Source organism: Ambystoma mexicanum, chromosome 5p (genome assembly GCF_040938575.1).
Source record: "Ambystoma mexicanum isolate Mex_15411 chromosome 5p, UKY_AmexF1_1, whole genome shotgun sequence".
In the NCBI taxonomy this organism is placed as follows: Eukaryota; Metazoa; Chordata; class Amphibia; order Caudata; family Ambystomatidae; genus Ambystoma; species Ambystoma mexicanum.
In genome coordinates this window covers 207,752,106-207,896,284 of record NC_090930.1, presented here as the reverse complement: position 1 = coordinate 207,896,284, position 144,179 = coordinate 207,752,106, and the positions used below count along the sequence as shown (strand labels likewise).

Sequence of the window (144,179 nt, the reverse complement as noted above, 5' to 3'; positions counted from 1 at the left end):
CACCACCCACCTGCAAGCGGAAATGGAAACACCGGCTCCGTCCTATGGGACTCCATGGGAATGGGGATTTACGGAATTCCACCTCCAGAATTACCGGGTCACCCGGGTTGTAATGCCCCAGTGAATCCGGCAATCCCGGAGGCGGAATGGAATTACCGGGCCGGCAGTAGCCTGCCGGTTTTTCCGGCATGGCTACCGCCGGACTCGTAATGAGGCCCATAGTGTGTTCCACACCAGTAATACATCATTTGAATGTGGGCAAATTTATCATTGCATTTACAGGACATATTGCTCTCGTTAGAGCCAGACATTTTTACATTTTTCACTATTCTGGTAACATGGCTACCCGGTTTGGTGGGCAAGATTATGAAAATACCTGATTAATTTTTGTTCAGGTCACAGATACCTATGGGCGAAGAGAGGGAACAGATGCCTAGAATTGCAGGCAGCCATAGTAGGAGGGGAATTGGCCATGCTCAAAGGATTTGATGATGAGGGAAAGCATGGAGAACAGTGATTAATATTGGGCAAGGGTACAGATTGACTGATGTCACTGACGAGGATATGTTTAAAGACAACCCGTCAGATGATGAAGTGGTGTTCGAAATGAGCGCAAATGGTGATAGTGCGCTAAAGTCCAGCATTTTTTGATGAGGACATGGAAAAAGTGCCAATTGTTTTTGTGGACTATGGGCCCTTATGACGTAGGCCTGTTAACGGGAGTGGAAGAAGTCAAGATTAAGTTGAAACTAGGAGCAATTTTACCTCAAGCAAGGCAGTATCCTATGTCTCGAGAGGCAGACATGGGTATTTATAAGACTATATCGGCCATGATGGAACAAGGTATCTTGGTGATGTCAGAGTCACCATGTAAAACCGCAGTGTATCCGATCAAGAAACCAAAGGGTGGGTCATGGCGTTTAATTCAGGGGGGCATGGATAGCGCGCATGGATTGAGGGAGGAGCTCTGCTGAGCTCCCGTCCGAGATCCTATGTTTGATCCTATTGCAGCTGATATGTAATAAACTTCCCATAACAGAACACAGTTATTAGTGGACAAACTCTTTCTCCACCACCCAGTGTTCTTGTCTTCTACTGAAGCAGCGCCCACTGTGCGGTGGGCTGGACCTGAGGCGACGACCTGCTGGCCCACAGGAGGAAGAATGTCGGCAGCCTCTTGGACGCATCCAGGGCACTGGTGGGGGACAGGAGCGCCGCTGACTTGCCCAACAGGGACAGGAACCGAGATCAAGGTATGCAGCATTGCTGCTCCTCCACCCATGACATAATAGAGCTATTAGTGCGGTCTCAGCACGGTCTATCATCCCCGAGCTCACAGGCGTGGTATCTAGCTAGAACAGCTACCGGACCCCACTCCTGCCATTGCAAAGCTCAAGTCTCCTTTGGAACTACAGGATTTGGAGACAGGAGACGCGTGTGCTAGCTCTGTAGGAACATTTGAGCCTTGGACCACCAAGAATGCTTAAGCTGCCCGGGCTAACGCACGCAGCGTAGGTTACATGCAACCACCAGAAGAACCCTTAGGCAATACCCTATATCTTGTATGCTGATGGAACATTACTGCCGGGGGTTTCACCTCCCTACACCCTTCCTTTACCACTCACCCAGGGGACATCACCAAACGGAGCTCTTGGTTCTCACGTGACCTAAGCACCATTGCTTTGGGGTAGCAAAACTACACAGTATGCCATACAACAGATTCGGCACCACTGTGTGAAGACCCGCGGGTGCATATCTCCGACCCTTGCACTATAGCAGAGACCACTGTGAATGGGCATGAGGCTCGCCGAGCGGAGGCTCAAGTCCTACCTGTATCTGAGGCTGAACGGGAGCACACCAGAGCGCTAGCGCGCCATTACTGTGGAGAAGATGACTCCCTTTCACTGCTGAGGTGACTGAGACACCTGGACCACCAAGCAAATATAATCAAACTTCTACCCTGCTCATCAGCACCGGCAATAGTGGGCTCTCAAACCGGGGGCATCTTGGCACGCTACTCAAACATAGATTGGGTCACCGAAGGAACACTGCAGATCCGGTTTGGGTTCAGCTAGCTGACCAAGCACCTTCACGCGCCTGCTATTCTCAACATAAAGCTTCTGGGGGAGCTTACTCACAAGGGCGCTACTGCCATTCTCCAAGGGATTCTGGTAGGCATGTCCCCCTCTAAAGGCAAACCCAAATCGTCAACAATGGATTCCTTCTTGGCGGCCAGGCCAAAACAGCAATCGCAGCAAGATGCGGGCACGCAACAAGAACCGCCCTTCGCAGATGACAACTCTAAGGACGCGCAGGTGCTACAAGCCGTCGCAGCACTTAAATCATTTATTGACAACAAAATAGACGAGGTTAAATTTGACATGCAATTAATGCACCGGGACCCTCGCAACCTGACCGAAAGTGTGACCACAGCTGAGGCAAGTCTACTGGAAACCATCGACACCACAGCTGACCTGAAGACCAAGGTTCAAGAACTGGAGAAGAAAGTAGCACGACTGGAGGCAAGGTCCGAGGATGCGGAGGGACGTGCCCGCCGCAATAACATTTGTATATTAGGAATCCCGGAAGACACAAAGGGGTCGAACCCGACTGAATTTGTGGAAACCATGTTGCAATAGGAGATTGGTGCCGGCAAACTGTCACAGGGCTTCTCGGTGGAAAGAGCCCATAGACCTCTGCAAAAGCGGCCCCCACCAGGCTCTTATCCACGCCCAATGATCCAAAAATCTTGAACTTTCGGGACAGAGAAATAATACTCAAATACTCAAGAGAAGGGGAAGAAATCAAGAGAAACGACTCAAGGATCGCCATTTTTCCAGATTACATGCCTCCAGTGTAATGCGCAAGGAACTCCTTTGTGCTGATAAAGCAAGGCTCTGGAAACTTAACCTCAAATACATGTTGCTATATCTGTCTCGTCTTAAAGTGCTCTACAAAGGGAGAGCGATATTCCTGGAGACGCCTGCTGCGGCCAATATGTGGCTGGAGCACAACAACCTGGCCGGAGACGAGGAACCCATCACATGAACGGCTCTGAGATGGGTGGGATGCACTTAAACTTGAAGCAATCTCATGCAACTGTGATATGATAGCCACTGCATCTTATCACCACTGCAATGTCGCCTTGATTGCTGGTTCGGACGGTGAGTCTGCCAGGCCACACGTACAGTGCACTAAAACCCCCCCTACAAAAGACCAGTGCAGGCCTGTTGCCAGCACATTACCCACGCCAAAAGACCTGGATAGGCCCAGATAGTGGGGGGGCACCTGAGCGCTGCCAAGTTAAGGCAGCAGCTAGGAGCAGTTGTTTGTTAATGTTGTTTGTTTTACTGTTCACAATAGTGAATGTTTGGGCAGTTGTCAAGTCTCCAGGAGAGAATAAGAGGAGTTTGAGGAAGTTGAGGGTGGAGGAACTGGGTTGGCTGGGTCGAGACGCTCGGAACACAGGGGATCTCTGTTATGCAAACATCACTGGGAGAGACAGGGGCAGCGGGAAGATAACCCTGAGACTTGTCCTTAAACTAACATGGCAGCATGAATTAAGGTGTTAACATGGAATGTACAGGGACTGGGCACTTACCTTCGCAGGAACAGGATTAAATCTTACTTAAATAGAAAGAAGGTAGGAATAGCTCCATTACAAGAAACTCATCTAACAAAGGAATCTATGGTCAAAGTACAGGAACACTGGAGGGGCAAGGGTTTGGGGCGAGTTATATTCCAAATACGCAAGGGGGGTATTTACGTGGATAAGCCCCCTGCTTCCTTTCAAACTAGTTAAGGCAGAAGCAGACCAAGAGGGCAGATATGATATTATGTGGCTACATTGAGCAGCTAGAAGCATGCATAGTGAACTCTTATTTTCCCAACTGTAATATCCCAGCTCATCTCGATCTAATGTATACTAAGATAGCCCAGTACATGAATGGCTTTTTCATTTGGGGTGGGGACTTCAATTGCGTACGTGATCTAGACTTAGACAGGTCCACTCCCCCACTGTACCACTCGACTATGGCTGCCACCGCACTGAATACAGTGATAGAGCGATTAGATGTCGCTGATATTTGGTGGGAGTTGCACCCAAGGGAGCGGGGCTACTCATACTTCTCATCCCCACATGGCCTGTACACTAGGATAGACCATGTCTTCACAGGAAGGGAGCATCTCCCCCAAATGGAAATTGCACAATACTTGGGGCGATCTATCTCTGACCACTCACCCATAATAGTAGAATGGGGAATGGTTGGCCCCAGACCCCAAATTCCGCTATGGAGAATGCCCACTAAAGCGCTGAAGGACCTGGCATTTAGAAATGATCTTCGGGATTCCCTGGAGAAATATGTTGAGGAAAATGTGGGCAGCATCGAACGGTTAGGAACGGTATGGTAGGCCCTGAAAATGGTGATGCGTGGAGAAATTATAGCGAAAGCAGGTGGTGTCAGGAGACTACTGCAGACTGACCTAGAACAGCGTGAGAACAAAATCAAAGTGATAGAGTCCACCACCCAAGGGACACAACAAGAGGAAGACACACTGGTGGGTCATTACGACTTTGGAGGCAGCCATGGTGCTATTAGCCATGGCTGCCTCCAAAGTCGTGTCCGGGTAGTGGGAATGGGGACTTACCGGGTCATTCCAACCTTGGAGGACCCGGTAAGTCCCCATTCTGAAAACCATTCCTGATTCCCATTCGAGCCCCCATAGGGCTAAATGGGAATGGGGAAGGAGCTAATAACGGGCCCGCAAATAGTGGGTCTGTTATTAGCTCCCTGGTCCCTTAGCGGCTCCCGCTAAGGCCGGCTGGTATGGTAAAACCAGCCGGCCTTAGTGGGACCCACTAAGGACCTCGAAATGCGGCAGTAGGGGGTTAATGGCACCGGCATCCTTACCGGTGCCGTTAACCCCTTACCGCCAGCCTCGTAATGAGGCCCACTGTGTCGGATTAGAGGAGAAAGCAAAGACACATGGGGTAGGCTAGCCAAGTTCGACTACACTGCCAGAACCATTAGGGCACACCCAGAGGCAGATAGACCCGGCCGCCTACTAGCATGGCTCTGTAAAAGGGAACACCCCAGACACCTAACGACTGTGCTGAAAGGAGCAGATGGCACCCTACACCAGAAACAACAAGATATTAATGACACTTTTAAACTGTTCTACACCCAGCTGTATTCACACCCACACAAAGCAAGACCCTAGATGCCGACATTTCCACCGAAGACATCCCTGAGGCAATAAAATCTCTAGCCGCTTGCAAAACCCCAGGTAGTGATGGGTTGCCTCCATAGTTTTATAAAACGTACGAATCATCCCTCACACTCCTACTACACAAAGTGTTCCAGGAAGCGAACGACCTGGGGATTCAGCCGGAAAGCATGAGGGATACACTTGTGATCCTGATGCTTAAGCCCAGGAAACCTGCCCACTTGTAATGCTCAACTATGACGTAAAGATATTGACCACGATACTGGTCAAGCGACTCTCTAGATTGATAGGCGGGTTGGTGCACACAGATTAGAATGGCTTTGTGCCTGGCCACAACACCACAGCGAATCACGTAGGCTCCAACACATTATGGCTCAGACAGACCTAGAAGGTGGCTCCTATGCGTTGCTATCACTAGACGCTACAAAGGCATTTGATTACATTTACTGAGAATGGCTTCTGGCGGTCCTTTGGGAATTCGGATTTGGGGAGAGATTTGTCAAATGGGTGGAAGTTCTATACACTAAACCTATGGCAAGAGTGGGGGGTTTGTATCCTCGGCATGGGACATATGCAGCGGTATTAGGCAGGGTTGCCCATTATCCCCATGCTCTACATACTGGGACTAGAACCAATAACTATTTATTTCAGGAAGCAATTTTTTGATGCAGATATACAGGTGGGTGGAGTGAATCATATAATTTCATTATACGCGGACGATGTCCCCTTGTATGTCAAGGACCCGCATCTGAATGCGCCGACTATGTTGGAGGTCCTGGACAACTACTCCAGGGTCTCTGGTATACAGTTCAGCAGACAAGAGTCCTGTCTGTTCCCATTGGCAGGCTTGAGGGGTAGGGGCATAGAGGACTTGCTTGAGGTAGGAATCCACTGGCAACTAGCTTCATTTAGATATCTCGGTGTCAACATAATGTACACTCCGGAACTGATGCACAAACATAACAGTGGAGTTGCACTCAAGGCCCTACGCAAATCGATTGGCTTTTGGTCCAAACTTCCCTTATCTATGATGGGCAGGGCATCGATCATCAAAATGATCGTTCTTCCCAGATTTCTTTATCATTTTCAAAATGTGTATTATTATATTAAGGCCCCCTTGTTCGTCAGCTTGAGTCAATTTTTCAAGGGTTCCTATGGGGAACGGGCAGACACAGGTTGGCACTGTCCACACTGACCCTACCCTACAGGGTGGCTGGTATTCAAATCCCAGATCTAGAGAAATATTACCTAGCGGCTCAACTAGGTTTTGTGGCCCGATGGTTGTCAGCCGATGTCAGGGCTGAAACTGCACTGCTGCAACACGTGGTAACCCCACTGCGGCTAAGAGAACTCATATGGCTGCCCCAGCACCACCTGAGCAATGCACCCCTGCTAGTGAACTTGGGGAGGCAAATATGGCACAGAACTAGACACTTATACTCCCCCGAGATTCCAATGATCTTAGACTTATGCAAGACTAGCACAGACCTAACGAATATTAGACTCTGGGAAAGAAAGGGGGTTTACACATAGGGGGATTTATATGAGGACGGTACCTTTCGTGATTTTGCTTCACTTCAATCCGTAGAGGGCATGCCGGGTGGTCAATTCCTGTGGTACCAGTTGGTCCACAGGGTAGCGCGGGCAAAATGGGACCTGTGGCCTGAAGAACCTGAAGCGAACCCCCTTGTGACATTATTGTACAACCTGGGTGATGGCTGCAAGCTGGTGTCCAGAATATATAGCCAATTAATAGATAAACCTAACCCCGAGGTACCAAACTGAAATCCAGATGGAAGACAGATCTAGGGCTGGAGATTGTGGACAGGGAGTGGGAAAGGGCTCTAGCGTTCCCCAGAGAAGTGTCCAAGAATACTAGATTTCGGCTAAAACAGCTAAATGTGTTATATCGTACATACATGACCCATACAGAGTGAGCAAGTTTAACAAGCAAGCTCACCCCGAATGCAGACTTGCTGCATTTGTTTTGGGAATGCTCCAAAGTGCGGTGCCTCTGGTCTAAGGTAGAGCAAACTTGTAAGAAGGCCAGAATGTCTCGATATGACTGGTCCCCTAAAGAATGTCTATTGGGAACTTATCCTAGACTGGCTAAGATAAAGTACATTGTGAAACTTATGAACATGGCGTGTGTACTAACAAACAAACCATTGTGATGCCATGGAAACGGACGAAGGGCCCACAGTATAATGCATGGTATGGGGAGATGGAACACTGGGTGGAAGCAGACACCAGGGCCTGGGAGGATAGTGTTTCCAGATCTCCTGATGGTACAAGCATGTCACTTGATGCATGGAAATCCATGACATGGAGTATGTTTCATCCTTCGGATGATAAACCCCCTTGAATAGGACCTCTCGTTGATAATTGAAACTTAGCATCAGCAAAGTCACTTAAGACACGGCACCCTCTGACCTATGATGCGCCATCATTCCCCCCCCTCACTCCCCCCCCACACCCTCACTACACACTCCTCACACGCACCAAGCTGGATCGATATTCCATACGGAGACAGTTAAGGTTTGATTGTAAAGTTATTGTTTTGTTTTATTAATGACTGAAGCATCATACGCCAATGTGAGTTGACAAATGATATGCTACATATGTAACTTTAAGAAATGCCAATAATGCCAATAAAGGAATATGAAAATAAATGGTGTTTAATTCAGGACATGAGGCCAATTAACCAGATTGTCGAGGCAGAGCTTCCTTTAGTTCCGAATCTGGTGACGATTTTATTTAGTATTCCCCCAGAAGCACAATATTTTACGGTGACTGACTTGAACAATGTGTTTTTCACAATCTCGTTGCACAAAGATCTTACGTCATTTACGTTCCGTCAGACCAAGCTGAAGAGTACACATTTCCCCAGGGGTACTGTGAGTCTCCATTGATCTTGAATAGGGTCCTGCAGATGGACCTAAGCAATATTGATTTGCCAAATATTGTGCTGCAGTACGTAGATGATATTTTAGCCTGTAGCACAAAAGAGGAGGAGTGCAGATGAGACTCAATTCAGCTAATGATTATTTTAGCAGACAAAGGATATAAAGTGGATAAGGAGAAATTGCACTATTGTCAGGAAGAGGTTTTGTACATAGTCGCATGAAGGAAAGAAAGTTACACCTGAAAGAGCTGAGGCAATTAATACAACGTCAAAACCGCACATGATAAAACAAATGCAGCCATTTTTGGGACTGTGTAATTATGTTAGAGCATGGGTATTTGATTATAGTTCATATACGAGACCCCTGTTGCAGGCTCTGAAGAAAGTACAGGAGAATAAGGAAAGAATTTAATGGACTGAGGAAATGGAGGAGTGGTTTGATGAATTGAGAAAAGCAATTTGCACAGCTCCAGTTTTAGGAATTCCCAATTATTCTGAGGAGTTCTTTTTATTTTCGCACACAAATGGAACAGTTATGACAGCAGTACTTACACAGCGAACCACATTGGGGTACAAACCCTTAGCATACTATAGTGGGATTTTAGACCCAGTTATAAGGGGTCACTTACCTTGCGAACAATCGTTGGCAGCAGCCATGTTTGCTATTGAAAATTCTGCAAGCATAGTGATGGGGTGTTCCATGACTTTATTTGTTGAGCATGCTTTATTTGCTATTTTGGAGAAACCTAAGGGTACACTGATTTCTCAAAGAGCTTCTGCTTATGAGGTAGTTATATTGAATCCAGCAATCAAAATAGTCAGGTGTAAAATGGTGAATCCTGCCACGTTTGTAGCCGAACCACTGGCAGCGGATGAGCAAGTGCACGATTGCTCTAACTATGAGGAGTTCTATGACGAGATCCTGAGGGTAAAAGAGAATGCTCAAGCAGTGGGGGAGGTTCTCTTTATTGATGGGTCTTCAAAGAATGTATGAAACTGATGGACAAAGGCATTCAAGTTCAGCTGTGGTAAGGCACAGAGCTAACAGGGAATTTGAAGTGGTAGCAAGTGCGAGACTCCCATCTTATTTTCAGCACAGGCTGCAGAATTGGTGGTGCTTATTGTCGCGCTCGAGAATCACGCAGGGCAGGAAGTGACGGTGGACAGTGACTCCGCCTACGTGATGTCAACCGTGCATGCAGGGCTAGCACATTGGAAAAGGAGGGGCTACCTCCGAGCGGATGGCACTCCAGTGCAACATGCTGCAATATTGGACAGGCTTATTAAAGTACTACAACTCCCAGTAGCCATTGCAATAGTTAAGTGCGCAGCACATACTAAGAGAACTGACTTTATTTCATGCTGCAACCAAGCTGCAGGCGAAGAGGCCACAAGGGTTGCATATGCATCTGATATTTCTAGTTTTGATACTCCTGATGTGAAAGAAAAAATGGTTGTAATAATGGTTGTGAATTAAGGGTTTAACCATTTGTCAAGAACGCAATTGATGGAAGTTCAAGGTGGAGCTCCACAGGAAGAGAAAAAACTGTGGACTCGGAGATGGTGTTTTTACCCCCTTCTGAAGCACTGTGGCGACAAGACAGCACTGGCAAACCGGTGATGCCTGGAGCCTTATTTAGGGTGGCATTAGAACAGCTACAATACCCTGCGCATCTTACTAGGGAGAGCTACGCAGCAACCATTGCAGAGCACTGGTTCGTACAGAACCTGTTAGAACACGTTGCTTTTTATGTAGTAAATTGCATTGTATGTCAAAAGTTTACTGCTGGGCACACGCTGCGAACAGTCAGAGGAGTAATTCCTCGACCAAATGGTCCTTCTCAGCATTTACATATTGACTATGTTGATATGCTACAGGTTTGTAATGGATACGGGTATATGATAGTGGTAGTGTGCCCCTTCTCAAGATGGATTGAAGCCGATGCATGCACACATCCAGATGCCACTTATTTGAACAGTTTAGCTCATTGCTTAGCATTAAACACAAGTGTTCTTCAGCTTATCATGTTAGAGACTAAACGGTCTGCTCAAAGAGAGAATAGCAAAGCTGAAATTGACACTTGAAAAAGGGGTGGCTGCATTGCCTCCCCCTTACATTATATGCATTGAGAAATCAGCCCGGTTGAGAACGCCTCTGACTCCTCCATCGAGGACTAGGAGTGATGCCCAGACAACTGCAGAATTGTTAGGAAATGAGCTATTGAGTACTTAACATGTATGACCGCTAGTATGTCTGTCATGTCAGATCACCTCAAGCGGAAGGGGTGTTGGTCTCAGGACACATATGAAGGCAATAAAGCAACCAGACTTGAGAAGCTACGTGTTCCTAAATTATTTGCTGGAGATACGGTTCTAGTAAGGAATTTCACAAACAAAGTAGCACAAACCCAGATTTAGTGTCCCATTCATTGTGGAAGACATTACTCCCTCAGCAGTCAAGGTCCAAGGTAGGCAAGCTTGGATACACTTAGGAGATGTGAAAGTCTATACTGGAGAGGCCAACATACCCCCAAGCCATTCGGAAGCAAGTCAAGAAGAGGTTCAGCATGTGCAGACTCAATTGATGACGAAGAAGAAGGAAACAAAGACTACCCAGTAGATAGACGAAAGTGTACGTTTGGACTGTGGTTCCCCTAAAACACTCCTTATAGATATTAAAGTTGGACGTGAGAAAGTTACTGTTCTTGAGCCACAGGAGTTTTGTTGACATTTGTCTTTGGAAGTGCGGAAGTAAATGAAAAATGCCTGATTTGGACATTCTGTTCGATAACTGGAAGAGGGAGCAGTTCCCCGACTCGTTTTTTACTGAATTTCTCTTTGGAGGTGACCATGGTACTGTCAGTTGTTGACGTACACAGACTACTTCTTGCTGTCTTCATTTTTATACTCAAAGCTTACCCTGCTCTTGTTGGGCGCAGCACTAATGTGCACACTTTTATCCAAGATCCTAAAAATGGTCCGCCGATTAGACGTTTATTGGCAGCAATTACAGAACAAATCAGACAGCTTCCTGAACATCTGACAAATTTGCCTGATTAAAAGATTAAAAATATGGTTTCCTTCCTTAAAAGTAATTACAGGCAAAAATGTGGTCTATTGAACACATTGCAGTTCCAGAAAGTGAGCAGAATCAACGACGTGTGGAGAGACACCGATGGTGGTGCCTGATGTATTGGTGCATAATATATGCCTGCTCAGCATCTGTTACAGTTTTTCTGCTTCTATTGATCCACACTGTTTACTCTTATGGTCACAAAAGGGAAGGAGTTCCCTTAATCCTTCCCTCTCCAGTCACTTTTGCCGAACTAGACACTATAAGAAGGCCAAAGCCATATGTGATTGTCCCTATACCTGTAGCACATGTGAAGGCACCGATTTCTCTGACAAGTGTCCCTATAATTCCTCCATGAGGACGAATGTATACTGATATATTTCATGAGTTGCTTATACTAGCTCAGCTGGCAAGAAAGAGACCTACGAGAAGTGCAAGGGAGGATGATTATGAACTAAATGATTATTTAGACTGTACAGCACATTTTGGGAATAACATGTTGTACCAGCAAATGAAAGAGGTCGGAAAAAGAACTTCTAAGGAGGATTGCTATGTCTGTGCTCTCCTGCCTTATGCTATTGGTAAGTCTAAAATATTCAGAGCTATTGAGACAGATGTCCAAACAGCTCATTTTCAGACTCACCTTGCACTCATGTAAGAGGTCAGATCCAGGGTCGATTGGCATCCTTGGTGTGGGTGACAGAATGGTCAGCCCCAGAAGAAGATGATTATGTCCAAGATTTGAAGACAAGAGAAAGAGCAAACACCAGTGACCATGTGATAAGATATGAACAGTCTGGCATGAAGGGAGCTGGAATCAGATGGGATATAAATAGGAAGCTCCTCTGCCAAGGAAAGATGGATGAAGAGGTTCGAAGCTGCAAGGAAAGAGGCCAGATGCAAATATGAGGAAGAGTACTCTCTCCAGATGGCTGGGAAGAAGGCACAGTCGTATGCAGAGCTGTGGCAGTAACTGGTCATTACAAGCCAGTTATTGAACTAGTGGAAAATGGATGCAAACCTCAATGGCAGAGGCTTGCAAAACTTCTGACATAGGTCGAAGACAAAGGAGGCCCTTTGCAGATAGTGCATTTAGCCAGTGCAGAGTTATGTTTCAGAAACAATGGTACAAGAAAAGTTGGAGAGAATCAGCAGTGCAGTCGAATCTTTGATGTGCCAGGAATGAAGGATGGGACAGTGGTGATAATGGATCACTACTGGGCCTGTGGATCCAGAGCTTACATGAAACTCCCCAGGGATTGGGGAGGACTATGTTCTATAGTGATTGTTCATGTTCCAGCATTAGTAATTCCAAAGAGTGACCTAAACATTGGTGAGTTTCCAAAAGCAGATGCTCACCTGATGAAGAAGAGATCTGCTGAACTCCTTAATCGAATGAAGAGAGAAAATTATTTCTCAGCCAACTCGATAGAGGCCTTTGATGCTATTCCATATGAACATAGATTGTTCTGCAAGACTGCTTTGGTTTTTACTGTTATCTTCATGCCTGGGATCCAGATGATGGCGAATTCTAAGTGGTTACAGATAACCAGGTGGGAGTTTCTACAGATGATCAATACCACCATAAAGGGATTCAATGCTATCAAGGAGTAGCTAAGAGCCATACGCCTGATGACTCTTCCGAACAGATATGTCTTGGATATGATTACAGCTATGGATGGAGGTGTTTGTGCCAAAATCGGAGAATCGTGTTGCACATTCATACCTTCTCATGACGACGAGAATGGCACCTTGACAGAGGCCATGACGATGCTAACAAACTTACATGTTAAGATGGACGACGAAGTGGAAGAAATTGCTGATGACAGCTGGTTTGCGTCGATCTTCTCATGGGGTTTCAAGTTCCTTGGAGCCCTGTTGGTGATGATCAGGTTTGGTTCTGTGTGATTAGGATAATAATCACACAATGAAAGAAGACAGCAAAGAAAGTGGTAGGAATGAAAATTGTGATTGATGTCGAATCAGGATTCAAACCTAAAGAGCTGACAGATATAGAAATCAGAGACTACATAAAGGCCACTATTCATGCACCTGAAGGAACAAAGTTCCTGTATCCGAAGAACCACAAGAAGTATGTGGGAAGATGGATCTACTGCAGTCCAAATGGAGAATGTAGCCCTATGACCTGGAGTGTTGATAAGCATGTGAAATCAGCAGGATGGTCGAAGGGACTCATGAAGATATGGACTCCGAAGAAACATTTCTTCACACAAGGATGTCTTGATGAGAGAGTGGTCGATGAATCTCCCAGAGAGGGGGAGTGTACAGGAGGAGACAAATACCCCTATCAGAAGCTTTGCCCCACCATGGTGCCTATATGTTGGGAACCGGTAATTGCGACACTACGACACGTGCAGTACCAGTAAGGATGCCTATACCAAATTATTGAGACAAGGTATCCATTGAGAAAACCCTACATGCATTCACGAAGAAATAATGGTTTTCTGGACAGAGTCCCGGAAGAAGTATGAAAATGAATGAGAAAGAGGACTGTTGTCATCACACTAAGCAGAACTGACGCACCCGGAAAGGACATAAATAAAGAAGGAATATAAACATTCCATAAGATCTGAAGATGAGGTGTCGAAGTTAAGTAACATTTCAGGATCGAAATGAAGATGCTCATGCGAAGAAACTGCAGAGTCATTTTACACTTGTACAGATGCAAGTAGACAAAGGAATCCTGAGGCTGGCTACGTAGTGAATAGATTGCAGCGATGCGCCAATGTTTATACATAGGAATGTATAGAATCTGGATGTTCTACAATGCACTTTAGCAAACTTAAAACTCTATGGGCCTCATCACGAGTTTGGTGGTAACCCTTAAATCCAGCAGTAGCGCTATTACTGCCGGATTTAAGGGTCCGCCAAATCTGGGCTCTGGCGGATTTCTCCCCAGCTCTGAGCTGGGGAAAAATCCGCCAAACATTTGCGCTCATACCGCTGGCGGAAATCTGCCAGAGGTATGAGCGCAAAATTTCCCATTGAGCCCAATGGGGAATGGGGCAATCCCGAATAGGCTCAGTGGGGAATGGGGACTTCCAATACCACCAAACCCGCGATCTGGCGCTAATAGCGCCAGGGGGTTTGGTGGTAGGGCAGATAGCCCCAGCGCTGTTAGCGCCGGCGTTACTGCCCAACTCGTGATGAGGCCCTATGAATAGAAAGGGCCTGAGTGTGGCTCAGTTGGAAAAAAACTGATGGCAAAGGAGAATCCAAGAAAGGCTGGCTGGCCCAGCACCAGAAGTTGGGGCCACATTGAGCCTGGTTGTCTACATGAACGTGTGAAAGAAACAAACTTCTGTTTGAGGTGGGATGTAAAAACACTGAAGGTGTCAAGAGTTCATCATTTAATATTATTTTATGCAAAGAAAAGCTTGAAGACGTGGTCTCCAGTGCCATGGTCAGATGGAAATAGACTTTGGGTCGAGCTACACCGAAACCAGAAGAAAAGACCATGCCACACTTCCTTTAATTCTCAGGCACAGTGAACTTCTACAAGGCCAAGCTCAAAGCCTTAATTGAATGACAGACCGCAGGAGTGATGATAGATGTTGGGCTAATTGGGTGGGGAGGCATGACCAGGCCAACTCTCCCGGCACCTGAGGTAACCAGCTTGCGTGCAGCTAGCAAGTGGAATATTCCAGAAGGGTACAAGCGTGCCAACCAATTGTAGAGGGCCACTTATCAGAGATCCCTATAGTTTGTGTAACAAATAAATCGTTGTGTATTTTATGATGATGAAGATGACTATGACTAGAGGAGGGCTTAGTTGTCCACCTGATCGTAGAGACCCAATCACAACACCCATCCGTATGGAATGTATACCTAGATGTTCCCTGAAAGCCTATCACGTCCCCAAGTAAGTTTTCTTAGTTTTCCACGTAGTGTGACGTCAATGATGATGAGTTTTACTATATAACTGTGTTTTGTCATGTAACATGCTAAGATTGCTTGTGCGATGTCGGATGATGTCCGTTGTACTCCCTGTTTTAGATAATTGTAATTAAAACAGTACTACGTTTTTCCAACTTCCTGAGTCCATCCATTATTGCTACCTCGTCTTAAAGGACCTCAGGTCTTGGGGTTCAAGTCTTTAACCAAAAACATGTTAACTTTCTGTCCAGCTTTCATTTCTCACCCCTCACAGAAAAGAGAGACACCTTACGCCGACCATAGAGGATGTAGTTTCAAATCTGCAGGGTGCCACATTCTTCTCCAAACTTTGCTTAAGAGCGGGATACCACAAGCTGGTATTGTACCTGGATTGATTTTGATTTTGAATAATTTGTAGTGCGCGCACAATTAACTTAATCGAATCAGATGGAACAGTAGGCTAAATTAGAAAAAAGGGAAATTCAGCCAGGTGGATATTAGTATCATTGAAATTTACCAAAAAAGCATATAGGAGCAGCACCTATTTAAATAAATAGGTCTTTAGACCTGCTCTAAAGGACAGTAGGGAGTTTGCCCTTTTTAGATTCAGTGGAAGGCTATTCCACAATCTTGGTCCGGCAACTGAAAAGCTGCGGTCTCCCTCTTGAAACACAGTTCATCATGGGAATAATAAGCACACATTGATCTCCTGACCTTAAAGCCTGAGTCGGATGATACCACTTCAATTTGTTCATTAGATAACTTGGTGCCAACCCGTTAATACATTTGTACACCAAACACCCTATCTTGAATTTTATGCGGTCCTGAAGTTGAGGTAGTTTTAGATGCACCAAATACCAATTGCACTCCTGCATTTTAAGCTTTTTGTAAAAGATGAATCTGTTCTAGCCAGGAGTCCATTACAATAATCTAGTTTAGAATTAACTAGAGCTCCCAAAGCCATGGCACAGTCAGTATCAGGTACATAGGGCAGTGCTTGACTTAGAAGTATTGTAAAAGACTGACTGCACTTTGGCTGAGACCTGGCCACTGCAGCCCAAGTCACTCTGCAAAACACAGCCAAGATTTTTTAACTTAGTTACGTATTTAAGACTAGACCCCAGAAACTGGGGTGGCGGTGGGCTACTTTTCCCCTCAAGCAGGTGTTTAGGCCCAAAGAGAATTACCTTGTTTTTTTAGGGTTAGGTTGCAGCCAATTTTGTTCCATCCAACTCCCTATTACTACTTTCACTAACAACAAAGGCCTGAACGACTAAAAGCGGCTGAGCTTTGGCATTTCATTGGCCACAGAAGTCGATCAAAATGGAGTAAGAGGAGCGCTGGCTGGAATCCAAGGTGCCATCAACATAAATGACGATATTCTAGTCTTTGCACGATCAGAGATAGAACATCTAGATTGCTTAGAGAAGGTCCTGAGCAGTATACAGTCACTGGGATTAACCCTCCACAAGGAGAAATGCACATTCCTGTAATGGAAAATATTATTTTTTGGTTTCTTTTTTCAGGCAAGTGGAATCTCGGCAGACCCCACCAAGGTACATGACATTAAGATTGCAAACCCCAGAGAATGTATCAGATGTTTGCAGTTTCCTTGGTATAGTAACATACTGCAGGAGTATTATAAAAGGAATTGCCACCCTCTCTGAATCTCACTAAGAAGGAGATGATTTGGCAGTGGACACTGCTTGAACAAGCAGCTTTCGAAGGGATTAAGGACACCCTCACGGCAGATAGCACAATGTTTTTTTTTTATCCCGGACAGCCCTCGAAAGTAGTTGTCTATGCTAGCCCAATTGTCCAAGGCGTGGTGCTCACTCGGTCCAACAGTCTAGGTGAGGTGAGACCGATTGCATATGCGAGCAAGGCACTGTCATCAACTGAGCTGCGGTACTCCCAGATTGAGCGTGAAGCATTGGCAGTATTGTGTGGCTACCAGCAATTCCATCTGTAGATCTATGGAAATCCAGTGCTTTGTGATGGACCATAAACCCCTTGTTCCCATTCTTGTAGGGTCATCGTTGAAGCTGCCAGCCCACATTGAAAAATTGATGCTGGCCCTGCAGGAATACAATGTCAACCTAGTTTATCAGCTTGGCAAAGACAATGCAGCAGATTATCTCTCTCAACACCCTGCCCCTTACGATGAGCCGGTGAGACATGAGGAATGTAAGATAGAGGAGTTTGTCTGTATGATCTCAGGAAACACCATCCCCAATTCCATGTCCATGGAGGAGATCAGAGTTGCCTCTCAAGATGATGAATGCTTCCACGTGTTGCTAACCGCCATCACCAAAGGCGAGTGGAAGTGGGTGCTGGCCAACTTAGACAAGCACACAGATGATGCCCGAAAATCATTGGAGCAGCTGTGGCGTGTAACGAGAGAATTAATATTCAAAGATGATGGGCTATTGATGAGAGGGTCCGGAATGGTGAGACCCTCCAAACTCATTACTAAAGTCATCACGTTGGCTCACCATGGGCACCAAGGGACAGCCAAAACAAAAGCTTGTTTAGGAATGAAAGTGTGGTTCTCAGGGGTGGAGGAGCATGTGGAAGAGTGTGTCAGAAGTTATGTGTGGTGCCAAGCAACAGCTCCAGGATAGAAGGAGCCCACCATTGAATAAATGCCATGAGGCTGTACTCCCTGGCAGGTTGTTCACATCGACTTTGGTTCCACCAGCAGTGACAGCCATTTCCTGGTTATGGTCGACCATTGGTCCAGGTACCCTGAGTTGGAAGTTATAGTCTCCACTGCCCTTCCTGATGTAATACCAGTGACAGAAAAGATCATCGCTACCTATGGTCTGCCCGAGGAGGTGTGCCCGGACAAGGCAAGGGTTTTGCGTCGCTAATGTGAAAGTACAGTATTCACCTCAGGAAAATCACACCGTCATGTCCACGAGCAAATGGAGATGCTGAGAGGTTCATGAGAACTTTGAACAAGGTGTTCAGAATTGCCCATTGCCAAGGAACTTGTCTCAATGGTGTGTTATATCAGTTCCCCCATGGAGAAAGGCACCACACCTTACTGGCCAACTGGAGTGGCCTCAGCTGAGGCTGTATTTTAGTAGGGACCTTGAGGTTCCTCCCAGGCGGGGTGTCATGAATTCCCAGGTAGATCGATTACATCATGGTATGGAGCGAGAGAGAGAGAGAGAGAGAGCCAACGAAGAAGAGTATGTGAGAAGAGGGTTCTGTGAATATCTGTTAGCGCTCTGAGATGCAATGCTAGTAAGGTCAAGACAAACAACAGGAAATTGTCCCAGACTTTTGAATCCGACCCACTCCATGTGGTTGATGTAAAGGATTAGATGGTGATGGCATCCAATGGATGTGAAACAGTGACGTGGAACTCATGCTTCTTTCAGAAGTGGAGTGCTCCGGCAGGAGAAAGGGTGGAGAACCCAATCACTGATGTCCTGCTTTGTATGCACAGTAAAGGACTGGATGAAGATCTGAGTCCAGCCCCAGCCAGGCGAAGATAGTGGGAAGGAGGAGATGACAGTGCAGCAAAGATACCCCCTCAGCAAATTTTGCAGACGCCCAAATTATCTACAAGACTATGGCCTCATTATGAGTCTGGCGGTAGCCATGCCGGTAAAACCAGCAGGTTGCCGCCGGACTCTGGTATTTTTCCGGCGCCTGGCTTTCCGGTAACAGCAGGGGATTCTAACCCCGCTGGTCCGGGAAGTCAGGCGACGGAAAAATTGTATTCCCCATTCACATTGGAGTCCCATAGGAATGGGGAAAAAGGAGGCACCGGCATCATAAATAACGGTGCTGGTGCCTCCGTGAAAGTCTGCGAGCGGCTGCCGTTCCGCTTGCCAGGTCAGACCTGGCGGGCGGCACCGTTTTTACAGGACCGTCATGCTCGTAATGAGGCCCTATGTTCTTGATGATTGAAAATGTATGGGAGAGGACTGGATTGTGCCCACTAAGTTAATTATGTTTCTATTTGGTTAAGAAATCATATTACTCTGTTCATTGGTATGAAAAAGGAGGAGTGAGGAGATGTTTCTTTAAGAGATACCGTCATGGCTATGTCATAACGGTGCTTAAATAAATTGGTGTTGCTCTAGCAAGTGGGGCAGTGTGTCAGTGGAGCACAGAAAGCACAGACCTGTGTCAGTCTGCTTTATTTGAGAAAGGAAAAAAGTGTCCACAATTGACAGACCGTTCCATCCCCTACACACCTTGTAACTGGTAATTACCAGTCAAAAGTTAAGGAAGTTTGTGATGATATAATTTCTGTAATTTGAAATAATTCTGTGTAGGATCAGATGATCAATTCTTTTACTTAACAATGTTTTAATAAATAGTATATTTACTGATGAGTTTACAAAGAAATATAACAATACATCAAGCTCAACACGTTTCAGGAAAATAGATATCCTTCATCAGGAGCTAATTAGTGTTGAGTTCAATTATTTACATGGCGATTCTTAGATTCCAATAGAGTCTATAAAGTAAGCACTAAATTGATATCAGTGAGCTGTGTGATAAAGTCTATTATTGACAATTTAGCAATGGAATTAGTCATGACTTCGAGATTCACCTGTATGACTTTTGTTCAAAACACTAGTGTGCGTCTGTCACATGGATTCCTGTCTATTCAGTCTCATCTTGCGAAAACCACTGGGTATGTCACGTGGATTCCCCTCTGTCTATTCAGTCTTTTCTTAGTAAAAACGCTGGGTCTGTATAATTAATAAGGAGAGTAGATCATGTCTTAGTCTAAAATGGAACAGACATGGGTTCTAACTCAAAAATAGTACAGTCTTCTGAGGGAGAACATAAAAAAAAGGGTCCCTATATTTACTAGGAAATAAAACGGCGACAGAACACAGTCCGGTCCCACTCATGAACCTAAATGAAAAACCAACAGAATTCTTGATAGACAGTGGCTGTTAGATCTTGCACACGTTACACACAGTGTCAGTGTCAGATCGCCCACATCGTTGTGTGGGCGGGCCGCTATTGTGGCCCCAGGACATGACGTTCCAGATGTGACGTCAGGGGAAGGGGAGGGTCGGGGATAGTTGCGGCAGTTGCCGCCTGAACGTGAATAAAGCATGTTGTGCATACGCCTGGCTCCTGCGTATCAATCAGCGCGCGCCGCTCCCTGGTGCCCGGGAAGTTCTAGAGGGGAACATAACAATGGCGATGAGCGGGTACGTGTCCCACTAACACCGTGAAAAGGTCTGCAGCCGAGCAGTGTAGCGCGTCAGCACGCCTCGGACACGGCATCAGCGGAAACAACATGGTGCCACCCCCGAGATACGGCGGACCCAGAAAAGAGCCCAGGCGACCCGCGCCCGACGCTCCATACAGTTTGATGAGGCGCCCGCACGCCCGGTGAAGGCAGCGTGGAAGCACGGGGCCCAAAGCGAGAAGCGTTGGAGAAACCCGCCCACAACACGAGGTGAGGTGAGCTCATCCCCGGCGCGACATGGAGGTGTGCAAGCCATGAGGCGAGAGGGGCCACACAGCAAGGCAGCGCTAGCATAAGCACCACCCCTGCTCGGTGCTCAGTCGGGGCACCAGAATCTCGAGCGTGTCCCGCTCCTATGCAGCAGGCTTTCCGCCCCACGTGCGGATCGAAGCAACAGATAAACCTCAGTACGCATTCCACTCCATACATGGGCTGAGATAAATATGAATCTCAAGCAACGGGGGCCTCAAATCACGCCCCTAAGAAGCACGACTCCAGCACTGATACCAATTATCCACGCATAGAACCTTTACATACCTTCCGACATGTCGACCTCGGCGAGCACCACAGCCTCATCCTCAGGAGGGGCGGGAACGGCGGCAACAACGTCACCAGGAGGAACAAATGCAGCACAGGACAACACCCAACACACGCAAAATGAAGGGGGTGCATCCCAAGTCATGCACATGCCAAAACCTTTTGAAATACGGGATACCTCAAATCTAGGTCCCTGCTGGACCATATGGCTCCGGGATTTCAAGTTCTACACCGGTGCCATAGGTCTAACAGATGACACGAGACTGAAAAATACACTATTCATGGCAGTAGGATCGGAAGTAAGAGATATCAAGGGGGAATTACTCAACGTAGACAATGTCACATATGGAGAACTGCATGCCAAACTATCAGACTATTTTGCACCACATACCAACGTGGATTATGAACGCCACATGTTTCATACGACCAGACAGGAGAAGGGCGAGTCAATAGACAATTTTGTAATGCGCCTCCGCATCAAACTGAAACATTGCGAATTCCACAAATACTCCAACGAAGAGGCGCTCAGGTCGCAAGTCATCGCATAATGCCTCTCACAACCATTTCGTAAACAACTTCTACAGAAGCAGAGGTCCCTGGAAGAAATCCTAGCAATGACCCGTATGGAAGCGGCAGTGGACTCACAACTGGACAATCTAGGAAAAGTGACACTACAACAGCACAGTGATAACGTTGAATCAGTCAACAAATTAAACTTCAACCCCACTCAAGGAAACAAACGTCCAGAACCACGTGTTACAAATGTGGATACGAATACCCCCACACGGGGGAATGCCCCGCCATAGGACAACAATGTGCCGCATGCGGAGGAACGGATCATTACCGGGCCATGTGCAAAAATGCACTGACACACATGCCGAACAAACACCGGAATCAAGACAGGCGACGATACATCCGCCAGAGTCCGCCCAGAGCCAGGGGGGATAGTGACAAAAAACCCATGAGAAGAGAGGACGGTGACCGCAAAAGCCAATAAACCCGCGAGGACAGACGTTCGTCGGAAGACACGAGACGCTCACACAGAAGACGATTTGTACGGTATGTTGAGACCAGATCACCTACAAGCAGTGACACCCAGTCCTCAGAGGAAGATCAAAGGAGGAAAGGCTACGTGTGGGCCTTAAAAGACAACATAGCAGCCACCCAACACAACCCCATACTAACACTCCACGTGAATGACACCCTGCTACAATTTTTGATAGACACCGGAGCGACGGTTAATATCATCAGCGAACAAGCATACAAGGCATTGGCACCGCAGCCCAAGATCAGGAAAGCCGCAGTAGACATATATTCCTACGGCTCCTCGACCCCCCTACCGTGCAAAGGCATGATCACAGCCTAGTGCACCCATAAGGAACACACGGCGAAAGTCCCACTACATATTCTGAAAACTGAAGTCAACCGCGGATGCATCCTAAGCTTTCGGACTGCCGTAGACATGGGACTAGTACACGTTTTATACCAGCTGATGGCGCATAAATACTTTGTAAAACCCGATGCAATCGAACAATCATTCCCAAAGCTATTCATCGGCCTAGGCAAGTTGAAAAACAGGAAAGTACACCTTCACATAAATCCAAACATCAAGCCGGTTGCCCAACACTATCGAGGGATTCCGTTCAACATTCAAAGGCAGGTGGAAGAGGAACTTGAAAAACTCATCAAAATTAACGTCATTGAACCTGTGTCGGGTCCCACACCATGGGTATCACCCATCGTCCGGTCCCCAAGAAATCACCGGATGGGTCCATACGCCTTTGCGTGGACATGCGCAGAGCCAACACAGCCATAGAAAGAGAAAGGCACCAGGCACCCAGGATCACTGACATGATCCATCTCCTTCACGGAGCGAGGATCTTCTCAAAGCTAGACCTTACAAAAGGATATCATCAGATCAAAATCGTGCCTGAATCCCGATATATCACCACATTCCTTACCCACCTCAGTCTTTTTCAGTACAAAAAACTCAGTTTCGGCATCTCCCTCGCCGCCGAAATCTTTCAGGAGTGGATTCACAAGGTGATAAGACACTTCCCAAACTGTTTGAATTATTCAGACGATGTCTTAGTATACGGCAAATCACAAGAAGAACACGACTTGGCACTCCACAGAGTGTGTCAGGCACTTGATGAGGCAGGTCTAACGTTAAACAAGTCGAAGTGTGAATTCTCAAAAGGATCTCTGAGATTTTTTGGACATATTTTCTCGGACAAAGGAAGGAGACCAGATCCGGAAAAAGTCAAGGCACTCAATTCAGCCGCCTCCCCCCCCGTCAACACCACGGACCTCAGGTCATTTCTGGGCCTAGCAAGTTACTGCTCCAGATACTTGAAAGATTATGCAACCGTCAGCAACCCGCTACGCCTGCTCACACGCAAGGACACACCATTCGTCTGGTCAAAAGAGTGCCAAGATGCATTTGAGGTCGATACGAGAAGCCATATCTCAAGCCGAAGACATGGCATACTTTGATGCCAGCCGCAACAATGAACTGATCGTGGATGCCAGCCCGGTGGGTCTCTGTGCCATGCTCACTCAAAAAGACCCCAAAGACTCATACAACACCCACATTGTAGCGTATGCCAGCCGAAGCATGACAACAACGGAACAGGCATACTCACAGGCGGAAAAAGAAAGCCTGGCAGTAGTATGGGCCTGTGAGTATTTACATCTTTTCCTGTTCGGCAAGGAATTCACCATCATTACCGATCACCAGGCCCTGCTCACCATTTATGGAAGTCCGAAAGCCAGAATGCCACCGAGAATAGCCAGATGGGGTCTATGCCTACAAGACTACAGATTCACGATACTACACAGACCGGGGAAAGAGGAGAACCCCGCAGATTACCTCTCCCGCCACCCGGTAACCACGACCGTGTCCCAACCATCCATAGCAGACGCATAAATAAACTACATCATACATCATCTACAACCGCTGCCAACTGGATGGAGGGAGCTGTCGGCGCAGTCGGAGTCGGACCCGGCACTTCGCATCACAAGTCACTGCCTGCAAACCGACAAGACGACTCTCGTGAGACAACAGGCAAGAGGAGAATCAGAAACCACACATGAGGAGGCCAAATGGTTCGACGAAGTCTGGGAAGAATTGACGGTGGTAGAGAACAACATACTATTAAAGGGCTGCAAAGTCGTCATCCCGAGAACCCTCCGGGAGAGAATAGTGCACCTGGCCCACGAAGGACACCGAGGCGTGGTCGCCACGAAGCGCCTCCTTCGTCAAAAAGTGTGGTTCCCACAGCTCGACCGCCTGGTTGAAACTGTTGTAGGAAGCTGCCACATCTGTGCCCAAGTGGCGCCACCGCCACATCCAAACCCCTTACAGATGTCACGTCTGCTGAACAAAGTATGGGAGGAGTTAGCAGTAGATCTGTTTGGACCGCTGAGTAACGGAACACATGTGGTCGTGCTCATGGATGAACATTCCAGATACCCCGACGCCCAGATTGTAGAGAGCAGTGCAACATCAAGCGTCATCCCAGCACTCGACAGAATGCTATCAGCCTATGGCATTCCCAAGGTCATAAAGTCGGATAACGGTGCTACATTCACAAGCCACGACTTCCAGAAGTTTGCAAACTACATGGGGTTCCAACATTGACGAATAACCCCCCGATGGCCACAGGCCAACGGCATGGTCGAAAGGTTCATGGCCAGCATCAAGAGAACATTACAAATCGCCTGTGTCCAAAACAAGCCATTTGGGCAGGCTCTCAACCAGCTACTCAGAGAGTACAGGCACATGCCTCACAGCACAACGGGTGTATGCCCGGCAGACTTGCTATTTAGGAGGACAATCACCACGAGGCTACCAGAAGATCCGAGGCCCCAAGAACTGACACCTCTGGAACAAGAGGCAAAGGAAAACGACACCGCGAGGAAGGCAAAGACAAAGGAAGTCATTGACAGGAAAAGAAGAGCCTGCGAAAGCATAATGCAACCCGGTGACGAAGTATGGCTCAGACAACCCAAGAGTCGCAAAGAGGAAGCCACATTCGCATCCACCCCACTCATCATAACTCATAAGAAAGGTACCATGGTCACAGCCCAGAGGAGTGACTGCTCCACCGTGACTAGAAACATCTCGCATTTCAAACGTGTCATACCGACCCAAGGAGGCGGGTGGGCAATGGACAGAGATAGCGAGGATGACAGACTACATGATGAAGCCTATCAAGGAGACGCAGAAGAGTCCAGAGGTGAAGCAGGCACTCCACCACCCGATGCAGAGAAAGCAACCCCAAGCAAAGCGAGGCGCCCCCAGAGGAGCCGCATGAAACCACTTCGCCTCATAGAGGAAATGGGGTGAGAGAAAAAGCATGGGACTCGCATTCTAAAAAGGGGGGAGATGTCAGATAGCCCACATCGTTGTGTGGGCGGGCCGCCGTTGTGGCCCCTGGACATGATGTTCCGGACGTGACGTCAGGGGAAGGGGAGGGTCGGGGATAGTTGCGGCAGTTGCCGCCTGAACGTGAATAAAGCATGTTGTGCATATGCCTGGCTCCTGCGTATCATTCAGCGCGCATGCTCCCTGGTGCCCGGGAGCTTCTAGAGGGGAACATAACACACAGAAATGCAATATTGTGCAGCAATGTAGAATAAAGGAACTTGCCTGTTCTTCCTTGACGGCCAGTATCTCTGCTTTGTGAAAGTGGAACTAAGCCCAGGCGGCCTCTCCTGTCCCCCAATAGACAAGGGAGTCAAGGAGGTGCGCCCAGGGCCAAGCCCAAAGACCTAAGGAAAACCCCTGTAGGGGGAAAACCTGTGTTGTTCTTCCTTTCCTTCCTGTTGTAATTTGCAGATGATGTCCCGGTACATTACGATGTTCATAACCCACATAGGACTCTAGCGGTATAAGAGACTAAGTTTCGGCGTCTCCCCAGCGGCCGAAATATTCCAAGCTGAGATCCACAACATTATAAAGCACATCCCAAACTGTATAAACTATAGTGATGATATCTTAGTCTTCGGCACGGATGTGGAAAAACATAATGAAACCCTATCCAGGGTGTGCATGGCACTGGAGGAAGCAAATCTTACCTTAAACAAAGACAAATACAACTTCAGAAAAGGGACACTGTTCATTTGGACACATATTCGCAGAGAGCGGCAGGACACCTGACCCAGAAAAGGTCACTGCGTTAAATGAGATTGTGTCACCCTCGAACATCTCAGAGCTCAGGTCATTCTTAGGACTCGCAAGCTACTGCATACGTTATATACAATACTTCACCACCATCAGTGAGCCTACTTCGTGCACTCACCAAGAGCCACACGTCATTTATGTGGACCCCAGAGTGTCAACAAGCATTCACAGACATCAGATGTCGCATTGTACAAGCAGAGAATATGGCATATACTCATGCAGACAGAGTACGAACTAACAGCGGACGCGAGCTTCGTAGGTCTAGGTGCTATATTAGTCCAAAAGAACAAGAATAATACAACCCAGAGGCACATTGTATCCTATGCCAGTCAGAGACTATCCAAATCTGAGCAAGCATACCTGCAGGCCGAGAAGGGGGGCCTGGCAGTTGTTTGGGCCTGCAAACACTTTCATTTATTTTTATACGGTAAACCATTTAAGATCGTCACGGACCACCAGGATTCACTATTCCTGTACGGAAACCCTCAAGCACAGATGCTGCCACGCATCGCAAGATGGGGACTAAAGTTGACATCGTACACAGGTCCAGGAAGGACGAGAACCCTGCAGACTTCCTGTGGAGACACCCGAGACCACGAGATGTTCCTGAGCCGTCAATATCGGACAGATACATCAGATACCTAATTCAACAAGCTATCCCACAAGGCGTCGATCCCACTAGCCTCTCTCAGGAAGTAGACGCTGATCCAGCCTGTCAAATTGTCATCGAAGGAATTTGGTCAGGCAAATGGAGGAAGGTGAAAGAAAGGGGTCGTTTGGAAACGGAAGAGGTGTGGAAGGAGATTGAGAGCATGGCACAAGTGAAGGAAGAACTAGCTCTGTCTGAAGAGAATCTACTACTTAAGGGAAACAAACTGGTCATACCTGCTCGCTTGATGAAGCAGGTATTGGACATTGGCCACGAAGGTCACAGAGGGATCGTCACTACGAAGAGACTATTAAGACAAAAAGTGTGGTTCCCAAAACTCGATTCAATGGTAGAAGATTTGGTGTGGAAATGCCCCACATGCTGCTGTTTCACACCCAACAGGCACCCTGAACCATTGAACATGTCAGAGCTTTCTACAGGCATCTGGGAAGTAGTGGCGGCCAACTTCTTTGGCACCATTGAGGGCAGGAAATATGTGCTTGCCACAGTGGATGAATATTTGTGCTGTCCAGAGGTGCAAATAGTGTCATCCACCGCAGCCCATCATGTCATCCCAGTGCTGGAACATGTTTTCACGACATATGACATTCCCCAGCAGGTCAAGACAAACAATGGACCCCCGTTTAAAAGCCAGGACTTCAAGACATTCGGAATACATGGGGTTCTGGCATCGTAAAATAACACCACTTTGGTCTTAGGCTAATGGGATGATTGAACGTGTTATGGGAAATCTGAAAAGAGCACTCCAAATTCCTCAGATCAAGGCAAACCCTATGAACAGGTGTTACACCAAATGCTGCAGGACTATCGAAACACCTCACATGGATCCACAGGTAAATGGCCTGCAGAGGTGATGTTCGGAAGAAGCATCTGCACAAGGTCACCACAATATCAAGAGGAGAGAAACCAATACAAGGACGATGAAGACATGCGGGAAAAGGACACACAGTCCAAGGAGACAATGACCAACTATGCAGATGGCAAGAGAAGAGCCAAAGATTGCTCCCTAAGAGTGGGGGATGTAGTGATCGTAAAACGACTGCAGACCAGCAAGCACATGGCTGCATTCCATGAAGACCAACTAGTCATAACGGCAAAGACAGGCTCAATGGTCACTGCAGAATGAGATCAACGGCAAATGACAAAAAAATCCTCACATTTCAAAAAGATTTGATTAACGGACCTGCTCTCGGGAAGGGCTGGACAGTTACTCTTCAGACAAATCATACCATGGTGTTGGAGAAGACTATGACATTGAGGAGCAAAATCAGCGGTTACATGAGGAGCCACATGCACTCCAAGAGAGAGTAGGCACAAGACCACAATGAGCGAGAACAAGACCCATCAGACTTATCGAAGAAATAGAATAGCAACAGTATGCAAATGTTTAATTTTGGTGGGGGATGTCATGTTGGACAGTACAGATCTAGCAGTTCGGGAAAGGGGCCGGACCGGGGAGCAGGCTGGGAAATGACCAACCATAGAGGGACAGGGGGAATTGATGCAAGATGGAATAAAGACGTGTTGCACAGTTCCGCCGGCTCTGCAACTTTATTACGCATGCAGCGCGGCAGGCTGGCTGACGACCTGGGAGGGCCAGATAAGACCAGATCCTAACTATCATGTAGGGCTGGTGAAATATTGCAGAGAACTACTTCTATACACCAGGCCCCAGAATAGCACAAAGCCCCTACTGCAGTTCCGTCATGGGTGTAATGCATGTTCAGACACATTCGTTTATACAGCATCAGGGTATAATAATGATCACTGTACAAACGACGCTGCACACACTGGCAAAATGCAGAAGCCACAGTACACAGTTGCTTCTTTCAGGTCGGCTGATATGTTTATTATTAGCGGAATGGAGTGTCACGTGTGGCATTTCTGCTCAGCCTGTGCCTTTTCGCACCTGTCGTCCTGCTTCATTGCTTTCTGTTTGGGGTAGGACAATTGCATGACTTGTGCATTTTTCGGTTCCTGGATCTTGGTTGGGGTAGGTCAATTGCATGACTTGTGCATTTTTCGGTTCCTGGATCTTGAGGGTATGTGTGGGAACGTCACGTGATCACGGGAGCGTGGTCTCGCAAGATCTGGACTTAACGAGATCTCGTGAGCCCGCGCTCCGCGAGACAACCTTCCCGCCAGTGTTGGCGAAGCGCCAGACCAGGAGGTGTACTGGGAGCGCTGCTCCTGATGAGGAGCCATCGGAACTGAGGCCCTGCAGAGCCTAATGACACCAGCTTCCAGGGCATAACTCCAAAGCCATAGGAGGCCACATGGGAGCCCTGGAAGCTTGCAGCGTGCCATCCTTGTGCACACCTTGCCCCCAGTGATGCAACCGGTAGGGCCCTGAACTGAACTGTGAGTAGTTCCCCCGTTGCAGCGTACCATGTTTACGCCCACCTGTTTGCATTGTAATAAAGACAGTTAAAGCCCACTGCAGCATCCTGTCGTCCTTTAAGGCCACAACATAATTGGCGATGAGGATATCAAAAGACCCACGGGCCCACCATGCAAGGCGCCACACCGCCCCCTTACGTTTCTCCCTTCGCCAGGGACCCCAGCGATTCCATGGATGCAGTGGGAGCCCCTTTTCTTCACCTATCTGGAAGCGGTGGGCGGCACGCGATATGCCCCCGTCAGGAAGAGGGCGAAGCTACTAAATGCATTGGGGGTTGAAGGTCAGTGCATTTTCGCCAGCTTGAAAGCAATACCTGTGGCCGACGACGACGATGATGACGATGTCTACAAGGAAGCGACTTGTCGCACTGTGAAGAGGTTCACAAATAAGGAGAACCTCGTACTGCACAGGCTGAGGTTCTACACCCGCAAACAGGAAGGGAGTGAACCCGTGGACTACGTCACCAGGATGAGGGAGCTGGCTTTGCGCCTTTGGTAAAAATGCAGAACAAGTTATCTGCGACATGCTTGTCGTTCACACTAACTCTAGGAAAGTCCAGGACAAGTTCATCCAAGAAAAGGAGGTCACCCTTGACAAGGCCATCCAAATTGCCAGGGCAGAGGAAGAAACCTCCAGCAGACGCAAAGAGGCGGGAAGCCACCTGCCTGGGCCCGAACTTGCGGCGCTACAATGGAGAGGGCGCAGAGACAAGCAGTCCCGCGACAGCCCCAGAGACAAAGGCCCCAGGCAAAAGGAGGTGCCAAAATGTTATAGATGCGCCAGCACCAAGCACATGGCGAATGATCGCGTCTGCCCCGCCAGGAATAAGGAGTGCTCCAAGTGCGATGCATTGGTCATGTGGCTCCGGCATGTACATGGCGGGAGAAAACCCTTTCCCGCGTTGATGGCGACTGCGCTTCGAGCGATGATGACGAACTACAGGACAGACGCATGGCCGTCATGGTCAACGCCCCCCATGCCAGGAGGGAAAAGCCCCACTGCACCATTTAAGTGGACAGAATGGAAACACATGTCATGGCAGATCCGGGATCTGACCTCACTATCCTGCCCATCAACACTTATAAGGAGATGATGGGACAAGCACAAGTAGAGATTAGAACGACCAGGCAAAAACCGACGGTGTTCGGAGGTGCAACCGTCGACCTACTAGGCTACATCAGAGCCCGGATCGACTTCAAAGGGAGGTCTACCACTACCAAAGTGTACTTCTCACCCAAAGGCCCAGCCGTGCTGGGATGGGACGATCAACACAAACTCAGCATAAAACTAGATCCCAGCACTCCGGAACAGATACTCATGGTCTTCTCAGGAGCAGCGCAAAATTATAAGGAGATTTTCCCAAGCCTGTTTTCCGAGAACCCAGGGAAAGTGAGAAACTTTGTCCACAAGATTCGCCTGAAACCCAACGCGGTCCCCGTGAAACACAAAGTCAGGGCAGTACCTGCCACGGCGAGACCCGCATTGGATGCCCACCTCCGGAAGATGGTCGAAGAAGGCACCATCGAGACTGTGTAGTCTTCAGAGTGGCTGAGTCCAGTGGTGTTGGTCAAAAAGAAATCCAGCAACGACCTCAGAATATGCATCGACCTGAGAAGCCTGAATCTAGAGGTAGTCACGGATAGCTTTCCTCTCCCCAGCATCAACGAGATTGTCCTCATGATGAAAGAGTCGGCAATCTTCTCGAAGCTGGACATGTGTGACGCCTATCACCAGATTCCCCTACACAAATCCTCCCGCCCTCTGACAGCGTTCATCACCCCTTTCGGCACCTTTCAATATACCCGCATGCCATTTGGGTTGTCGTCGGCAGCATCCGCATTCCAGAGGATGATGAACTCTCTACTTAAAGGACTCACAAATAGTTCTTTCTTTCAAGACGATATTCTCGTGTATGCAAAAGACAACGAGACCCATGACAAAGCTCTCAGGGCAGTCCTGAGCAAACTTCAAGAGGCGGGCGTTCATCTACGCCACGAAAAATGCGTCTTTGGAGTGAGCAAGGTAGAATACCTTGGGTACTGCATCTCAAGTGAAGGCGTCAGCCCCAAGAAGAACCTCATGGAAGCCATAACAGAAGCCCCGGCTCCGATGTCCGGAGAGGAACTACGCTCATTCCTGGGCCTAGCCGAGTACTATGCTAAATTCGTCCCGAGGTTCTCCGAGACCACGTCCCCCATGAGGGAGCTTCTGAAGAAGGGAGCAGCCTACTCCTGGGGCCCAGAGCAAAATGAAGTGTTCAGTGAAATCAAAAGGAGAATTTTACACGCGCCATGCCTGAAACCGTTCAACCCTGAATGGGACACCTGCATTACCACAGACACCAGCGCATACGGCCTGGGGGCCACTTTGAACCAGAAAAAGGGAGACACTGAAAACATTGTGGCGTTTGCATCAAAAGCGCTATCATCATCGGAGAAGAATTACTCCACCGTTGAGAAAGAAATGTTGGCATGTGCCTGGGCTGTCGACTACTTCACATCTTATGTGTGGGGCACGAGATTCAGGTTGGTCACCGACCACAAACCCCTCATTCACATGCTGAGCCCGGGCGGCACCAAGACCGCCACCCGAGGCTGGCCAGGATAGCCGCAAAGCTTCAAGAATATACATATATATTGCGGGTTGGAAAAATGCACAAGCCGACTGCATGTCCAGGCTCCTGGACCAAAATGCCCCTGGTACCATATTCTTGGAAGAAGAGTGCGTCGTAGCCTCCATCAGTGACTTGAGGAACGGCGAGTACATGGACCTACCTGAGTGAGCGCCACTGGCAGGAGGAATTCGAGCAGGACGACGGCCTACGGTGCGTAGGGGTCTGGGTTTGCGAAGGGTGGCCCGATGAGAGAGCGATCCCCAAAGGCCTTCGTCCTTACTGGAAGGTGAACGAGGAAATCACCACCATGAACGGTCTCATTCTCAGAGGCGATCAAGTCATCCCGCCCAGCGGAATCCGCAAAGTGATACTGTGCAGAGCACACTCAGGCCATCTGGGGTGCAACATGACCAGACGCAGGTTACGTGACGCTGTCAAGAAATCAGCTTCTGCTCCCCGTTCCATCCAGCGTTACGTCAAAACTACACGTTCCACAATTCCAAAACACACGGAGCCGAAGCGTTTTCAGAGTATCAGACAACGCTGGGGGTTGCCGTGGAAACATTGGTTGCCTGAGCACGTTCGTGCAGGGTTACGTCATGGCAACGTTCCTGCAGGGTCACGTGATTAGTTTAAATCTCCGCCCGGCATTCGGAACGCTGCTTCTGAATTTACAATTTTTGGAGCTCACTACTGTGTTCTTGTCTGGCCTGTTATTCTTGGACCTTGCACCCTGTTTTTGTCTCACGGATTGATATTGAACTACCCCAAAACCTTGTATTGGATGTTATCTGTTTACTCGATCTCGGAACGAACAACCATTCTTTTGCCTGGCATTTTCAAGATTTGGCGTCTCGGATTTTTTGCACTATTCACGGAACTCTGACTCTCGGAACTTTGTTATTTGGACCTTCCACATTTCTTTCAGAACTTGTCACAAGAAACTCGGATTATTCACGGACATTTGTTTATTAGGCGTCCGCGTGCCGGCGGGTATAGGTATAGATTGGATTGTCCCTGTCACTAGAACTGGTATCATCGGACGAACTTCCTTTCATCTCCTTTTCCACAACAAGAATATTACCCGTCAAACACCAGAACTGATATCCTGGGTATCCTGGCCCTCTGTCCTGCCTGATTTGCTATCCTTGCCCAGAGGTATTCCCTACGTGAGTACGTTGTTTGGTCTACATCCGTTTGCCTTGTTTATGTCTTATTTCATGAACCCAACTCCTGACATTGTGTTCTTTGTCTAGGTAGCTGTGTTCCAACTCATATAATCTTCTGGGCAATTCCCCTTCCAATATAGTCCCTTTGTACTATTGGGAGTTGCATTGTCTGGAAGGTTTCTACGGCTACACTACGCGATCAACTGAATCCTGGTATTACCAAGTTTTACGTGGGTAGTTCTTACATATTCAGAAGCCATAAATCCATTATCATGGACACTGCCGATGATCCGTTGGCAGCTTTGGTTCAGTTGGTTGCTGGTTTACGCGCAGACATGACTGCGGCTCATGATGCCACCCAGCGTCGGATCGACGCCCTTCAGGCCGGTTTGCAGGCGGGTGGCGGTGTTAGCGCCCCTCCTTCTGGTTCTGCCCTTGGAGCTGGCGTTCCTCGACAAGATAATGCACCTGTGTACATGACGGCCCAGTTTCCCTTGGCGCCTCCGGAACATTTCATGGGGGATCCTAAGACGTTCCGCACTTTCATCAACCAATGTAGGCTGCATTTTTTGTGCCGTCCTACGTCTTTCCCCGATGCCACTACCAAGGCGGCGTTTGTGTTATCCTACCTTGGGGGCACGGCAGCGGTCTGGGCTAATCCATTACTGGAACAAGGGAGCCATCTTTTGTACGACTGTGATGCTCTCATCTCTGCTATGTCCCGTGTCTTTGACACACGATATAAATCCCAAGCCTCCGATTTGGAACTACTCTCTTTACAACAGAACGATTTGTCTTTGTTGTCCTACCTAGCCAAGTTTAACCAACTGGTGGCGGAGACGGATTGGCCCGAGGCAAAGAAAGGGGCTCTGTTTTACAAAGGGCTTTCAGACTCTCTCAAGGATGTTTTGTCCACTGCCCCAGTGATTCCTACTGGTTTTTCGGAGTTGGTTGATCTAGTACATCAAATCGATGCCAGGAGAGCAGAACGCAAAGGGGAAAAGAGTCTGGTTCCCTATCCTACGCCAGTAGCTGCTGATCAGAGCCATGCTACGCCTGAACCTATGCAGATAGGTACCCTCAGGGCTCCGCTCTCATCTGAGGAAAGAGAGAACCGTATGAAGAACAACTTATGTTATTACTGTGGCTCCTCGGAACATTTCCTGAGACAGTGCCCCAGAAAACCACGAAAACAGGGAAACTCCAAAGCTCGGTGTGGAAATCTGGGTTCAGGTAGAATGACTCTGACATCATGGTATGGATGAGTGACTTCTTTATTATGTTTCCAAGCATAACATCCAGTTTCTAGAGTCATATTAATCAGATAGTAGATTCCAGTTCACATAGGCAAGCACCGGCATCCTCTCTCTCAGGCTTACATCTTCAACTCCCCTCCAGAGAACACCAGTCATACACAAACATTCCATCCAGTAACATTCCAATGTCACTCATAACACTCACTCCAGATTCCACTAGGATGCAGGAGAAGACAGATCCTTACATATCTCCCCTCCTTAGAGATATCAAAAACACGACCAGCTAACTCAGCATGACAGCTATATAAAACACCCACACACACAGACACCTACACGTTTAATGCACATGCATCATCTCACCAAACAAAGACATTCTGCTAACAACTTCCCAACACCAATGAACGTCCTCACAGCCGTGGGACACACTTTAAAACAATGCCCCTTCCTCTTTCTGCTAAGTGAAGAAGAGGCACCTCCGACTACTGAAATACCATAACTAAACTTTCCACACATAGAGGCACCCAGACCTCTCATACAAATCCTAACTCCAACATCCCACAATAGAACACACACTTAACTCCCTTACACCCTGCAATCACAAGACCCAGGTGTGCCTAAACACACACCACTTCCAACCAGGCTGAGTATATCTAATACTCGGGTAACTACTTCACAAACTCAGTGACCCCACTACCCCTCATTTGCCCGTGTTGAAAGTTCTCTTCACACAAAAACCTAACTCCGGGAGTACTACACTACATACATACCACTAGTGTATCACATATCACTAGAATCACTCACGTTATACTCATTACCTAATCTTCACATATAATGTTCCTAACATTGCACTTAATAACAACATTGTACACACTACTTTAAAACTCTTAAAACTGTAGCATGTATAAACCGATCCACCTGAAAAATTAAAATATTAGTCAAGTCATAGCATTTGAATTTAAAGCATCAGTGTTTTCCACTCTCAACTAAAATGTCCATCCTGGAAAAGAAAATTATTAGTGCAGCAAACACGTGTCATATCAACTTGAGCCAGGTATCTCTACCATCCTGGTCAATCAACACTGTAATTCACTTTTGAGACCATCTGTGTGAAAAACAATTTGTTATACACGCCAATGACCTAGAATCATCATTTTGCTAAATACCGATTAAAAGCACAGCGGCTACTACATGCACTCTACCTTCACTCCATTTACTCCAATTCATTCACACAGAAATGACCAATTAATCAACAAGCCTCACATGACAATGACATATAAGTCAACAACTAAAATTGACTGCTTAAACCAAAATCATCAAAAGTGAAACTCAATTTTCTTCTTTTACTGTTCCTCGTGGCAGCATCTTTTAAAGTCAAAAGTACCTCTGGGGATTCTTGTATAACGCAGTTCCCAAAACAATAAGCACACAGTTCTCCAAACCATAGGCAAAGACACTGCCTCTCTGCTATCTGGCAAGAGACACCATGCCCCTCCTAGGCACATCACAAACTCCAAGCTCTCTTCAAGTCCAGTCAAAGTTCACAGGTGCTGAACCACAAATTCACAATGCCAGCAGAAGGTAGCAAACCCACTTGCACAGGCTCCCAGCCCCACAAGACGGTACTGTTGTGGGCTCCAACTCATTATGGCGTTGCTGCAAATGGGCTCCAAGCCCCTTTATAAGCCCAGTCACAGGCTCCAAACCCCTCCAAGCGCTGGAATGGCCATCAGGACCCTCCTCTGCTCCAGGCGCCTTGCACATGAGCCACAAGTTTCTTCAGCTTCTTCATCCAACTTCTCTGTCACTTCTAGGCACAGCTTAGGTTCCCAACCTCTTCTAATACTGCTGCCCTGGGCTCCAAGCCCCCAGCTGCGCAGCATGGCTTCCCATATTTCCAGGCGTAACTTAGACCCCAGGCCTCTTCACTTGCTACTGCCCTGGGCTCCAAGCCCTCCATGCCGCAGCTTGGTTTTCCAAACCCCTTAAAACTGTTTCTGGGCCCTCAGCCCTGCCAACGTCTCTTGACTTTCTCTGTGCTTGACCTGTCCAACTGTTGACAGGCCAGCTGGCATCTGGCCCTGGCACAGCTCCTTATTGCCTTCGCCTGTGCCCTTGGCGCTAGGCCCTTCTGCGCCTACTGCATTTAGCGCTCGCCTTACCTGAGAGAGAGGGTCTTCCTTGGTTTGGGGGGCAGTGCTTGTCTCTTCTTCTGTGCTGTCCCCCCAGCACAGCCAGCATCCTCGTCGCCAATGTGGAAATCTGGGTTCAGGTAGAATGACTCTGACATCATGGTATGGATGAGTGACTTCTTTATTATGTTTCCAAGCATAACATCCAGTTTCTAGAGTCATATTAATCAGATAGTAGATTCCAGTTCACATAGGCAAGCACCGGCATCCTCTCTCTCAGGCTTACATCTTCAACTCCCCTCCAGAGAACACCAGTCATACACAAACATTCCATCCAGTAACATTCCAATGTCACTCATAACACTCACTCCAGATTCCACTAGGATGCAGGAGAAGACAGATCCTTACACTCGGCAATAGAGAGAGCCCCTTTGTTGAGTCCCTTGAATACGGGCTCTGATATCATGGTTTTGTTTCCCATAGCGATTGATGTCTGCGCTCCTTCCATTGTTTCTTGTACAGCGGACGCTGTATTGGATTCAGGGGCCACTGGGAATTATGCCGACAGCCGGTTTGTTAAGAATCATGGTATTCCTCTGATTCCCAAACCTTCTCCTGAACTGGTCAACGCTGTTGATGGCACGACCTTGTTATCTGGTCTGGTTACTGAACAAACGGTGGATCTTTTCATGACTACGTCCTCTGGGCATACCGAGACCATAACCTTTGACGTCATTACAGCACCCCAGTTCAAGTTAATCCTTGGGTTGCCCTGGCTAAGGAAACACAATCCGTTAGTGGATTGGGCTAAAGGGACGGTTTCTTTTCATTCTGAATACTGTGCTACGTCTTGTGGGACATCAGGATCCTCATCTGTGGGACCCAGTACTCAACTCTTGGATTCCGCTCTGGTCATTGGAGCAGTCATGAACTTGGTGTTACCTGGGGAGTACCGAGACTTTAAGGACGTATTTGACAAGAGAGGTGCTGAGATTCTACCACCACATCGACAATATGACTGTCCTATCGATTTGGTTCCTAATGCTGTTATACCATCTGGTCGTGTCTACTCCTTAACCCACAAAGAGGACTTGGTGCTCAAGGAGTATCTGGATAAGTCTTTGGCTTCTGGCTTTATCAGGCCATCGCGTTCTCCGGCGGCATCGCCTCTTTTTTTTGTTCCAAAGAAAGAAGGCGATTTGCGCCCTTGCATCGACTACCGTGCATTGAACGCTGTCACCATCCGTAATCAATACCCAATTCCACTCATCTCGGTTCTTCTAGACCAATTGGGTTCTTCTTCCATCTTCACCAAGTTGGATTTGCGGGGCGCTTATAATTTGGTCAGAATACGGAAGGGTGACGAGTGGAAGACGGCGTTTAAAACCAAGTACGGCCTGTATGAGTATTTGGTCATGCCTTTTGGTTTGAGCAATGCCCCGGCTACGTTTCAGTATTTTATCAATGATGTTTTCAGTGATTTACTCGACCACTATGTCATTGTATATCTTGATGATATCCTGATCTACTCACCGGACTATGATACCCATGTTCAACACGTTTCCACGGTGCTACAAAGGCTCCGAGACAATCGTCTCTATGCTAAGCTAGAGAAGTGTATCTTCCATGTCCAACATGTGGATTTCCTGGGATACGATATCACGAACCTGGGAGTCGGTATGAGTGATTCCAAAGTAAGGGCTGTTTTGGACTGGCCTGCTCCTACATCTATCAAATCCTTGCAGTCTTTCTTAGGGTTTGCAAACTTTTATAGACGTTTCATTCGCTCATTCTCTGCTATTGTTGCCCCTTTGACTGCCCTTACCAGTCCTAAGAATGGGTTCAAGTGGACGGCGGAAGCACAAAAAGCTTTTCACAATCTCAAGATCGCGTTCACCTCTGCGCCAGTCCTCCAGCATCCCGAGTCTATGCAACCATTCTATGTGGAGGCTGATGCCTCGGATCAAGCGGTTGGGGCGGTGTTGTCTCAGTATTGCAAGGACACAGGTTTCCTTCATCCTGTGGCGTTTCATTCCAGGAAGCTTACCAAATATGAAACAAGATACACTGTCACTGAGCGAGAATTATTGTCTGTACCTGATGCATTCAAGGTGTGGCGACATCATCTTCTGGGTACTGCTGTTCCAGTAAAAGTTTACACTGATCATCGCAATCTTCTTGCCATGCAGTCAGTGAAATGCAACACAGCCAGGCATGCCAGGTGGCATGAGTTCTTTTCACAATTCAATTTCCAGATCACGTATCGTCCTGGGGCCCTACATTCCAAGGCAGACGCACTTTCAAGGAGGTATGGGGATGACTCCTCTCCCAAGGAATTTGGTGGAATGTTGTTACCAAATCAGGTAATATGCTCCTGTACCTTGAAGACTTCATTAAAGGAATCCATTAGAGAATGGGTTTCGGGGAATCCTCCGGAGATTGAGAATTTGAATATGACCATAATTAACTCTATGCCTTATGTTAAAGGTCGTCTGTATCTTCCAGATGTCGACTCCAGATGAACAGCTTTAAGGTGGGGTCATGATTCTTTGGTTTCAGCCCATTCTGGGGTGCGCAAAACTCTGGAACAACTCAAGAGATGTGTTGGTGGCCTTCGATGCAGAAAGATGTCTCGGATTACATCTCTACCTGCGCTATTTGTGCCCAGTGTAAGTCCTCAACCACGAAACCCGTGGGTTTATTGTGTCCTCTTCCGGTTCCTAGCAAACCATGGACCATGATATCTATGGATTTCATCACTGACCTCCCTCCCATTCAGGGTTTTCACACCATATGGGTGGTAATCGATTATTTCTCCAAACTGGCTGTGTTTGTTCCTTGTCAAGGTTTGCCTACGGCACCGGTTCTGGCGGATCTGTTTCTTCGCCATGTTTTCCGCCGTTTCGGCCTTCCTGATGTCATAATATCCGACAGAGGCTCGCAGTTCACCTCGCGTTTCTGGAAGCATCTTACTATGTCCCTGGGTGTTGATGCGAGGTATTCCACTGCTTATCATCCGGAAACGGACGGTCAGACGGAATGTTTGAATGCCACACTTGAGCAGTATCTACGTTGTCTAACTATGCAGCATCAGGAATCCTGGTTGTCGGCGTTAGCGACTGCCGAATTTGCGTACAACAATTCTGTTCATACTTCCACAGGTACTTCTCCTTTCTTTGCCTTGTAAGGTTGTCATCCCCGTTCTCTGCCATTGGATCTTCCAGTCTTGTCAGACAATCCCGCGGTCCAAGACAGTCTTAGAGATATTACTTCTCTACACCAGCATGTTCATTCCCTTTTGAAGGAAGCTCAGGATCGTTCTAAGGAGTACGCCGACCGGCATAGGTCTCCTGCGCCCGATTACCACCCGGGTATGTTGGTCTGGCTTTCCACTAAACATCTCCGTATTCCTATGAGGAGTTGTTTGAAACCCAAATATGTTGGTCCTTATCCTGTCAAGGATGTAATCAATCAGTCTGCAGTGAGACTTGAACTACCGAATACTTGGAAGATCCATCCGGTTTTTCATGTATCTCTATTGAAGCCCTGTTCGGAGGGGACCAGGCTCCCAGTTCGTCCGCCTCCGGTCAAAATACAGGGGGAGGAGGAGTATGAGGTGAAGGCTATTCTAGATACTAAGGTTTCCCGAGGTGTTTGGTATTTCCTCATTGACTGGAAGGGTTATGGACCCGAGGATCGTACTTGGGAGCATGAATCCAATGTACATGCTCCGGTTCTCTTGGCTCGATTCTTGGCCTCTCGGGGAGTGAGGGCATCTTTGGGGGAGGATACTGTCAAGAAATCAGCTTCTGCTCCCCGTTCCATCCAGCGTTACGTCAAAACTACACATTCCACAATTCCAAAACACACGGAGCCGAAGCATTTTCAGAGTATCAGACAACGCTGGGGGTTGCCGTGGAAACGTAGGTTGCCTGAGCACGTTCGTGCACGGTTACGTCATGGCAATGTTCCCCGCAGGGTCACGTGATTAGTTTAAATCTCCACCCGGCATTCGGAACGCTGCTTCTGAATTTACAATTTTTGGAGCTCACTACTGTGTTCTTGTCTGGCCTGTTATTCTTGGACCTTGCACCCTGTTTTTGTCTCACGGATTGATATTGAACTACCCCTAAACCTTGTATTGGATGTTATCTGTTTACTCGATCTCGGAACGAACAACCATTCTTTTGCCTGGCATTTTCAAGATTTGGCGTCTCGGATTTTTTGCACTATTCACGGAACTCTGACTCTCGGAACTTTGTTATTTGGACCTTCCACATTTCTTTCAGAACTTGTCACAAGAAACTCGGATTATTCACGGACATTTGTTTATTAGGCGTCAGCGTGCCGGCGGGTATAGGTATAGATTGGATTGTCCCTGTCACCGGAACTGGTATCATCGGACGAACTTCCTTTCATCTCCTTTTCCACGACAAGAATATTACCCGTCAAACACCAGAACTGATATCCTGGGTATCCTGGCCCTCTGTCCTGCCTGATTTGCTTTCCTTGCCTAGAGGTATTCCCTACGTGAGTACGTTGTTTGGTCTACATCCGTTTGCCTTGTTTATGTCTTATTTCATGAACCCAACTCCTGACATTGTGTTCTTTGTCTAGGTAGCTGTGTTCTGACTCATATAATCTTCTGGGCAATTCCCCTTCCAATATAGTCCCTTTGTACTATTGGGAGTTGCATTGTCTGGAAGGTTTCTACGGCTACACTACGCGATCAACTGAATCCTGGTATTACCAAGTTTTGCGTGGGTGGTTCTTACAGACGCCTACTGGTGGCCGGGCATGGACCAGGACATACGACAAATGGTCGAAAGGTGCCATGAGTGCACCAACAGTGACAAGCGCCTAGCCATGAGGCAAGCTCCCATGCTGCCCACCGAAGTCCCCAAGGGGGTGTGGCGCAAACTAGGTTTGGATTTCATTGGGCCTTTGGACAACATGCCCCCAGAACACAAATACGGGATAGCCATGGTCGACTATTTCTCCAAATGGGTCGAGGCTGACTTCACCGCAGACATCACCACAAGCACAGTCATCGAAGCACTCACCACCGTATTCCAGCGGGAAGGCCTACCAGAAGAACTTGTCACGGACAACAGAGTCCAGCTGGTCTCTCGAGAAATGGAGAAATTCCTCAAACTCAACAACATTCGACAGCGGAGAGCAAGTCTTTACCACCCACAGGCCAATGGCATGGTTGAGCGGGCAAATCGCTTCATCAAAGGGGCGCTGCAACTGGCGCATGCCTCGGGCCTAGACCCGTACAAGACAGTCAAGGAAGCTGTAGCAGCCCACCGCATCACCCCCAACGCCGTCACGGGTGTTTCGCCATTCCATCTGCTAAGGGGGAGAAGGACAGCATCCACACTGGTACCACCGTGGCTCCACCAAGTGAGGGCCGACGAAGAAGTGGACATGGAAGACGTAGTTTTCCGCATGCAGCGTAATAAAGAAGCCATGAAGACTCAAGGGGACTTTCGTTGAGCCGCTCGCCACACAGTAGTTAACAAAGGCGACCTAGTAAACATACGCCTTCCCCACAAAGACACTTCGACTGGCTCCAGGTACAGCAGTCCCATAGAAGTCCTGGAGAAAGGGTCAAACCACGTTTGTACCAGCGACGGAAGGAAATGGAATCTAGAAAGGGTGGCCATGTACCGCAGGAAAGGATCCATTAAACAGCCACACTAGGAAGCCGGAGAAGATCAAGACCACCAGGAGACATCTGAAAACTCTCACCTCTCAGAAAGAGATAACTCGAAGTCACACCACGGCAACGAGTTCTCTAGCCCCAACTCTTCAACTCCACTCAGGGAGTCACAGCGAAGAGCAAGACAAGGAGAACCCGAATCACCTGCACCCCTTCAAGAGCAGACCACAGAGAGAGAGAAGGAGACCCAGCAAGTTTGCAGACTTTGTCATGGAATGACCATCCATCCTTTTTCCCAGTAAAGGAAGTGTGTGGGAACGTCACGCGATTGCGGGAGCGTGGTCTTGCGAGATCTGGACTGAACGAGATCTCGTGAGCCTGCGCTCCGCGAGACAACGTTCCCGCCAGTGTTGGCGAAGCGCCAGACCAGGAGGTGTACTGGGAGCGCTGCTCCTGATGAGGAGCCATCGGAACTGAGGCCCTGAAGAGCCTAATGACACCAGCTTCCAGGGCATAACTCCAAAGCCATAGGAAGCCACATGGGAGCCCTGGAAGCTTGCAGCGTGCCATCCTTGTGCACACCTTGCCCCCAGTGATGCAACCGGTAGGGCCCTGAACTGAACTGTGAGTAGTTCCCCGGTTGCAGTGTACCAAGTTTATGCCCGCCACCTGTTTTCCTTGCAATAAAGACAGTTAAAGCCCATTGCAGCATCCTGTCGTCCTTTAAGGCCACAACAGTATGGATAATTAACAAATACATTTACATATACGGTATGACTAGGTATCCAATGGAATGGGCAACAACCTAAATATGTATGTCTGATAAGAGACAGCCGCACTTTAAAGAGCTTCTCATTGGTGCATGCGCACTATGTCCCATGAAATAATAATCTGAAGTTTCCGTTATTGCCTGAATGGGTCTAGAGTAAATCCGAAGACAACACGAAACCAGACAAGGAAGAGCACAGCTCAGACAGCACATTTTCTCACGTTCTCTCGTTTCTTGTCTATCATTGCTTTTAAGCCAATCAGCGTCGGCGTAGGGCGGGGCTCGCGAGCAGCTCGGCTCTGCCAATGTCTCTCTCTTTTTTTTTTCCCCCTTCTACGTCCTACGTTGACAGCGCAGCTAGGCGGCGAGCAGCAGCGTCAGGGCGTGGAAGATGGCGGCCACCACAGAGAGCTGCAATGCTGCCGGCCAGAAAAAGGGCCACCTGGGCATACCCGAGGCGGTCTTCGTGGTGAGTGCTTGCCATAGGGAAGCAAGGGCAATACCTATCTGCGGGGGGGTCCGTCCGTGGCCCCGCACATGGCGCTCTTCCTCCGGCCACGTCCTTACATGGCAATGCCTTTCAGACAACGAACGTACCGCCTACTTTTCTTGCCTCAGCCCATACCTTAACTGTCTCTCACATTTTGTGGGTGTCCCCTACTACTATGGGCACATTTTACCCTCCCAAAAACATGCCCTAATGATATGGGATCACGCTGTCGGCACCGTTTAAACAATTGTGCATCTCCATTGACAACTCGAATTACCTCAAAAAATATTTCCCTCTGCGTGGAACCCGAGGGTTTGAGCCTGAACGGGTTGTGACTGTGAGGCACTCCCATATGTATCAGTGAGCTCTGAACTGAGTTTCTGGTCAGCCCTTCTGAAGTGGTTGTTCCCCCTCGTGGTCGTCCCTGGTGCTTTCTCTGTTGCCGTTGAATACCGTGGTGCAGATCAAACGGAAATATGTTCTCTCCCTTCTCCCAAACAGTCCATTCATATTAGCGTGTTTACTCTCCAAAGAAAGGAAGTGACCCGTTTAGGATTGTTTCATAAAGCCCCAAAGGGAGCAAGGGGTTTGTTGTAATATATTTCAGCTGTGCCCTCCAGTTACATTGCACAGGAAACGGCAAGTAATCTATTAATGAACCTGGATGTGTCCTCCACAACCAGGGCACAGTCCTGGTGCGCCTCCAATGATCTGTGCGTCAACGCCCATAGGGACCCTTGCTCTCTCCCTCTATCCGTCAGGCTGGCCTTCCTCCTTGGGCCCTGCACCTTCAACTGCAGCTAGACCTTGGAATCGTCTTCAGCGACTACTCTTTCCTTCCTCCCTCACACTCAGGACATTGCCAAGATGTCCAACTATCAGCTCTTCCTTCTCAAAGGAATTGTACCTTTTCTCACTTTCCCCCAGAGGCTCAATGTGGCTAAAGACCTCGTTCTCTCTAGACTTGACTACTACTCCTGAATCTTCCTTCCGCTCTGCAACCCCTCCAGCTTATCCAGAATAGGCAGGGATTTAAGTGGAGTAAGAAATCAAGGGTTGCCCTCATTTGGTGGTGTGGCTTGTGGGATGGGCGTGGCCTAAAAAAGTACACAAACCATAAGGTACGCAAACAAATATATTAATGCATGTAAGCATTTATATATTTGTATGCGTACCGTAGTATGCAAGCCATCTTTTAACGTATTTCTATGTTTATAAAAGATGGTTTGAAAAGAACACACATCATAGTAAGGTACGCACATGAATACATAAATGCTTACATGTATATCTTTTTTTTGCATGCCTTACTATGGTTTGTGTACTTCAAGATGGCTTGAATAGTACACAAACCATAGTAAGGTACGCACACAAATATATAACATTTATATATTTGTGTGCATACCTTATGGTTTGTGTACTTTCCAAGCCATCTTTTGGAAACATTTTGAGGTTTATAAAAGATCCTTGAAAAGCTCACAATTCAAGTCATCTTTTATAAACCTCGCAATATGTCAAGGAATCCCCAGGTTTGCAGAGGGTTAAAGACGCCTCTGCGACTCTGGAGCGGTGGGGAAACAAAGGTACAGTAAAGTCCTCTGGTGACCCCCCCGCACAACGGGTCACCAGAAGAATTTCCAGTGACTGACAGAAATGCCAGCCAGCCACAGCGTCGCTCTGCATCATCCACAAGGCTGTCTGGGACCTTGGACCACACTATCTTCTAAAAACAGAGAGCAGGGGGTCGCTCACTTGTCTCTGCGGGCTCCCTCCTTTGCAATAGCCCCCCCCTGCGCCTTGAGCAGGATTTTCTCAACTTCCGGAAGCTCCTTCAGACTCTCCTCTTTTTCACCTCCTTCCCTCTTATCTCCTCTTCTAATCCCACAGTTGCTGAATCCGTGTTCTTGGCCCTTGTGCATCTTCAGGGCGTTGGCCTCTCATGCCAATTCTTCCTAGCTCCTGTTTTTCCACAGCACTTTGCTTCTGCGCACACCCTCTGCTCTGGAGACTCGCACTTATACCTCCCCTGGCCTAGGCTGTGTAGCACTCAACTTTTTAGCACTTTGTCCATGGCTCACCCACGGGCTCGGACTCACCAGCACTTCCCTCTTCCTTGCTGCACTTGCATGTTCTGAATACTCACAAGGCATAGTAGGGTCGTCCCTTTTTCCCCCTTTGCTCTTAAATATTGTGTTGTAATGGATTTCCCTCCCTCCCTGCCGGCGCTTTGAAACAGTAGATTCTTATTGTATAAGCACCTAACAATAAATAATTAATTGGGTATGCACCGCCTCCAGTGCTTTAATTGGGCCGGAGCTACCCGGGATGACCCAGGCTAATTCCAGTCCACTAGAAGCCAAGTTTTTTTTTTCTTCTTCTAAGCTCTCACGTATACATGAGAGCTTCAGGCTTTGGGGGAAAAAAGCCTTGCCTGCCTTTTCATTGTGACACCGCCCCAATGCAACCAGAAAAGTGATGGGTGGGTGTTTTTGAATAAATCTGAACGACTGGCACTGCTCTGAGCAACCTTCCACACCACTGTTTTTTTTAACCCATCTTTGCCAATTGAAAAGGGGTCCAGCCAGTTGGGCTGGACCTCTTTTTGGCAGTACCCAACTCGACCCCGTTTTGGCGGTACCCAAGGCAGTTGGCTACTGCCACCAATGGGCGCAGCTCAGCCTGAATTGCTAGGCCAGGTCACCTCTGCCAGAGGTCAAAGTGGGAGGAAACTTAAGGGTACAACGTTCCCTTCGCAGGGAAATCGGTCATACTTCCCTTACTTTATGTGACCTGGAGTACTGTTCCAGGACTAGGGGTGTCACGGTATTCGTTTTATGACGGTACGATAACCTTCTTGCCAAATGACGGTATATCATGGTTATCGCAGTATAGCAAGTGGAGTTAACTGATCTTAACAAATATTTTCTAAAAGGTCATAAATTGACAGATGTATCATCACAAACAAAACCAGGCACCCAGGGCCAGAATTGGGCTTTTCAACATACTTTCCACTGAAACGCCTTGCTTCCACCCAACACAAACACACGTGTGGAGAGGAGGGGGTGGGGTGGAGGCCTGCTGCAACTGGCAAAGCAAACTGAATAGCTTTTCTTAAGTGGTCATTTAGGCTTTTTTCTTCCCCACTGGCTACTGGTGAAGATGAACATGTTGCCATCTTGATAACCTGCATGCCACAGATCAATGGAGGCTGATGGTAGTATACACGTGTGTGTGTGTGTGTGTGTGTGTGTGTGTGCACACTCACTCACTCACTCACTCTCACTCTCTTTTTCTCTCTCTTTTTCTCTCTATTACAGCCTTACTTGCGGGCCAAAAGGTGTTCAGTAATCACTGACATGTTACCCTTTGGTATGGCAGCAGGGAATACCCACAGAGATGAGTGAATTTCGCAGTGTGACTTATATGTAAATTCAATGATAGAACCAGGGAAATCCCCCATTGCCATATGTTTAGAGAACATTATCAATTATAAATATATAAACCCCAAAGTAAACCCTTTTCCTTCTTGGCACTGTATCTATTCTTCCTATTGCTAACATATTGATTTTGTGTAAGACACGTGTGGTTTATGGAATGGCATTAAAAACTGCTCCAACTGAAACTACTTGGCAGACGGCACATCCAACAGTGCAAAACCAAGACTGCGCAGCAATTGCTTACTGCAGCCTTTCCAAATCAGATTGAAAAGCACACTTAACGGTATAAACAATGTGACGGTTATTATTGTTCAATTAAGTGGTTCACGGTATCTTTAACGGTATACCATTATACCGTTACATCCCTATCCAGGACGGTAAAAAAGGCTGCTTTAAATAAAAATAAAAAAAATAAAGAAAAGAACAGTTGCCCTGTTGGGGATTTGAACCAATGCTCTGTTGACAATCCTATGTTAAAAAGTGCTGGCTAAACTTTGTTTATTTAAATGACTGCTTGCGAATGAAGCCTATTCCCAGGTAGTCGCACAGCAATCTGGGAATGCTATAGGCGCAAGGGGCTTGTGTAGACACAAAGGTGGTTGCAGGTAATGCTAGGGGCGTATCAGTGGATACAGTCATGTACATGCCCCATAAGAGGTGGGAAGGGGAGGCTACATAAAGCTGCATGCTGAGGGGACAATGACATACTAATGGTGGTCATTTAAATGTATATTCTTTCACTCTGTATTCTTTAGTCTTGCAAGAACGTTTGCAAATGACAGCTTTTTGGGGTGTAGGGAAGGAAAGGACCCCGGAAGGGGGTTTGAATTGGGGTTGGGGGTGGGAATGACTGTTTGGGGGATTGAAGGGAGCATAAAAAGGAGTGGGGAATAAAAGGGGCGGGGCAAGCAATCCCAGACATGTTACTGCCATTTTGGGCCTCATCGGCGAGGTGCAGCCTGGTTCCTTATGGCTCAGCAAGCAAGGGACCCATGTCTGGGCATGTCTCTCTCTCACAGGGAGACAAACTATACCTAAAAAGTGATGGGTGGAAGATTTTGAATAAATCTGAACCACTGGAGTGGCGCTAGGCAACTTTCCACACCACTGTTTTTAGGCCTGTCTGTGCCAATGCACCAACCCCACCCCCATGCAAGCCACCCCTTTATTTAGAAATGCAGGCATCAGCTGCAGGGGGTACCTCGCTTGAATGCCTCCTGTTAGGCCACAACCCTTTTGCAAAATCGAGCTGGGGCACTTAACGGGGGCTTGGCCTTACGGGCGGTATTCAGATGAGGCAAGTGTTGGCTCTTAATTGTGGCGCTGACCCCCTGCTAGGTCATGTCCTTTTTTGCCCATGCTCCCCTAAGAGACCTGGCTCGATTTGGCAGGCCATTTACAGCACAAACCGCCTCCTCAGGCCACTTACAGCATAAACCGCTTCCTTTTCTTGCCATTGACTGACCTTCATGTTCGTTGTGATGCAGAGCATATATATACTAGCCATACCACCCGACATGCACTTGGAGGTCTCCTGTAGCCTTCTGTATGTTGTGTCCTAACATCCTATTGTTGAAACATTGGCAATCTCTTGGAAATCGCCTATAATGATGGTGATGAGATTTGTATCACCCCTACCTACACAGCCTTGCCTCCACCCCCAGGGGAGTGTCAATGACCACCCCAGCAGGGACTGTGGTAGTTGTAGGGAAAAACATGTACCTGTCACTGTGCAACCGATATGAGAGCAGGCAACCCCTGCAGTGGGCGGCTGCTCACAATTGCCAACACAGGAGAGGTTTACCTAATTAACATACATTTATATTGATAGTCCACTGTTCTCTCCCACCAACCATTAACCCGAGTGTGTATTTAGACATGTACCTTGTATAACACAGTAGTTGAAATGGATGCCCTACACTTAATAATCTTGTTCAATGTCCTCTGATATCACTCAGTAATGAAGACTCAATGAATGTGTCACACGCTAATATCAAAAAACCCATTTTAATTATGACAAATATGTAATATTCATTATCATCATCACTATACACAACACACTTATAATGCAATAAACCATTAATCGAAAAGTTGAACCATTGGCATTTGCCCAGGGTTCGAAATTGAGGGGAGCTACTTAGCTCCTGCTTCTAGCATAGTAGAGCCTGGTTAGCGTGAAACCAACAGCTACCAGGAGCTACCTTTGGCTCAGAGGGCCAACTGCTGCCTTTCAAACATGTAAATGTAACATTAACTTTGAGTATTTGAGACGGTTAATAAAGACTAATTATAACACATCTAATATACTTTGAACAGTGGTTCATACAAAATGGATATAAAGTTGAAGGAGCATCTCTAGTAGCTCCTGGTTCCCCTGCGGTAGCTCCTGTCTAGTGGGTGATGCCAGATACCCAGGAGCTGGATTTAGCTCCTGCTCATCTTATCTCATCTCAACTTTGAATCCTGTTTGCCTCTTCCTCAAGTCAAGAGCTGAAAAACTGGATGCCTGGAAAAAATCACAATTCAAAAATAAATTTGAAAAATGAAAACGTTGGACAAAATCCCAAAAGACACTTGTTGCTGCATCTGGGGCTTTTCATCAAAAATGCATACAAATAGGATTAAATGCTTTATTTTATTTATTTAAATATTTGTAATGTGCCACATGCCCTCAGGGCGCACATAGAACAGCAACAGCAACAGGACACACAAAACACAAAGATCAAACCGTAAAGATAGAGCCGAAACAGAAGCCAGTTAATCTGGGCTAAGGTTGAAGAGGTGAGTCTTTATGGCCTTTTTGAAGATAGGGTAGTTCTCTATTTGAAGTATAGCAGACAGACGAGAGTTCCAGAGAGTTGGAGCTTGAGTGTCAAAGCTAGTGCCACCGAAACGGGCCAGTTTAAATCTCGGCTGAACAAGTAACAGTGCTGCGGCTGATACAAGATTCCTATTGTTTGACTTGATCTTAATACGATCTGATAGATATACTGGGCTTGAGAGAGGCACACATTTATGAGCCAGTGTGAGCGCTTTGTGTGGTATTTGTTGTCTTGCAGGAAGCCGGTTTAGAGTTTTTCTGACTGTGGAGATGTGTGTGTTGGACGCGAGAGTTTAAAAATGGTACGTACAGCATTGTTCTGTGTGACTTGGAGGGGTTGTATGTTGGCGGCAGTAGTGCCGGTCAACAGACTATATTACAATAGTCCAGCATGGAATTTTTCAGTGCTGTGGACAGCAGAGCGCAATTGTCATTTGTTATAAAAGGTTGGATGCATTGTATAAGAGTCCACAACCCGACCGAATGTTGTATACATATGACTTCATTGAAAGTTCGTCATCCAAAATAACACCCAATTTTTTTTAGACTGTTATAACATGATCTCAATCAAGAAGTTGGAGTAGTCTGGTGTCGGCTTGCTCAGAGTATTCTTGGTGGTGACAATCATAAGCTCTGTTTTTTTTATTGTTAAGAGCCAATGAATTACAGGCCATCCAGTTCTGGATGTCACTGTAGATGTTGAGGTTTGCAGGGTCTTTCTTGTGTTGGCCACTAAGCTGAATGATAACATGGGTGTCATCAGTGTAATTTGTATATTGGACCCCCAGGCTATGCAGTAGGTCGAACAGTGGCCGAATATACAAGTTAAAAAGTAGCTGCGACAGGCAGGAGCCTTGCGGAACACTGCATTTTTGAGGTATGGGGGTAGAATGACTGTAGGTGGTCCTAAGAAGGAGGCGATCCATTTCGATGCCAGAGTGGAAAAGCATGCGACCTCTCCGAGCCTTGTCAATAGAAGAGTGTGATCCAACAAGATCGAAGGCTGCAGAGAGGTCTAATAGCATCAACAGAGCAGATTGGTTTTTATCTGCTATGCTTGCCAGGGTGGATTTAAGGTCGAGCATGGCAGTCTCTGTGCTATGTCGAGCCCGATAACCTACCTGATTCGCATGTGCCTCAGATGTTATAATCTTCAACATGAGCTTGGGAGTTGGGAGTATGCAAGCTTATCAAGGACCTTAATAAATATAATGTATTCAAAATAAATTAAATGTCCATTCAACTTATTATTATTCAATTTATTGGTGCTAGCATAGCCAATCCAGGATAAGGTGTCTGCTCTTTAGCTGTGAGTTTAAGGTGTATGGAGGAAAAGTAAGCCACTCCCCAAACAGCACAAAGGAAAGTAGAGTTCTGCTCAAAATAATCAAAAAAGCCAGAACCCAGTTTGAGGCTTCAAAAAGCGAGGAAAAGATTTAGGGGTGGAATCGCCCCTCCATCAGGGGAAGCATCTACGTGCACCTACTCCTGCCAGCTCCCTCGCCCGAAACAGCCTTTTCCAGTGTTTGAGTTTACTCAGTTATATACCCTCTGCGCCTTCCCTATTTGCAAGCTCTCCACGCCTACTTCCTGTCCTTCAGAGAGCCCTAAGAGTTTTGCCAAAAATTACATTTCAGTCAACAACCTCTTTCTCTTGTAAGGGCATGGCTCTGTCCTTCAGTGAGCCCTAGGTATTTCGCCAGAAATCGCACTTCAAAGCACTGCACTTTTATGTGCACAGCATGGCGAACTTGCCAGTGTACTATAGTTACCCATTTAACCTACGCAATAGAACCGCAGCATTCCTGCTTTTTGTAGTGCGCAGTGTTTTGCTATTATCTCATGTTTTGTGTTTAGCGAGAAAATGTGCTCTCTTCCCGGATAGTCTAAATGGCGATTAATGGGGATGTTTATTTAAGCACAGTACGGTGTACCTAGTTTCCAAGGTCACTGGCGCACAGCCCAGAATAATGAAAAAACCCAAATGTAATCCATCACAACATGGAAAATTGACTCTCTGCCTGCCTTGGAACGTGTTTTCATCATGCTGTGCAATTCACTGAATATAATTATGTTTACATTGCACTCCGCTTTATCGTGAGAAGGCCTGCATTGCACATAATATTAAACTGTTGTCACCGCACAGTGTACAAGCCTGGTCTGTGACTCGGATCACAGTCCATATTAAGCATGGCTAAATACATGTTACCCCGCCCACCATGAGGTGTAGAGCAGGCCATGGGGGCTTTACAGGAACCATAGGAATAAGAGTGAAGAGACAAAAGAGCATGTAATACTAGAAGATTTTTTTTTTGCGAAATGTATTCACTTAGTGAAGATTCTATTTACTAAATGTCAAAACATAAACATTTTGTTCTTGAGATGAGCCAGCGGCAGCAGGTACTGGTCAGCAGACAATCTTCAGCCGCTTATGAATCAGGATTAGGAGATGTTCGCCACACGAAAAATTCCATTGGTTCTCTTCTGTTATTCAGGAGACAGTCTTGGTGCATTGACAAGGTCACTTTTGCTTGACAAAACCAAGGAAAATGTTGGATCAGGATGAATGCAGCTACACTGATGTGGAGCACATGGGTGATCCCCCGGGCCATAGGTTCCTAATCCTTTCCATGGATTGAAGAAAGCAACTGTATTCTTCTGCCAGGGCATGGCGCATAGGATGGAGCTCCAATGTGTTGGAATAGAGCTTTCCACAAGCGTTTGAATCACCTTTGGCCGGCCATTCCGGTAACCTTCCAGTAGATCCTTGGCCAACTGCAGTATTCTGTTTGATAAATCGGTGAAAGTCACTGTGCCAGTGCTGTTCTTTGCATTTCGACATTCAGGAGATATGCCAGTCTCTGTGTTGGTTGTAGCAACTTCAGTGGTGATAGCTTCTCTTTAGGCCAGTTCAATAGCACTAGCTCAGTCCGCACTGGTGGATGTACAACATAATGGCCACAGTTCACCATATTGGAGACTGGGATCCATCTGACAATCCCCACAGGCATACCACAGCATGAAGCATTGAACTGCAAAATGTAGGATCCGTTTGGTAGCTGTAGAGCAAGTTTACATTTGAATTGCACTCGGTATACAATTGGTTTAAATTCTGCTCACATGGGCTGAACTTGAGAAGGGCCTGGCATCATGTGTGTGGTGTGCTTCCCCCTCCCCCCCCCCCCAAACCCCAGACAACCGATTTCTTCAGGGAATACAGGTGCACCTTAGAGGTATCATGATGCACGCAGACATGGGTGCAGGGCACCTTTTTATGGAGAGTTTGTATCCATCTAATCTCTACTTGATTCATAGTGCTCCAGGACTGCAGTTATTCACACAACAGAGGTGCTTCTGCTGGCGCAGGAATATTGAGGATCCCTTGCAGCGCCCACGTCTGCGAGGTATTGTCCCACATCGATATTCTGTACAATGTTCTCTTGAGTACACTTAGCAAAGTATAGATCGGCTCTGAAATGGCTGGTGTCTGAGCTTGTCTTGAGAGATTCAGTTCTGTCAGTTGCTCTGGCCATAGTTTGATAGACTAGACGAACACCTGTAGAGAGTGTGTTCAGGAAGTCTAAAGTTCAACAATTGCTTGTTATACGTTTCCAAGCCATTTTGGATGATATGCACCATGCTCCATACTTTTTCCTTTTAGCTTGTGATTCCCTGCTGTAATGCAATGTAGTCGTCATTGGCTGCAAAATGGCCCCTCTTGATTGGCTTTCCCTGCCAGTCCTGGATTTCCCAGACGGTTTTCTTCAAGATAGGTGCAGCTTCTTTCGCATCCTTTTTTAAAAACAGGTTTTATTGAAGTTTTCCATGTTAAATACCAACATATTATGCCATCATATACATATTGATTCTACAATCTAAATCATAAAATAAGCAGGGTCACATAGCAATTTGCTATGCAATTCTGTCCGTTTTCTAATCAAATGGACACTTGTGTAGCAAAGATAGCTATTTAAGTTTCCCACTTCAATGAAAGCACAGCTCTCCTTGCATTCCTCTCTTGCTCTCTGTGCTCTCTTCGCCCTCTTTTCTCTGTTCACCTCAAGTCCTAATGGAGAGAAAGTGCAGCAGTAATCATCTCCTCCCCCTCTTAAGTGGCAAAGACATGTGTGGGAGTGATAGGCAAGAATTTCTTTCTTTTTCGAATAATTGCAAACCCAAAATAATTTTATTAACCTTTCTGTATCCTGCCTGGCACACACCAGTATGGGTCAACCTTTTATTTTAAAGACAGCCATGCAATTCCATTTCTAAAATGTAGGTTGTTACATAATGCATAATTAGAGTATTGATAGTAAAACACTGCATCATCGCCATGCTTTATAGTAAAGTTTAGGTTAGTGTACCTACATTTCATTGTGTCAACTAAATTTCATTTTGTTGAGGGAGATGCATCATATTAATGAGTCAATACTTTTGAAAATGTACATGATCAAATCTTTTGATGGCAAACCTAGTTCTGTAACCGGCAGGTTGCATATATCTTGCAACCGGTGCTCAACTCATGAACGAGCCCATATTCATTGACATTCTAAATGTCACCCAGTTGCTTTATACCAGGTACCCTGAAATTGAGATGACCACAAACTGCAATATTCCATCTAGTTTGCTCAGTTCTCTGCCTGCTGCGCAATTCACTCTGCGTCTTTCTTTCCTCTTACATAATGAGTACACAAAGCGAACTAGATGCTTAAGCAAAGTAGTGATCAATAGTTCCATCCAATCTGTACATCTACATATCTATTGCAATACCAATCGCTGTAGTTAGCCTCCATAGCTCGCTTTGCTTTATGATCATGATTGTATTATATGTTATCACCTGTAGGAGACAGCTGTCCAAACTGTTTTCAGAGCCTTTTTTAACATATATATTTATTTGTGTCCATTCATGCAGCTAACCCTTTACATTTTACAGATACTTGGCTGTGGCTCGCAAAGTCTTTTCGCCCACTTGCATAGTCGAGTACATTTTATGAAGGGCACGTAGCATTTGCATGAGATGTTTTGAAACTTTTATGTAACCTTTACTGTGCAGTAAATGTCAACCAAATGTTTCACTGTGCATGGCTGGCCTCTGGGTGACGGCAGTGTGCCAAACAAATCGGGGTTTTTAGTGACATGCACCATTGTACCCAAATCACATTTTAAATTTGTCATCCATTGCTATGGGTCGAGTGCGTTTCTTTTAGGTTGAATAGGGAAACTAAGTTACCCGACCTGCAGGTCTAGCGGAATATTAAAGAATTTGCAAGGCTGGGCTCCTCCAACTAATGTCTTATTTCAGTGGTATGCAAGCTGTATTGTTGCTCATTTCATGTCTTGGGTACATATAACTTCTGGTGACATTAACAATATTAGTCAAAAATTGCTATCAAATGGGTCCGTTTGCTAATCAAAATATTTTTCATTAGCAAACTCTACTAATCAATTTGTTTTAAACTAATTTATGCCATGCAATCACATTTGATAGTAATGAGGTTGTCATCCACCCGTTCTTGTTTCCCAACATTCCCGCCCCTCAAACTCCCTCCCTCTTTAGTGGCCATGGTATCTGCCATGGTATCTGTTATCACTAAGTTGCCCTTAACCGTCTACTGTGGTGGATAGGTAACAGTGTCTGTAGGGATTGATTTGGGTGGAGCTGAACAGTCTGTATCATAGTGTTCCATGCCGTTATGTCTGCACTCGCTTAGGAGAGGGTTGTGTGCTGCACGGCTCCAGACGGTTGTTTCTGCCAGAGCCCATTTTTTAAGGTCTACGTCATCGCTATCCTGCGCTTAGCTAGTATAAACGCTAAGTCCTTCATCCTGGTTATCTAGCGTGTGCGTTGGGGAGTGGCCAAGCATACAGGCTGAGGGGGTCGGTGGATTCATGTAAAGGCCTCCTCTGCTAATTTTCTTTGCTACTTCCTCCCAATATTTCTGTCTGGTGTGGCGTAACTAAAACATATGTAGCATATCCGCTTCTGTGTTTGTGCATCTAGGGCATTGTCGGGTCGCCCCAGGGAATTTGGATATCCTAAGAGGAGTTAGGTATGCTCTGTGTGTCATGAACAATTGAATCAATTGTAGCCTAGCGTTGCGGGACTCTCGCTTATGGTAGCGCAATATCTCTGACCAGTGTTTGTCTTGGAACCGTTCACCTAGGTCTTTTTCCTATTTGTTCCTTATAGCCATGTCTGTGGGGGTTGGTTCATTAGGAGAACAATATATAGCCTAGTGATCTTCTGTGTACCTTCAGCTATGTCGGATAGGGTATCGATTATGGAGTGTCTCTATTATCCCACTGTGCATCTGCGCATAATCGCGTTCCTAATGGTGCCATATAGCAGAAGCTGGCCATGGTGAAGGTCTGTGTTGTCCACTATTTCCTGAAAGGGCATAAAGGTACTATCGCACAACAAATCCCCAATTGTGGCAATGCCCTTTGATTCCATTTGGACTTGGATTGATGATGGAAACGGTGACGCTAGAGGCATTTGCATAGATGGGCGATCTTTTATCCTATTGAGTGTTAACGCCCGGTCCCATACTTGTAACCGCAACAGTATGAGGTACGTTTGTTGTCCCAGGTAAGACCTTTTATACCATAATAGTTCCTTGAGGAAGAAGCGCAATTCTGTGGGTTGAACTAGCTGTGTGTCTGAGTTAGGTTCATCTGCCAGCCAGTTCACTATATGTTGTAGTTGCCCCGCCAGATAACGTTCAAAGCAAGGTACCCTAATTCTGCCTTCTTCGTATGGTCTTTGCAGTAAGGACAATGCTAATCTGCATCTGCCACTTTCCCACAAGTATTCTCTACATAGGGAATCAATGGTTTTGAAAAAGGACTTGGGTATGTTATGATGTGTGTGAAATAATGTAAAAGCCCCGGGAGGGCAACCATTTTTAGTAGTACTGCTCTGCCCATTAGTGAGAGGGGTCATTATTTCCAGAAATTCATTGAAACTCTGTATGCCATCAAGGTCCTTTAGGGTATTATGTTTCTGAGTGGGCTCATGGTATATATATCAATCCCTAGGTGAATGTAGGCAGTTTGACTGAAAAAACAGTTTTACAAGGTTGGGGAAAGACGGCAGCAGTTGCAATGTATTTTGGGCGGGTCTTTATGGTCTACGTGCATTGTGAAGGGGAGATGCAATCTCTGTAAGTATATAGGAGTCTGTTATTGAATCGCAGGAGGATTCTGGCCACCTGTTAGAGCTGGACAATTAAACCTGATGCTTGCTGCTTGTAAGGAACGGAGCACCGATGAATCATGGATTTACAATAGAATTGTCAATGTGTGGGTTGGGATCATGTGGGCTAGAATGGTAAGGCGCATAGTTCAGAATGAAATGTGGACACCAACATGTTTGGGTGATAAAACGGCAACAATAGATGAAAAGGGAAATGTGTCTGCTCTTCTCCTCTTTTACATCAATGGAATTTCCATAGAATAGCCGTGTGCGTCACAAGTAGGGGTAAAGGTTTCTAACCAGATGGAACCTGTGATAATTGAAATGGTTTGTAAGTTGTGTCACTAGGAGATACGACTATGACCAAAAATGGAAAGTCCCCAGAGAGGTGTGTAGTGTAAATATGAAATGTGCAATTAAAGAGGATGGTGCTTCGATGAATGTATCCAGTAAGAAGTGTGGGAACTAAAGGGAATATGGTTACATTGTATAGGTTTAACCAATCCTGGGGGGGTGCGGGGATTGACTCTGTAACAAAACCTTTTGAGAGTGTTTTAATTGTTGCAAATTGTATAAAATGCGTGTTCTTTGTGTGGTTCAGAGACAGGTTAGTTTGACTTTGTCATCTCACCCCCCCCCCCCGCCCCCTGGCCGTTTGTACAATAAACCTGCTGTGCGGACAAAGTGTGCACATATTTAAGGGCGGGTTTGCTTTTGGTTGGAGTGAAGTTCCATTACTACAACTATACTTGCCATTGGAATGGAAACAGCCAACAAAACGTCAGTCTTCTCTCCCTTAAGACGCAAGCCATCATCTTGCATCACATGTTGAACTGACCCAAGGCTTGCTTCCACCCTAGACACATCTTTTGAATCTCCATGGAGCTCAACCAGGATTTGTTATCGGCATAAAGTGTTGTGGAAGTGCAGAGAGCAGTGCAAACAAGTATTACACAGGCAATCCCGCCTCTTAAAGCTATTGGTCATATAAAGCAAGTGAAGGGATATCCTAACAAAATCTAGACCCTTTTCCAGAGACCGCCATGTAATCACACAGACACTTTTTCTGCTTATAGTAAATTTAAATAATCGTATGTTGAATTTCCTACTTGTCCTTATCCCACCACCGTCTCAGATTTAACCATGTCCAATACCCCACAAGGCAAGGTTAGTCCATAATAAATGGCCATCTACCCTATGAAATGCTGCAGTGTAGTCAAAGATCACCACATATTGTTCTCTGGCCACTACTTTCAGCCGCAGTGTATTGTCTAATTAGACCTACATTTATGCAAGCCCATTTGGGCCATAAGAAGGCTGTTTTTCTTCCACCTAAGTGGTTCATCTACATTTTTGCATTGATTTTTTTCATGGAATATACAAGCATGCAATCAGACTATCGGTTACGTGCATAAGTAAGCGCTTTAGCCATTAGTCTGGGATAAATCTGTTAACCCAACACTTGAGCAATTTTTACAATAACAAATTGCACAAACTGTTTGGACTGGCTGATCCTGCGCTGTTCTGGCAATGTTTTTCATCTTCCATTCTGGACTAATAACCCCTGTTTCTTAGTTCATTATGATTTCTCTTACAGAGTTCACTTTTCTTTTTACCTGTAAGGCCAACTTGAAAATTGCCATTAGTCTTTTCACACTTTACAGCCTTTTGTTAATTGTCCAGATAAACCTTTTTTAAATGGTTCAGACGAGGAATTAAACACTTGAAATCTGTCTTTACCTCCTGCTTATCGACGTCTACCACAAAACTAGCATGCTAATAATCTCAAGAGACAAGACTAACTGTTACTTATTCCCACCCCGACACCTCCCTCCATACCACTTGATTGTGCGCTCTAGCAACCACAACATTATTTTCGGCAACTAGAAAAACTACACAGAAGGCAGAATGGTACAAGCAATGATCTTTAAGTGTGAGATCCTGTAAAAGCAATTGTATTGTCTTCAATGGTAAGCATTGTATTAAGGGTTGGAGCTGTCTTTTTAAAAACATGTTTCCTTTTGGAATTTTCCAACAGGCGTCCCAATCAACAGCCAAAGCTGCCCTTTTATAATTGAAATGCCCATCACGTAGAATTAATTGAGATACCACTACAGCATCTGCAGATCTGCCCTGAGGTGGACACCTGGCATTTAGATCATGAACAAACATTGCTCAATGTTCCAACAAGTCGACTAGGCTAGAAAAGGCCTGACTGCTATATCTGTGACAAACTGTTTATTTGGGAAATGCTATCCAAATCCGTCATGCAAGTCTAGCAAAGAATTTATATAATCTGATGCTTGTGGATCTGCGTACATCACATCCTATGCATAGGCCGACATCTAGTGGTAGCCACAGAGTATTAAACTTTTTGTTTTCAAAACTCGAAAAGCGACGTCGACAGGGCGTGCCAGTAATACTATCCCTAGTGTGACGTCCATTGTACCCATGGTCCTTCACGTGTTGAGGTCCCTCAGATTGTTTTTTTCCGCCATCGTAGTTTGATGCCATTAGTTAGTAACAGTTTACGCTTAGTATTTCTTTCTGTCCTTTCGACAACCGGTTACCGCAAGGAAACCCCTGTCCCAGAGACTACCTGCTCCTCCCAATGGACCCCAGAACAATGAGATTGGGTCATGTGGAGAATGTCCAGTTTTATAAACTTCTTTGATACCCTGAACAATACTCGACCTTCATGGGACTCCACAAAGCGGGGCAGCAAGCTCTCCGCCCGTAGCCAAAAAAAGCTTGCCTGATAACCACGCAGGCTATCACCTCCTCTTATCAGGACTTGGGTCAAGATACATATTATTATAACGCTCACAAGACCCTGCCTCGTACACAGACCCTGAAGACCAAGGGGACACAGGAGACCTAGACCAATATCATGACGATGTACACATCGTCCAATCCCCAGACCACACCGACCCACCAGTGGCAGACTCCGGTAGACCACCAACTACAATATGACCTGCTCCTAAAGGCTGCAGAGCACTGCACAATAGATACCCAGGAAGCTCAGGTTGATGAAGACCTAGTGGAGGACATCCTTGGGGAAACAAAATCTCCAGCACAGTTTATCCCCTTGCTTCAATCAGTCAAGAGGCGTTTTCAACCTTCTCTGCTTACTGCCAATCTGACATGGGCAGTCGGCCCTTGCATCGAAAAGATGTTTAGATCAGACCCATTATACATTACGGGGCAGCTAAAGCCTGACACTTTAGTTGTCGCCACCACAAGAAAGAGAGCGGGAAGCCCTCTGCCGAAGCCCCCTCCGACAAAGAGTAAGAAAATGTACACCCTGGGCAGGAAAGTAGCGAACTCGGCTGCCTGTCAAACAAGGATAGCTAATAATACCACACTATTTGCGAGTTACAATTGCCACAAGTGGGACGAGATCACAAAGCAGATAAACTCAGTCCCGAGCCCCTAAAAACACAGCTCTCTCACCATCGCTGAGGGGAAACAGGTAGCAAGAAAATAATTTGGAAGCAGCAGACCACGCAAAGAGATTCGTGGAAGAAGGCACACTGATTAAACGCCACACATGGCTCTGTCAATTGGTCTACAAACTGAAGAAGCAGGCTACCCTCTTAAAACGTGCCCATTGAGCACAGCTCTTTATTTGGCAAAGCAGTTGAAGATGCGCTTAAAGCGCAAAGGGGAATATGATGCCCTCAAATCCCTGGGACAGCTTACTAACGAACCCTTTGGGCAAAGGGAAGGCTCAAACTCACACCGGTTTAGAGGACAGAACTCCCAAAGGTCCTCTAATTACAACCAGGGTGGGCAAAGTTCATCCTGGGATTCTTCACAAGGGCAGTCCTCCCAACAGGGGCTGTCAAAGAGGCCAAAGAAGATCTAGAAGTAGTGGCAGATCCTCCTCCTCAAGAGGGGGCCTCAACCCCTCCTAAGCAATGACCACCCGCCACAGTTTCCCTCCCATGCCACTCAAGTAGGAGGTCGTATTCCACACTCCTACTTTGCCCATGCATGGGAGGGATTCACATCGAACAAGTGGGTACTTTCCACTGAGGCGGAGGGGGGTATTGCATAGAGCTGATTCAAACACCAGTCAATCACCTGCCAAGACAAAGAAGAACAAAGCATCATGTTGCAAGAGGTCAAAGCACTGCTACTAACGGACACATATAACTCGTCCCGGCAAACCACCTGAACCAGGGTATGTATTCAATGTACTTACTTGTGCCCACAAAAGACCTAACCATACGCCCTGAAAACACCTTTGTCAAGCCACGAAAATTCTGCATGAGAATGCTACAGGAATTAATCCCTCTGCTAAACGGGGTGGGGGGGCTACATGACAATCTTGGATATGAAAGATACATACTTTCATATTTCAATGTTCCCAGCACACAGAAAATTCTTGCGCTTCAAAATAGCGAAGCAACACTACTAATTCAAGCTGCTACCCTTTGGTGAATACTCCAAGGGTATTCACCAAAGTACTAGCTGTAGTGGCAGTGCATCTAGGCAGGGAATCAATCCCAGTGTACCCTCATCTGGCTGATAACGGGAATCCCCCAACCCCAAATTTACAAGCAAAATACCAAGAGAACAATCCGTCTCCTGTTCCAAATGGGATTCTCAATCAACGAGAAAAAATCTCGTCCAAACAAACAGTTCTTAGGAGCTGTCCTAAGACTGAAGAGGGTCTAGCCTTTCCATCAAACAAGAGTGCAAAACATACTACTGCAAATACCTCAGTATCTAGCCGGTCGCCAAATAACCGGATGCAAAGCAATGCGCTTGCTCGGGATGATGGCATCATGTATTTACCTGGTTTGCACGCACGGCTGCGCATGTACTCGATGCAAGAGTGGTTAGCGACAGTGGTCTCAGGCAAGTGGTCAGTGGGACAATCTAGTAGTTGTTTTGCTAACCCTAGCTGAAGCACTACGCTGGTGGACAAAGGAGAACCTGTTAAAGTGAAAACCCTTTCACAACCCTGCAGGTCACAACAGACGCATCACTCACTGGGTGGGGAGCCCATTACCTTCACCACACAGTGCACGGCCTGTGGACACAGATGACAGCCCAAAATCACATAAACCTGTATGGACTGCTAGCAGTGCTCATGGTCATTCAAGCTTTCCAAGTGCACCTGTCAGATCAGACTGTACAGGTCCTCACGGACAGCACCCCTGCCATGTTTTACAAAAAACGAGCTGGGGCCACACGCTCTCCAAGTCTGTCCAGGCTAGCCCAAAACATGTGAAAGTGGGCACTCAAGCGGGGCATGTTCCTAACGTCGCAACATGTTCAGGGGAACTTAACTCTCTAGCAGACTCATTGAGAAGAGATCCTCTACCCGAAGAGCACAAGTGGCAGCTCAACAGAAACATCTTAAATGAGATCTTCTCCATATGGGGTTATCCCCCTTTTGTACTTGTTCGCCACAAGCCAAACACGCAATGCCCAGACTTCGCATCCAGGTTTCCCCAACACAGCTTCAAGGGGAATGCCTCGTGGATGAACTGGTCAGGGAAATTTGCCTACGCTTTTCCCCCAACACCGCTACCGAGCAGGATAGTGAACAAGATGCACCAGAAACAAGTGACACTAATCTTAGTTGCTCCTATGTGGGTGAGACAACCTTGGTTTCCACTTCTGTGCAAGCTGGAGATGTGCAATCCAATCTAACTCCCTTGCCCCTACAACATGCTCTTGCAGCACGGGGACAACGTTTCATCCACACCCTGAATCTATGAACTTGGCAGCCTGACTCCTGAAGTCATATAATTTGGCCATTTAAGACTACCTCAAAGGTGTATGGAAATCCTCAAGGAGGCACGAAAACCAGACAGCTATTTTAACAAATGGAAAAGATTTGTAATATGGTGCCAGTCAAAAAATGTAAACCCAATTTAATGTACTCCATCACACATTCTTCATTAAATGCTCCACTTACTAGACTCCAACCTAGTATTTAAGTCAAGGTTCACCTAGCTGCTCTATCCGCGTACACCACTTCTCAAAGCAAGGTGTCCTGGTGGAAAGTCCCTGTCAATAAGGCATTCATGGAAGGAGTAAAAAGACTTTACCCTCCCATTTCAAACCCGCCTCCAGGGTGGGACCTAAATGTGGTACTAGCTAAGCTCATCGGATCCTCCAGGCCCTCTTTGAGCCTATGCATAAATCCAGCCTTAAACACCTCACAAGACAGCTTTTCTGGTGGCTATCACCTCCATAAGAAGAGCCAGATAACAAGCTTTGTCAGTGCAAGACCTTTTCTTTGTTATCCGCAAAGACAAGTTGGTACTAAGAACACAAACTAGGTTTTCACCTAAGTTCATAACTAACTTCCATGTCAACTAGTCCATTGAACTACCAGCTTTCTTTCAAACCCCTTCAAGCTCAGCTGAGTACTCCATACACTAGATACAAGGAGGGCGGTCCTTTAATATGTAAAAAAAGACAAGAGCGCTATGGAAAACAGACCAACTGTTTGTCTCCATGGCACCTGCAGGGAAGGCGATCGTGTTTAAAAAAAAATGCCATCTTCAGATGGATAGTTAAATGCATACAACTCTGCTACTCTCTATCAAAAAGGCTCTGCCTTTCACACTAGGAGCTCACTCTACCAGGGGTACAGGAGCTATTTTGGCCTTTATTGCAAACGTCCCGCTGGACGCCATTTGCAAAGTAGCTACATGGAGCTCTATTCATACCTTTACTCAGCACTACTGCATTGACACACATTCTAAAGCAGATTCACATGGGGTACAAGTGGTAGTAAAAAAATCTATTTGCCGCTGTACCTTCTCACAACCCACCACCTTCACCAGACACTGCTCGCTAATCTATGCATACATAGCATGTGATCTAAGCAGATCCACAAGCATCAGAAGGGACATTGCTCACCGTAATCATATTTCTGATGCTTGGATCAGTTAAGATTCGCATGCACCCACCCTTCCTCCCCTGTGGATTAGAAGGTGCATAGATGTTTCTGGCTTTATCTACTCTTAACTGTTTTATTACATCTGTACTTGCGGTACACTTCATGCTACCTCATGTTAGAAACAAAACAATCTGCGGGATCTCGATGTGTGGACCATCGGTACAGTGGACGTCACACTAGGGATAGTATTACTGGCATGCCCTGTCGACGTCCCTTTTTCGAGTTTTGAATACAAAAAATGTAATACTCTGCAGCTACCACTAGAGTCGGCATGTGAATCTAAGCAGATACAAGCATCAGAAATAAGATTACAGTGAGTAATGTTATATATTTATAATCTCACACACACAATAGCCCAGGAGTTAAACACCTTTTGTCAGCTTAGTTGTCTAAATTATGCACACATCACACCATTTCCTATTATCTGAAAGTCCATGATAACTAGCTGGTGGCAAGTGCACATATTTAAAATCTTAATTTTCCAGCACCATTGACAATCTAATGATTGTTATCCATGCCGGAAAACCATGCTTCCTTGCCTGTTTACTCTGTTGTCCGTCTCTGTTCCAGATAAGGGAATACTGTTAGTTTCAATTACTATTGCCCGTAATGGCTTGTTCTGATTAATAATAGCTCTGAGTGTAATTTACATATGGCTATTGCAATTGCTCGTAGGTAAAATTTCATTAACAGAGCCCTTCAATTGCCACAGAATAGGCACATTTTGAGAAGGAAATAACTTTGTTGCAGGTTTATCAGCACACATATTGGCCCATAATTAGTTTTGGAATGTTTCATTCTGATCAGATAAGGAGCGCATGTAATAGTTTGGTTTCATATGAATTTCTGCCATCTGGTTATTTACCGCTGGACAGATTTAACCAAATTTGGACTGCGTTTGGTCAGCTTAACTTGTTTTGCGATGTTGTGCTACTGTGGGGGAGGAATTGTCTAGTTTTGAGCAGATAGAAAGTTGTGGCTTCCTACAGGGCTAACTAAACATGTTAAGTTGCAAACTACTAGCCAGGCATTGAGTCACCCACCCCTTCAGTTCTCCACATTACAGACAAAGCACACATTGCTTTCTCTCCAATAGTCAATTAGCACCAGCGAGTGGCGAGTGCAATGTTTCAGGGCTTGCTTTTTAGCAGCTGCTAGTAATTTATGTTGTGTTCAATAATTGAGCACCTCTTTGTGTGAGGCTTTGCCATGCAATCTCTTCAATTGCCACTTTTCCTATGTTTCTCTTTTTTGTGCTCATGGTGACTATGGGTTGTTGATGCAACCACTGACGCTCCAGCATGGCTGTACATTTTCTGAGGATATAACCTGTACTTTGTCCAAGTTGCCTCTTGACTTAGCGGCTGTAAATGCCTAACCTAAACAATGCTTTACTCTTAGCACTCAAAATGAATAAATAATTTTCTGATATTGTTTTGAAGGAAGACGTTGAATCTTTCATGAAGCAACCTGGGAATGAGACGGCAGATGTAGTGCTGAAGAAGTTGGATGAACAGTATCAGAAATATAAATTCATGGAACTTAACCTTGTTCAGAAAAAAAGGAGGTACTTTTTGCATTCTGTTGTCAAAGTTCCTAATACTGTTTTGTTAACAGGTTCCCTATCGTGGTGTCCATGGATAAAACAGTTATGATGCCTCCTGGTGCCTCATCACTCCAAACTTGAATACCTTTACTGCCACCTCTTTTTGACTCCGTTGGCGATAATGTCTCCATGTATTGGTTCTAATGTGGAGGACCCGCCAGCCCAAATGCTGGTTGTTTTTCCTTCACATAGCATCCAAACTCAGAATTAGGCTGGTGCAGTAAAGTCGTTTTATTGCTGTTTAGCTGCCCCACCATACAATTCATATTGCCCTTTTCTGCTATACAGTTGCGTAAAACCTCAATGCAAAATGTGCAATCTGTGGTTTTTGAGAAAAATCGCTACTGTATCCTGTTGCAGTACAGAACTGACTGTCATACATATGTTATTCGATTTATACCGTGCATCGCTGCCATTTTCATTGTGTCTGGGTGCTCTGGTGGATCGGGATTGGAAGAAGGGCTGGGGGGAGGGGCTTAGTGGGATAGAGGAGGGGAAAGCTCTAGACCACTTGGATATGCTGTTTGTAGTTTCAGTACGTAAAAACAAGTCGCTTTGTTAGGCAAAATTGTATGTAGTAACCCTGTGGGAGACTACACCAGCCTTGTCCTCTTGGCTATAGGGAACCCAACCTTTGGTATAGGCCTATACTACACAGGTTGGTAGAGTGACTGAGCAGTCACGCTTATCTCAAGAGGGATCAATGTGAGCTGTAGAGATGCAACATTCACTGTGATAGGTATTCAAATAACACTTATTCGAATGGATTGGGTCCTCCAACGTATTCCACATCTTTGACATGTAATGTCCACAGCTGTGCTACTTTGGAAAATTTTAGGCAGCAGGCTTCCTGCGTCGATGGCGTTGGGTCGATGTCCCTCGAAGGCCTCCGTCGAGGGTGATGTCACCGGATGTTATAAATGGGATGCACGGCGCCTCTAGCCTCAGTTCTGTTTTTTCCACAAACGTGTTTGCTTTGAGAACTCGGCACGCCTCGCGTATTCATCGTGAATATGTCTTCTTCTACGCCTCCGACTCTGTGGTCTGGCTTTAAGACTTGCAGGGACTGTAAGTCTAAGATGTCGATTATGGACCCGCAATGCTTTGTTTGTGATGTCTGGGCGAGAGTCATGACACTGACGACTGTTTGAAATGCCAGTCGCTGACTTAGGTCGGGGTTCTAAACCCAGTAAGTCCCGCAAACGGGATGTCCACCGACAATTTGAGGTGTGACTCTCCTCGTCGGTAGGAATCCCGGGGATCTCGGTCCCGGAGTGGGTCCCGCGAATCGTTGTCCTCATCTAGGAATTCCCAGAAGCGGCGTCACTGGTTGCCTTCCCCGTCCTCGTTGGAGGATGGTGCCGCGAGGAAAGTGGCTTGTCCCACTAAGTCCTCGACTCCAGAGGAATGGCCTGCCTTCAGAAGCAGATGCTGGCGATTTTTCAATCCTAGGACACAGTCCGTCCACGCCTTCGGAAGCCGGCATGGAACGTTCTCGGTCCGATGCTAGAGTGCCTTCGGGCCTGGGTCCTAGGCACGATACTCATCGGGAACCGTTGAGGTCCCGTTCGGGCAAGGTTCAGCTTGATCGCCAGAGACATGCTAGATCCAGGTCTCGGTCCCCAGTGAAACCGTAAAAATCTGGTAAGGGCTCGAGGTCGGCATCGACTCCTGTGTCTGTCAGATACGGATGTCGAGGCTTTGCCTTCACACCAGCCCTCGGCACCGTTGTCACCGCCGTCAGCGTTGTCCACGACGTCGTCGCCCTCGACGCCATTGGGTCCTTTTGGCCAGAATTTGACGATGGAGGTCCCAGGTACTGTGGATCCTCCAAGGAAGGCTACATTGAAGTCTGTTAAGGATTCCAGACCCACTTCTGTCCCTAGGCAGGAGTTCTTACTTCCTCTGGATGATATCTATGAGGAGAGGTCAGATTTGGAATTTGACCCTGTTGAGCCTGATGTGGCTCCTGTCTTTTCCGGGGACAGTCAGTTGGAAGATTTACGTCAATCACTCCATGATGCCAGTGGCTTGGACACATCTCCTGAGGTGGAGTGTGGCAGGCCTGAGTCTGGGGCTCATGCAGAGTCCTCTTATAGGACACTGATGGCTAGGGTTACTGAGTATCTTGGTTGGTCTAGTCCTCCTGAGGCATTTGTGCAGGATGACTAGACTGATATTTTGGATCAAGGTCCGTCCTCTGACCCAGTGTTACCTTTTCATTTGACTTTTCAGAAAAGGGTGACAGCTGCTTGGCAAACCCTGGAATCTCTTCCGGCGGTTAACAAGTTGGTAACTACAAAATACTGCCCTTCCAGTAGCGACCCCAGCTACCTTTTCTCACCCCACTCCCGTGAGTTTGGTGGTTCAGGCGGCTACGGCCACCTCGAGGCAGGTGGTGTACCCTACCATCTCTCCTGATAGGGGGGGGACAAACGCTTCGATGGTTGGGCATGCAAGGTGTTTTCTGCGGGGCGTATGCTTTCTCTAGCGGCTGAGCATATTCCCGAGGGGGAAGAAAGGGATGGGTTCCTTGCTCTCGTGCAAGATGGCAAGGATGCCATGTGTTAATCCCTTCAGTCGGAATTGGACACGTCCAACAGTGTTAGTCGGTCCATGGCTGCAAGCACCATTATACGCAGGTTTGCGTGGTTGCGGAAGTCTGGTTTTGCTCTGGATGTACAAAGCCGCCTTCTGATCATGCCCTTTGATGGTTCGCATTTGTTTTCTTTGAGCGCAGCCGTGAGTCAACCTCTGCCTTTTCGTCCTAGGGGACAGCAGAGGAGGGGAGGTTCCTTTCGTTACTAATCCAATTTTGGTGGGACGCGAGGAGCCTCCAGTCAGAGGTCAACGTAAAAGTACCGGTGGTGGTCCGGGGGGAGATAAAGGTGCCACAGCTGCTCAGGCAGCTGCCACTTTGCCTTCAGGCGGTGCCGCAGCCGCTCCAAAACAACTGAGGCCATGTTCCATTGTTCGCCGGTTGGGGGCAGACTGTCTCATCATCTCAAAAAATGGTGATCTATTACTTCGGATGCGTGGGTTCTGGATACAATAGCCCACGGCTACTGCCTTCCCTTCCTAATGCGGCATCACGACAATCCACCGGGGACTGTCTCTTTGAAGCTTCCGGATCCGCTCCTTGTGCAGGAAATCTTAACCCTGCTGGAGAAAGGCACTATAGAACTGGTGCCTGTAGCGGAGAGGAACAAGGGATGGTATTCCCCCATATTTTTTTATTCCAAATAGACTGGGGATTGAGACCCATCTTGGACTTGCGTTGGTTGAACAAACTCCTCAGGAAGGACAAGTTAAAGATGGTCACTCTTTCTCAGGTCCTCCAGGCCTATGGACCTCAGGATTGGTTGGTGTCTCTGGACCTACAGGATGCTTACTTTCATGTGCCGATTCAGCCAAAGCACAGACAGTACCTGAGGTTTGTGGCTGACAGCTCGCACTTTCAGTTTCGGATCCTGCCATTGGCATTGACCTCCGCCCGAGGGTCTTCACCAAGCTATTGGTGGTGGTGGCAGCGTATCTCAGGCGATGGGGGGCTGGTGGGGCAACGGGATGGGGGGGGAATTCACGTCTACCCCTACCTGGACGACTGGCTGATCCATGCACGATCTCCCGAGCAAGCGATGGATCATCTGTCTCACCTGCCGCTCCCTCCACAAGCTGTGATTCTCCCTCAATTTTAAGAAGTCTCATCTGACACCTTCCTAACAGCTCCAGTACATGGGGGGGGCTGTGTTGGACACGTCCTTGGAAGTGCTCGCCTCCCAAGGTGAGGGCTCATCACATTGTGCAGATGGTGGACAAATGTCAACGTGCCCAGCGTCTTCCGGCTTTCGAATTCTTAAGGTTGCTCAGCTTCATGGCATCCTGCATTTTTCTGGTGCCAGAGGCCAGGCTGAGAATGAGATCCCTGCAATGGGTCCTCGAGGTGCAGGGTCACAATTCTCGGGCAAGATGTCGGATCCCGTTCAGATTCCATTATCGTTCTTGCAGGATCTTCTGTGGTGGGCCAACAATGGGAATCTGATGAAGGGGGAGATGTTTTGGCAACCGAGGCCGGAGGTGACAGTAGTGACGGACGCTTTCCTCACAGGATGGGCAGCTCATGCTGACGATTTGACCGCCAGCGGTCGTTGGTCTCCGTCGGAGTCCAAACTCCACATCAACCTGTTGGAGTTTAGGGCCATCAGGCTTGTCCTGAAGGCTTTTCTGCCGTCTGTGTGGGGGAAGAGTGTCCTGATCATGACGGGCAACACAGTGGCCATGCAATACCTCAACAAAAAAAGGGGGTGGGAGGGTAAGGTCACTCCCATTGTGCAGAGGGGCAAAGCAGCTCTGGTTCTGGGCAATCCAGCAAGGAATATCCCTCTCGGCAGTACATCTGGCTGGAGAGAATGCAGCGGCAGACGCTCTGAGCAGGCAGAGCACGGTCTCTCACGGGTGGGAGTTGGTTCAGGAAGTTCTTCTGGAGATCTTTGCCCTTTGGGGAACCCCACATGTGGATTTCTTCGTGACCAGTGCCAGCCGGAAGTGCGAGAGATTCTGCTCAAGGGAATTTCCTCCGAGAGGAGCCTTAGGAGACTGATTCGTCCTGTATTGGCCATTCCCAATTCTGTATGCATTTCCTCTGGTCCCCGTCATTCCTCAAGTGTTAAGGAGGTGGCGGAGGTTCGGATCCCACATGATCCTCATTGCTCCGGATTGGGCCAGGAGACCGGGGTACCCGGACCTTCTAGAAATGTCCATCTGTCTGCCCTCCACGCCGTCTTCCCTACAGAGGATATCTCGGTCTCTCGGTCTGTCTCGCAACCAAATCCCTGTACCGTTGGCGTAAGTTTTGCGACTGGTGCAGAGGACACGATGTAGATCCTTTTCAGCCAGTCGTCCCATGGTTCGGTCTTTATTGATTTCTTTGGCCCACAGTGGTCTTCAATTGCTCATCTGAAGAATGTTATATTTTAAGATTCCTTTGATTTCCCAGTTTCTAAAACGGCTCACTAATTTGTTCCCGCCGTCCCCATTTCAGGTGCCGGTATGGGATCTGAATTTGGTCTTGAAATTCCTGATGGGTGCTCCATTTGAACCTTTGCCCTCTTGTCCTTTTGAGACCGTCTTTCAAGACGGTTTTCTTGGTTGCTGTTCCATCCGCTCACAGAGTGAGTGAATTGCAGGCCCTTTCATCTAAGCCACCCTATACTGTGTTCCACAAGGATAGGGCTGTACTGGGTGTATGTCCTTCCTTTATACCTAAGGTAGTGTCTTAGTTTCATTTAAGCCAGAAAGTGGTACTTCCTGCTTTCTATCCTCCTCCTCATCCTGGTAAGGAAGAGGAGCGGCTTCATAGGTTGGACCCTAGGAGAGCTCTGAGCTTTTATATTTCTAGGATGGCCAGGGCCAGAGTGGACAATCAACTCTTTGTGGGGTATGCTGGACACCGATGGGGCCAGGCTGTTACCAAACAGACCTTGTCCAGGTGGATTATCCTCACCATTACTGAATGTTACAGATTGGCGGGCAAGGACCCTCCTGAAGGATTGCGAGCTCACTCCACTAGGGGCGTGGCTACTTCCACAGCCCTGCAGAGGGGAGTTCCTATTAGGAATATTTGCGACGCAGCGACATGGGCTTCTATCCACACCTTTGTCAAACATTACTCCCTGGATACACTCCATGGTCAAATATGGCCTTTGGTAAAGCGGTTCTGTATTCTGCCATCTGATTGGGTATTCTAAATTCTTCTCCCTCCTCCATTTTCTGGTACTTCTTTGGGAGTCCGTTATAGATGTGGAATACGTTGGAGGACACAATCCATTTGAAGAACAAGTTACTTACCAACTGGTAACGTTCTTTCGACTGGATGTTCTTCCAATGTATTCCACATCACCCTCCCAGCCTGCCCCTCTGGAGAAATTCCTATGCTATTGCAGCTTGCGTTCTCTCAAGGCTATGTGCAGTCAAGCAGGCATTGTGTACAAGCATGTCGCACTTTATGGAGGAAAAAACATGAACTGAGGCTACGGGCGCCGTGCGTCCTATTTATAACATACAGTGACGTCGCCCTTGACGGAGGCCTTCGAGGGACATCGACCCTACGCAGGACGCCCACTGCTGAAAAATATTCGGAAGCACAGCTGTGGACGTTACATGTCAAAGATGTGGAATATGTTGGAGGAACATCCAGTTGAAAGAACTTTACCAGTTGGTAAGTAACTTGTTCTACTCAAGGTTCCTTATTAAAATAATTATTTATTAATTGAACAGTAGCCTTTTTAGAAAGGGCAATATGCAACAAACAAAAAACTTAAAATATACACTCCTCCGGTTTCAGTTAAGTAGATCACACTTTGACACTCAATGTAATACTGAAGGTATGGGAACAGGATTAGGTTAGGGAAGGAAACAAAGGTTTACAAGTTTCTCTCAACAAGTAAGTACTTTACAATCCCCCAATGAAGTATAGGTTAACCAGCTATAAAAGTAACTTATGTATGACTTTTGAGGGACAGATAAGTCGGAGGGTAAGAAGAGTCTACAGGGAGCCAAGACAGCCAATGTCAATTGAGCAAAGTCTAGCGGAGTTGAGGCACTTCTTGAAGATGCCACAAAAGTCCTGCACAATGTTAAGAGAGTTTGCAGAAAAGAATCTGTTGGGCCACAAGCTGTAAGACTTGTGAAAAAGCAATGAGGCAAGCAACTCTGCAAAGGGCAGCCAATGCAAGTTGCCAGTGAGAACCAGCAAGCTACACACAACAAGAGGTAAGTACCCCTAGTTAGACATTACCTTAGGTTGGAAGAAGAGCGTCCAGCTGGCTTCTGTTCCTGTTGTAGCCCTGCAGATCCTGTGTTCCTGGGCCTCAGTCGTGGGGACAAGAGGGAGGATGTCTGGGGCACTACGGTTTGAAGGTCTGCAGCAGCAATGGGCTTACTCAAGATAAGCAGCACTTCACGGTTTCAGCTACTCGCAAATAGCACCACCACGGTTCACCTTGTGGGCTCCCCTTGCTTTTGGGGTCCAGCACTCTGTTGAGGTGGCTCAGGCTTGGGTCGACCTGCTTCGAGGGAGTCCTTAGGATATTCCTAGAGCTCGGGTCCGGCTTAGACTATGCACTCGATTCTGTTGTTCCTGTCCCCTGGCACTCTGTTCCAGCAGCAGCGTCAGCAAAGCAGTACAGCCAGCAGGGAGAGGGGTTCCAGGCAAGTTTGTCTTCGGGTTGATTGGTCCCACCAACCCAAGGGGAGAAGTCGTCCTTCCTGGGCTTTTCTAGTTGATTTGAAATTAGGAGCCTCCGCACTGCAGCAGGGCTTCACCGGGCAAACCAACGGTCCAATTTCTTCTTCGGTTCCTTGGTCCAGTGGTCGACTCTGCCTTCTTGCATAAGACCTCACCTTTTATGCAGGTTTCCCCCATTCATTCACAGCATAGGTGTCACTCACACAGCAGGATGGCTGCCCTTCTAGGACAGCCAGCCATCCAGCCAATCCCCTTTTGGGTGCATTCCTGTAACAAAGGAGACTAACCACAGGGAGATTCGGCAACCTCCCTTGCTTCCTGCCCTTCCAGACATCCTGGAGCGAGAGGCGGGTTTCACCAGTGAATCCCGCCAAAGACAAAACTATCAAAGGGACCAAACCTGGTTGACGTGCAGAGTAAAACCCAAGAAGTTCCTCGCACGCAAGAAATGGCGAAAAAAGAAGCAGCTGAGGATTCAGCCTGCAGTAAAAACGCACAATGGTAGGAAAAATAAACCAATGCCACCAGCCATTGATTATAGTGAGGGTAACATAAGAATTTTACATGATAAAGTAGAGAAAAGTGGATACTAAGTATCCCCCTAGCACACCACATGGTGTGTGCTGGGTCTACAAAGAGGAAAACGTAAGTAAAGTCAATTTCACTTTACTACTCTTAGAAACACTAGTTTATCCAAGAGAAGGTATTTAAACCTTAAGAGAAATCCAAAGGACTTCTCTGGGACACTGCACTGAGGGTGCTGTGTGTCACAATAGAAAAGGTGATGCCTATGGCGTTTGTAAGACTCCAAAACCAAAAGAGAAACGGAGTCTAAATCAGATGAAAATACATGAGTGAGAAAAGTTTTGCTCACCCCAGGATATAAAATCAAAAGTCCCAAGTCCAGCAAAACAGTTGGGGGGTCTCTTAAGGTAGAAGGGAGTAAGCACAGAACTGAGAATTCTCCCTAACACTGTGCTGGGTTTGTTTTTTGTTAGTATGGGTTAGGTGGTGTTTGTATGCATGTGTATGGAATGATTTATGTGTAGTTGGGTTAGTTTTCTGTAATGTATTGTGTGCATTTTGTGGTGGTTGTAGGTTTCTGCTTTGGTAGGGGTGTGTGTGTTTGTGCTTGACAGCGAATATGCAGTATATTGGACATTTTTTTTCAGTAGGGTTAGTTATTGATGTTAGTAGTCTGTTCACATTCTTCTGGTGGTTTGTGTTAAAATGCTTTATTTTTGCAGAGGCATCCAGGTTTTGGGTGTTTCCATTGACAGTGTTTCCTGTTTAGCTTGTGAGTTAGAGCCATGATTTTAGCAATTTTCTGAATTTTAGGTGGTCGTCTGTTGATCATAATTCCTTCAGGAGTGAGTTCCAAAGTTTTGCTGAGATGCAGGATAATGCTGATACACCACATCCCTGCTTGAGAATTGTTTTGGGGTCAAGGCAAATGTGGTTGCTGGATGTTCGTTTTCGGTTAAGTTTGTAGATTGAGATTGTTCTCTGTAAGAATTCCGTTCCTAATTTCTATGGTTGGTAGCCAGTGTTGGCTCTTCAGTGCTGGTGTGATGTTTTTTTTGTTAGCGAGTCTGAGGAAAGGTCTTGCAGCGGTTATGGGTGAAGGGATCGAATACAAAGGATCGAAATGCAATACATTTGAGTCAAAAGGACTGAAAAAGAAAAGACCACATTTTTTTTGTTTTTTTATTTTTTTGGGGGAAGAGGGCAAACCCCTGTTTTTAGGCCAAAAACCATTAATTTTACCTATACCAAAACCCCCAAAAAATAAATGTAAAAAAAAAAAGGCATTCAGTGTTTTTGTTTTCTTTTTTTCTTTTTTTTTTTCCGGTCCTTTTGACTCGAATGTATTGCATTCGATCCTTTTTGTTTTTGAATGAATGACTGGACACCCTTGCAGCTGCGTTCTGTATTCGCTGTTGTTTTTTGGTAAGGTACTTCAGCATTCTGAGAGAGATGCTGTTGGCGTATCTATTGTCATGAGAGATGATGGAGAATGTTCCATGTGGGAAAGTGGAGAAAGGCAGCCCAGGGTTTCTAACCACTTGGAAGGTTCTGGTCTTTACCATTTTGGTAGGCTATGGAATGTGGTGTTGGATCAACTGGTCGTTGGGCGTGATCATGATTACTGTTTTGTCTGGGCTCAGTTTGTCTGTTGGTACTCATCAAATGGTTTGTTTCTTTGAAGCAGTTGATATGAGTTGGGTCTTGCAGATGTGGAACAGCAGTGGTGAGCGTGATGAGCCTAGTGGAACTCTGCAGGGTGCTGAGCTGAAGGGTTTTAGCCACGTTGTTTCTGTTCTTTTTGCGAGGAAGGACTAACCATAGTAATGCCGTGTTGCCAATTTCCTATTTCTTCGAGTCTTCTGATGAGCGTTTAGTGATGGACTATCAAAAGCTGCTGATATTAGTGCTGATGTGACATTGCGTCTGCTTTTAGATCATCCCATATAAATAGTAATGCTGTTTCCCTTCCCCCTCATGGATCTGAAGCCGACTGGTGCCTGGTCTAGTATTTGATTTATGTAAATATTCAGTAGAATCTGCCTTTTTGTAGCATTCTTGGTGTTTGTTTAGTTTCATTAATAGTTTGATTTTGATGCATTTAAATTTTATGTTCTTCAAATAACAATATTCATGTAGATAAATGATCAAACCATATTTGACTGGGTATACTATTATTAATATCAAACTTAGTAATAAAGTGGGATTGGAAACACTATTCTTTGTGCCTTTTGAAAACCCTTAAAACGTCAAGTTTATTCCGTATGTGTCTTTACTGGTCAAATTCTATATCTTCCTTTATTGGTCAGTGGTATTTTAAATGCAAAATATTGCTTTGTGTTGTTGCCAGGTTACAGTTCTAATTTATCAATGCAAAAAACTGTTTTCTATTAACAGGCTAAAAAGTCAGATTCCTGAAATTAAACAAACATTGGAAATTTTAAAACACATGCAGAAGAAAAAGGTACATTTTCATTCTGGCTTTTTGTCAAATGCTGTATTTACATGGTGGTGCATTTACTAACTGTATACAGCATGGTTAATCCTCAAATATTTGGTACGGGATGAACAGCTTAATCGGAAAAGGTTGGTTTATTATTGTAATTGTGGGTCTGATTGAATATCCAGGGTTCAAATTCTTCTGAGCTTTTGGATTTCTGAGTCCAGTGTCGGTATGTCCTTTTTTTTTTTAACCGAGAAGAGGTCATAAGGTTCTTTAAGGCACAAAGGGTTTAAAGCGGGCTCTCGAAGGGATAACATCCACAATTCGTCCCAACTTGAAATGTATGGGTTTCCTCTTGTTTATCTTTAATTTTATTTTCTTACCTCTTCCTAGGGAAGAGGTACATGGCTGTGGACTGCAGCTTGTCACTAACTTTAAAGGTATTATGCCCCATACCCTCTGGCTGTGTTGAGAGACAAACAGGAAACATTCCTCTGCCCTTAGCTGAAAGTTAGTGGACCTCCGTTTCCCTAGTTCGGCACTATTGGAGGAGCTTTTCTCATCAGTTGTCTCCAAGCCTGCATTGTTAATGTAGCTATGTGTTCTGGCGTCATTTTAATTTGCATTTGAAAGATAATTTATTCAAGTTTACTGTAATGTTTGGTGTGCAAGGTCTCTCTTAAATGGCACAGTATGTTTTATATATTGGGCATAAAAACACTGGTTCTGGCTACTGCAGGCAGAGCACATGCAACGGTGTTCTGCAATAGAAGCATATGGTTCAGTTGTAAGAGGCCTTTGGTGGATGTAGACTTCAAACAGAGCTGGTACATAGGCAATTATGAAATGTTTGTTTTTATAGTGCAATGGAAATCTCTGTTTGGCTACTTTTGTCTTTGATTTACTGACAAGGGTAATACATACTGTGTATTGCATAGGTCTAAATTCTTTGTCATTTCTGTTTATTAAGGAATCCACAGACCCTATGGAGACCAGATTTTTATTGGCTGATAATCTGTATTGTAAAGCCTCTGTTCCTCCCACGGATAAAGTCTGTTTGTGGTTAGGGGTAAGTTATTTTTCTTTCTGCATTTTATCTTTAGGATTTTGAATTTCCCATTCTTAAATTGTACTTTATATCATTGTGAATTAGGTTTCTTAGCAGACATTCCTGAAACTATCCCATCCAAACAAGAATAACTCTGAAGGAGTGTGGGACAGTTGCATAGGGGCATTCTTGACGACATATGTGGACCAATTACATCCTTTTCTTTTTATGACAAGTCTGCTTCTCATTTGTGTTGTCGCAGTCACACTTGTTCTAGCTCTCTGAATTACTTGAGCTGCAAGTTGCACAGTTTCCAGCTCTGAGATGGATTGGCAAAGGAGAGTGCTGTAGATGGTGGAACCTTGAAGCGTCTTTGACCGACTGCATCTTCTTCCTCTTCTGGTACATCAGCTTGCTCCCTTAATAGAGCTCCATTGCAGACAAACTCTCCTTTGGTCAGGCCACTGAAGGTGTATCTGTCTTAATTTGCAGAGGTCTCTAAGCTCCTCTAGCTTAATGACAATTAAAGGAATGGTTCGGTCAAAAATTTGTATTGCCCTTACGGGTCGGCCATGTGTTTTTAAGCCTAAGTCGCTCGATTTTAGAAAAAATTTCCTATGGACCTTACCCGAGTTTTCGTCCATTAAACGCACGCGAAAACAGGCACCATGGAGCTGCCATTTTGTGATAATCCTATCATTTCCCCCATCGCCCTTGCTGACCTGCTTTTGCAGCACTAAATCATAACCCCGCCCCTGAGCCTGACATTATCAAAACATTCATATTCCCCGCCTCTCTCTGTGACGTTACTGTGGTGCATAGACAAACGCGCCCAGTCGTCTTCTACGGGACTTCACACAGAACCCAGAAACCAACACAGATCAGCTCACAACACAGCGCGCCACAATTCGGAATATGAAACTGTACTTTAAAATCAAACAGCAACACGGTAAATTTGGTAAAGTACATTTATTTGACATTAAATGTTTATAGAATATTCTGCAATTGCCATTTGAACTCCGAAAGTCATTTATTTTCTTTTATCTCTATCCGCAAATCTGTAAAAGTTTATCGTGAGTCACGCGCTGTTCCTTTATGGTACACAGGGTGTTGGTTTTCGTTCAAAGAAGCACTTTTGTCGCACGTTGAACCGCAAGGCGGTTCCATCAAGTAGGCACTAGGCCAGCGTAAAGGTTGATATGTTGCTTCTAGCCGCTATTGCCGCTTAAGGGCATATGCGCCCTTGGCGATCGTCCCATAAGATCATCAGAATGGTGCAGTTGTTTACATTAAGCTGCAACTGGCGGCTGAAGAAACCGTCTGCCGGTGTCTGAAACTGGTGGCAGGGGCAAAAGGGAAGGATGTACCTATTTTGAAAACATAAAATTTATAATTGGTCTCGCCAGCCATTCTTTATTAATATTATTCATTTTATTTATTACGGCCGAGCTGAAACTATTTGCTTTCAAGGATAGTGCAATGGAGTATGTTCGGCTCTAAAATCAATGCGAAAACTAACGACATAAATCGAGGTTGGTACACAATGAGAAACAACTTTTTGTCTACATGCGTGTGGAATGTGGACCTGCATGCCCATGTGCCCGCTACAAGGACGATCCCACAAACCTTTTCAAAGCTCTTCATTCATTTATTCATTCATGCATCCATTCATTAATTCTTCATTCCGGTATAAAAGCGTCTAAAGAGTTACTTACATTATATTTGCAATTTCCATTGTGTCTCTGCGTAATGCAGTCCGTAAATCCCATTGTGCTCTTGACAACGATTTCTCGTATACTGAACTAACATGAAACTCGGTCTAGTTTAAGAATTTTCTGCCTTATCGTCTCAAACGTTATTGCACCCTCCAAACCCCCCTTCAAATGAGGTTCTTTCTGCATGGTCCCTGTCTCTCAAGGTCAAAAAACAATAGAACCTTATTGTAACGCTCACCTGACTCCCACGGGGGCGCTGGCCTGGTTCGCGCTGCTGTGACCTCGTCTAAGGTGATGCGCAGGGTTCGGAAGACGGACTGGACCGGGCCCCAGATCTGGCTTGTCTGACTCGCAGAAGTATCCTTCTGTAGGTGAGAAAAGGGGGTTAACTGTCTGCGGGGTAATGCAATCGGCCTCCCACTTACCCCTCTCACCCTCCTCAAAACCCTTCTGTGCTTCCCCGTAGCGTCTCACCTTAGGGTCTGGAAGGACGAGCTCTCCATCCTGCTTCTGATGCAGGGGCGCTTTGGTATCCAGTTACGTCACTGGATTTTCGGATGGGTGAGAACCAAACTTGCTTGGCTTCCAGGTAAGTTTTTCTATAAGTGGTTCCCCTTGTGTCCATGCATTAATGTTCTAATGCTAGTGTCTTTTTCCCCATAGGGGCCGGGGTACGGAATGCCGGGGAACAGGCACCGACCCGAGGTGAGCGGTGAAATCCTTGTGGAAATCGGGTAAGTCTTTAATGAGTGTTTTGGTAATGTCTTTTCATTCACTTTTTCCCCTCAGGGGCCGGGGTCCGAAAATGCCTGGATGCGGCGCGGACCCGAAATGAAAAGGGAATGACCCAACAGGTAAGTCTGGACATGGAGTTTTAGCTTCCCTTTTCCCTTCTTTCTCTCGCCTTTGTTCTTGTCTTTTTCTCCCTAGGCGCGGGGACGCGACTGCGAATCCGGATGGTCGCTGCTGAACATGGAGGCGCCCTGTAAAGGTGAGTAGAATGCGGCGCTGCAGCGATCGATGCGATGTGCTTTTAAAAATAAATGTCTTCCTTTTCAGGATTGTCGGCGAAATGTCTCTGGGATGCAGATTTAGCAGGTGAGGCCTTTTCCTTCTTCTGTTCTCTTGTTCCCTTCCTTTGCAGGTGATTCAGGATGCTGGCAGGTGTGGCAGAAGTCAAGATGCAGGAGCAGACACGGTGAGCGTCCAGCTGCTAGATGCAGAACAACGCGAAGCACGTGTGGCTGATCGGGTGTGGTTTAAATAGCCTTGGAAGAAGTTCCTAGAATGTGTCCTTCCTCCAATCAGGTATGTATCCTTCCCCGACCACGCCCGGGTGATAAATGAGTCCCACAGGTAAAGTAGTTCCTTTCAGGCCTCAAGGAGGCCGGGGTTCTGCAGCATGGTCTGCATCAGGTAAGTGCACCCAAACACTTTCATAATGAGCCTGGCGCCATAGGCGCCAGGACGCTGTCCAAAAGGCCCCTATAAGGGGTTGCTGGGACCTTCCCCGGGGACTTGATGTCCGCTTTCGGGGACGCAGGGCCTCAGCCGGCTCCCCGGGAGAGGGCATTGTGACACTTATACTGCCAGTGCGAGTTGTGGGCCTCTTCAGGGCGCGAGCTGAAAATCAAAGCCGCTGACCTTCACTAGAAATTAGCATACATTCTTTCTTTGCAACATCCCATAGTAAAGCCATCTGTGAGAACTTGAAGTTTCGAATCCATCTATGTAGTGCGCCTCAATGTGCAAATGCGAACTGGCTTCTCTCCCATCTGCAATGGCTCGCTTGGCACGTTCTAAGGCCCCAATTTTGTCCTCGTTGTCTGCGAGCTTTGAAGCCCCAAAGAACCATTGAGACTTTTTAAATTTTTTGGGGAAGGTCAGGGAAAGTATGAAGTACCCGAGGAGTTGAGTTGAAAGTGAGATTTATTGTTTTTGTTTTATTATTTGCAATACGCAAGCCTCCCCTCGGTTAACAGTGCCCAGCATTTATAAGAGATTGTGAAAATTAGTTACATCAACAAAAATATATACATACACATATAGACAAGGTCAGCAATCTGAGGTGAATAGAGAGAGAATTCAAAGATGACACCCAGGTAGTTCGGCACCCAGGATGGTGAAGGTAGGGGTTAGGGTTGGCGTACTTTGTATGCACACTGTACAATAAAATTTTATTTACAAAAAGACAATCGTATTACAATTATTTAAACCGGGATTTGTACTTCACAACCAGCTCTCCTTTGGGTGGACATGGCACAGTCGCAATGTTGGGTGGCAATGGATCAGTGCTCGGCGCAGAAACGTTCAAAATTCCATATCTGTGCTTCTCTAATACAGCAACAATAAGGCTTTGGACAAAGTCGAACTCCATTTCCTCATAGACTGGTTTGATCACCCATTGCTTGCTTACTTTTTGAAAAGGCCTTAGTGTAGCGAGGCATCCTTAAATTACCCTCAGTCCTAGATTGTTCACGGCCGAGATTCTCGTTATGGGCCAAGACGGCAAGTAGAGTCCTATGTCTCATGCCCTGTATGCTGAAATGCAAGCGCTTTGGCCTGTACTTTAGGCACATATTGTGGAACACCTCCAAACCTCATATGTGACAGAATTGTCAGTCCCCTCAAATCTCTTGATAGAGTTTTATCGAAAACAATCTTCTCAATGGCTTTGTGTGTCGGTGAAGATGGATTCAACCACTTCTTCTTCCGTGCCTCCACTGGGGATAAAGGGCCATGTTCACATTGGTGGAAATGTAGGTTTTCTTTTTTTTAATAACTCTGTTTATTGAATTTAAACAACAGAACATAAGAGACGTATGAGAATAAGACATGAATCAGCAGTATAGATGTTGAAGGCAATCGTCCATATCAACAGGGCCCGTAGGGCCGAGGACCAAAAGACAACAATAGGACCAGGCAGGCAAACAAGGCAAGCAGCACTATCGGTGCACCCCCACCCGCAGAGCTTATTGAGCATCTAGCCATTTACCCCATATTTTTTCAAATTTGCGGGGGCAGAACCTTGCATTATAGATTCGGCGCTCTAAGATTGCGCATCTGTCCAGCTCGTTATCGGTTCAGGCTCAGTGGTTCGGCCGATCCCCAATTGGCCGCTATAAGTCTTTTGCCCGCCCCCAACGCCGTTGCCAAGAACATTTTCTCATATTTGGACAGGTCTACTTCCCCCCCGATGCCCAATATTACCATCTTGGGGTCCCTGGGAATTGGTGTCATTCCACCCAGAAGGCCTGTATCACCTGGCAGTCCCATATCATATGGTAAAAGGTGGCGGGTTCCATCGGACACATGTCTCGTCTTCTATTCCACCCCATCTGGCCATTGCAGTGCGTGAGTGATATGAACGATGTAAGATCCTCAACAGTATTAGTCTAAGCTTGGATTCTATCCCAATTTCTCTGGGGGACATTAACGCCTCTACCCAATCTTCAGGTTCCAGGGGGCCCAGATCCCTTTCCCACTTTGCCTTTAGCCCGTCGAGTTGTGGAGCCCCGAATGAGCTAAGGGCCTGATAGAGAGTGGAAGTGACCCTAGAAGGGGATGTACTGCGGGAGGATATTGGTCTCGATGGGAGAGCAAGGGGGTAGGACTGTCGTGTCGGGGAATTGTGCGCGGATTGCGTGGGACAGTTGCGCATGCCGAAACCGGTCCATGGGTGCCAGGTCGAATTGTTCGCGCATGGTCTCAAAGCTCAGGAGGCGGCCCTCTTGTATTACTTGTGCTAATGTGTGTATTCCTTTGGTCAGCCAGTGATCGAAGGAGCCCATTTTTACCAGTTCCGGGATGAGCGTATTGTGCCATATGGGTTGCGAAAGAGTTGGCTGGCCTTCCCAGCCGATTAGTTTGTGTGCGGCCAGCCAAGCTCACCGGATGTGGTGGGTCATTTTGGGCAGCACCGGGAGTTGGTCGCGGGTGGCGTAGAGGACTTGGAGCGGTGTTAGTGGGGACATAGTCTCCAGCTCTATACGGATGTGTGGCTGTGTGGGGTCTGCGTGCATCCAGTCATTCACTACTCCTCTCTGTGTGGCCAAGTAATAGGTGCGTATGCAAGGTAACCCGATGCCTCCCTCCCACACCGATCTCTGGAGCGTGTCAAGGGCAATCCTGGATTGTTTCCCTCCCCATAGCAGTGTGCGCAGATTCTTGTCGATGAGTGCGAAGGTTTCTTGGGGGATGGGGAATGGGGCGTTCTGGAGGACATACAACAGTCTGGGAAGGGTCATCATTTTGAATAGTGCGGCCCGGCCCATTAGCGACAGGGGGAGAGATTGCCAGTGGGGGATGTTGTGAGAGAAGGGCCTCAACGACCGGTGGGGGGTGTCTGTACTTCTGTTCCCTATATGGTAGTGGAGAGGCACAGAAGACCCCAGGCAAGATTCTCTATTACGGTAGCAATGGTCGAGCAATCAAGGCCTAGCTTCTCAGGAGGTGATGCAGGCTGGTTCTTAAGTACAGTGTAGTCCCCAAGCCCCCACAAAGGAATATCCACACTCTGTATTGGTTAGAACAGTCTTTATATAATCAATATTCAAGGTTATGTACACTTATCATAATAACTCACTTTGTACTCCGGAAAAATCAACAATGGCAAATATATACAATTCTAAAGTGGTACCACCCTTTGTATTAGATCTCATTAAAGTGCATGAACAATACTGTAACAATGTCACACAGACCAATAGAGTGAAACCAGCAATAGAGAGAGGAAAGAAAATAAGATGTTTGTGCAATAGGCAGAATACTGGCCCCTACCACTAGGCACAGTTCTGTGTGGAGATCCCCCCCACCTGGGCAACCTGTAAAACAAGATATAGCGCACGCCCAGTCCATATATTGCTCTGCAAGTCTTATTCCCTCCTATAATGTTTTTACCCCCCCAATGTACCTGGTGGAGTCGAGTTCCTTGAAGAGGCGTCGACAAACGTCGAGGAACTCGCTGTTCGGCGACGGGGAATCGACGGCCCTTCTTGAATGCCTTCCCTTTCACGCGGGAGGCACGGGGCGTCGAACGTCCGTCGACAAACAAGGTAGAACGGCGTCGATGAGGTGGCAGCTTCGTCCGAGCGGTGCTCGTCGGCGTCGGAGCGTCGGCGTCCTGCAAGGCAGAGGCGTGCGGGGCACCTCGGTGACAATAGTTCTGGACCGCAAAGATTGTGGAGACGGAGGCCCAGCAAGGGCGTCGAGTCGTTCGAGTCTTTGGGGTCTTTGGGTGGCGGGAAACCCACCGGCAGGTTTCTCCTCGGCGCGTTGGTCGTCCTCGACTTTCTCCGGCAGGATAAGCGGTCGACGATGCGGTCGAGAGAGTCCTTCGATTGAATGTTCTTAGGCAAAGGAGCGGACGGCTCCGGTCGTCGGCGGCACGGCGTCAAGTGGTTCCCACGGCTTGGCAACACAACTTCGACGGGCCTCCAGCGGTTACACAAACCTGCGAACCCTGTTCGACGGCAATGGACTTCGACGGCGTCGATGTCCGGGTGCTTCACTTCGATCTCCTCGGCGGTCCCGTCTCGGGTCGACAGCCTTTTGAGGATCTGTCTTCCAGGGCGCTTCGGCGAAGATGGAGCGGTGCTCGATGGTCCCTCGGAGCACGGGAAGAGGGCGCCTTAACAGGTCCTCTCTCGGGTCAGTCTTCGACGATTTCGTCAGCCTTCGGATCGGTCGAAGCAAATGCCACAGCAAGTCTTTTTCTTCCAGCTGGACGTCGAGGATCAGCAGTTCCAGTTACTCTTAGAGTGGAGACTCCACTCCAGGATGCTTCTGAACGTTCCTGAACACCAGGCTGCTTCTGAACACTTTACCAGTGGTGAGAGGTCCCCAGATATACTATCCTGCCTCTCATCCACACTGCGGGTACACACTCAGCAGCCAATCATACAGAAGGGCATTCATGCAGTCAGTCAGCCAATCAGGCACACAGTGCATTCAGGCCACACTCCTCCCTTCCAGACACTCACAACAAGGAATGTGGATTGGGACAAGTACCCAGCCATTCACCACTACACACTGCATTCAGGCCAGTTTCGGGCAGGGCTGTCTCAGTCTTTGTCTCTCATGCCAGAAACCAGACAGTTTCGGGCAGGGCTGTCTCAGTCTTTTATTCTTGGTGAGGGACTGTTTGTGATGACACCTGCTGCAGTACCTACGCGCCCCGTTAAATTAAAAGGGTTTGTCCATGAGAGTTGAGGTGATGTTAAAGATCTTGCGTCGCACCAGGTTTAGCTACTACGGAGACTTAGAGTCCCTCCACTCCGTTTGTGACAATATATAATGGTTGTGTTGAGCTATCCCTTGATAGTGCGCCGAAAAATAATGGAATGGCAAGTAGTGATGATTAATCAATTCCTGTTTATTTTTGTGATGTTAGAGCCTTTGTGGATGACACGTGTTTCGGCAGAGCTGCCTTTATCGAATCCAGGCTATATAGATAGCTCATAAGTCACTGCATAATGCATAAAGGTGCTGAAGTTCACAGGGATGAATCCCACCTGATACAAAGAAGTCCAAATGCCTTTTCGAAGTCCACCGCCAGGAGGGCGAGTGGGGCCGGTATTTCCTTTGCCCTGGATAGCGCCAATTGGACCCTGCGCAAGTTCATCCGAGTTGACTTATTGGGCATAAAACCACATTGGTCCGGATGGACTAGGGTCTCAATCACTTGCAGTAGTCTGTTGGCGAGTGTTTTGGCGAGGACCTTCGCTTCGCCATTAATCAAGGATATCGGGCGATAGGCGCATTCCTCCGGGGGTTTCCCAGGCTTATGTATGACCACTATGCATGCCTTCCTGAGGTCTAGGGGAAGTGCTCCTAGTTCCCTGCTGCATAGAAACATGCGGTGCATGTGGGTGGGGGAGCATGCTACCAAGGCACTTCCATGTTTCTGTTGGGAACCCATTGGGGCCCGGAGTTTTCCCGGGTTGGAGTTGTGCCAGTGCATCTTGCACCTCAGTGTCAGTAATGTCAGCGTTCAGGAGGTCTGATTGGTGCTGCGGGAGTGTCGGAATCTCGATATGGTCGAGGTACCGGGAGGGTTCAACTGATGGATTCCCCGTGGGTGGGGTATAGAGATTTTTGTAATAGGTGGCGAATGCCTCGACGATATCTGAATCCTCCGTCAGTAATGTCCCATCCGGAGATCTGATTGCCCTAACGTGTCCCCTGCTCTGCACGCGTCTCTCCAACAAGGCCAGTGTCTTGTTAGCTTTGTCGCCCCTTTCATATATTTGGGTTCGGACTAACTGGTGAGCAGTTCGTGCATTGTCTAGGGACAGATTACTGAGGGCGTCTTGCGCCGTGAGCATCGCCTCCTTTGCTTCTTGGGTGTTTTGTATAAGGGTTTGTCGCTCACACTCCAGGACGCGTGCTTCTGCTTCCCTGACCTTCTGGACTTGACGTTGTTGGTAGGCGGAGACCGTGGAAATAACCTCCCCTCGTAGGACTGTTTTGTATGCCTCCCAGATCGAAATCGGGGAGTCTACCGAGCCCTCATTGAGTTCGAAATATTCCGCTGTCGTCTTCTCTAGCTCCTCCGCAATTTCAGGAAGACGGAGATGGTATGTATTTAGGCGCCAGTTACGATCCGGGCGGCAGGAGGAGTTCTTGAGGGTTAAAAGAAGCAGGGAGTGGTCCGAAATCCCTCTTGCGAGGAATACAGCGTCGAGGAGCCTGTGGGTTATGCTGCGGGGGATGAAGGCGTAGTCGATCCTGGAGAATGATTTGTGGACTCCTGAATAGAAGGAGAACCCTGCCTCGTCGCCATGAAGTGTGCACCAGGTGTCCACCATTCCTGAGGTTTCCGCGAACGTGGTGAGCGGCGTGACGGTGGGACGTGTTCCAGCTCTCCTATAGGTTCTGTCGATTGTGATGTCCATTACTTCGTTAAAGTCTCCTCCGAGCACCTCCACATCCGCCTCCTCCTCCAGAAGCAAGTTCTGTAATTCGGCGAGCAGTTCCTTCGTCAGCGTGGGGGGGGGCATAGAGTGCTGCCAGGCCCCATCTCTCACCCCAAATGTCCGCCAACATCAGCACATAGCGGCCCCGAGGGTCCGCCCTGATCTTCCTAACCTGGAGAGGAACTCTCTTGTGAACGAGTATCATTGTGCCCCCTAGCCCCTTTCGTGAATCCGGCATGATAGACCTTCGAGTAGTTGGATCTTTTGAAAAAGATGGCGTTTGTGCCTGTGAGATGCGTTTCATTTAAGAGGGCAATGTCTGGCGAGTGTCGGTTTAGGTACTGGAGCACCAGTCTTCGCTTTATGCTGGAGCCGAGGCCATTGACGTTCCAGGACAGTATCGACACTTTGTTGGAGTTCATCCTGTCAGTGTGAGTCTATTTGTTGGGGTATCTGAGAGGATTAGTGGCCGTTTCATTTTTCCCCCGGGGGCGTATGTCGTTTTCTTCTTGGGGTGGGGGGACCCCCAGCGGCCGCCTCGCACCGGAGTGCCTGAAGACTGACAGATACCTGCGTCTCTGATCCTGGCCCAAAATAGTGTTTGTCTGACTTGCCTGCATTCGCCGGTTTCCAGCTTTCTTTTCTCGTGATTTCGCTTCTTCGAATCCCCAAAACTCCCCCCACCCTGCACTTCCCCTCCAACTGGGAGCACCTGTCGCCCAAACATCAAACTTATAACTTGCTGAACTTGAACTTCGTCGGAATGACCCGACCTAGGGTGGTAGCTCCAGTGGAGTCGCCTTGACTGTGCTTGAAACTGCAGTGTCAAGGTGGTGGTGGCCGCAGTGGTGTAGTTTCCATGGTGTCTCTTGGTGACTTCAGTATTGTGATGCCCAGGCCTCATCCATTATCAGTGGTATTCCTGGAGGGGCGCCTTGGTGTTTGTTTCGGGGCCCATCGGAGTAGGGGACGGCGAGTCCTGCCTGGGCCCGGGTTTGCGAGCGGACGGCCCAGAGGGCGAGCGTCGGGCCGCCGGCCCGTTAAGGATCTGTGTTTCGAGCCAATCCCATGCTTCTTTGGGGTTGTGGAATAGGTGCGTCGTTCCCTCGTAGTGGACCTTGAGCAACGCCGGGAAGAAGAGAGCGAACTTAATTGACAGAGAGTGAAGTTTTTTCTTAACCGAGTCAAACGACTGGCGGGCCCGCTGGACCTCTTTAGTGTAGTCCGGATAGAACCCTACTTTATAGCGGTTGTATGTGATTGGGCCGGCGGCCCGTGCCATCTGGAGGATGGCGTCTCGGTCTCGGTAGTTCAGGAGGCGTGCTATTATAGTTCTGGGCGGGGCTCCTGGGGTAGGCCGCCCAGTGGGTACCCTATGTGCTCTTTCGATAGAGAAGAATTTCAACAGTTTCTTGGGGGCAAAGATGTGGGTCAGCCAGTCTTCTAGGAAGAGTTCGACACTGGGGCCTTCCTCTTTCTCCGGGATCCCAAGAATCCTGAGGTTATTGCGTCGTGCCCTGCCCTCACTATCTTCGGCTCGGCATTCTAGTTGGTTAACCTTCTGGGCAATTATGGCGAGTTGTTGTTCCAGCTGGCGGACGTTATGTTCTGTGTCCGACACTCTTTGCTCCGCTTCTCCGACCCTGGACGATAGTTTGCGAAGATCCTGACGTAGGAGAGATACTTCCGTGCAGACTCGGCCAATTTTGAGTTCCAGCGATGTTCTCGAGCCCCCAATTGCCTTCATTAAGTCGCTCAGGGAGAGTTGGGGGTCCTGAGCTGCTTCCCCGATATCCGCTTCCGCTAGGGTTTTGCATTTCCAGGCGGGGGGGGGCCTCCACGGTGTAGAGGTCCATTTTGCTTTGTAGGGTTTGCCTCTTAACCTTGTCCTTGCCCATGGCGAAGTCGGGTATTTGTGTGAGGCGGCAAGTCCGGATGGGTCGTATTGGTGCCCCCCCAGGGGGTTGTTGTGAAGTCTGAATTGGGGTGGGTTAGTCGGGCGAGATTGCTTTGGCCGCTGGGAGCAGACCCCTGCTATGGTTGGCCCGTTGTGTTTATTAGAGGGTCGTGGGCCCACAGAGATGGCATCCGCATATACGCCCACCCAGGGTCCGAGTTATGTTCTTTTCATGGGTGGCGTGTGGAGGGCGGCAGCCGCGGTCCCCCCGCTGTGCGCGCTACCTTGTGCTGCCCCTGGAGGTTGTTAATTGTGTTACTTGTGGGATAGTTCCCTTGTCGTGGGCGGTTCCAAGGGTCCCTGGTCCGGGTTGGTCCGGTAAGTTTCGGGGTTTACCCCGATGCGTGGTCACACACGGGGTAATCTCCCTCCAGTGGAGTATCCGCCCAGCTCCTTATGTTTGTGAAGTTGTGGTCCTTACATCGGGGGCCTCTGTCCCTCCCAGGGCCGCAGCCCACAGTTCTCTGGGCCCCAGATCGTTTGTGGAGGGTGCTGCAGGCGTTGTCACCAGTTCTGGGTGCTAGTGGCGATGGGGGAGGAGAGCGTCCCCAGTCCCCTCAGCTCCGTGCCCCCCACAGATGGACCTCTGGGTTCACTTTTAGGCGGGGGTGTGGCGCCTCCTTAATGCGGGTCGGTGTCCCGTCGTTCGCAGGCTGGGGGAGAGGAGGAGGAGGGGGGGGGGGGGTTTGCCCTTACCTCGTTGATGCTGGTGGGGGAGCGCGACACCGCGTTGCCAGATTTCGTGTCACGGCTCAACCCCAGGTGTTGCAGTCCCGCTGATGGGGGGGGGCGGAAGGCCCCAGGCCCGCGGCGCGCAGCCCGCCTCCGTTTGCGCCGCCGGGTCAGGTAGCGTAGATATCCAGATGCCCCGCGCTCTGTGTCGCTTCAGCGCTGAACAACGGCAGCGGCCGCGTCCGCGGTTCGGGCACTCGTCAGCCGCCTCAAGTAGGGATCTCAGCAGGGGGGAGGGGCCCCGGGCGGCGGTCTGGAGGAGCCGGAGCGTTGTCGCAAACAGGCGTCCCTGGCTCACTTGCTCCCAGGGGCCACAATGGCCGTCGCAACTCATGGGGGGAGGGGCGGCGGAGCCGCCGTCAACCGCCCAGCAATGGCAGCGAGTCTCGCGCCGGCGGGCACGGGGACGTCTCTCGCGCCCCCCGGTCCGATTATGCTCGAGGCTGCAGCCGGTAGTGCCTGGATGGGTCTGCCGCTGCTGTGTTGCTTTGGGAGGTCGGGCGAATTCTCGGAGCGGTGTATTTTCAGGATATTTATCGCGGCCACCAGGAGCCGACGTGATTAGTTCCACATGCGCGGCTCGCGCATGCGCAGTGAAATGTAGGTTTTCTGACCAGCGGTGCACGTTGGTACAGTGGTGCATCAGTGACCGCCATTTTTCAAGTAGTATTTCCACTGACCCTTCACAAGTTTTGGAGCTCCACCAAAGATGGTTGCTGATAGACTGGGACCACTCTGAAATACTTTCCAAACCTTTTTTTTCCCTGCAGCCGAGATTTTCTTATTGATTGATTTAGCAAGATGCCATACGTCAAATTGATGTTTAATATGTGGGAACTGCTCTCTTTGTCTTGGCAATTGAAACGTGTCTGTCCGTGGCTATGAGGTCGATGTGCATTGCCCTCAAATGTAGATATTGCACTGATTTTATAAATCCTAGTTTCTCCATGGCCACTGAGGATGTACATTGCATTACCTGCACGACCACCGAACTCACAATCTTCTTACTATCCATGTCCTGAAAGTGGTAGGTGCAGTACTTGGCAGAAAATCCAGGGCTGTCGCACTGTCCATCGCCAGCTAGCCTGAAACGTCTGCCTTCGAATGTACTTGCTAGAGACAATAGTTCAATTTTCCAAGCATCACTAATGACCAGAAACAGATTATCATGTTCATATTTGTAGTACTGCGTTTTTTAAATTAAATGGAGTCCCACAAACTGAAAGAAAGACTCTTAACTTTCTAAAACTGGAGCCACTAAAAAGTGATGCAGCTGCACACAGTAGATTGCCTGCTGGCAGTTTCCCCAGCATTGGTTGTGCAGACCATGAGAACGTATGATGTAATCTACAGGCGGCATGTATTGTGACGTTACTGCCTTGTTTTTGAGTCACATGAATCAATCGCTTCCCACATACTTTCCCTCTGACGGAATGCAATGCCCACATTTCAGCATACTTATAATATCCATCAAACAACTATCGAATACTATGCATTTGCCCTCTTTCATTAGACTGTCATCCTGCGTCAAAGTTGTTTCGGCCTGTGACGTTGAGGACATATCACCACATTTGAAAGAAATATTGCTGCTATCAAGTTCTGATGCGTCGGTGAATGCTGCTGCTGGTTCATTCTGTCATTTCAACACTGCTACCTCAACATTGATGGGAGAACACAACAATGTCGACAGCTTTTTTTGGTGGCAATTTATTGGCGGGTGTAGATTGTCAGAGCTATCTTCAATACATCCAGTATCATGTTGTTGCGGCGGTGCGGTCGTACTGTAGCAATGGTCCAATAAAACTTTACTGGATTCTCCGGACACATTCATTTCATGTTCTGGCCATTGGACATGAGCATCCCGAGTCTCAACATGCCGCGTCTAAATTAATAGTTCCTCCATAGTGTAAATGGTCTGGCAAGAAACATCTCTCATTCACTTCACTGTCTGTGTATGTATAGTTCGTAGACCCATGGGTAACTAGAGGACAGATTGGAAAAGGGATGTTCAGTTTAAACACAAGATAAAGTATAGTACAATTGACTGGAAAAAAACACAAAATAGTCCCCAGCACAAAATAATTTCTAAAGTTATGAACTGTTTGTAACTAACCTTATTTTGGTTTCTTTTCTTTGCAACTTTTTTGACTCGACCACCAACATCTGCACGCTGTTGCTCTGATAGGTATCCGCATGTCTCCCCTTCCTCTTGCGCTGCAACGACTATATTTTCTGTATCCGCATGGCACGGAATGAGGCTCCATCGACTCCCTGAAACATAGTATTTTCATTTCTGTGTATCAAAATATTGTTAGCGTAAAACGCACGCGAGGACGAACACACATGTACATCTCAATAGCCAAATACAATTTAAACATTGTGTGGAACAATGAAACGACAAGTATTCGAGCTCTGATGACCTAGTTCGATGGAGATGTCAGTATCCATACCTCTGGCTCTACACGGACTGCCACGAATGATTGTATTGTAGAGGAGGCATCAGCAACTCCCTGAAACACAGTACTTGCGTTAGTATGGTTTTCAATATCGTAAACATAACACACACTTGGGGTCGACGGCACAGGTACATATAAAGAGATAACCACAAATGTTGCATTGTCTAAAAGAATCAAGGAACATTTAAAAATGATCAGATTTAATCGACTTATTTCTCCGATTTCTTTACATCTGCATCATCTTAATGGGATCTTGTGATTGTAGTGGAAGCTCCATCATCTCCCTGAAACACAGTACTTGCGTTAATAGGGAAGAAAGTATAGCAAATGGAATCCCGTTATATGATCATGCTCGATGGAGCTGTCAGAATCCGTACCTCATGCTGCTGAAGAATATCTAGGGCTGTTGTCAATGTGGTGGACGCTTCAGCATCTCCCTGAAAGACACTACTTGCATTAGTATGGATAACACTAATTATAACTGAAAACGAACACCAGGGGACGACAATTAAGGTGTATATCAATTGGAAAGCACTAACCAAACAATTGGTGAAATAATCACACAATACATACAAACTATTACTTGACATGCATAAAACAAGTCTGTAGCTGAATAGCCAAGTATGATTACCTGATAAGCGCTAGAAGTGGTTGATAACTGCGAGCACGTGACGGAAGTAGAATGTTCTTGCTTCAGCTTCAAGGGATAGTAAAGAAGTTGTAAAGGTAAATTGTTTGATAATGAAATGGCATAATATTTAAATTTGCCATGTAAGGAGACAGAATACTTGAGTAATGCGCAATATAGCACAGTTCCCTGTGCCAAATATATAGATTTCGATATAGATTTCGTTTGTGGGTTATGAAATCTAAAAATAATATATTGATAAATGTCATTATTCAAAAAGCTATACTCATATCAATGTCGAAGTATTACAAATTGGAAACAACACCTAAAATGTCAATGAATCCATTCGGCTACCTACACACTACCGCAAGGCCTAAAGCTTAAAATTGACACTTGACTCACCAGTGGCGGATTGTGGATGAATAGTGTGGGAATAGCGTTTACGAGCAATTTTCGTTCGATCTCAGTTTGTTCTTCTTTGTTACCCAAGATGTGGTGTACATGTTCGAGGGAAAGTGCTGTTAGGCAGAAACCTGTGTAGTTCCCTCTGGGACCACTGCAAAAGATTTAAGACTACAGGTGTTTGGCAGTAAACCCACTTGGTAGCAGTCTGTACCACACAGATTCACTTGGTAGCTGTGGCTGAGCAGTCAGACTTCCCTCAAGAAGAGTTGGGCAGTATACAGAGTATTCACAATAGGTCAAGAGAACACAATAGAACAAGTAAACCCTGACCAGGGCTTGGTGTAAAAGAGATATCATTATTTATTTAAAACAACATCTAGAAAAACACACAGGCACTAATAGTGAGCAATTCAAAAACACGGTCACTAAAAGATATACACTCCCTTAAAAGAATATTAGACAAGTCTTAAGTAAAGCCCCACTTATTTTCAGACAGCGGTGAGCGCTTAACGTAGATGGCACTCTAATAGTTCGTTTTAAAAAGGGAGAGAAAAGCAGAGAACAACTTGAAACAGATCCGCACACTTTTTCGAGAACATAACAAGGGAGGAAGGCAAAGTAAAACCGTGAGTTCAGAGTCAGTAGGCTGGATCCGCTTTAAGAGGATCGAAACGAAATGTGTCCAAGGTCACACGGTTGCAGTGCACAAAAGTCTTGAAAAGGTTCAAAAAGGAGTTGGACCAAAGAAAGGGGACCAGTGAGAGGGTCAAGGCGGCCAGCCCAGTCCAGAAGGTTAAGGAGTTATTATTACCTTGTAGCAATCTTTAGAAAGGGCGGCCTCGCGGACACGGTACCTTTAAAGTGGTGAGAAGACTCCAGCGGGGGCAGTTGCTCCTGGCAGCGGGTGCAAGTCGGCGCTTCGTCCGGGGGAAGAGAGGATCTCGTCGTGGAGGAAGACAGGAGTCCCTTGCACTGCCAGGGAAGAAACCAGCCGCAGAGTTTCTCGGGTACAAGGAGCGGTCCGTTGATTCGCGGTTCAGTGGTAAGTGGTTATCCGGCCGCCGTGGTGCTTGGCACGGGCAGTTCGACCACAAACCGGTCTGGGGTGCAAAAAAGGAAGGAAAAACTGGTTGTGCCCACCAGTCAGGGGAAGCAGCCTCTCCAGCCGGGAGATCTTCTCTGTCGTCGGGAAGTTGTGAGTCGGTTCCACAGGGCTCCACCGGTGGTGTCATCGTGGTAGGTCGGCTCAGCTTCTCCCTCGTCGGATTCTCCGGTCCTGTGGCGACTTCTGAAGTTCCAGTCCCCAAAGCCTTGCTTTTATGCAGCATACCCCCATTCACTCAGCCTAGCTGTCAATCAAACCTGCTAAGAGGTGAGCCGGCCAGCTCATCACTTGGGCCAATCACACCAGAGTGCGACTTGAGTTACCAAGGTAACTCAGTCCAAGGTGCCTAAACCCCCTCCCACACCCCCTGTGGTACCCAGACAGAGTGGCACCACTTTTGGAGGCTTCTGTGGAGAAGCCCGCCAAAAAGTGGAACAAAGGGCTCGACTTGGGTTGGAGTCACAGAAGAGAACACAAACGCCATTTTAGAATAGAGTCCTGGCAAAAAATACCAACCGGCGAATTAATATTAAATAAACCGGCGGTATGTTCGATGCTATGAGAATTAAATAATTAAAGTTGGTAGCCTCGAACAATGGGAAAATCCCATAGGAAAATATTCGCGGTCGAATATAAAAAGTAGTTTCCACTGCCACCAGCCAAAACTTGATCGGGGCGACGGAGACGTGCCCCCTCGACTAACAGACCCCGGGGCAATCGAATTGCCCCAACCAGTATGTCCACTATATGATGGTTTGTACTGGTTTGTTAATTTGGGACTAGTAAAGCCAATGGTGACTTTACATGCCCTGGGAGACAGTAGTTAGTCCCAGGGTATGGAGTCTATGGTGGGGGGGGTCACTATGACACCCCTGTGTTACTGCACGGAGATTGCTGTGTAACACACATAATAAAAACACATGAGACCCTATGGCGTAAAGAACCCCATAGCCCATAAAACACATTAACAGTCAAAGGAACACCATAAATCATGTCCAAGAGTGGGAGAAAGAGTCTCGCTCTTGGCAGGAGAAAAAAACAAACTCCAGAAATCCAGCAAAGCTGCTGGGGGACTCACTAGGTTAGGAAATTCAGCCTAAAGAGAGAATTCTCCCTAACAAGTGCCGGCTGCTGATGCGGTATCGATCACCCCTCTTGTTGGACTCTACTTTCCAGCTTATCCAGTGGATATACGCAATGTCTGACCCATTCTCTTATTCGATCAACAGTTTTCGGGAATAGATGCATTGTAGTGCCTTCAGATTTCGCATGGGTCTTCGAAGGGCAACCGCTAATCGAACAGGCAGGTATTGTTGAAAATTCTGAAAAGTAAATATGAAGATTATTATAAAACCTTGATGAATAAAAATGGCATAAAAAAGTAAATGAACCATACCATGCTCAATGCAAGGTTTGTTTTGGTCGCCGGAACTATAAACGTTCATCATGTGCGGCTTAGTATTTGCAAAAGTTACAGAAATTTCTGTTTTGTCTTGCACGAAAAGGAACCATGCTTACATTATAGACTGGACCCCCGAAGGATGCAATTCGATGACAATTGACACAGATGAAAATAAATAGATCTATTGATAGCATAACAATTGAAACTCAAGTCAATAGCAATGAGACCAATGACCATAGCTCTATTGGGTACTGTAATAGCAAATAGATTGAAATGTAAAAATGACCGAAATATGACTAGGATACATGGCCTTCCCTGGACCAACAGTTGGATTCAGCAGGCCGAGCAGTATGTTGCAGGAGAACAGGTAGATGGCCACAGGTAGCACACTGACGAGTTTGCTCGAAGTGGTCACAGATAGCACGGCGACGAGCAGATTAGCATAGATCTCAGTGCTTCTCAGGTAGAAGGTTCAGGAGTTGACTTGCAAAGCACAAAGATGTTCTCATGAGACATATCAAGTGGTTTATAAAGTATTAGAAACAGGGGCTGTGTTTGTAAATGAATGACGTGTGTATGTCGTGGTATTATGTTTATTGCAGGGGGGCGGCCTGCCTGGAGACACGGGGTCTGAGGCCATGTGAGCGATGGCCCCTGGGCGTGGGATACCTTTTGAAGTGTACATGCTGTTTGGCACTTTGGCCGTTTGCGCCCGTTACAGCCCCCCATGCCAGCGCTCATCCCCGGGTGCGAACCGCCTTTGATAGAGGGGGGTGGGACGGATGGGCCGGTGGGCGTGCAGATAAGGCACAGGAAGACTGCTGAATGGAGACACACTTATGTGGATTGCAGGGGGGCGGCCTGCCTCAGGGGAGGCCTGCCTGGAGACACGGTCTGAGGAGGCCATGTGAGCGATGGCCCCTGGGCGTGGGATACCTTTTGAAGTGTACATGCTGTTTGGCACCTTGGCCGTTTGCGCCCGTCCCTTGCCCTTATGTGATAACTTTGCATAACATTTGCGTAGATGGGAACACTGAGCAGGACACGGGGCATCCATTTTTGTACCCCCTTCCACTCCATTTTGGTGACCAGGCCTCACTGCGATAGTACAGCGCGCAGAGCACATGGCCCACAGCCTCGTTTCCACTCTGACTGGAAAACTCCAGAGGTATTTGCAACAGCTAATAAATCTAACCCATCACTCTGAGATCACGGTCCTGCATGTGAACCGGTCTGAACAAAGCACATGGCTCGTTCATCTCCACAAACGTGTCCTTGCCCACGCACCCTCGCCAGTGGAAAGTTACTGCCATTCTGTAACTGTCATTGTGTCCCTGCAAGGTATTCTCTTCATGTGCCAGACCACTGGCCACGCCATGATGGCCACCTAGCAGATCCCCAACTGCAGTATATCGTTGCCTATCAATAACAAATGCCACATATCGGAGATTCTTGTGAGCACAGACCCACACTTCAAACACTGTATTATAGTGGTCATGACCCTTGCCCTAACGCCTGTATAATCCAATGTTCATTGATAGTATTGATATATGTGTGACTTTTATAGAGCCCATAACCGACTGAAAGACTTTGAACAAGTGTTATTTAGTGCATGCATTATTGATAATATATTATGTTAGCTTATATAGTGACCACCCCGCTTCACAGCGACCTGAACTTCACCCATTCCGAGCACAGGTGTCTGACATCCATCCTTGAATGGAGACACACTTGATTGATTTAAAAAATCGAAACAACCGTTGTTAAAATATGTGGGGTTTTATTTTGTAGCTCATTTTGATGACACAAAAATACAAAAGTTTACACATTGTACAGTTCAGGTTGCAGCACAGCGAGAGAAAATCCCCTGTACTGACCGCTGTCACTCGGGAACGTTTCTCTTATGGCACGAACGGCACAGGCGGGTATCGCTCTTCGAACGCAGTGTCCAAGCCTCCCGTGAAGCCACCATGTAAAGGAACGATAGGCCACCAGCCTGTACCACCTGTGAAAAGGAATGAAACAAACTGTTTTTAAATGACCAAGATAACTTTAATAAACGTTTGTTGTCAATGACAATTCTTGTAACTAATGGCATTCTGCTCGGACAAATGCTACTAGACTGCACACTATTGAAAGACTTTCATGCGTTACAATGATATGTATATGTAATTTTGGATATAGTAGAAGACCATGAAATGGGAGTGGCATTACAAGCAGAGTATACCTACTCGTTACTCGGATTACGAGGACGAACAGTTGCGCGAAGTTCGTGCATAAGCCCCATCATTATCCTCAACACGGACCGTGTGAGGCAGGCTGCCCTGAAGTCTGGCAGCTCGGTGATGCATTGCGGTCGTGGCTCGCCTTCCGAAATGTAGGCCACGCATCCCGAGTTTTCACAGCAGCAGCAGTTCTCCTCCTCGGTCGGCATTAGCTTGCACCGATTGCATGTGCACCAGGTGGAAACACCGTCTATGCGACTAGGTCCAGTGTCTTCATCCGTTGATTCGTTCTGCCAACTGCTGTCCGAAGCCCCATCGTTTTCGCGTGTTTCCCTTTCCAGTAGTTCCTCCTCGGTATACTCTGGGTCGTACATGTAGGGCATTATTGTATTCATTGTGTGTTCCACAAACTAAAATAATTGATAGCGGTGGTACTGGTATCTGTCCACACGGGCTACAAGCAACGAAGGTAGCTGACCAGAGCACAGAAACTAGTCACAGAATACTCCAAAGTAACACAGAGAGAGAAATGGAATCGAAAACCTGCTGCTGTGTGTTGTGAAACTGTCTGTTTATACTTATTGAGGAAAGAGGCATCCTGCCATTTCCATGGCGACACGTCATTAGCTGAAGCGCAGCGAATGTTGACACGAGACGTGCTTTGGCGTTGTGAAATGGGCAGTACGCGTCTGCTGATGACAGGCTCAGGCGCGGGGGATATGATTTAGTGCCGCAAAAGCAGGTCAGCCAGGGCGATGGGGGGAAATGATAGGATTATCACAAAATGGCAGCTCCCTGGTGCCTGTTTTCGCGTGCGTTTAATGGACGAAAACTCGGGCAAGGTCCATAGGAAATTTTTCTAAAATCGAGCGATTTAGGCTTAAAAACACATGGCCGACCCGTAGGGGCAATAAATGATCGAAAATCACATGGTGAACTCTCTTGACTCTCTGCAAAGTGACTCTTATGGCACTAGGCCTCTTCTTCTGGCAAGGCAGAATGATTTAGAACCAAGTACCTGAAACTAGGGTCTATCGTGGGTGTTTGGTGGTTTACCTGTTTCAATCAAATTCCATTTGCTCTCTTCTTCACTTGCTTTACCCTGCACAGTTGCTTCATGTATTGTTTCAGCATTGCTTACAGTTGTCTACCTCATAGGTAAAGTGCTGGTGTACTGTTAGCAGAACTCCCCCTGCCTCCTCCGCCCCAAGCAGTGAATGCAGTGCTCCAGATAAGATTTTGAAGTGGGAGTATTTTGCTCCCTATTTTTTAAAGTTGGGAGTAAAATTATAGTTTAGGGATTACATTTAGTCCCATTTCCAATGGGAGTATTTTATAAGGGAGAAAAATGTATTCACTATAAAACGGAAATGTTTTTGTAATGCATATTTCTTTGCACCTAATGCACATTAAAACATAACTGGTTGCGTCTTTGTATCAGGTACTAGCAATAGTAGTTTCTTCCTGCGGCCCTACTGGTCCAAACAGTCCCATGGAGCTATGTGTGAGAAAGCAAGGGGATAACCATCTAAGTGTCAGTTTCCTATTATTTGATGGGAGTATTTTTACTCCATATTTGTCTTTTTTTGGGAGTAGTTGCCAATTTTTAGGACTAAAAGTGGTTGATACACCCCTTATCTGTAGCTGGGTGAATGTATACTTGGTAGCTGTGTGGCAATACTTACCTGGGGTTTTCATTGCTTAATTTATTAAAAACCCTAATAAATGTTTGTAGATCTTGTGTCATTATTGGAGTGCTCTGTGTGGGTCTCACTGTAGCCTTAGACCACCCACACCTTCCTGAGTCTAAGCTTTACTGCTCAGCTATCCTACCTTGATAGTTTGGCTAGACATCAGTGTCCTTTCCTTGTTGACTATAGGATGGCCTTTCAGAATACTCCCAGTGTAAAATCCATCTTCACAATAAGGCTTAATGTTCAAGACTGACACATTCTAGGTTCGTCTCAGTATGTACACCGATATGATTCTGGACATCTTCAATAACTGGACACATTTGGTTTTGGAAAATGCAGCCCTTCCCATGGCAAGCATTATTAATGACCATGTAGAACTACATGGATGCCCTACCTATTCCCTTATAGTTACAAAGCCTTGCTATTGGTCATTGCACTGGATTTTCTAAACAAAAGGGATCCCTACAAGAATACCACACAAGGCCATTCCCCACCAGAATCAAAGGTGGGGTACGCCACACAGCCAGTTGGGCAAGGATACTTGCAGAGGGACACCAGGTGCCTTCAGGAGACCTTGAAATTGAGAGTAGGAAGGTAATGGGAGGTTGACGACAGAGAAGGGTTGTGATGGTGGTTTGTGTTAGGAAGTTTTACTAAAGTCCACCTGTTGTAGGACTGTAGAAGACTCCTTCTTAGGAGTACCGGGCTCCAACTCTTCGGTTTGACCCGAACTAACCAAAAGGTTTGGTATCTCTGGTTGAGCAGCCAGGCTTAGTCTAGGAGGGAGGAGGGCTGCAGTTAGAGTACAAGAGTACACTTTTAAACCATTTTTTTGTATTGAAACATAGGCTTATTACAAACCTTATTCAATGAAAGAAACAATAAAAAGCAAATGCAGAGAAAAGAAAACTGAACTATCTTTTAAAACCAAATATATTTGATATTTAATGCCATTTACATTTCAATAGCAACACCAATTTAAAACTCGTCACTCAATTTGAACTTTAAAAAGGCAATCGCTCTAATAACGATGTAGGCTGCCTCTTAAAATATAGTACTAAAAATTATCAGAATTCAAAGGGTCAACCTCATACACATACATAATACAATTCTTCCCTTTTGATTTACAAGCATGGGCAATTTATTGGATGCTTTAATATTCTGGATTTTGATTACAACAGCGACATACTGTAGACTCCAATCCAGCTCCTAATATGTAAAATCCCTTTTGTATGAATAAGATTATACCTAATTCCTAAAGTATGTAAAACTATCCGATCAGGATATTTTACATAATTCAGCATCACTCCAGTCAATTTTTCCACTGACAATGGATCAGATAGCAGATTTTCCAGAGACATTGTATCGAAATAATAACACTACATTTAAACTTTCACACTGTAGTAATGTAAAAAATAGGATTATTTATTATATGCACTAGGGCAATGTTAGGGCATTGTTAAATCAAAATGCAATTCAGGGTAAGTAAAGTTTCACACATAAATACAGTAGAACATCGGCTGTAGCAATACTCATTTCAGTAATAGACCCTTAGATGAGAAACGGGTATGTAGCAAGAGTAGCTTTAGGTTAGAAAATCATTCATCAGCAATACTGGCAAGTTGGATAATTTTGGGTAGACCTCAACTTTAGAAGTCCAACCCTATCTGGGGAATGAGAGTCTCGTTAGATGGACTGGCGGACCAGTGACGGCAAAACAAAGGAAGGCAGACACTGTCAAATTCACAGAGAATGCTTTTCGTAGCAAGTCAGTAACGATATTTGATTCAAAGGGCTCAGGGGGGTCTAGGTAGTCCACCTGAAGTATTTCTGCCTCTAGGACGGATGTCCTTGGACACAGGATAACACGGTAGGGTTGCTCACCCCAACATGACTCATAAAGCTCTGGAGGCGCGAACAGCAAAACACACATTAACTACCTAGGTAAGTAGCCAGGTGTTGGACAGTACCTTTTTCGATGAACAGCGATGCCACTGGTGGGTCCCCAAGGTAAGACCGCAGCTCCGGTTGGGGTCTCTGGCCTTGGAAGCTGGAGGAGGAATTTTTGGCGGGAGCAGGTGGTCATACCCGGTCACAGGGATGTCCCGCAGACTATCTTCCTGGTACGTGGTTGTGGAGGCTCGACACAGGCTTTGTAGCAGCGATGGTTGTCACTCGGAAGACCTTCTTCCTTCTCTCGGTACGTGACCCAGATTAGGGGACTTCTATTATCGGATAGTCTCTGTAGGCCCAGACAGATGCCCACTAGTTTGCAGCCAGAACGGCGCTCAACGAGACGATGCACCGCAGCAATGCCAGTGGTCCCAGGGTATTTGTATATTGCAGGCCTGGAAGGTCTCGCCTCATTGTGGGATGGCTCAAACTGTAGCTGGTCACGAGACTGGTTAGGCCCACCAGTCCAAGGGAGGAAGTCATCTGGTCACTCATTTGGCGGTTGCTGTAGATGGCTGCAGGCGTCCTTCTTTCTTCTTAGGAATTGGATCTTCCAGTGGTTGGCTTCAGCATCACGACCCTCTCATTTTTTGTGCAGGAACCCAGCCAATCGGCATGCATGCTGCATTCAAACTTTGAGGGGACAGCCATGCACCCAATAAAACTGGAGGACAAACACATGAGAGTTTTGGTGACCTCCCAGTTTCCTGTCTTCCGAGACACACTAGCACCTTCAGGCGGGCTTCCCAATGGGAGCCTGCCGAGGACAAAGGAACGAGCAGGACATGCCCCATGCACCCAGGTCGGCAGACGAATGCTCGAGAAAGGACAAGTCCTTATGAGTGGCGAAAAAAAAAGAGGGTCCACATTTCTGGATACGGGTGCCCAATGTGTCCCTTACCGCAGCAGTTAATATAGCCTGCAATGTCATTTTCACAAACTCAGTAGAAAATCACACACTGCCACCAGCCGCTCAAGACTTGTCACTGTAACTTAGAAGTGACAAAAAAAATGCAATGTGTCCCCTCTGCACTCCACATAAGGTGGTGTGTGCTGATCTCACAAAGGAAAAGCATAGGAGGATAAAATATATCCCCATATCCTGGTAACCTTAAGTTAGCACACGAAAATAAAAGAAAACCAAAGATGGAAGCTCCATGAGCTTCCAGCAACACTGCAGACACTGCACAGAAGGTGCTATGTGCTGCAATAGGAAAATACAGATGCCATCAAAGAATGAAGGAACGCAGACTCCATCAAGAGAAACCATAAAGGGTTCAGGTGTCGCACAAAAGAATGAGTGACTGAGGAGAAAGGGTTCCCGCTCACTCAGACGAAAATCCAATAGTCCAGCAGAAGTTCTGAGGGACTCGCCAAGTGGGGAGAATTACACACAAGATGAAAATGGTATGAGTGACTGCCATGCAACACTGAACAAATATCAGTGCTGCCTGAGGCAAATCGCTATCAGTACGATGTGTCCTACGGAGTTTCTCAAACATCCTTTTCTTTTTTTTTTTAAATTTTTTTTTTTCTTGAGCTGGTAGTTTTTGCATACAGCACTTACTTGTTTATTTTGTAAGTATTTCATGAACCTCTTTGGGGATGGTGAGTTTAATATCCATGCTTGAATATTGTGGAGTACTTCATCGGTTGTTTGTTGGGTGTTTGCATAGTATTTGGCTGTTAGTTTGTCAAGGAGCATATGAAGTTAGATGCCCTTCCAGGGCCTAATTGACATTGTAGGTGCCTTGATGAATATTTCCTACATTGCTTCTGATGCTTGTTAATCTGCTTAGAATCACATGCTGTGCATATGGTCCGACATCCAATGGTAACCGCAGAGTATTGCATCTTGTCTTTCAGGGACCGAAAGAGGACGTCGGCATAGGCGTGTCTGTAACACTATCCCTATCGTGATGTGTAGTGTACCCAAAATCCCTCGCGTGCCGAGGTCCCTCAGATTGTTTTTTCCCGCCCAGATAACTGGTCGCCCTATAGCAGAGCTCCTCATAAGAGACATTGTTTATCTTTATACTGACTTTCTCGGTTACTTCCCCATAAGTCACTTCGACAGCGATTCAAGCTTCTTCAGCGAAGACTGCGGGAAGTTTCTACGGCAGTGGATTTCGGCGCCTAAGATCCGGCGGCTGAGTCATCCACGTGGCCGGGCCCCTCTGGCGGCCTGCACAGTAGGGAGAGTGGTTTTGTGGTGGCCATATCTTTTGTTGTGTCTCTCCTCTTTCCCCCTCTTTGCCCTCTAGGCCTGGTCATCTTTGTCTATACCTTTCGCTATGGAAAGGACGGCATTTAGGTTCTGCCCTAAGTGTAGGGTCAGGTACCCATGGAAATATGAGCACAGAACGTGTAATTCTTGTCTACCCCTAGATCACGACGAGAAGTGGTGTGCGGCTTGTAAACGCCTTCGGCCAAAGACCCTTAAAGAGTGCTGTGTAAAGCAGTGGGCCACGTATGGTATGTCGCGGACTGAACCCCCATGGCCCCCCACCGCCACACCCGCCGAAAGTGACGGGGGCACTGATGATGACCAGACATTTATGTCGAATGTCATCGACCTTGAGGTGGATGCTTCTAGGTCTGCCACGCCTGTTCCCGACCCCTCTAGGCTTGACGCAAGTCTTGCTTCGGGGAAAACACCCAGCGACAGGGGCGTACAGAAACAACACACTAAGCACACAACCCCACCACCGCTTTCAATGGTTCCGTCGAAAAAAGGTGAAGGCGCCGACAGGACCGCTGAACATTTTGACAGAATCCTCTGTTCTGGTGGATCAGCAGCCTTCCCTGCATCCGCAGCAGTGTCTTGTGATTGGGCACTCCAAGCTAAGGGTGAAGAGCGATCATCTGGCGCCCCCTAACGCTCCGGTAGGCCCGACAACTACTCCTAGGCCTCCTAGGTAGATCTACTGTTGACTCATGCCGATTCTTCAGAGATTGAGGATAGTATCGCAAGGATTACTTCAGCGGTTGGGCTGATGCCTATGACATAGTCTAAACGTATGGATCGTGCCACGGTCAGGTCTAAAGACACGCCATGGAACCCCAGTACTCGCGAAAAGCTACGAGGACAGTCGGGAGCCTCTATCCAACACCCTGAGAGACTCATTCCGACGCCAAAGAGAGGAAGACAACGTATTTCCACCTTTTGGGCCCTTCTGGTTCATCTAAGTGGACCAGGGAAAAGTTTGAAGGATGCATGGACCGTCTAGAAAGGATTGTCTCGCGTTCAGAGCATCCTTCTCCAAAGAGATCTCGTGAAGACCCCTTTTTGGGCTCAGCTTCACGTTTCCAGGAAAACCTTTACTCTCGGCCTTCGGCTTCTGTCCACCATGAAGATGTGGTCCAGATGGACACTTACCAAGACATCTATGAAGAGGAAGAAGACCCATCCTTCTTGCAAGACTACCCTGAAGACCCGACGGATACCATGGACAACAGGGAGGAAACCCAGCAAGTGGAGATGGAGCCATGGAAGCTCCCCAGGCAATATCGGGACACTGAGGATTTCCCCTCCCACCAATCCGGCCCGCCAGGCCTCGCCTGTAGATGATCAAATGGCCTTCAATGCCATCTTAAGGAAGGCAGCAGAGCACTTTCCGATCACCACCCAGGAGGCGGTACCCGAACAAGACTTTGTGGAGGACATTCTCAAAGAAAACCCCCCCTCAAGCCAAGCCATTCCTCTGCTGAACTCTGTTTAAAGACGGTTGGCCCCCTCCCATGTCACGCCAGCTCAGACCCAGCCAGCCAGCTCCTACGGACCCTCAATATATTAAAGGCCACGCCACCCCGACTCCTTGGTAGTCACTACCACCCAGAAACGGGCAGGGGTACCCCTTGCTACGGGGTAGGAACCTCCGGATAAGGAATCTAAAAGGTTCTAACCCTTAGGTAAATGTGTTACCTCGGCAGCTGCATACACTACACGTATAGCGAATAACACTACGCTGCTTGCCAGTTATGCAGACGCACAATGGAACCTTGTACAAGGTCTCGAGGAGGTTCCCGAACCCGCTAGATCCAGACTTCTCACCATCGTGGCCGAGGGCAGACAGGTAAATCAGAATATAATTAAAAACACTCTGGACACTGCTGAGACGGCAGGCAGGTCCCTGGCCCAGGGCACACTACTCGAGCGGCACGCTTGGCTCCGCAACTCGGGGTTCAAGCCTGAAACACAGGCCGCTCTTATTATCAAACCCATGGAAGAGACCAATGTCAGTCGATGATGCTCTGGAGACGGACAAGAAAGAGCATAAGACTCTTAAATCCTTGCAACAAATAACTCAGAAGACCCCCCCCCCCCCAAAAGGGGAGGGGGATTCTTGTCCCTCCTTTTGAGGCCAATCCCGTGCAGGCTAAAATATGGGAAACTGGAACTCTGGACAAACATCCGGAACCCCCACCATCTACCCACCTAGGGGTCAATGATGCGGCAGAGGGCCCAAACCCAGAGGAGCTGCAGCCTCTGGTCAGAAATGACCAACGGATCCAGGTCTCCTCCCATGTCACCCCGGTCAGGGGGCGTTTAGAATCTTTCCTCGCGGCATTGGTGGGGATAACTTCAGACCAGTGGTTTATGAAGACGGTCGCCTATGGGTACTGCGTGGAATTCGCCCGACCACCACCGTTCAGAATGCCACGTTCACGATGCCTCTCGCCGGACCATCTGCAGATCCTGAATCATGAGGTGGAAGCGCTTCTGGGAAAGGACGCCATAGAAGCCATCCCTATTCTTTAGGGAAACAAGGGTATTTATTCAGTGTACTTTCTTGTACCCAAAAAGGACCTCGCCATGCGCCCTGTTCTAGACCTGCACCCAGCGAACAAATTTATAAAACCTTAAACGTTTTGTATGGTAACGCTACAGCAAGTGATCCCACTGTTGAAACAGGGGGACCACATGGCAACATTGGACATGAAAGATGAATAATTTCATATTTCAATGTTGCCAGAGCACAGGAAATATCTCAGGTTCATGATAGAGGACAGGCATTACCAATTTAAGGTCCTCCCCTTCGGCATTTCCTCGGTGCCAAGGGTGTTCACAAAGGTCCTGGCAGTAGTGGCAGCACACCTGCGCAAACTATCCATCCCGGTTTACCCTTACCTTGACGATTGTCTCATAACCTGGGACTCTTATGACCCATGCTTTTTGAACACCCAGAAGACCGTAGTCCTTCTGTTCAGTCTGGGATTATCTATCAACGAGATGAAGTCCAGTCTCTAGTCCCCAGTCAAGTCTGGGGGCTCTAATCCGGATGAAGGACTGCCTCGTCTTCCCCTCCAACGAGAGGGTTCAGAACATGCTTTTTTAGACATTAATATATCACTGTTGCATTTAGAATATTATTGAGAGGAGTGTCAAAGAAATGCGGTTTCAGAATAAGACAAGTGTTCACACAATTATTCCCAATCAGCGAAGTACTTAAAAAAAAAAAAAAAATCTTTTTAAAAAAACTATGCAAAGTCAGTTTTCCTAGAAGGAAGGCAAAAAGACATACGCAGAGGAAAGAAGAATCATTCAGGGAGCCAGGCCAGTCAATGTTGAGTTAGCAAAAGTCAAGGTGAACTGAAGCTCTTCTTGCAGGTAAGAAAAAGTCTTGCACAATGTTTTAGTAATCTTTGTAGGATTAGAAGAAATCAAAATAGGGCCACAAGTTGATTAGGCTTGTGAAGTAAGTCTCCAACGAGGACAAGTGAGGTTACACAACAAGAGGTAAGTTCTCTTAGACTGTACAGTACCTTTTAGGTTGAAGAAAAGTGCAGCAGATGACTTCTGTTCCTATGCAGCTCTGCAGATCCTGGTGTTCCTGGGCCTCAGTCGTGGGGACATGAGGGAGGACTTCTGGGGACTCCTGGGGACTCCTGCACTGCAATGGGACTGTCACCGACCGCAACCGGCAATCTTCAAACAAGTGGCACCTCGGTGTTTCAGCTCCTCGCGTCTACTGCAAATAGCAACACCGCAGTTCCTGGCTGTCGAGATGGGCTTTCCTTGCATCTGGGGTCCAGCACTCTGTTGAGGTGGCTGAGTTGGCTCAGGCTCGGTCAGTCCTGCTTCCTGGGAGTCCGGAGGATCTTACTGGAGCTCTTGGCCAGCTTAAAAGCAACACACACAATCTGGTGTTCCTCTCCCTGCTATTCGGTTCCAGCAGCGACTGAAGTGGAAATTCAACCAGCTTTGAGAGGATGTCCAGCTGGCTCACTTTGGAGTTGATTGGTCGCACCAACTCAAGGGGAGAAGTCGTCCTTGCGGGCTTCTCTGTCAATCAGAGCTTTAGCACAGCAGCAGGGCTTCATCGGGCAAACCAATGGTCCAGGAGTTGCAGCAGGTGTCTCTTCCAAGTTCTTCTTCGGATTCCTTTGTCCAGTGGTCGACTCGGCCTTCCAAGCCAAAAAGCCTTGACTTTTATGCAGGATTCTCCCATTCATTCCAGCCTAGCTGTCAGTCATCCAAGCAGGGTGGCTGTTCTTGCCGGACAGCCAGACGGCCAATCAAGTGCATTCATGTCTCCTCGGAGACTAAGCACAGAGAGTTCCGGGCACCTCCCATGCTTCCTTCCCATGTCAGACACTGTGGAGCCAGAGGCGGGCTTCACTTGTGAATCCCACCAAAGACAAAAGGAGCAAAGGGACCAAACCTGGTCTGGTTTGCAGAGTAAATCTCAAGAAGGACCTTGCCACAAAGAAATGGCGAAAAAAGACCAGGGCCATTTTGACAAAAATGGCACCTGTGGGTGTTTTACTGCAGCTGCGAACGCAGCCTGCGGTAAAAACACACCACGGTAGTCAAAAGTAAACCACTGCCACCAGCCATTCATAGAAGAAAGGGTAACATAAAAATGTTACTTGAGAAACTAGACAAAGGTGATATTAATTAACCCCTCCAGTACCCTATTGTAAGATGGTGTTTGCTGGGTCTTGAAAGTTACAAATATAAGTAAAGTCAATTTTGCTTCACTGCTCTTGGAAACAGTAGTTTATCCAAGAGAAGGTATTTCAACCGTAGCAGAGATCCAAAGGATTTCTCTGCGACACTGCACTGAGGTTGCTGTGTGTCGCAATGTAAAAGGATGATGCCTGTGGAGTTTCAGACTCCCAACACTAAAAGAAAGTGTTCAAATCAAATAAAAATGCATAAGAGGGTGCAAAAAATGGTCTTGCTCTCTACAGGATAAACATTTAAAGTCCTAAAGTCCAGCAAAAGAGCTCGGAGGGGTGGGGGTCTCTAAGGTAGAAGGGAATTATCACATTTCTGAGAACTCTCCCTACTGAGGATCTACCTGATCTCCACTTTCTCCCCATCTTTCCAGTGTAGGATGACCCACTGCGCTCTCTTAAGCTGCCTTCCCCTACCTCCTCCCTCATACCGGACTGCTATTCAGGCATTGTGTTCTGCCAGTAAGACCGAGATCGTTCTCAATGGGACGCCTGCTCCTTGTGCCTCCCCCGTCCCTCCACTCTCTGGCCTGACTCCTCTCCCCTCACCCACTTGTGAGGCAAAAAACATTGGGATCATCTTTGACTCCTCTCTTGGTCTCCTCATGGATCTTGCTAAGAAGTCCAATTCTCAGCTACATCTCCTCAGGGGCATTCTTCCTTTCCTCACTTTCCCCCAGAAGCTCAACGTCTCCAGATCCATGGTTCTCCCTTGGCTACACTACTGCAATCGCCTCTTTCTCAATCTGTCTTTCTTCCCTTCACCCGCTTCAACTAATACTGAATAGGGCTGCAAGACTTATGCTTGTCCTCAAGCCCAGGAACCACATCTCTCCAGCTCTAAATTCTCTCCACTGGCTCCCAGTGACCGCGAGGATCAAATTTGCAAGGCTGTGGCCTGGGACCTCATTACATCCAGCTTTCCTCCCTATGTACCTCCCGTCCAGAGTCCTTAGTTTACTGGCTTCAACTCTCTGCCGATGAAACTTTACTCCAAGCAGAGAGTTTGCGGTAGATCCCTTTCCTTGGTTGGCTCCTCCCTTTGGAATGGCCTCCCTCCCCCACCCCTCCGACTTGAGCCAGATCTTCTCAAGTTCCAGAAACTTCTCAAGAATTGTCTTTTTCTCCTCTTCCTTCCCTCTCCTCCTCCCTTGCTAACTCTTCATCTGCCATTGCGACTGGCCACATACAGGGCCCAGACCACTAACTACCAGTCTCCACAGCATCCTTTCACAGCACTTTCCCTCCTGGCCCCCTACCGGACTAGCCCAACTTGGTCTTCCCTGTCCACAGCACTCATCCTCCCTCTTCCACTAGCACTTGCCTCCTTGGCCCACCCAGCACTTGCCCGCCCCCCTCCTTAGGGGAACCCAACTCCTGCACTTTTCCAGCATGGGGTCTGGCATGGATTCAGGCTGGGAATCTTCAGTAAAGAAAATATCAGTTTCATTTCTGAACTGTCTTTCTCCTAACAACCAATCACTGAGCTCTGGGTCATAGCTCTTGAGCTTTTACTGTGTGTTATCGCCTTTTGGAAGAGTTTCCCCTATTTTTCGGTCAATTGAGCCTTGTGCTCCATCGATCTACCTTACCGATTAACGGGAACCCGTTTTGATTCTTCAGCTCCGTTTCTTCATGGAGGCTTCCAGAAGATTCTTCAGGCCTACGCCGCGCGGACCATGTCGGAGGAGAAGGATTCAACACCCCTGTTCAGGATTTGTTCCGACTGCGGCTTGCGGAATGTCTTTTCGGACTACAAGCATTCCCAGTTTCTTTACTGCTTGTACCAGTCGCATAAGGAGGAAGATTGTGAGTTTTGCCAGGAGATGGCCCCTTGCACGATGAAGGATCGGCACAGGCGGCTGAACGCCAAGGCCCCTGCATTGTGGGTGGGTCTCAGCAGCATGCCTCTCCTATTTCCAAGAAGACTGAGCAGGCTTCTAAAGGCTAAGCACCGCAAGTCCACTGCCACTGGGAGCGCCGTTGCGGCGGGCTCCTTGGCAGCCAGGACGTGTTGGACGTCTCCAGCTTCAGTCACCAGTCAAGGCTTAGGATCTTCGGCCAGGAGGAAGTCGGCCCATCCAGGCAAACTCAAGTAGAAGCCCAAGACCGACCTGCCAGGGAAGGCCAAGGAGGATTGGGTCACGGACCCTCCCACTAAGGAGAAGGCCAAGCAGGACAAGGCTCTGGTCCTGACCGTGAAGGACCAGGTACACCCAGGTCCTTCCCCTCTGGAGGCGAAGGAGGAGGAGGGGGGCCCTGGTGGCCCTCCAGGGTACAGATATATCTCCTCTGAGGAGCTGCTCATCTGCCTGCAAACAATCCAGGACAAGCCCTACGACGAGGGTGATGCCGGCAAGGATATCGTCGCAGCATGGCGACTAGGGCCTGGGCTCCCAGCCGGTTCCCCAGCTGCCTATTCCACCTCAGCTACCACCTCCATCTCATCTACCCCCTAGAGACCTCTCGGTGGACATTCTCTCTGCACTGCATACTCCGGTCTCAGAGTTACAGACAAGAATGCCTATTGTGCCGGCGGCCACTCCCGCGGTGCCAGCCGAGCCCCTGCCGATGGGTGAGCCTCCGGCCAAGAAGAGAAGAGTTACACCCTCCACCTCCTTGCCACCCTTCGACCGCCTCTCCTCCCCACCCCACTGAGGGATGAGGCGGAGCTGGACATGGCAACCATGGGCATAGGCACAGACTAGGACAGTGGGATGGGGGACCTCCCATCACCACCTCCCAGATCTTCCTCTACAGACGAGATAGGCTCATTCCACGCAATGATCTCCAGAGCTTTGGAACTCTTCCAGCTTGCTTCAGAGGAGAAGGAGGGATTCTTATATCAGCGCAGCGAGGAGAAGAGGAAGACCATCCTCTCGGTACCACTCCTTGATTATTTGGGATGAAGGTTTGTCTCTCATGCAGAACCCTTCTATGGCCCGGGCGAAGAGGGATCGCCTTGAGAAGAAGTACAGGGCACTGGACTCTGCGCCCAAGTACTTGCAAGCCCAACCGTCTCCAGACTAAGAAATCTTCCTCGGGCGCTTCTTCCTCAGCAGCATCCACCCCTCCGGACAGCGAGGCCAAGAGGTTAGATGCCATGGGACGATTGGTCATCTATTCTGCTGCAACAACCATCAAGGATTGCACGCTACGACCGGGAGCTGTGGTTCAAGATCGCTCCCATGGTGGACTTCCTCCCCGACGACAAGGGGTCGGAAGCACTGGAAAATCTGTAGGCAGGCGAAGTGGCCTCTGACCACACCATCACAGTGGCCATGGATATTGCTGACGCGGGGTTCCGCGAAATGGGCAATAGTGTTTGCCTTCGTCATGGCTGGCTCACTTTCGTCAGGACGTTCAGTCGAAGGTGTTGGACATGCCCTTCGACGGGGACAATTTGTTCGGGAAGGCTGTGGATGAGTCTCTACAGGCCATAAAGACTGACACGGAGACAGCTCGCGCCTTGGGCACTCTTCAGCAACGGAGGCCATCCTTTCGGCCCTCAGGCAGCAAGTCCCAGGGGTTTCGGCGGGGGTTCTGCTTCTTACCCCCAACCCTGCCGCTCTTCGGTCCAGGAAACCAACCGGGGCCGCTCCAAGGCCGTCCGAGGAGGACTGTCGTCGCCAGCGGGTTCCCAAAGTGCCCCTTTGATGTCCAAGCAGGATTGAACCGGCCGTGGCATCGGGCCCCCACCCTTGCACCCCAGTGGGAGGCTGGCTGGCGAACTTCGTCAGCGTGTGGAAGACCATCTCCACTGACCGTTAGGTGCTGGACGCGCTTGCCCACGGACACACCCTGGAATTTCAACGGAAGTGTCCCGGAATACCACTGGTGGCCCGGCAGGAAAACCGTGTCCCTCAGCTGTTGGTAGAGGTTCGGGCCATGTTGAGAAAGGCCCGATAGAGCTCATCCCAAAGAGGCTCCGGGGCATTCCTCATGAACGGAGGTTGGAGGCCCATCCTCGATCTCCGTCGACTAAACAAATACATAAAGTCCCAAAAATTCCAGATGGTCACTCTTCAGCATGTGCTCGATCAGCTGGAAAAGGGGGACTCTGTCGACGCTGGACTTAAAGGATGCATGCTTTCACATTCCCATTCAGAAAGGGCACCACAAGTTTTTGTGCTTCGTGGTTCAAGGGAAGCACTACCAATTCAAGTCCCTTCCCATCAGATTGAAGTCAGCGCCAAGGGTTTTCACCAAGTGCCTGGCGCCAGTGGCAGCACAGCTGCGACTGCGGGGGATCCACGTCTACCCTTATCTTGATGACTGGCTCATCCGGGCCAGTTCGAAGGACATTGCCGTCGACCACATGGTGAGGACTGTTCGCCTACTGATGGATCTGGGATTCTTGTATACTATGCGAAGTCCTGCTTGACTCCATCGCAGGACGCGCTGTTTCTGGGATCCCGACTCAACAGTGTCATGCCTGCCGTCTCCGTCGGAGGAGAGGCTAGCGGGCATTTTGGGCAAGGTGCAACAGCTGTTGGCCCTGAAGGCCACCATGGTGAGGTCCATCAAGTCTCTGCTCGGCATGTCGTCGTCCTGCATCTACCTCATCCGACTATGCAGGCTACGTATGCGTCCACTACAGGAGTTCCTCGACGCCCGTTGGATACAAGTGTCTGGCAGCTTCCTGGACAAGATCACGCTAGACTAGGGCTTCCGTCGGGTGATACAGTGGTGGGGAGTTCGCGGGCATCTGTCCGGAGGCGTGGATTTTCAGACCCCACCGCACCAGTGGACGGTCACGACAGATGCCTCCCTGGAAAAATGGGGAGCTCACACCGGAAGTCTTCACACAAGAGGCCTGTGGCTACCGGAGGAGAAGTCGTTGCACATCAATGTGTTGGAGCATCTGGCTGTGTTTTGGGCTCCCCAAGTTTTTCCTTCCGTCCCTTAAGGGCAAGATGGTGCGGGTCTTCACAGACCACACCACCACAATGTTTTACATCAGGAAGCAGGGAGGCACCATATCCCCAGCACACTCCAAAGAAGCGCAGGACCTATGGCACTGGGCCGTCGCCCAGGGGATGTTCCTCATCCCGTTTTATCTGGCAGCAGTGAAGAACAGTCGCTGACTCTCTCAGCAGGGAACTGCGCTCTTGGCACGAGTGGGAACTTGGGCAGGACCAAGTGGATCACTTGTTCCGCAGATGGGGCAATCCCCAGATCGATCTGTTTGTGACGGTGACTAACGCAGAGGTTCTCCAGGAGGTATCCCCAGGTGGGGAGCCCGGGGGGACGCATGCTCATTCCCCTGCGACGGCCTGTTTCTGTATGCATTCCCTTTTGTTGCTGTTGCTTCTTCGACTAGTCAATCAACTCGGATGGTCCTGGTGCAGGATGATCCTCGTCAGACCGGCGTGGCCGAGGCAGATACGGAACCCAGACCTTCTCAACATGTCAGCGTCCCCTCCAGCAATCTTCCGGTGGTCCCGTATCTTCTCGCCAGGGAAGGAGGCGCAATTCTGCACCACGACCCAGGATCACTGAAACTGAAGGCCTGGCTCCTGCAGCATTAGAGTTTGGGGGTTACGATCTCCAGCAGACTGCAAGGAGGTACTTGCCAAGGCCAGAGTGTTGTCTACTCTTAAAAGCTACAGACATAAATGGAAGAGGTTCACCGTTTGGTGCGGTACACAGAAGATCGACCCTCTACGAATCACGGCTCTGCAGGTGCTACCGTATTTGCTGTTGTTGGCCAAAGCAGGACTGGCCCATGCCTTCATCAAAGTTTATATGGCGGCTATCTCCCGCTACTCCAGATTTCCGGGATGGCCGTCATTATGGTCACACCATCTGGTTAAGGAGTTTGTCAAAGGACTGTTTCGTACGTTCCCGTCGGTGAAGGCTCCAGCCCCGGCATGTAATGAGGTACTGATTAGGCTCATGATCCCTCCATTTGAACCTATGCAGGCAGTTCCATTGAAGTTATTGTCGTGGAAGACTGTGTTCCTCGTGGCCATCGCCTCTGCACGACGAGTGGGTGGGATTCAGGCCCTGTCCTCTAAGCCACCTATTTGACTTTTCACGACACAAAGGGTGGTGCTGAGGACGCACCCCTCCTTCATGCCCACGGTGCCGTTGGACTTTCATCTAATGGATCCCTCGGTATTGACTGGATTTTTTCTGATGCCTTCATCGCTGGCTGAGAGGACTTTGCAAACGCTGGATGTGGCTAGAGCGCTGATGTTCTACGTGGTCTGCACGCAGAGTTTCCGGAGGACGTCGCAACCAGGTGGCTCTCTGGCTGCATCACCCATTGTCACAGGTTGGCAAGCCGACCGTTGCCTGGCCGTCCATGAGCCCATTCAACCAGAGCGATCGCTGCAACTACGGCGTTCCTGTCTGGTGTGCCCCTGCTTGACATCTGCAGGGCTGCTACGTGGAGGTCGACGCACACCGTCGCGTGACTCTACTGCATCGACTGGGATTCCAGGGAGGAGCCCAGAGTCAATCAAGCAGTGCTGCGCAACCTGTTCGCCTGAAGGTGGGCCTGGTGAGGAGGTAAGAGTTGCTTAATGTTGAGTTTAGGTATTGCTTATTGCTGAGCCTTTGTATTCTTATATTCATGAGCATGTGAATCCATGCCAGACCCCATGCTGGAGAAGGAGCAAGTTACTTACCTGTAACTGTTGTTCTCCAGCATGGGTCTGGCATGGATTCACATGCGAACCCTCCCTCCTACCCCTCTGCGGCTCTTCACTTGGTCATACTGCCACTTTACAGTCATACTGCCACTTTACGTGCTACCAAATCTCAGGATGGCTGCCAGGCACAGGGCTTAGGGAGAGGGCAGTCATTGGCTGGGGACACTATGACCCAGAGACCAGTGATTGGTTACTGCTAAGAAAGACAGATCAGAAACGAAACTGATACTGATTTGTTTGTTTTTTTTTTTTTTTTTACCGAGGATTCCCGGCCTGACGACGGGGAATATTCATGAGCATGTGAATCCATGCCAGACCCATGCTGGAGAACAAAAGTTACAGGTAAGTAACTTGTCCCTTCTTTTAATTAGGTTTTACCGTTCCTATGCTTTTATTTTAAAAAGAAACCGTTCCGGAACAGTTTCGTTTTAAAATAAAGGTGTAGGAAGAAGTTGAACCTTGCACTTTCAGTGCACTGCACTGGATGTTCCCTTAAACATCAGGCGCATGCGTTTTTGGGTTTGTATTGTGCATGGGAGGGGGTGCGTCAATGGGGTTTGTGGGGAGCGGTGCAGGCCAGTAGGGAACATAGTTCCACTACTTCTTTTCATACACTTCGACCACTGTTTGTGGTCATCCAGTCCGAGGCCCTTTGGCTCTGATCAAAGAAGGATTGGTGAGTGCTCCACCCTTGTGTAACTGACTATGTACTAGGTCTCAGGAAGAGGATGGTACAGTTGATGACTGAAGCTTCTGAAAACTTGAAGGCTGATCAATCCCTATTCTAGCAGTGGTCTGGAGTGTTGCCCAGAGCTGTGCCAGTGGTTATGATTTATTCAAAACTTTCCAGCCATCACCTTTTCGTTTTGCCAAGCATTTGCATGACCAGAAAGCGAACATGGTGGAGTGTACTCCAGGCCAGCTAGTTCTTGTTATAGTCCCCACAAGACAGTCTTGTTAGGGAAGGGACCAGCACTTGGTCACACTGGCAGCACTGGAGAACGCCACCCGTATGGTGTCTTACCTCTTCAAGATGGTGATAGATTTATACTCTCAATGGAATGCGAGATAACGCTCTAGTTGTTTCCAAGATGGGGACCTGCAAGCCTCAAGACCACTAGCCGACATAGCAAACAGCATATAGGGCTGCTCAGCGGTAAGCTTTGTTTTCTCCAAGCTTTGAAGCTGTATTCCTTGCTCTCATTCCTGCTTCTTCATTCATCCCGTTTCTCTATTCTGCCACCCAATCACGTCACAAGGAACATCCCTTATGGTGAATTATTGAGAATAAAACAAAATTGTACTCGGAACATTGAATTTGAAAAGTATGCGAAAATAATGATCAACAAGTTTGAGGAAAGACGATATGAAAGGAAATCCCTTCAGTCAGCTTACAGCAAAACTCTATCACGTACCAGAGCAGATCTTCTTGCAACAAAACCAAAATGTTCCTCCTCAGCAACTACTAACAAAGTGAGCTTCATCACAACAGACATCTCCTAGACAAACCAAATCAGAAAAATACTAATTAAAATTGGTCCATTTTCAAGTTGGATCAAGATCTTTTACCATTCCTTGATGGTAAACCACAGTTGATATTCCACAGAGCTAGAACTATTAAGAACCCATTAAGTCCATCACACTTCATGCCACAGAAACGAGTTTGGCCTCAAACAAATGTCGAACCAACAAATCTCCGGGGCAATTTCAAATGTGACAAATACATGTGCCCATATTCAGACAATGGGAAACTACAAATACAACCTCCCAATGGAAGAACTCGTCAAATTCTTCAATTCATCAATTGTAGTACCAAGTTCGTTGTTTATGCAATACAGTGCACATATTCAAAAATGTATATTGGAAGTACCATCCGCCCACTAATCAGAATATCTGAACATTTCAGGTCAATAAAAAACCAGGATAAAATATCCCCTGCCCTATCATTTTTGGTGAACACAGCAAACAAATCCACAACGTCAAATTCTATGGTTGCAAAGCATCCACATGCTCCCAAGAGGAGGCAACAAGGAAAACATTTTAAGATCTACAGAATCATTTTGTATCAACATAATGGACACTTGTCATTCGGGCCTAAATTGTTACCCAGAAATGGGTCACTACCTGCGATTGAAACTTTTTCTTTTCCTTTTTCCTAATTGATCTTTGATTTATGTATCCGTGTCAAAATGTCAATGATTTTTCCTGCCTCATTCACCAGAATTCTAACAGCGGTTTTCTTTAGTTATAATCTTGTGTGTACTAACTGAAACTAACACAATTCTTAGAAAGAGCATATTAATTACGGTTAAAGGTACAGTGTACAAGCAGGGTCTAATTATCAAGACACCCTAAGGGATAGTGCTTTTTATTATGCAAAACTGGTTTTACACTTGGTAATTAACCAAGGACATTTATGGTGCAGATTGGGCCCTTATTTTAGTTGTTATCACATACAAGCAGGAAACTAAGGAAGCATATTAATAGCTCCACGAGCACACAAGCCTATTACCTAAATTAAGATGGCTGCACTATGATCCCGACACTGACGCAATCGCGTGAACGTAATGTGTTTACGTCATCGCGTCGCTATATAAAGCAGCCATTTTTGTTTCTCTGCGGCAAAAACGCAGCAAGTAAACTTTAATTCTGGGGAAACCCACCTCATTTAATCGGTAAACCTGAGCTATCCAGTTTTCAAAAACTGGTTATTTTCTTGCACCTTTCAAATGCATCTAAACTGCTTGATATGCAATAGATATTTAATTTTCAGGTATCGCGCAGATTTGAGAGAAGGGTTTGAAGAAATTAGAACACTGTCTCCTTACAGGATTCTATTTTAGCCAATATCTGAAGTACTATATTAAGCAGGACAGAATCAAAGCACCATTTTTAAAGGGAGTAACCCAATGCATTTACAATTGTGGTAACATTTTGTTTTACTTTAAGTAATTGATGTACACGAAGAATTGAGTTAAATAAAGTAATTATATTGAACTTTGTAGCACATGTCCTGACACAAGGTCAAGTAAAACCAAATACTTTGTTTTACACGTAGAGCTGTTATTTCCTCCTGATGAACCACCTGACAAAAGTTGGGGAAACGTGTTGAAGTGAAATTATCGAAGTACATAAGAAATCCTTAAAGGACCACCTTCATGTAGAAAAACGCAATTAAAAAACCTTTGAAATTGGCACAAATTACAGATTCCAATTTTCTTTTTTTCATTACTGGGGTCTTGAAATAGCCAGTAGATGTCCTGGGAATCACATTGATGTTGATTGGGGAGGCGGGAGAGCTGCACTTTGCGCGTGTGGTGTGTATTTCTGAATGCTCTAAATGTTTGAACATGTGTATATATTGTGGGCCTGTCCATCTTTGTGTCGTGATTTTTTGGTATAACTGATATATAGATGGTGCGTCTCTAGGCATATGGTATCTGGTTAAATGCATTTATGTATGGTGGTGATTGGGTGATGTTAAAGGTATTTTGTAATCTCTAGCCCTGTGTGTATCTGGTAAACCCATGGATCACCAGTTAGGTTTTCATGTTTATGCTAAATGCCACTCCCTTGTGAGGGCCCCATAATTATTGTGTTGGTTTTTATAATTGTGTTTGACTTTAAAATAGTACCTTTTTTTAAAAAAAAACATTCTCTTTGCCTATGTATATATAAGATAAACCCTTACTTTTACAATAGATCAGTGTACCAGTGTTTCTGTGTACCATATATATGCTACAAAGCCGTTGTACCTATTTACAGCCCTCTCTCCCTCCGAAGATGAGGCCAGCTACTCTGCCATAACTACCACTACTTTGATTAGTACAGCCTTATATGAAGAGTTGGAGTTTCTGTATTGTCCAGCGTATAGTTTTGGAGGTCTTTAGAATACCTGTCCTAACGTCACCAACCAGTGTGTGAATGGTAAGCACACAGATCACCAACAGAAGTCCTGTTCTAAAATGGCATGGTCTTCTTCGCCTGAAGTCCTTTTCGGGCTGGCTTGCAGGAATTCTCTACCCATTCTCTCTGTTGCCTGCCCGATCCTAGCAAGAAAAACAATTGGGAGAATCCTTCCTTCTTACGCTGTCTGCGTGGTGTCTAGCTGCAGGATGACGGGAACTGAGCAGCCTTTCCCACCCCCACCCTGACCTCCAACAAGAAACCTGAATATTGGTGATTGTGGGTGGGAAGTGAAGAGGCTAGGAGCAGCGCCATTTGCTCCTACCCCCACCCTAAAGCCAGTCTATTGTAGTGCAGGGCATCCCTTGTCTTCAAGCACAAGCTGCTCATGCACTGATGTCCCATGTAACACAGCAAATCCACAAAAGTGAATGGGCAGCATTCCGAAAGTCAAAAGCTGCAAGGTTTCAGCAGGTGAATCTGAAGTCAAAACCTTCCCAACCCCTGCACGTGACCACTTAATACACGTGTGGGGACACTTTTAATGTGGACTATGTCCAAATTCCTTTGTGAGGTAAGGCCAAAGGGGTTCCATTAAGCCCTAAAACCTAATGCTATTATTTGCCACTTAAGGATCTGCTAAGTTTTAATATTTTCAATGTACAGGTATGTGCTTTGGAAGCATTTATTCTTCTTTCAATACGTAATCAGAAGCTTGTGTTCAGAAGTGTTAATAAAACACTAAAATGTGAACTTTGATACTTGTTGTAGTTGAAACCCCCAATTCAACCTTGTTTGACATTACATTGTATGAGGGAATGTGTTGAGGAATGTGCATAAGTAACCCAATTGAAGGCTCCAAGTGAAGACCAATAATTCAACGCCATTTCAAAATATTCAGCGTTTCTCCATGTACATCAGCTGGCATAAGTACACTCCAGTCTGATGGAAAAATTGCTTTGACAATTTTGACCAGATGTGAATCAACATTTTGTTTTCTACTCAGGCAAATGTGATGCTAGAATATGATATAGATGATGCACAGAATCTGTTAGAAAAGAATTTATCAACGGCTACGAGAAACCTTGATTCTGCAGAAGACGATCTGGACTTTCTTCGTGACCAGTTCACCACAACAGAAGTCAGTATCCTTTTTGAGCCCTCGTTTTGTAGTGCTTTTTCCAGCATTCATTGTTGCATCAACTGTGCCATTACCGTTTTAATTTGTTTATTTTAACATTGTTTTTGATAACCATGATATAGTGCAATGTTTTATCTGTCTTCTGCCAAAACGATCTTCACCTTTCATAGACCGAAATGCCAAGTATTGCTACAGCTAGTAGTCTGTGACTGCTTTGGCCATGTTATTTTTTTCTAGTAAAAGTGGTTGTAGCCTCATTGGGAGAAGTTAACTTAAAAAGATCATAGTAGCAGCGATCTCTGCATTTGCGCTATTATGTTGCTTACCATCTATCTTGCTTCCTAACTGTGACAAGCTACAAGGTATACATTTAAATATTTTCATGAAAGGTAAGTAAAGACTACATCATTTTGGCAATCGTATCCACTTTTACTATAGGTAACTGTGTGGGGGGGGAGGGTTTGGGTGGTTCCGGAGGAAGTTTGAGGGGGGAGGCAATGAGTACTATCACATAATATATAACCAAAGCATAGACCTTATTTAGAGAACGAACAGTAGTCTAGGTAAGTCAAACCTTTTCATACACATTAGTATAGGTCACACCGATTCTTGGAGTAATAAACATAAATTACTTTCAGATTACTTTACAATAATTCAAGGGTAGTAGACCCTGTCAGTTGTACATGACGCTCAGCAAGAAGTCGCTTAGTAAGTCAATTGGACCATCTACTTTTCTTACCTAGTGAAACGCAGATTCTAGGAACAGTATAAACCTAGAACTCTGATTCCGGATCAGTTATTCTAGAGGAATTGGACCTTGGTGTGTAATATTCAATTACAGTTGCTTTTCAGTTCATAGACTAAGGGAAGCAATAACAAACTTATTTTAGGATAACCGCTATACTCTAGGTAAGTAAATCCTATACACTTTTTACAGGCGCTGTAAGCAACTTAAAGACAGGTATAAACCTAAGACTGTTTTTGTGTCTGTCTACAATAGACCAGGGAAAGCAAAACCCAGTGTTACACTTTATGAATGACTCAGTTATTCTAGGTAGGTAAAACAATGCAGACTTGTTCTGGTCAGGCTAACGGCAAGTCGGGGGAAGCAAGACCCAGTTTGGGGGGAGGGACACATACATTTATCCTAACAGGAATAGTGTAGTGGCAATAATGTAATAATCCTCGACTACCACTAGATATCGGCTTATGCATAAGCATGTGAATTTAAGCAGATACAAGCATCAGAAATACGATTACGGTGAGTAATGTATTGTATTCCCAAATAGATTATATTCTCATTTCATTCTTTACCCCTCATTTATTTTGGTTAGACTCTGCCGTTTACTTTTACTATATCCTTGCTTCACCTTGGTTTCTTTTGTTTTACCATTTCAAGCTATTTACGCGTAAAAGCAAATGTTGACGTAAGTTCTGTGCAAAAATTGGCCTCAAATTCAGTTTGCGTCTCGTTACATAAAATCACCCAAAAAAATACAATGGGAACACGAAGAATCTTCTCTCATTATACCACCTTAAGGCACAAAGGTTGATTGTATTCCAGTATACACTCGGGTACTATGCACATGCACTCCAGTATCTATGCATATCATTTGTGTTCTTAAAGCCATCCACTGTTTCAGAACGCTTTGAACTTTAGCTGTTCAAAGCAGTCCTGAGAATACCCGGTGCACTTTCTTTGCAGGCTGGCCTATGACTCCACCAATGGAACCTGAAAAAAAAGAATTCTAGTTACATATAGATTCAGGCCAGTTGGAATTTCAGGTGTGCATATTTTGCATTGTGGATGTGCAGGGGCCTCCTCTGCCTGTAGGACATCGATCTTATACAACTTAGTTGGCTGTTCGTTTGTTTTGCTACTTTTATATAGCACTAACATATCTGCTTTTAGAGTGGTTCGAGATGCTACAGTATGCCAATAAGCTGAACAAAAGCATCATTGCACCACAAGGGCCCACCTTGTCAGTGACCCCCGCCTTTTGAGGCGTACCAGGATAATGCCATCCACACCTAAAAGCTCTGTTCTTTAAGTAGGGTACTTCTGGGTCCCAGAGAACACTCCTGTTACAGTGGTGGGTCGTTGGGGATTGATTTGTAAGTTCCTACTGTCTCTCCTGTCCATAAGCATCCATTTTTAGATTCCGGGTAAGCCAGTGTAGGGGTTTGTCTGGGAATGTCTATAAAGCACCATTAGAGACATCTAGAAGACATTTCAAGCATAATGAATTGCATATATTGGACAAAATGTTAAAGATTGGATCACATGTAAACTTTAGATTTGCATCATGGTATGTAATACTAGGTGATGGCCAGGAGCTAGTTTTAGTTTCTGCTCATGAAATCTTAATTTTGACCACTGCTGTGCTCGGCTCATCTGTGACCCATCTGCTTATGCCATTGTGCTTTTTGTTTTTCACACCTCCCCGCCCTCCCAAGATTGTTGCAACATTCAAATGTTGTCCATGCCGTACAGTTTGTTCTTTCTGATTTGTTTGATCTGCCATTGCTCCCCATCCCTCAAATGGACCTTCCCCCTCCTACACCTCTAGCAGCCAATACCCCTTAACCTGTAAGAGCAGAAAATACATCTCACTCAGCTAAAGTATTCTGCCTCCTGAGTTCTGGGAACTCACCACCCGTCTTTTCTTTTTAATTAAACAACCTGGACACTCTTTAAGCTGGCTGTGCTGTTTGTGGCACCCACTAGTGAAATCAGGTTTACTCTGAAATGCAAGTGCATTAGCAAACTTGGTGTGAATACCAGTCCTAGAAAAGCAGAGTGCTACATGTCAGGATTGAGGCGTATTGGGAGGTCTGTATCTATTTAAATGCGGCACTGTATCAGATGGTGGAGCTCTGCATCTCCAGAAGACCAGGAGGAGCAGACTTTGGTTTTCTTTCACCTTATCTGGTGGGGATAACTGTTTGAGAGAATTTTCTGTTTTTGTCGTAATTCCCTTAAACGGGAGACCTCCCCCGCCCCCCTTGCACCTCCACTGCTCACTAGAAACAAGCGTAACATTACAGCTGAAAAACAAACTCCTCTGCTGATCCCTATACTAAACGCTAGCAACCCAGAAGACCCTGAGGAACTAATAGAGCTTTTTAACAATACCATGACTAGGGCCCTAGACACTATTGCTCCCCTGAAACTCTATAAGAGCAAACCTAAAGATCACCTCAACACCTGGTATACACCACAACTGAAAGCCTTGAGGTCGGAAAAAAGGAAATGTGAGGCTACCTGGAAAAAACTTCCTTCGAAAGAGAACAAAGACATAGTCACAGAAATCTCTGCTCGCTACAAAGCAGAAATAGTAAAAACTAAACAAACTTGCAATGACAGGATCCAAAATGCTAGCTCCAGTATTAAGGAACTATTTGGAATCCTAAGGGAATTAGAATCACCTATAGCTCCTGACTCCCCCACCCGAAAAACAAGATGGTGTACTAGTATCCAAAATGTCCTGGCAAATAAAATCACCACCCTCCAAAAGAAAATCGCTTCCAAGAGACTTAACATCAACAGTACTGACCTAGATCAGTACCAGCTCACCACCCCGCCCCCCTCTTAAATACCATACCTGAATTCAGATTTGCCCAAGTCGCCACAACGGAGGTCGCTAAAATCATAAACTCTCTGAAACCTTCACGCTGCCAAGGTGACATCTGCCTTGCTCAAATTATAAAAGATGCAGCCAGAGATCTCTTCCCCTTCATCACTAGGCTCATAAATGCCTCCTTTAAATCTTGCCAGGTCCCTACCAACCTTAAAGATGCTTGGGTATTACCCTTGCTTAAAAAAGCCTCCATGGATCCCACCATCCCAACCAATTACAGGCCCATAACTACAGTCCCCTTCCTCCTTAAAATCATCAACAAGGCAGCCTACCTCCAAATTCAGTCTTACCTAGAGACCAACAAACTCCTCGGGCTCAGTCATCCTGGACCGTCTGGGTGTCATCTACACTAACTATGCAGATGACACCCAGATACTTATCCCACTATCTGGCAACTACGACACGGATAATGACCTAATAAACAATCTACCTTGTCATTCAGGCATGGATGGCCATCCACAGCATGTGCCTGAATAACGACAAGACTGAAATTCTCATTCTTTTGGCCCCTATATATCTAAAAAAACTTAACCCTAAATACACTTCTTACAATATAGACGACAACCTGATCACTACATCCAAGGAAACCAAAACCTTAGGCTTCCATCTTGACTCAGCCTTAAACTTTAAGAATCAAGCAAATGCCACTGCTACAGCTACGGCCTATACTTGCAAGCTGATTCATGCATGCAAAAACGATCTCTCTACTGACAGCCGTATGATCCTGGCATGAGCACTAATCCTGTCCAAACTTGATTACTGCAATGCCCTATATGCAGGTGCCAATAAACAAGTACTACTCCAACTTCAAATCCTGCAAAATAACGCTCTAAGAACTGCTTTGAGCATCCCAAGAAATGACCACATATCGGCAACAAGAAGTCATAAATGGCTTTCTATTCAGGATAGAATTTACTTAAACTTCTCCCACAAATGCCTGCACAATGCTGTCCCTAAATACCTTATCGACAAAATTGTACAAAACTTCCTCCAGACCTATGACATCAGTCAACGCCTGTTGCATTATCTCGCCGTGCTTTAACGTAAAAAGAGCCGGAGCATCCCTTGCATGGAATACCCTCCCTATGTACTTACGTACTGACCCTTACCTACACAGCGTCAGGTCTAGCACCAAAAATTGGCTACTCACCAAGGACAATGCATACATCTCTTGAGTCGATAAACTAAATGTTTAGTAACCTGGTGACACTAACTTGCTATTGACCTGTCTGCATAACTGCTCTCTTTGACATGTATCCATGAATGATTTTGCCTCCTGATCCTACTGCTGCTACAGTATACTATGTTATTTCTTTGCTTTGATCTCTTGCCTTTATTTTACTCTGTTAACTTTACCTCCTGTTGTATTTATATATCATAAACTGTCTTGCATAAGTGCCCAGATACCCCAGGGTTTGGCACTCTGTATAAACAACAAACAAACTTGTGCAGGACTTCTTTGATTTTAAACACTTGGGTGAGTGGAACTTTTTGTCACTTGCTCATTCTTTTTCTCTGACTAGGTTTTTTTATTTACTGTTTTATGGAGACTGGTAAACTCCATATGTTTAATATAGGCATCTGCTTTTTGCTTTGTGACACCCAGCAAGCACCATATGTGCCATCTCACTGAAAATTACTTTGACTTCTCTTTATGTTAATACATTTTCTTGTGAGGACTACAGTTGCCAAGACTACTTGTCTTTTCTTTTGTGGGTCCAGCACAGACCACTTTATGTGGGGTGCTGGGGGTTGAGATTATAAATCCTTCAACCCAATCGTTCCCTCGCTCTTCATGATGATATTGGGGTCTCTCCTGCACCACTGCCCTCCCTGGGAACCGCTGGTGGTTGTCAAACATGCACAGTGACCACCTCCGTAGCATGGTGTTTGAATTCTTTTTTTGGACGCTGGGTATTGCTCTGATGAGACTGCAGCACTGCGGCAAGTCTTTTCTTCACTTGAATCTTCATCCATGGTCTCCTCTTATCACTAAAGTCTTCTGTGACCTCAATTCTACAGGAACCCATTTGGGTCTATGCAAAAAGTTCTCCCCCACCACCCCCCTCAAAAAGCTATCCAAATCAGTGCAAAGGTTCTCCCTGAAAACGTTTTGGCCTAAATAGGAAAACGTGCCTTATTTACCTGTGATAGCAATTTTCCTTCAAGTGAAATCTTTGGATCCCACACATGGATGTAGGTGATTGGCTGCGCCCTCATTATCCCAACCGGCATTTTCCCAAACGTAGTTTTGGAAAATGATTTCCCCATTCATACTATTTTAGATAATTAGTAGGGCGATCCTTCCCTCCCCAAACCTTTTTTACACTATCATACCACTGTTGTCCCTAAAAATCACTAATTTTCAAAACTGCATAGTCTTTATTGGTACCCGGTGGGGGCGTGGCCTAGTCCGCACAGCCAATGAGGAGGCTCGGAGCAGGGGCATTGCCATACAGTAATCCAAAGGTGCCGAGCATCATCAGTGCTGGAGGCTGCGGTCTTCCCCTGCCAGTTAAGTGCTCCCCTGTCCCTGTGCCCTCTCCCCCACCCCCCACCTTTACAGGTATTCCCCCCCACCCCACTGCCCCACTTATATTGTGCTGCCTGGTCCCTCACCAGTGTTTCCTACAAGCACATTCCGCAGCTATGTGAATGGCCGCCATGGAAAGGGCCAAGGCCTTCTCCCGTTCATGGCGGGCATCTTGTTTACTTATTTTTTTGGTTGATTACAAAAACAAAATTAGTATTGGGTACATTGTGCCAGGTAGTAAGAGCAATATTACCCGAGCAGGGGCGGCATTACCGGACCTGGCAATGCCTCAGGCTAACTGTAAAGCATTGCTTCGCTCAGGCTTCTACCTAGCCCAGGTACAGAAACAGCGTGTATACTGAAAGGCATATACGAACTGTGATGGCATTTACTAGATACTCTAATGTAGCAATCTTTTTACAACAGAAAACCTTCAGTTATCACAACATTCTTTATTGTATTTATACATAGAAAAAGACACAATGAATAAAAGACGCAATGAATAAAAAAATAATTCATTTAAAATACATTGCTAAATCCGTAGTTCTACAGTTATTGCGAACACACATCCATCTGTAACCAATATTCAAACCAAACCACATTCATTCCCATACTACATTCCTTCATAGAGTGCAAAAACGCTAAAAGGAAATTTATAAAGAAGCTAGATCATGAACTAGATCATGAAAATTGACCTAAAGTGCAACGTGCTATATTGGAAATAAATCCACCGTAGTAATCAAATACTGGCATGTATAATGTTTCTGTTCTGATACAATGAATCACCACAAGTTCATATAGGGCTGTCCAGCTTTTGTTGTCCAATGAAGCTTGTGAAAAATGTCTACTCGTGGGTGATCTAGCTGCATCTCATACCCCAGGCATCTTCAGGACACAGGAAATCCTTCCTGATCACAATGGTGTGTTACCAACTGGTGATGTGTGTTGTAGCAGAGTGGGCGAAAAATCATCCAACCCAGATATTTGAAAAAAACAAGAACTAGGGGGGCTGAATCATTGAACTCTCCAAGGAGCGTGCTGGCGTCTGAATTTCGGTGCTACGAGGGTCAAATTGGGTCTTTCTTCAACTTGTCTTGCGGTGCAATTGTATCTACTAGGGGTTTTGTTTGCGTGCTGACTGGCCGCGAATGTATTTCGCTTGATGTCTGTTCCGTGTTCTACTTAGCCCAGTGCATTACCTGGCCCGGTAATTATCCCTAAGCATCTCTTCCCACTCCCTCCTCCCCCGGCTCGGGTAGTATTGCTTAACTATGTACCTTTAAATACATATTATGGCCTGAAACGTACTGCAGACTGAAAGGTTGTGGCTCAGCATTTTCAGCAGTTCCAGACCACTGGCAGTCAATGCTCAGTTCTGCTAAAGATGAGGTGTTAAGATGGATGAGGTTCAGATGTATCTAACATATGTAACATTGTCATGCTTCGGTTGTCTGATAACATGGACCCGTTTTCCAATAGCAACAAAGCAATTCAGGCAAGCACAACCCAGGGTTACATGTTTAATAAGAGTGGCAGCTAATCAAGGTGAGTAAGACCTATATACTTAAAAGGGGCTCCAATCAACTCAAAACTGTCAGCTCCAGGGATGGCTGCTTAAGAGCTGTGCCCCTGTGGCTGTCTTTAATAATATTATCCTACCTCAATAATGGCTGATGAAACGTGTGCTGCTGAGTCTTCTCAACCAGCTAAGAGGCAGAAAGGACGGGATGAGAAGAGAGATAACCAACTACTTGAATAACTTACCAAAGTGACAGTTGACATCGCAGAAATCGAGGCAAAATTGACCTGTGCTGAAGAGAAGTTTTTAAGTCTTTCTACAAAAATGGTTGCTGTTGAGGAACACCTAAGTATAGTGGATGATATAGCTTTGCGTCTTGCAGATCAAGTGAGACAGTTGTGAGGATTGCCGGATTTCTGGAAAATGTAGAGCGTGGAAACCCAATCTACTGTTTGGAGAAGGCTTTGATCTCTATACTCAATCTAGACCCCAAGATGCCTCTGGAGATGGAGAGGAGGGCATTGGACAACGAGGAAGGCCTAGCACACGGAAGAAAACTAGCACAGTGCTGTCAAAAACCTGAAAGGATCATTGTGGCAGCCATCTTGCAATGGCAAGCGGGCTTTCTCCACGATAAACATAATGGGCTATTACTGAATGTTTTCATGTTTTGTGCCCGCTCTGCTCTGTTAAGTCAATGAACATTTTGACTGATGTAAATCTTTTATTGTCAGAAATGTGTAGGAACTTCACAGGGAGGTCCCGCCTTGTGTGTTCAGGAACATTTGCCTGATCCACGAGCAAGGACGGCAGCCCATTACTGAATGACGCAGAATAACCACGCCCCTTTTCACCTTGTCATAAAAGCCAGCCTGCGCGTGCTCCTGAAGTGGCTGTTCGGCTGGGAAACGCTGAATCCACTGATGCCAACCACCAGGGTACGAATCCTCTGCAAAACCAACTTCAATTGTTCACTTGGCTTTATACTGAACTATTAACCCTCATAGACTTTACTTATGCAGAATGTATACAATGGCTATATTTATTTAGGCTTAGAACAACAAAACTGCTATTAACGGAAGTGGATCCACCCTGGGGTGCTCTGGCAGTAGTGCACCAACATTTTATTACATTGGATCATGACACTGATTAAGAATACAGTACAGGCGATACAATCATGAGATGGTATGACTGGAATTAGGCATAAACAGTATTTTTTTTTGTTTTTTTTGTTGAAGATTAGATATTACATGGCGGTAAGGCGTTCCAGAGAGTGGGAGCTGTAGCAGTGAGACTTGCTCAAACAGAATAAGACCAGAGTTTTTCGAGCACACTAGATAGTAAAGCAAGTTTAATAAAATACAAAGTGAATTAGTAAACCAATTTGAGAATATGTGGTTAAAAAAAAGGTGTCAGAAAACGCAATAGTCAGCCTTCTAAAATAAGGCCCGGCACTTCCCTTTCTAAAGGAGAAGGGGGTAAGCGCCCAAAAAAAATAAATCCCAATTGAACCGTCAGTAGGAGGCTGTGAGTATTTAAAGTAGGTTGTTCAAGGGCTGGCAAAGCCATCAGGCAGTACCTTTATTAAAAGTTAAGGTCAAAGGGGGGGTGCTGTTGCGTGCGACCAAGATGGCCGCCTGAAACGAGAGCTCCGGCCCGACAGAAATATTTGAATCCTGTTTGGGAGCCACCAGCGGACAGCGAAGTCGAGCAGAGGGGGCACCTTGACCCGGTCCACACCCTACTGAAATCCTGAGAGCGGCAGACCAGAACTCAGATATCGGCCTTGGCGGGTTGAGCGGGAGAAGGCCCGGGAGTGTGCCGCGTGGGACGTCCGGCTGACCGGCGCCGCTGACACTCTGGCCAGAGGGGCACAGAAAGGCGGGGCTGCTGTGCCGTGGTCGCGGAACTTGCCCGTGTGTGCTGCTGATCGCCCCCTGGATCCCGCTCGCGGGGCTGTGCGGGCAAGTGCTGCTGGCTTGTGGGCCCTGCCCTGGCGGTTATTGAGGCGATCCTCCTGAGTGAGAGCTGGTGCTCCCTGCCGTGTCGCAACGGGTGCTGGGAAGCGTGCTGTCGTCGGACAGCGTGATATCCTTCCCCCCCCCCCGGGCCTGGCCTGCGGCCGGGGCGCGCCACACGTGCTACATTCCCTGCAAGTTGGCGGTGGTGCCGCTGAGACCTGAGTGGTGCGGCATTCGGCGGCTGGGGTGCAACTCCCTTCTTCGTGGGAAGACACAGTCCTTTGTGCCTGGACATTGGTGGCTCCGTGAATCACTAGTTTTGTGGCTCCCCGGCCTGGGCAAGCCCACTCGACAAATAATATCCTACGCGGCCTGCCCTGCGGTATAGTCCCACAAGATCCATTGCCCCTGTTCGGCGGTGTTGGTGACCCGGCTGGGGTGGCAGCCATGGGTAACACGAGGAAACAGGAAAAAGCGGCAGAGGGGACGACCGGGAAAAAGAAAGGCCCGATGGACTCGTTCAACAGCAGCCAGGCAGCTGGCCACGAACCAGACCTGGCGACAAGATCAATGGCTGAACCTGGCGTGGACAGCGGCGACAGGGTTGATCGCCTTACCACGATAGTTCAGAATGGCTTCCTATCCTTAAATGTGAAGCTAGACGACATTAATACCATAGGAGCATTGAAAACCAGAGTCGACGAGGAGAGCCTCAGAATCACCGAGGCTGAAGACAGAATTGGTACTAACGAAGACACCATTGCGCGACACGATTGTGACATAGCGCAACTTAAGGCAGGCATGAACGCGCTGCAAAGTAAATGCGAGGACCTAGAATCCAGATCCCGAAGGAACAATATTCGGATTGTTGGGGTCTCTGAAAAGTTCGGGAAAGGCGCAATAGAACAACAAGTGGAAAACCTTCTTAAGACTCTTTTCGGGACAGAATCCTTCTCGAGCCAATTCCTGGTTGAACGAGCACACCGCACTCTGGCCCCCGTGCCAAAACCCAGAGCCCCGCTGCGCACCATCATTGCCAGGCTGTTGAATTACAGAGACAGAGATACAATTCTCAGAAAGGCTAGAGAAATTGGGACACTACAATATGAGGAGAACCGCATACATGTTTATCCGGACTTTGCTGCAGGAGTGCAGGCTAGCAGGCGATCATAAGAGCCGGTCAAGCGGCTACTGAGGGCACGACAGGTCCCATATGCGCTAATATTCCCGGCCAAAATGCGAATCCAATATGGAGGAAGAACACACTTTTTTGAGACCCCGGCCGCCGCTCTGGTTTATGTGGAAGCAACTATACCCCTATCACCTAGAGGCCGTGGACCGGACCAGAACGGAAGATCACCTCCGGGAGGTGGAGACCGGGGCCCTGCTGACTGAACCTGATTGCGCACATATCCTCTGTTGCTGCTTTAGTGATGTGTAACGGACTTCTGCTCCCGCTGGGGGGCTCTGAGTAATCTTCGAAGCGGGTCGTGAGCCCGCTCCGGCTGCCCCGTGGCGACAACGTGGCACCCACAGGAAAGTTCCTAAAAGGTTTAAGGGTACATCGTCAAGTTGGGGTGGATGATGTGGGTGGAGGGTGGGGTTGGGGAAATCGGGAAGTTACAGAATGTTATTGCTGCCAGGGCATGTTAGGGACCTGGGATGTGGTGGAGTCTGGAGAGGGAGAATGCACTGTTGGAAGTTGTAGGTTAATTCATGGTCTCGCAGGCGCGGGTGCTACTCTAAAGTTAATCACTCGAGCATTGATGGTCATTACTGCTTGGTACAATGTAAAAATGCAAAAAAAAAAGGTGACGGGCTGAAGATAAGATTAATGTCATGGAATGTTCGGGGCCTGAACAATCCGATGAAGGTCAGAAAGGTTGGCAATTATGTCACTAGACACGGGCCTCATATTTTAATGTTACAGGAAACGCATGCACGGGGCTCGGTTAACGAGAAAATACTGGCAAAATGGGGCAAATTACCCTACTACACGAACTATTCATCACAGTCCAGAGGGGTCTGCACCCTCATACATAATTCTCTTAGCTTTGTTGCCAAAGGCCAATTGGTGGACCCGATGGGAAGATATGCTCTGGTCTGGGGTGGAAATAGCAGGGAAACAAATAACCTTATTGAACACCTATGGTCCCAGCCTGGACGATCCTGATTTTTACCTACATATGCTCGAGATCCTTGCCAAACATGATGCGACCACGATACTATGGGGAGGGGACTTCAATGTGATACTAGACCAGACCCTGGATAGATCTGCTAAGCTAACCAGGGCACCCACCAAGGCGGCACTAGTTCTGAAACAAATTATTCTGCAACTATCTCTAGTGGACGCCTGGAGAGTGCTTCATCCAGCCAGCAGACGGTACACGTTCTACTCTTCTGTCCATGATAGTGAGTCACGTATAGATTACTGGTTTATATCCACAAACATAGCGCATACCCTAGAGAATTGCGAAATCCTTCCTCGTACACTATCGGACCACTCCCCGGTGATGTTGGAGATCTCTTTGAAAGATGCCCTCAGACCGACTAGGAGGTGGAGAATGCCAAGAGACATACTAAAAGACCCGAATGTTGTTGAAACCCTACACATTGATATTGCCAACTTTTTTACAGACAACATTGGTTCTGTAGAACACATATCGTCAGTATGGGAGGCGTTCAAAGTCTGGGCGAGGGGGGGCCCCTAATATCTAAGACCACTGGTCTTTTGAGGGAAGTGTGCCGTGGGCTGGAGGGGTTGGAGAAAGTTGAGCACACTAGAAGAAATCTACAGCCGCACGCATGGTTACTAAGGGATTTTGACCGACTGGCAATAAGGGAAGTACAATATACGGCGGCCCCCACCAGGGCTCTCGGATATGGAGAAGGAAATAAAGCAGGGAGAATGTTGGCCAACTTGGTTAAATACGAAAAACATATGACTCTGATTACAGCGATCCAAACAGCACAAAATGAGATAATAACAAGTGAATAAATGATGAGTTTGTTCAATTTTACAAAAATGTGTATAAGAATAGAGATGGGAAATCACCCGATGAGATTAAAAGATATCTTGATATTCTAGAACTCCCCACAATCCCAGAAGAAAGCAAACTAGCAATCGAACAACCTATCGCTGCCGAGAAGCTTACCGAGGCGATAAAGGGGCTCACGTCTGGAAAGGCACCCGGCTCGGTTGGGCTCGCTGCTGAATTCTATAAAGTATTCCGGGAAGAATTGGTGCCTATGCTGTTAGAGATGTGGGGAGAGGCTCCGGGGAAACAAAAGCAACCCCGACAATGCGTGAGGCCATCATTACAGTGTTGGCCAAACCCAGACGCCCACCACAAGACATGTCATCCTATAGGCCCCTGTCCCTGATAAATGTAGACGCCAACATTTTCGCGAAGGTGCTGGCGAATCGCATGTTCCCCATAACACCTACGCTGGTTTCATGCAGATCAAAGTGGGTTTATTCCCCATAGGTCCACTGCCCTAAATTTGCGTAGGCTATTCGGCATAATGTCACAAATCCACCCGAGCAAACAAGCAGTCGCAGTGTCCCTTGACGCCGAGAAGGCATTTGACTCGGTCTCCTGGGAGTACCTCTTTTTGGTGCTGGAGGCGTTCGGGGTGGGCCCCAACTATATCAAGTACGTCAGGCTGCTGTACACGGCCCCGGGTGCAAGGGTGTGCACAAATAGAACTATATCCGAGCTGTTTGAGCTTGGACGTGGCACCAGACCGGGGTGCCCCTTCTCCCCTATCCTATTTGCGTTGACAGTAGAGCCCGTGGCAGCTGCGGTTCGTCTGAGACATATTAACAAGGGTGTACCATTGAAAGGTGCCACTCAAATAATATCCCTATACGTGGATGATACCTTGCTGTACGTCCGCGAACCAGACAAAAACATTGCTCCTATTATGGCAGACATCAACGAATTCGCGGAGTACTCTGGGTACACGGTGAACAGTGCTAAATCAGAAATGTTCCCGCTCACCCCATCCACAAGCCGCCCGGCTCGGATGTGCGGCCTTAAGTGGTCGGAGCGACACATCAGATACCTGGGAGTCCTGGTTTCAAGTAATAGACAGACCCTATATGCTGACAACCATGACCAGGCGCTACAAACACTCCATACCAAATTACAGACCTGGAGACACCTCCCAATCTCACTACACGGTAGAATTGCCATTCTTAAAATGATTGTACTCCCAAAATTATATCTGTTTGTGAACATATAACTATATGGCCGGGGTAAGGAATTTTTCTCTAAACTTCGTTCCATGGCAGTGTCATTCCTTTGGAACGGGAAGGTGGCTAGGATTGGGTGGGAAAAGATGATAGAACCATATGAAAAAGGGGGAATAGCAGCACCAGATTTTGAGCTCTATTACATGGCGGCACAGGCGCAGTTCGCAAACCATTGGTATGACGAGGCAGACAATTCACCCCACACGTGGATAGAAGAGTACACTACTACACCCACAGACGTTAGATCAGTTATCTTTGATACAAGACACAAGGACTCATGTGAATTTGACCCTGTTAGCTGCACAGTGAGAGCCTGGGGGGGCATATACAAGAAACTGGACATTGAGATCCCCTATAACCCCGAGGCCCTGTTATGGAAATACCCAAATATTCCCCCCAAATTCGACATCAGCATCCAGGAAGCCTGGGACCCCGATAGAGAGATGAATGTGGGAGATATGTACATAGACGGGAAGTGATATGTACATAGACGGGAAGTTCGTGACCCTTGCAGTATTCTTGAGGGGTGTGGGAGGAGGATCCCTCAAAACATTACTGTACTATCGGATGAGGTCCACATTTCAAGCACATTGGCCATCCTTCCCAGATGAACCCCCCCCCTCTCACCCGTGCACACAACTGGTTACAACACGAGGGGGACTGGGAATCTCCAAGTTGTATACGACGATACAGACCCACACTCCTACAATCAACCGAGTGAAAGAGAAATGGGAAGCTGATATGAAAATGCTTATTCCTGAAGAGAAATTGGTAAGGTACTGTATGCTTAAAAGTAGGGTATCCCTCAATGCGGGATTGCGCCAAATACAATTTAAAATCCTTAACAGACTGCACTATACCCTGGCCAGAATTGCTAAATTTACGCCGGGTGATACAGGTGACTGCCCCAAATGTAAGTCCCCGCAAGCGGGATCCTATCATATGTACTGGGAGTGCCCGGTTGTGGCTCGATTCTGTGAGAAGGTTGCAGCTACGTTGACAGAATTTACACGAATCCCCCCGTATTTGTCCCCCCAAAAATACTTGTTCCGGGATATTGGGAAATGCTCCGAAAAAATTAGAAGGCTGTTTAATGTGTCATGTGCTATCGCCAAAAAATGTATACTGCAATCATGGAAAAGCCCGAACTCCCCTACCATGAATACCTTTTTACGCGAATTAACTTATACAAATGAATGCGAGGAACAATATGTGCTAACCCAACCGAGTATGAGCCGACCAAAGGACATCTATGTGACCTGCCCTCTGATGATGAAACAGCTATGTAGACTGTAAATTATTGAACTTTTGATGAAGACATTGTTGTATGTAAATCCATGTGATGTATTGATTGAGTGCCACTGTAACTGCTGAGACCTTAATAAAAAGTTGTTTAAAAAAAAAAAAGGTTAAGGTCAAAGGAGGTAACGTTCTTAGACAGTCCTTTTCCCAATCACACCACTTTAGGGAAGCCCAGTGGGGGGGGATTTGTGACCCAAACTAAAGTTTACCGTGAGGCAAGGGAAAAGAGGTAGGGTTAAGATGTTTTATGACTGTTAAACCTTTATGGAGGTTGGGGGCTAGATTCCTGTTGAAGACAAAACTTCCACTGAGGTCATTACTGCCTAGAAGGGTGGGGGAACACCTCAGAAACGGCAAGAACCCAAAATATGGCGCAAAGAGGAGCCCGCCATTTTAGCAAAATGGTGATCCTTCTGTGCATTACTGAGGCTGAATTAACAGCCTGCAAGTAATAAAGACTAAAAGTCTTAAAGGGAAACCCACTGCCACCAGCCATTTATGTAAACACGCAATTATAAAAAGTTACAAGGTAACTAGGAAAGGGAATACATTGTTACCCCCAGCCCTCCACATAAGGTGGGGTGTGCTGGCTCGCTTATACACAATGTAAAGGGGATGAAAATCCCCCTTTACTACTTGGGAACAATAGTTCATCCAAGTATAGAAAAGGGAAATTAACAAAATGCCCAAAGGGCCAACCCACCATAAGCCCAAAAGTTGTAGGAAACTATAACTTTAACCATACGCTATGAAGAGACATAAGGTCACCCGTAAAATGAGTGAAAGACTAGCTGAGTGAGGAAAAAGATACTCTTTCACCTAAGGACAAGATAAAATAGCATCTTCACAAATGAGACGGTTTCCAGAAATTGGCGTAACATCTGTGTGATATATATGATATAAGATAAGGCATTTATAACGCGCCTATACACAAGTGTTTCAAGGCGTGACGAGGCAAGGGAGGGGAAACTGAGGGAGGACAGAGACAGCGATCCTACTAGGCCGGGTGACATTGAGATTGTGCAGGGGAGGAGGAAAGGGGAGGGGCAGTGCAGTACAGAGGATAACAGTAAAATAAATAAGAGAATAAATGATAAAAGTGCAGCCAGCTGGTGGCAAGGTAAGTGCCGACATCAGGTGTCAAGTGCTAGTAGGGATACAGAAACAGTCCCCGAGTGCAAGGGTTGCCAGGGGGGCAGTGCAGGTGTGCAACTGGCGGGGAGGGGACCTGGGCCCGAGATCAGAGGGTAGCCAGGTAACCAGTGCAGTTTCAGATTCAGCCTGGAGATCAGCAAGGGAGAGGAAGAGAGTAAGCGGAAGCAAAGAGAAAGGTCTTGAGGTGCTTCCGGTTCCAGAGGTGGCTCTCCAAGTTTCAGAGGAAGGGAGGCTGTTCCAGAGGGAAGCCTCAGCAGAAGAAAGGTCTACCCCCAACTCCCTGCTTGGAGAAGCGACTAATCCGGAGGGAGTTGCTCCGGGGTATGTCAGCCAGCCACACGTGCCCATTCTCAGTGCAGGTTACTTCAGAGTGCAAAGCACGTCAAGCGATAAGCGAATCGGAACAGCAACCTACAGGATCACAATTGAGGAGTGTTGTCAGATCTCTCTACAGAATCTGTTCGAAGAACAGATACTTTTTGCTAGTTTTTTTTAAATATAAATACAGTGTATAGTGTTTAAAAAGGGATACAAAAATTGAAAAAAGCTTCGTGTTCTCCTTGTTCCAAGGTGTGCTCTGAGTTCTGTGAACCTACTACAGCCCTCCTTATACCCTGGCTGCTCGTCCATTGCTATCATACCTTTGGGGAGTTCAGGCCAAACCTAAGAGGTGTAAGCCTGGTCCCCCAAGGTGTGCTTTTCTAAGTTCTGTGTCAGACAGTAAGTTTTGTAAAATCTTCTAACATAGAGTTACAGCGGTGTGATCCTTGTAGTTTGGACACAGTCTTTGAGGCACCATTGTGCAGGAACACTATCCCCTAAGGCTGGTTAAAGAAGTTTTAAGTGGTGAAATATGTTGAGTACGATTTTCATGTTTATGATAAATCTTCCTGACCTGTGTCAACTCCAGAACCTCTTACTTGGACTTGGTAATTATTTTAACTTGTCCCTAGGTGAGTGGGAATCATTTTCACCTCTCACCTAGTCTTACTCTTTTTATGGGTGACCTTTTCATGTCCCTCCATAGTCTATGATTGGATTTATAGTTTCCTATAGCTTTGGACTGACTGTAATGTACTATGGCAGCACCCAACATTTTAAATGCAGTGGTTCTTTTTATTCTCATTTCTTGGTTGTAACACTCTTCCAAAGAAGATTCCCATCCCCTTTACATTGATAATAATGAGCAAGCACACCCCACCTGATGTGAAGTGCTGGGGGGGATATAAATGTATTCCCTTTCTTACTTGCCTGGTAACATTGTTACAATTGCAAGTTTACTTGAATGGCAGTTGGAAGTGTTTCTTAGTGATTTTTATACTCACAGGCTGTTAAATCAGCCTCAGTAATGCACAGGAGGACCACTGTTCTAGCAGAATGGTGGACTAATCTATTTCTCGTTTGCTTGTTGGTTCTGAGGTCTTCCCCTGCCCTTGTAGTTGGGAACAACCTCAGTGGAAGTTTTGTCTGACAGGACGACTTTGTATTCCCTGCCAAAGCTCCAGTGTGTCTGAGAATGCAGGAAGCGAGGAAGGAGTCCAAAACCCTGCAGCCCTTTTGTCTTTCACCTTGCCCGAAAGGAACCAAGTCCCAATGAGGGCGGGGCTGGCTATCCTGATTGGACAGCCAGACCGCCCCTTTCTGTAAACTGCAGGGTGAATTTGCAGAAGTTGTGTTGTAGTCCTCATAAATACTCGGAACCTGGAAGCTGCTGACCAGTCAACTACTAAATCTGAATCCGAAAAGGATGAAGAAAAGACGTCTGTAGTGACTTCCAGCGACTGGAGAGCATGCTGTGTAACCAAAGCCTGATGGAACCGTTCCTTCCAAAAGACCTTGGTGTCCCGGATGCGATTATTCCCACCCAGAGACTGATGTGATCCACTAGTCTCAAGACCTGCATTTTGAGCCATCCCAAGATGTGCTGCAACCTTGGTGGGCTGCAAACTGCCAATACCCTGGGACTTCGCGCCTGAGTGCGGTGCATGGTTTTCTGAAGTCCAAATCTGTCCACAACTTTGGTGGACTCCCGCTAGGAACTCCAGAGACATGATTCTAATCCCTGAAGTCCCCTGACCAGGATTCAGGACTGAGTGTGAAGAGAATCTGACCTGCAATATTTGTTCTTTATCTGGCTGCTGTAAAAGCTCAAAATCCACAGAACCTTGAGAAAGCATGGAGAGTCCTTTGCTGGAAGCCTTCTCTGGTGGCTGCTAGTGCAAGTTCCCATCCAGTGTCCAGTTCACTCGTCTCCAGACAAATAATCTAGGGACCCGGGTCCTATGCTGCTGTATCATGAAGGCATCTACTCTTTAGCTGCTCCTTTTATTTATTTATTTATTTATTTATTTATTTATTTATTCTTTCTTCTAAGGTGCTGTGTGGGCCTGGGTAATACTTACCTCAAGTCTGGTGTGCATGCTGTGAGGCTGAGTGGGTGATTAGTTTGGTTGGCAGTTTTCCTGTACCACTTGTCCAGGCCTAATGCTGGAACACCTAGGGAGCCTTCTGTAAAGTCCCTGAACACTATAACTCTCAAGCAAATACTTACTTGTTTAAGAAGATATCCTCTGGAACTTCGAATTTTCTGCAACTGAAACCTATCCTGACCTGCTTCCAGCTGGCTCCTAGACCACTAGGGGTCCCTCTTCTGCCTCTGAGAAAACTCATGCTATAGACTAGGGAAAGGACTTAATAAGATAACCAGTGTTAAAAGTACTTACTTGCTAAACAAGTTAGTGTGGTAACTGTATATATGTGAAAGAAAAAGTTATGTGTCATTAAGTTTTCATGCTTACCTTTGAGTTGCATTCTGGAATGGTGTTCCACCCCTTCTGAAAAATATTGTACCGTTTTAGTCTGAGTGTAAAAGCTCACCAATAGGGTTTACCTGCATTGTGTAATTTATAAGGTTTATCATTGGGTTTTGCTTTCCCTGGTCTGCTCTATACAGATCTAAAACAGTCTTGAGTTAATACTTTGAGTTGCTTGTAGCACCTTTTTAGAAGTGTATATAGGTCTTACGCACCTTGGTTAGCTGCTGCACTTATTGAAATGTAACCCTGGGTTGTGCTTCCCTGAATTGATTTGTTGCTATATGAAAATAGTTTCATAAAGTTCTTACTTACCTTGGAAACTGTATTATACAGTCTTAAAAGTATCCTGGGTAGAACTAGACATTAGATAAAGGATAGTTTTGTGCTAATAGGTCAATTACCTACCTTGAAATACTTTGTTTTTCTAAAAGCGTTTCTGGGTTTTGCTTTTCCCGATTTCTTTTTTTTTTTTTTTTCTTTTTTTTTAGTACATTCTTAAAGTTGTGTGTGTGTTCATACTTACGATTGAGTAGCTTGCCGTCCCCTCAGAAACTAGTTGTTTTACTAGCTCTGAACTGAGTTCTAAAAAGTAATGTTGCAAGGTGTATACTTGTAACAGGGTTGGTTAATGTGATTTCTATAACTGAGTTTGCTACTTTATTAATGGTTTTCTAAAAGTGTATATATAACCTGGTTTTACTCCACAAGAATAGCTGACTGCCATTCAGAATGTGTTGTAGGTTTGACTCACCTAGACTGCTGATTGTATTCTCAATAAGGTTATACTATGGGTTGTATCCCAAAAGTATTTAATTGGGTTTTAAAATTCTTTATATGATGTTGATGGTACTTGCCTTTCCCAAGATTTATCTTGGACTACTTGTATTTAAATAAACCCTTTATTTTTACAATACATAGTGTTTTTTTGGACCATATGTATGTATACTACAATTTCTTTGTACAAACCCTACAGCCCTCTCTCCCATCTAAGATAATCCTGGCTGCTCTGTTCATGCTACCACATTATCAGGTGGTACAGCCTTATACTAAGGGTGGAGCTTTTGTACGGCCTCCAATATGGGTTTTATGAAGTCTTGGTAGGACTATAGAAAAACGGTCCCAACACTACTACAGCCCCCACCCCTGTTCCCCCCCTATATCCTCATCTTTGACTAAGCCTGACTGCTCGTCCATTGCTACCATACCTTTTGGGTAGTTCAGGCCAAACCCAAGACTTGTAACCCTGCTTTCCTAAGTTCTGTCAGTAACTTTTGTAACACCACCTAACACTATGGAATGCAGATTGCTTTAACATTCTGTGAACTGTCTATTGTGAGTCTGTACAGATTCCCACCAATGCGCTTCCGGGGTCTTTGTCTACCAGTTCAGTCTTGCTCTGTCTGATGATGGATAAAGAAATATGGGGGAAGGGGTTGAGCATTTTGTAACCAACTCGTGTTTAGGAAACTGCTGAAGACATTACTTTTTTAAACTCTTCTTTGGCTCATGCAATGTGAACGCTGAAGGCTGTTTATGATCTGTCTTAATGTGGTCCATGTATTATGGAGACCCAGTAAATGCTAGCCTTTTATTTATGCTGATCATCCTACCTGGCACATTACTATTCCTAAAGTTCCAAGGCTTTGAAGAATCAGACCCTGCTCATTCAATCTTTTCCCTAAATTTGCGGTTGGCGTCTTTTTTTATAAAACGAAATAAACCAGAAACGTGCCTCTATTACCAATCAATATCGCTTTGTATGTTATAGGTGTGCACAGTGGCTTTAATGATTGGATTTGCTGTGCCACTGTACTCACTATTGCAGAGTCCCCAAATATGGTATAGTGCACTAGCACCATCTGAGTGGTCACCTGGTGGATCTGAAAAGCAAGAGGGTAGGGTGTGGGGCTGGAGGGGCTATGTTACTAGGACTGAGCGGGGAAAAAACGTAAGAGAGCTTTGATATGCTGTTGGCAGCTTTAGTTCGATTTTCACTGTTCGCTAAGCACGCATCCATGCCCTCGTTCTGCTTTTTAAATTGATGCTGTGGTTTATTTATTTCGACAGTGAATGTGGTGAATTTCTGAAGGGCTGGGAAGCAATGTAGTTTTGGAGGACATCTTTCATAAGGCTAAACACGTATTTAAGTTCCACTAGCTTTCAGCACAGATCGGCAAACTGATTTTTTTCAGACAAGAAAAGCTGCCCTTAGTGTGTTTTTTTTTTTTTGGTTTCAGCCAATAAAACATTGCTGTATAATAACTTGAGCCCAACCTCTATACAAGGTAATATGTTTGTATTACATCAGCATGTATGCTGAAAATTGTCCACTTGAGTTGTTTTCCTTAATTGTGCTTTTTTCAGACATGGCTAGAGTTTATAATTGGGATGTAAAGAGAAGAAACAAGGAAGATCCTTCAAAAAGCAAAGCATAGTTCTGTCAGATTTTAAGTACTGTTCCAATTTACAAAACACTTTTTTTATTTTAAATTAATTGCAAATACTCCATGGAGTTACTCTATTTCAAAGAGGATTGTAAAATATAAAGTCAAAATGGAAAACTATACTGAGCACTGTTTTTTATTTATTTGTAAACTAAAACCTTTTTCATGCACGCATCATGAAAATGAAATTCATTGAAAGCATAAGATCCCACATCGTGTAAGAAAGGACCTGCTGGTTTCAGCACTCTTGAATGTTTGCGAAGAAATGTAATGTGCATGTTTGCGAGCATAGGACATGTTATAGCAGTTAATTGTAATTAAATGCTTTCTTTTTTACCATGTTGCTGCATTTGTTGTTTAATGTGCCTGAGGTTGGCAGCTAATTGATCTAAAAGGAAAACATTTTAAACTCTACTAGTTACACTTTGAGAGTGTTTTCTGTCGGACTGTTGATGTGATTGAATATTCAGATTCAACTCTAAGAATTACTGGTGTCCACTTAATGAGATTCTGCACTTTACTTCGTCTGCTGTAGCTGAGAATGTCCTATGAATTATATATGAAGTAACCCCTGCAATCTAAAGACCACATATCCCCACTTAATTCCATGACCTCACAACCTACATGCCCATGTTTGGTTTGTCCAAGAGCACAGAACAGACATTAAAATGTTAGTCTTGACAACAAACGTTGGTGTTTTTTTGAAGTGGGTGACTGATTTCAACATCTCAACGCGTCGCTTAAATTGCTTAGCGGACCCAAGAAATGTTACTTGCTTATGTTCATTTCTTGTTTTGAAACAAGTAAGCTCTTTTCCTGCTACAATTACATTCGGCGTACATTATCTTATCACTTGTTTCTTTTGAAGTAAATGCCAATTTGGAAATTATCAATTTGAAGTACCTTTCAGTGCAGTTCATTGTTGGTGTCCAAAGAAAAATGAAGAACATTGTTCTTGTTCATATTTCATGTAATAAATGCTGTTTACCTACAACGTGTGAATATTGATTTCATGATATTTCAACCCATTTGAAAGTGAGTTTCTTTTAACATGCTGCTATGCATCACACTTTATTTCGTTGCTTATGTGCTCGTAGCTCATCTGTATGAAGTGAAATATTGCTTCAATTAGTTGGATGCAAGCCACCATTGCTGTTGTATCTGAAAACGGACTGCGTGCCATGTGATAACATGTGATTTCCAGCTTCTTGGCTTACTCCCAGTGACGAGAGTTCTGACTGAAGCATTGTCCCTCTAACTACCCTGGCTTAACTGTTCCGTCAGGGGGATAAAGGACGAGGATTGTGTGAGGCCCTGCCATTAGGAAGAAGGTGCTACTGGAGGCCGCACACATACTGGGTACATGATGGGGAAAGAGGCAGGTGCTGTGGGAAATTAAGCGATTTAGTTGCGTACGGCTAGAGCTCCCGCTATGTCCTCTCCATCCTCAGGTAAGAGACACTGCACTGGATCGCAACCCATCCTCCTCCGGCACCATAGAACCATTGTTGGGGCACTTTAGATGGGGATGACATAGTCCTGTCAAAACCTTTAACTTTCATCGTGTGCAGCAGTATACCACGTGTGAAAAAATACATATGTAGCAACTCTTTATATTAACCTGTTCTGTGTTGCACAGCACAAAAATGTAGGGGTGTGGGGGTTAGTCTACTCAAATTTGAAGTGGGAAATTACACTCTTTCTTAACATTTCCATATTAGCGCAAACCTCCCACACCAGCTAGATTATGGCAAAGGTGTCTCTCCCTCCCTCCTTTCACAGTGCCCACCTATCTGGTCATGCAGTCAAGGGGGATCAACTGCAGCTTGTTCAGGTAAGCATGCGCTGCTCCCGATTCCTCCTCTCTGATAAGTTAAAACCTCCATCCCTCGATACATTGCTGACATGAAGAGGTAGGACTTCCCTGCTTATTACAAACGCATCCAATCCCTTACTCGGCTTACTTAGATAGGTGAGAGATCTGGGAGTGCAAAAGAGATGCCGGCTAAGCACACCTCTGCCACAAACTAGTTTCATGTACCCACGCAATTTCTTTAGCCCACCCACCCCCTTCGCTACCTACCCCACCATCTTCATCTATATCATCGTTTATGATTTGTCAGGATCTTTCATTTATTTCTATAATACTTAGCAAAGACCAACTATCAAAACGAAGACAATGGCAACTGCTACCGCTAGACTAACTGACCCAAGACAATATTAAGTTGCTTCATAATCATTTTCTTGTCCTAAGCCCAAACGTTGATTTGAATCTGGAAGTTCAGACCATTTTCTTCCTTCTCTTGCTTGCCCATGCTTTTTGCCAGTCTTTTTTTAAGCATGTTAGCTGGAATGCCACAAATTAATTGCTGGTCTTCCTGGTGGCCATCTCACCCCAAACACACATTTTTTCACTTCGTTATTGCAACATTCATGCTTTGTTGTAGATAAGACACCTAGTTCTCCTCAATTCATTTTTATATACAGGGCAGGAGTTTTCTTGAGTATGTGCTACTAGAATCTGTCAAGTGGGAGGGTTTTGTGCCGCTTGCCATTTTTTACACCCATCAGATGCTTCCATATCATTGTATAAGGTTTCATGCCAAAACTATAGCGGAGTTCAGGGCAGAAACAGCTGAATTGTCATTGCTTGTGGATGATTAGGCAGCATTATCAAGTTTGTTCTAGCATTTACAGTGGCAGTGTTCTGCAATGCTAAACTGTTTCTATGTGATAATTTGGAAAACTATCCTTTTCACAATTCCAAATATTCGCGTTATGCAGATAATTTTATGCTTCATCCCCTCTTAGTGAGACCCCCAGCACTTTTTGCAGGACTTGTAGACCTTTTTCTTTAATCCTGAATGAGTGGAGCCTTTTTCCACTTCATTCTTATGGGCTCTGTTTTTTGGAACTCTATTCTTTGTATTTTACCTGTACTATGGAGTCTATGTTCTCTATAACTCTTAAAGGCATGGTCCAGTAAAATTTTTTATTGTCCCTACGGGTCGGCCATGTTTTTTTAAGCCTAAGTGGCTCGATTTTAGAAAACTTTCCTATGGACCTTACCCGACTTTTCGTCCATTAAACGCACGCGAAAACAGGCACCAGGGAGCCGCCATTTTGTGATAATCCTATCACTTGCCGCATCGCCCTGGCTGACCTGCTTCTGCGGCACTAAATCAAATCCCCCGTCCCTGAGCGTGACATTATCAAAACATTCATATT

At 46.7% G+C, this 144,179-nt stretch overlaps 1 protein-coding gene across 1 annotated transcript; it reads left to right on the top strand.

Annotated features, from left to right (window-relative positions):
* The first annotated feature begins 43,054 nt into the window (after positions 1 to 43,054).
* VBP1 (VHL binding protein 1) lies at positions 43,055 to 141,945 on the top strand. The gene is made up of 6 exons (XM_069612638.1): positions 43,055 to 43,201; positions 65,043 to 65,167; positions 75,375 to 75,441; positions 76,391 to 76,489; positions 119,188 to 119,326; positions 140,872 to 141,945. Exons 1-6 carry the CDS (start codon positions 43,124 to 43,126, stop codon positions 140,940 to 140,942), a joined length of 579 nt encoding a protein of 192 aa, XP_069468739.1. The 5' UTR covers positions 43,055 to 43,123; the 3' UTR covers positions 140,943 to 141,945.
* Positions 141,946 to 144,179: the final 2,234 nt, after the last annotated feature.

Bases quoted from the DNA above. Each gene is read 5' to 3' on its own strand.
- VBP1 (XM_069612638.1), top strand. From the start codon at position 43,124: ATGGCGGCCACCACAGAGAGCTGCAATGCTGCCGGCCAGAAAAAGGGC. The intron at 43,202-65,042 runs GTGAGTGCTTGC...ATTGTTTTGAAG, and splicing joins TACCCGAGGCGGTCTTCGTG to GAAGACGTTGAATCTTTCAT. The intron at 119,327-140,871 runs GTATCCTTTTTG...TGCTTTTTTCAG, and splicing joins GTTCACCACAACAGAAGTCA to ACATGGCTAGAGTTTATAAT.